This window comes from Erpetoichthys calabaricus, chromosome 3, assembly GCF_900747795.2.
Source record: "Erpetoichthys calabaricus chromosome 3, fErpCal1.3, whole genome shotgun sequence".
Classification (NCBI taxonomy): Eukaryota; Metazoa; Chordata; class Cladistia; order Polypteriformes; family Polypteridae; genus Erpetoichthys; species Erpetoichthys calabaricus.
Window position 1 is genome coordinate 301,824,255 of NC_041396.2, and position 121,896 is coordinate 301,946,150.

Genomic DNA, 121,896 nt, shown 5'->3' on the forward strand with positions numbered 1-121,896 from the left:
AACCGAAAATAACCAGTTCAAATGTTAAATTAAACCACGTTCATGTGAAAACACCATACACTAAATCTTTTTTTTATTCATGATTTTTTTCCTCAGAAGACATTAGTCAATGCCAGCAATATTGGTAAGCCTGCTGGGAAAGATATAAACGGGCTAACTCACTCTTTTATATACTGCAGCCCCTTCAACAGATCACCAACCCAAAGCATTTTAAAAATTACAAAAGAATTCAGTACATGAAAAATAAATGCACTATAGACCTCAGGGATTGAAACTGAAACAAGTCATAAAAACATGAAAGTTCTAGTGGGGTGCACAGCAGAGCTGTGGGTACGGAAGATTTGTTTGAGAGAGCAAAAATCGGTATTGGTGTACACGGAGAGAGCATCATGAAGAAAGGGGAAGTTAAAGCAAACTTTTAATGGATGGCAGAAACAAACCTTTGGTAGCCACGAAAAACCTCTGGAACAACAAATGATTACCACAGATTTATGTTTCAGTGCTAAACAAAGTGTCGCTGTCATTGGGGACATGTAAAGTGAGTAATGGTTCCAGTTTCACCCATGGCTTGTGCCTGTCGCCCAATTATACTGTTCACTTTTGGGGATGCAAGTGGAAAACGTACAAAGATATGTAGGGACTCTGAGCAACTGAATGAGTGAGGGTGGCATTTGAACCCACAATAGAGAATCCATGGCGACTCCATGTTCCACAACCATGGGGATCGTCACATTTGTATCTGCGAACTTTAAAACTGATGGATGGCGTTTAGCATTTTTGGTTTAGTTTTACATTGCGGTTATCGTTTTCACGCATGCAGGTTAGCTGGAGGCCAGAAAGATAGATAGATACTTTATTAATCCCAAGAGGAAATTCCCATACTCCAGCAGCAGCATACTGATAAAAAAAACAATATTAAATTAAAGAGTGATAACAATGCCGGTATAACAGACAATAACTTACTTTGTATAATGTTAACGTTTACTCCCCCGGGTGGAATTGAAGAGTCACATAGTGTGGTGGAGGAACGATCTCCTCAGTCTGTCGCTGAAGCTGCTCCTCTGTCTGGAGATGATCCTGTTCAGTGGATGCAGTGGATTCTCCATGATTGACAGGAGTCTGCTCAGCGCCCGTCACTCTGCCACAGATGTCAAACTGTCCAGCTCTGTGCCTACAATAGAGCCTGCCTTCCTCACCAGTTTGTCCAGGCGTGTGGCGTCCCTTCTTCTTTATGCTGCCTCCCCAGCACACCACCACGTAGAAGAGGGCACTCGCCACAACCGTCTGATAGAACATCTGCAGCATCTTATTGCAGATGTTGAAGGACGCCAGCCTTCTAAGGAAGTACACATATGCACAAAGCATGCAATTATTCAACTCAAAATTGTATATCGAGCACCTCTCTCTCATCTGAAATTATCCAAAATGTTTCCAGGGTGAGAGCCAACCTGCAAACGTTGCAATTGAGTTCCAGCCTCACTGGGCCTGCACCAAATTAACATCATTCTGGACCAAAATCTTTAAATTCCTATCTGACAGCCTTGGGGTCCCAATCCCTCCTAATCCACTAATGGCTGTGTGTGGTGGGCTCACAGAGGGGCTTAAAGTGGAGAAGGACCAACAAACTATGATGGCTTTCACTTCACTATTGGCACGTAGACTTATTTCACTCAACTGGAAGAATCCTAACTCTGCTTTTCTAAGTCGGTGGGTAACCGATGTTTTATATTATTTGAAATTGGAAAAAATCAGATTCTCACTTAGAGGATCTGTGCAGAACTTTTTCAAAACTTGGCAGGATCTCATCAATAACCCAAATGATGACCAAAATGTTTTTTGATTTCAAAAGTTTGGGTGGGGGTGGAAGCATCGCGACTCTCTCAGATTCTGTTCATTCATCCATCCATCCATCCATTTTCCAACCCGCTGAATCCGAACACAGGGTCACGGGGGTCTGCTGGAGCCAATCCCAGCCAACACAGGGCACAAGGCAGGAACCAATCCCAGGCAGGGTGCCAACCCACCGCAGGACGCACACAAACACACCCACACACCAAGCACACACTAGGGCCAATTTAGAATCGTCAATCCACCTAACCAGCATGTCTTTGGACTGTGGGAGGAAACCCACGCGGACACAGGGAGAACATGCAAACTCCATGCAGGGAGGACCCGGGAAGCGAACCCAGGTCCCCAGATCTCCCAACTGCGAGGCAGCAGCGCTACCCACAGCGCCACCGTGCCGCCCAGATTCTGTTCAGTTATAGCTTTTTTTTTTTTTAAATGTACACTTTTTGATGTGCCAATGTCAGATGTGACCAAATTTAAAAAGGAAAACGATGAATAAACATGACTTGTTTTCCCAGTACATTCATTTGTGTTGGCCGAACTACAAAGAGGACTATTTCATTTATGTTAGGTAGAATGCCCAGAGGGGACTGGGTGGTCTCGTGGCCTGGAACCCCTACAGATTTTATTTTTTTCTCCAGCCTTCTGGAGTTTTTTTTTTGTTTTTTCTGTCCACCCTGGCCATCGGACCTTACTCCTTTCTATGTTAACTAATGTCTTATTTTAATTTCTTATTTTGTCTTTTATTTTTCTTCTCTTCATTATGTAAAGCACTTTGAGCTACTTTTTGTATGAAAATGTGCTATAGAAATAAATGTTGTTGTTGGCTTAAAATGTGTCATTAGCGGCCACTAATTCCAGCTGCTGAAAATGTCTGGCCCAGTTCAATTTCTTGGTTTGAAAATCTGGCCCAAGTGAATTTGTAATTGACCAGCCCTGCTCTAATGCTTTCAGCTTCACAGTGCTTCTGTTCTGCATCTCAAATCCATGAGGAGCTGGCTGCTGCAGAAAGTGTCCAGCTGGTGGCACTACTGATCAACCTAACGTACCTGATTGCACACCGTCTTCTTCTTTTACATTCATTTAGTTTATCTAAGGAGCCAGTTCCCCCAATTTTCTGTCATGTTGATAGGTTGTTTTTTTTTTTCTGTAATTATGTATACCCACTCCATGAGTCTCTGTCTCCATGAGTCTCTGTCTCCATGAGTCTCTGTCTCCATGAGTGTCTGCCTCTGTCTCCTTGGGTGTCTGTCTCCATGAGTCTCTGTCTCTGTCTTGGTCTCCATGAGTCTCTGTCTCCTTGAGTATCTGTCCATAACACTGAGTTCTGTGTCTTGCAGGAGGTGCTGGTGTGGCTCACTCATCTGCAAAAGGAACTTGGTGGAGAGGTGTCAGACGAGAAACTGAGAGACTACATCTGGAACACACTCAAGTCGGGTCGGGTAAGAAGCCACCGGGTGGTGCAGGGTGGACAGGAAATGTTCTCTCCCACTACATCTTTATTCTTGGCTCACAAGGTCTCTCGCAAAAACTATGGGACTGGCACTAATCTTTGTTTCTTTTACTTCAAAGGTGGTTCCAGGGTATGGCCATGCTGTCTTGCGCAAGACCGATCCCCGCTACACCTGCCAGCGGGAGTTTGCTCTTAAGCACCTTCCCAATGACCCCATGTTCAAACTGGTGTCACAACTCTACAAGATTGTTCCTGATGTGCTTCTGGAGCAGGGCAAAGCTAAGAACCCCTGGCCCAACGTAGATGCCCATAGTGGAGTGCTGCTTCAGGTAAGATGAGTGCTGTGAAGGTCTGTGTGAACACAGAGTGGCCTTTGGCAAGTTTGGTGATGATCTAACTGTTACTTTGGTACTTGTGGATGGGTTTATTTGTGAAGGGCAAAACATTCACACTGGCAGGGCTCTTGTTCTAAGCTGTGATAGTGCAGCAAATTGATTCATCACCCGGTCCAAAATCCATATAGGTATCTTGTACTTTTAAGTCTTTACATATTTCGTTTAATGTAATGGTTTTATGATCTGTGTAGTGATGTTGCTTAGGAATGTTCATTTCAGCAGTATTGAATGTTCCCAGATATCGGGTGAGTTCTTATTTACCAAATGATGAAGAATGAAAGTGTTGATCTGTGCCTCTCAAAGTGATACATCGTCTGTATATTTTAGTTACTGTACTTCAGTATTCAAGTTCAAGTTTTTCATGTGTGTGTAGTAAAATGTAATTTTTACTTGCATGGCAGTAATACATCAGCAGCAAAAAGATGCACATCGACCCAAGAAAAGAATATATAGAATGTAAAGTACATGCTCACGGGACAAAAAATGAGTGGCCTCTGGATAAATATTAACTTGGAGCTCAGAATTCCTCCATGAGACCGCTGAACAGCTGCAGTGATGTCTGAGGCTAGAGATCTGCACTGGCAGTCAGAAGGTTGCCAGTTTGAATCCCGTAAAATGCCAAAAGGGACTCTGCTCTGTTGGGCCCTTCAGCAAGGCCCTTAACCTGCAATGGCTGAGTGCTTTGAGTAGTGAGAAATGCGCTATATAAATGCAAAGAATTATTATATGTCATGGGTGTTGCCAGTTTACAGATGCATACATTACATTGTTTCCAGCATCCAGAATTTCAAAAATCTATATTTTTTTAAACTGGATCCATGCAATAATGAGGCTAAGAGATAAAGATGCATATTCTAATAGTCCCACTACAAGAGACAATTTAAAAATAAGAAAGATAACAGGGTGGCGCAGTGGTAGCGCTGCTGCTTCGCAGTAAAGAGACCCGGGTTTGGCTCTTTATTAAGTTTTTACACTGATTTTCATATATGAAATTGGAATTAAGTTAGCACGTCAGGTTTTAAACCTGGGTCTGCTTCCCGGGTCCTCCCTGCGTGGAGTTTGCATGTTCTCCCCGTGTCTGCGTGGGTTTCCTCCCACAATCCAAAGACATGCAGGTTAGGTGCATTGGTGATCCAAAATTGTCCTTAGTGTGTGTGCCCTGTGGTGGGCTGGCGCCCTGCCTGGGGTTTGTTTCCTGCCTTGCACAAAGTGCTGGCTGGGATTGGCTCCAGCAGACCCCCGTGACCCTGTAGTTAGGATATAGCAGGTTGGATAGTGGATGGATGGATAACCTAACATAAACTGTGAATGTGCTGGTTTGTTTTCTATCCACAAATCAAGGATACTAAATAGCCAGTCATGGTAGCAACTGCTGGATGTGTTAGTATGTACAGTGTGTGTGTGTGTATTTATTATATAATGTGTATATAAAATACTTAGTGTGTATTTGTTTATTATATAGTGTGTGTTTTTGTATATATATATATATATATATATATATATACATATACACACACACACACAGTGGAACCTCAGTTTGCGAGCATAATTCGTTCCAGAAACGTGCTTGTAGTCCAAAGCTCTCGTATATCAAAGTGAATTTCCCCATAAGAAATAATGGAAACTCAGATGATTTGTTCCACAACCCAAAACTATTCATATAAAAATGTAAACTAAAAATACATAAAACAAATTAACCTGCACGGTACCTTTGAAAAGAATCATGGCTGGTGTGAGTGAGTTTCTAAACTCTTCTGGGATTGCACCCAACGGGACGACACGCGGAAGAGCGTCCCAAAGCAATCGCAGGCACCCAGCGCTGTAGCAGTTTGCCGTAAAAGATAATCCAAAAAGATCGCGGACATGCTATAAGCGCCTGCCGTCAATGGGTGATACAAGGGAACATTATAAATACGCAGGGCCCTGCCTGACTGCTGTGTCTGTGTATAGGAGAGCGGCAGATCCCGCTACAATAAATAACCGCGCTGTTGCTGTTTCAAGCTGAACAAAGCTGGTGTTGATAAACTACTGAGACTCAGCTTCATGTTTTAGGGTGCAAGATGGGGACTCGCACGTCACAGCACACACACACGCGCGTGAGTACATACACACACACACACACACACAGTCACAATGCTAATGCTGTAATAAGCAGTATACGCTCGTACGGATGTTTACTATGAGTGCTGCACGCCGACTCAGGCGGAGAATAGGAGACGATTACCCACAATCCCGCAGCGAGAGAGAGAAGAACCATCAGCTCAGTTGTGATCACATGACGCTCAGCAGACAAAGTGTAGACATACTACTCGTATTGCAAGACGTCGCTCGTTTATCAAGTCAAAATTCATTACAAATTTTAGCTCGTCTTGCAAAACACTCGTAAACCAAGTTACTCACAAACTGAGGTTCCACTGTGTGTATGTATGTATGTATAATACATACAGACAGATAGATATGAAAGGCAGTGTATGATAAATATAGTGCCTTTCATATTTATCTATATAGATAATAATTCTTTGCATTTCTTTAGCGCTTTTCTCACTACTCAAAGTGCTCAGCAATTGCAGGTTCAGGGCTTTGCTCAAAGGCCCAACACAGCAGAGTCCCTTTTGACATTTACGGGATTCGAACCAGTAACCTTCCGATTGCCAGTGCAGATCCGTAGCCTCAGAGCCACCACTCCACCTAATATCGGATGATATTTGATATAATCGAGATATATATACACACACAAATGTAGTCGTGTGTACTGTGTATGTATATAATACACACTGGAGTGAGCGGAGAGGTCGACATTAAGTTGGTTATTTCGGGTTTCTTGTGCTTTTGTACCACTGGACGCTGACACTTTGAAAGGCGTAGGCCTCAAATCCCCCCCAGGGAGTAGCGCGTGTTTCCTGTCTGCCTCATGGTGTGCCAACGCAGCGGCTGAGTGTGGGCACCAGGAGTTTGCTGTCTTTTCAGTCTCTTACCGCACTGACGACCTCCTTCCTCTTTTTTTTGTGTATTTTGAATTTTTTTCATGCTTTTTAACTTTTTTTTTTTGTTGTTTTTTCTTACAGTACTATGGAATGACGGAGATGAATTACTATACAGTGCTTTTTGGGGTCTCCCGGGCACTCGGGGTCCTATCGCAGATGATCTGGAGCAGAGCCCTGGGCTTCCCCCTGGAGCGGCCCAAGAGTATGAGCACCGAGGGACTCATGACGCTGGTGGGCGCCAAGTCAGGTTAACTTCCCAGAAAAGGACAAGCCTCACCCAAAATAATCAAACAAACAGGAAGCCCCAAGCCCTCCCCACCCCAGCTGTGTAAAGTGACAGTACCCAGGAAAGAGACGAGACCAAGGAACCGCCGTGCCTCCTCGTTTTGGTCTTTCTGTTTGTAGAGCAATGCTGTAATTTATTCCATTAGCACGGACAGGGCAAGAGGAAGAGATGGATGACGGGTCACCCTGATTGTGGTGGTCAGGCGAGCGGGATGACGTCTCTCATTTCTTTCTCTCCCCCTCGTGCGTCGCGTCTCCCTCTTGAAGCGGGTGCTGTCTCTTTAGGACGTGCCCACCCACAGCTTTTTTGCACTCATCGTCTCCTTTTTTTTTTTTTTGTCCCGTCACGCTGACACTCACACTTGTGCTCGGCTGGCCATCGATCAGAGCAGCGCAGCCTGCAGGGCGTCGTAGGTGTTGCAGAAAGGATTTGCTTTCAGTTTTAGTTTCCATTTCAAGGAATGTCTTCAATGAGGTTGTGGAATCCACCACTAAGGGGGGGGGGGGGGGACTCGTAGTCTGTATGCGCACCATCCGTTTTCCACAGTAACAAACCCCCCACCCCCCATGTGAAGGATACCTCTATGACTTATGGGTGGGGGGGGGGCACTTGGTATGCCTGGCACTGTAGGGGATGTTCCAGCTCTTCTTCACCCTCCTGTCCCCATGGGCTGAACAGAACCGCACACTTTATTTATTTTTATTTTTTTTTTTTTTTTTTTTTTTAATGAAGCAGGGGTCTTTGGGTTTTTGGAGCGGTAGGGGGAGTCTGAGATTGGCGGGGGGGGGGGACCGTTGTGGCCCGGCTGCCACAAGTGGGTGGTTTTTGGTGGCCGTTTCTGTACGTATGCCTCTGTTCTTGTTGCGCGTGTGTGGTTTGTTTTTATTATTGTGTGCTTAAACACACATGGAGATGAAATGCTGACATTTGGGACAATGGGCCCAACTGCCTCGTGTCCCCCCCCCCCACCCACATGACTTTGGTTCTGTGCAGAGGGTCCCCTTTCTCCATTGGGTGCTTTTTAATTTATTATTCAGTGGTATGACAGACGGGGCCTAGGCGTGTGTGTGGGGTTTTGTTTTTTTTTTTTTTTTTGTATGTATGGGGGGCTCATGGGGGTTTTTGAGTGGAGGGGGTGTGCGTGCTGCTTTTTTTTTTTATATATAAATGTGTACACTCCTTTCAGCACGTCGCTTGAACTCCATTTCTGAGTGTCTGGCACTGAATGGTCCCCTCCAAGCCTCCTCTCACCACTGGCCTGCGGACCCTCGTCAAGGCAGGCAGTCCTTGTGCAGCAGTTTTACTTTAGTTAGGTTTTTGGATTTTTTCTTTTCTTTTCTTTTGGGATCCCATTAACAACGCACACCTCAGGTTGTTCTGCAGGCGATTTAAAACTGAAACCACGATGAGATGGATGGGGGTGAAACTAAAAAAGAAATAAATGTTTTTATAAATGACAGGCCGGCGTCTCGTCTCATTTCTGGGCAGTGCCTAGGCTGGCATGGCTCTCTGGGGGGGGGGGGGGGGCCTTGTGTAGATTTAGGATATGCTGGTGTGTTCTTTTGTACACCCTCCTCTTCATCAGTTCAGTCCGGGTGGTTTACCCCTTTGCATTTGTCTTTTCACCTGCACTCTATTGCCAGACGTATCGGGACGCCTGCCTTTACCCACACGTGAACTTTAATGCCATCCCTTAGGCTTTAATATGGAGTCGGCCCTCCCTTTGCAGCTCTAACAGCTTCAGCTCTTCTCTGAAGGCTTTCCACGAGGTGTAGGACTGAGTGTGGGAGTTTGTGACCAGGAGAGCATTGGTGAGGTCAGGCGCTGATGTTGGGCGAGAAGGCCTGGCTCGCTCGCCGTCTCCCAAAGGTGTTCTATCAGGTTGAGGTCAGGGCTCTCTGTGCAGCCACATTAAACTCGCTCCTCCATTTCTTTACAGACCTTCCTTTGTGCACTGGTGTGTGTGCCCGGTCATGTTGCCATCCCCAAACTGTGCCCACAAAGTTCTCCAAAATGGCTTTGTATGCTGAAGCATTAAGACTTCCTTTCACTGGTACTAAGGGGGCCAAGGCCAACCACCCACCATAATCCCCTCTCCACCAAACTTCACACTTGGCACAATGCAGTCAGGTGAGTCCTGTTCTCCTGGCCAGACTCGTCCATCGGATCGTGTGATTCGTCACTCCAGGGGTCACGTCTGCACTGGCGGTGGGCTTTACATACACTACTGTATCCGACGCTTTGCATTACACTTGATGTCAGGCTTGGCTGCAGCTGCTCGGCCATGGAGACCCATTCATCCCATGGAGCTCTCTTTCTACACTGCTTTTGGAGGTCTGTAGTTATAAAGTTGGTGACTTCTGCCCACCTCAGCATGCGCTGTCCACGCTCTGTGATTTGACGTGGCCTACCACTGAGTTGCTGTTGTTCCCAGTTACTTCCACTTTGTTATAATACCACTGACAGCTGACCGTGGGATATTTGTAGTGAGGACATGTCACGAATGGACTTACTGCACAGGTGCCATCCTATCAGGGCACCACACTTGAACTCACTGAGCCCCTCAGAGCGACCCCTTCTGTCACAAATGTGTGTTGAAGCCATCAGTCTGCATGCCGAGGGGCTCAATGTTATACACCTGTGGCCATGGAAATGATTGGACCACCTGAATGCAATGATTTGGAGGGGGGGGGGTGGGTCACCCCCCCACCCCCAATACTTTTGGCAATATAGTTTAGGTGGGCACAGGAAGTGGATGGTTGTTTTCATTCTCTTTTAACTCTTGCTTGTCAGGTCCCCCCCATCAGAGCCCCACTTTTGCAGTCTGCCTTCTGTGGCACAGACAACAAATTTGAATCCTGGAGAGCTGTGGGGCACGATGACAAGTGACAACTATTATGGGCTGCTCTTTCCAGTGGGTTGGGGTTGGGGTGGGGGGTGCAAGTCCAGTACTGTAATGTGGTGACCCCTTAAAAAAAAATGAGCTTTCTTCAGAGGAATCGAGTGAGAAGCTCACAGTGGAGATGTTGCCCTTCCTCATTGAAAGGACCCAACTGAGGTGGTCCAGGCATCCAAAGCAGATGTTTTGGACATGTCCAGCCAGGAGGAGACCCCGGGGCAGACCCATGACCCACTGGGCCTAGGAATGCCTTGGTATCCACCTCCCCAATCCCCCCACCACCCCTGAGAAATGTTGAAGGAGGTGGTAGGGAAAGGAAACATCTGGGCATCGCAGAATAAGCAGCAGAAAATGGATGGTTGCATTGAATATGCACAGAAGCAAGTTCTCATGTTCAAATGTTGTGCCTCATGATGAGCTTGTGGATACCTTCAGAAACGGGAGTGTGTCTGTGTATTGGGGTCTTAAAGTCTTTGTGTATGGACTTGGCATGGGAGTGGTGCCCGATCTGTGACCTCCGGGGCTTCACTCTGTTGAGGAGCCAATCGCATTTGGTGCCCTCTACGTTACGTGTCAGTGATGATGTGTGACACGCCTGGCTAACTGTGTTCTTTCTCAACTGCCATGCTAGACCTTCAAACCTGCTCGATGTCAACAAGGGTTAGCTCACACCCTCAATCAGTGTCCGTGCGTGGAATTCATTCAGTCATGGCTTCACTGTTCATGAATGAGCAACCAATTGATATCGGTGTGCAAATTACAGTTAGGTCCATAAATATTTGGACAGAGACAACTTTTTTCTCATTTTGGTTCTGTACATCACCACAATGAATTTGAAATGAAACAACTCCGATGTAGTTGAAGTGCAGACTTTCAGCTTTAATTCAGTGGGGTGAACAAAACGATTGCATAAACATGTCAGGCAACTAAAGCATTTTATGAACACAATCCCTTCATTTCAGGGGCTCAAAAGTAATCGGACAATTGACTCTTTGGCTATTTCATGGGCAGGTGTGTGCAAGTCCATCGTTATGTCCTTACCAATTAAGCGGATAAAAGGCCTGGAGTTGATTTGAGGTGTGGTGCTTGCATGTGGAAGATTTTGCTGTGAACAGACAACATGCGGTCAAAGGAGCTCTCCATGCAGGTGAAAGAAGCCATCCTTAAGCTGAGAAAACAGAAAAAACCCATCGGAGAAATTGCTACAATATTACAAGTGGCAAAATCTACAGTTTGGTCCATCCTGAGAAAGAAAGCAAGCACTGGTGAACTCAGCAACGCAAAAAGACCTGGACGTCCACGGAAGACAACAGTGGTGGATGATCGCAGAATCATTTCCATGGTGAAGAGAAACCCCTTCACAACAGCCAACCAAGAGAACAACACTCTCCAGGGGGTCGGCGTATTGATATCCAAGTCTACCATAAAGAGAAGACTGCATGAAAGTAAATACAGAGGGTGCACTGCAAGGTGCAAGCCACTCATAAGCCTCAAGAATAGAAAGGTGAGATTGGACTTTGCTAAAGAACATCTAAAAAAAGCCAGCACAGTTCTGGAAAAACATTCTTTGGACAGATGAAACCAAGATCAACCTCTACCAGAATGATGGCAAGAAAAAAGTATGGAGAAGCTCATTATCCAAAGCATAGCACATCATCTGTAAAACACGGTGGAGGGAGGCAGTGTGATGGCTGCCAGTGGCACTGGGACACTCGTGTTTATTGATGATGTGACACAGGACAGAAGCAGCCGAATGAATTCTGAGGTGTTCAGAGACATACTGTCTGCTCAAATCCAGCTACATACAGCAGTCAAAGTGATTCATAATACAGATGGACAATGACCCAAAACATACAGCCAAAGCAACCCAGGAGTTTATTAAAGCAAAGGAGTGGAAAAGTCTTGAATGGCCAAGTCAGTCACCTGATCTTAACCCAACTGAGCAGACATTTCACTTGTTGAAGACTAAACTTCAGACAGAAAGGCCCACAAACAAACAGCAAGTGAAAGCCGCTGCAGTAAAGGCCTGGCAGAGCATTAAAAAGAAGGAAACCCAACATCTGGTGATGTCCAGGAGTTCAAGACTTCAGGCTGTCATTGCCAGCAAAGGGTCTTCAACAAGTATTAGAAATGAACATTTGATTTCCAGTTATTTCATTTGTCCAACTACTTTTGAGCCCCTGAAATGAAGGGATTGTGTTCACAAAATGCTTTAGTTGCCTCACATTTTTATGCAATCGTTTTGTTCACCCCACTGAATTAAAGCTGAAAGTCTGCACTTCAACTGCATCGGAGTTGTTTCATTTAAAAGTCATTGTGGTGATGTACAGAACCAAAATGAGAAAAACGTTGTCTCTGTCCAAATATTTATGGACCTAACTGTGTGAAGAGAATTTCATACAGAGAGGGTTTTGCGCGATCGGCAAGATCCTTTATTGCTCCCGGAGGAAATTCTGTATGAAAGATACCGCTTTAGCCGAGGGGGAATATTGTACCTCAAAGATTTATTAGCACCTTATATTCGAAGTCAAACTCGGCGAAGTCGGGCTCTCACAACCACACAGACAGTAGGCATTGCTTTGAGGTTTTTTACAAGCGGCACTTTTAATATACTGTAGGCGATGCGGAACATCTATCGAAAAGTACAGTTTGCCAGGCAATTCGTAAAGTCTGTTTGGCTCTGAAACATTTCCTTTGGGTTTTCATTGTGTTTCCTGGACACCTGCGTGTGCAGACAATAAAAGAGGCGTTTCATGCCATTGCAGGTAGGTAATACAAAGGCTAAAACACCCACAGTTCCATGAAGAATCTCAATCAGCCTAACATTCTCATTACCAGGATTTCCAAATCTGATTGGGGCACATGGGACTGATCAGAGTGGAGTTTGATCAAACATTATTTGGAAAATGTACCTCTCCTCCTGATGAATAATCAGACACAGTGTCTTCATCAAATATTTGACCTTCGTCAATATCTCGTTGGTCAGACACAGGTTCTAGGGATATGACATTCCCTGCAACTGACCCAACAACAAAGAGGGCTATATGGAGCATACCTGTGGCACACATGGCGAAAACCAACTGCTGACCAAAAAGAACACAAAGGATCGTCTCACTTTTGACAAAACAAAAAACATCTTGATGACCTGTCCCAAATCTTTTGGGAAAATATTCTGTGCACTGACGAAACAAAAGTTGAACTTTTTGGAAGGTGTGTGTCCCGTTCCATCTGGCATAAAACTAACACAGCATTTCAGAAAAAGGTGGTGGTGGTGGTGTGATGGTCTGAGGCTGCTTTCCTTCTTCAGGACCTGGACGACTTGCTGTCAGTGATGGAAGCACAAATTCTGCTCTCTACCCAAAAATCCTGAAGGAGAATGTCCAGCCATCAGTTTGTGACCTCAAGCTGAAGCGCACTTGGGTTCAATGATCCAAAACACAGCAGCAAGTCAACTTCTGAATGGCTTAAAAAAAAAACAAATGAAGGTTTTGAAGTGGCCGGCTGCGTCCAAGTCCGGACTTGAATCCTTCAAAAAGCGGTTTGTGCTCGGAAACCCTCCAATGTGGCTGAATTACAACAATTCTGCAAGGAAGAGTCGGCCAAAACTCCTCCACAGCGATGTGAACGACTCATTGGCAGTTGTGGCAAACGCTTGATTGCGGTTGTTGCTGCTGCCAGCTATCAGGTTTAGGGGGCAATTACTTTTTCACACAGGGCCATGCAGGTTTGTTGTTTTTTTTTTTCCTTGATATATAAAATCATTACTTAACCCAAGTGAAACACAAAATACACTTTTTACTTTTGTCTAATATTTAAGTTTGTTGGATGATCTTTTAAAATATTTAAGCTCAGGAAGGGGGCAAATACTTTGTCACAGCACTGTATGTGGGCAGAGGAACACGAAACAAGATTCATAGGCCGTCTTCTGGCGTTTCCTTAGTCCTGAGCAGGGCCATGGAGGGTGCTGGAGCCCATCCCAGGCAGCACAGGGCTCAAGGCAGGAACAAACCCTGGCCGAGGTGCCACTCCACCGCACACACGGGCCAGTTTAGTCACGCCAGCCCTGCATGTCCCTGGACAGTGGGAGGACCGCTCTGACCCTTAAGCCTGTGCCACCCTCCATGGGTGATGTTTTAAGAGATATTTTGATTTCATTGAATTTGTGTTCAGGTAAGGCTGTTCGGTTTCTTGTAGGCACCCAGACTTCATTTCCATCTCTTTGGGCTTTGCAGGTGAAGGTTACGATCGTGTTGTCACCGTCACCATCAGTTGGGCAGGCACGTTAAACCGAGAGCCACCTGTCTGCTGGCCGAGCGAGTGCCTTAATCACCCGCTAATTCATAGAAACCTGCGTTCAATTAAAATGCCACGGAGACCTGAAGTTTGGGATGTCGGCCTCACTGATTTCTCCACGAGGCGCTCATCATCATCATCTTCTTCTTGTTTCCACTGCTCCCATTTAGCAGATCATCCGTCTCCATCTCCCCCCCTCATGTCCTCCCTCACCACATCCGTAAACCTTCTTGGTCTTCCTCTTTTCCTCCCACCTAGCGGTTCCATCCTCAACATTCATGTCCAGCAAACCATCTCAGTGTCACGTGGTCACCACACGGTCCTCCCTGATGCTGTGTCCCCTCGTCACTCCAAGCCTCTTCAGCTCCTCCACTTCCAGCTCTGCCTCCCGTCTTTTCGTCTCCAAACCCTACAAGATGGCCGCTCTCCCTACCTTCCCTTTCGCTCTTCTCCGCCCGGCCCACCCTTACAATGCAGTTTATTGTTGTGTGGCCCAAAATCGCACATGGAGGGCCGCAATGAGCTTGAACAGACCCTGCCTCTTGACAGCCCCCCAGCCTCGACTGTCTTAAGAAGACAATGAAAAACTCCCAAAAACAAAAATGGAAGAAACCTCAAGACAGGGCAGTTCAAAGAGAGACCCCCTTTCCTGGTAGGTCGGGCGTGCAGTGGGTGTCAAAAAAGAATGGGGGTTTGGGGGTCCAATACAACACAGTACAGGTAGTCCCCACGTTACCGACTTACAAAGGGGGCCTCAGCCGCTCCTTCATCTGTCTGGGGGACGCGACTAGCGGTGGCACGAGGGGGTCGGTTTCACTGCTCGCGCACTGTAGTGTCCCTTGGGTAGCTCCGGGTGACAAATAGAGCGGTGGGCAGCTGGGCGCGTGGCATGCGCTCGTGTGCAGGACGGAGGCTTGATGGGTCAGTTCACTGCCCACCCACCACGTCACCGCAGCTACTGCTCCTGACCGGACGGAGGCTGGATGGGGCAGAGGGGGGCATTTCACTGCCTGCCCACCACACAGCCTTGCAGTGTCCCACGAACGGCTGCCCCGTTTGTTCTCGGTGGGCGGCTGGTGATGCTGCAAGCGGTGACCTGGTTGTGGCTGAACGGAGGCCATTGAGGATGAATGGGATTATAATGTGCCTTGGGTGGCTGCCTGTTGAATGGGGGCAGTGGTGGGTGATTCACTGCCCGCCTTTGGACGCACCCTGTTTGCTCTCGGTGGGCAGACGCTGCAGGCAGCATACTGAGGTGACTGTGCGGTGGGCGGGTGGTGAAGCGCCCCTCGCTGCCCCCATTCATTCTCAATAGCAAGCCTGCTTGTACCGTTACACACATAGCAGGATGTTGTGCCTCGTTCAGTACGCCAGACGTGCCAACGAGGGGTGCCATCCTGCTGTGATGACGTGTACAGTGCGGTGCAGAAGAGCTCATCTTAACCTTTTGTCTTCACCCTTCAAGAATGTCTCTGAAACCCAAATCTGATGATACAGTAAAGAAGAGAAAATAAAGTAGAAATAATCAAAAGGGCAGAGAGAGGTGACAGTGACGCTCCGTCATTCATTGGCAGAGCTCTTGGTTACCGTCGGTCAACAATAGCATTTGTTAAAATAATGGACCAGTCCCGACTTACATCCAAATTCAACTTAAGAACAAGCCTACTGTCCCAGTCTCGTACACAGAACAGGACACAAGTCCTCCTCAATACAATCTAATAGGACAATAGGAGTCTTACAAGTAGAGCAGAACTCAACAGTAGATGACATCCCATAATAGGATTTGGACTCTTCCTCACCTCCCTGCCACCCTCTGTGTTGCTTTGGCCCGTTGAGCCCCCAAGTATTTACGTTTGATGACCTTCAGCACGTCTTCTCCTTGCAGTCACACCTTCCACCTCCATTTTTCTCCCACTGACCCTCCTTCCCCTTCTCTCCACCGCTCCGGGTTCGTCTCGACCTGCTGCTGTCACTACTGTCACTACCGATCTCAATGTCCTCTGCGGTTATGTGGCCTTCTAAACCCTTAACCGGGTTACACTTGAGGATTTTGTTATCTGCGCGTGTCCATTGTGCAATGCAGTGGTCCGGACACAGGTGAGCCCACTGTGATCTCCTTAAGTGATGGTGCAAAACTGAAGAGATGCACAGGCCAACAAGGAAGGAAGAAGACCCTTCAGAACCACCCATGAGATGAGTGAGATGTGACGCCATCAGGGCACTGCCACAGGCACAACGCAATATGTGGAGTCACCAGGCTGCTGCTGCTGCTTCTTCACCAGGCACACTGCCACCCCTGAAAGTCATGTCTGGGTTCCACACAATTGGCGACATCCCACACGTTGTTGGGAGCAGTGGGTGGGACACTCGCACCGAATTTGTATCCCTGGCCATTGACCAAAAAGGGCTTTCTGCAGTTGCTAAGTGGTCATGGGCAACGTGGCCTTACGGTGTCCACCAAGTGCTGATCTGGGCAACGTGACCTTACGGTGCCCACCATGTGCTGGTCTTGGCAACATGGCCTTACGGTGCTCTCCAAGTGCTAATCTGGGCAAGGTGGCCTTACGGTTTCTGCCACGTGCTGATCTGGGCAACGTGACCTTACGGTGCCCACCATGTGCTGGTCTTGGCAACATGGCCTTACGGTGCCCACCAAGTGCTGATCTGGGTAACGTGGCCTTACGGTGCCCACCATGTGTTGGTCTTGGCAACATGGCCTTACGGTGCCCTCCAAGTGCGGATCTGGGCAACGTGGCCTTACGGTGTCCACCAAGTGCTGATCTGCACAATGTAGTCTTACGGTGCCCGCCATGTGCTGATCTGGGCAACGTGGCCTTACGGTCCCCACCATATGCTGATCTTGGCAACATGGCCTTATGGTGCCCTCCAAGTGCTGATCTGGGCAAAGTGGCCTTACGGTTTCCACCACATGCTGATCTGGGCAACATGGCCTTGTGGTGCCCTCCAAGTGCTGATCTGGGCAAGGTGGCCTTACGGTTTCCGCCACGTGCTGATCTGGGCATCGTGGGCTTACGGTGCCCGCCACGTACTGATCTGGGCAACATGTCCTTATGGTGCCCACCAAGTGCTGATCTGGGCAAAGTGGCCTCACAGTTCCCACCATGTGCTGATCTTGGCAACATGGCCTTACAGTGCCCACCAAGTGCTGATCTGGGCAAAGTGGCCTCACAGTTCCCACCATGTGCTGATCTTGGCAACATGGCCTTACGGTGCCCTCCAAGTGCTGATCTGGGCAAAGTGGCCTTACGGTTTCCACCACATGCTGATCTGGGCAACGTGGCCTTACAGTGCCCACCAAGGGCTGATCTGGGCAAAGTCAGCAATCTGTCATCAGGCACTGGATGGTGAAATTGGGAAGGTTGGGATGTTTGCCCATTGGGTGACCATGCCCATCATCTTCACCCGTATCTGCTGACACCTCTAAGTTCTCCACAGGCCGTGGATGACGCTGCACATCAGGAGATAGGAGATAGGAACATAGAAAATGTGCTTCAGGTGTTGCCACAAATCTTAAGGGTGGCATCAGATACTTGCCTGGGTGGTGCTGTACCAGGACAGTTGTGTGTGCCATGCTGTACAACACTGCCCTCCCACTGCCCATTGTAGAGGAGGAGGTGACCACAGAGGCTGACAACAACCACATGTCACCCAACAGGATGCCCACCAGGGTGGTGTAAGAGTGAGGCAGGATTCTACAGTACTTGGCTCCTCAGAAGAGGTGGCATGTTATTGAAGCCAAAGTCCCACAGATGTGGACGCTCCGCTGCGGGTTTGCACCATAGTGAGATGTCTTTGGGCAGCTGGAGTGAAATCTGCTGAAATTCACCAAAGGATGTTGGCTCAGTCCAGAAGTGGAAACTGCAGGACTCGACAAAAAGCCAAGGGTTACAACAGGAGGAAGACGCGTAGCCAATGAAGCTCAAGCGGGTCGACCATCGGCGTCACGCATCTGGATATCCGCTGTGGATCTGCACCTGCCATCGTGCCACCCTCCTGATCTGCACAAGCAGCGGCGCATGAAGGTTCCATCCAAAGACCCGAGTGTTTCGGAGTGGAGATGAGCCACGGGGTCCGTCAGCGAGAGACAAAGCGCGCAGTGGAAACAGTAAAGAAGAAATTCAAATGGCAGCCCTCCTCCGAGAAGACCATGCTGAGACCTCCATTTGGGACATGAAAGCTCCTCTTCTGGCGCATTTGCAGGAGTCTGGACACTCGGTGAGCGGTGCGCCGTACTGCGCTGTGCGAAGACGTAAAGCGAAACCAGCAACCCGCAGCAAAAGAGGAGGAGTTCTGTCAAAAACGCTCCCGCTGCTCCGTGACGATCCCTGTCCCCATACAGTGCCGGGGCTTTGAACGGCTTCCACAAACCCCCTCACGGCCCTGACTGAGCTCCATGCGACTTCGGCCCACTTGATGAGGCTGTAGGAGCTCGCAGGTCCACCTCTGATGACAAGGAGCCGAAACAAAGGAAGGAAGACGTCAGTGGAACCAAAGAAGAAGTGCAGCGACCTGCAGGGAGACGACGTGGAGCCGTGACAGAGCCTGCGTTAGACGTTCGGTCATTTACTCGACTTCTTCACATTTCCACACAGTATTCCTGCTTATGGTGTCACTCTGAAGAGCCACCGTTATGGTGCTACAACTGATCTTCTCCTTAATTTAAGCGCCTTGAGCATGGGAAAGGCGCTATATAAATAAAATGTATTATTATTTTAGTATAATTCAAAGAGCATTCCAAAATAATTTGTAATGTCCGAGAGTGATTGATACATTGTGAAAAAATGACCGCTTATTGCTAAAGAACCTCATTCCTGCTACTCTCAACAACTGATTGTGCTTTTTCACAAAGACACCGCCTGTGTGCCACCAATGTCATCGGACATGCACTAGTGACAGGGACAGAGATACTCAGTGAGTGTTGGGCATGCGGTCAAGTGACAAGAAGCGAGCGGGAGGGGAGCGGGTGTCACACAAACATCATCAGAAGGGGCGTGGCCTGAGGGTGCTGCTGTCAGGAGGGGTGTGGCCTAAGAGGGAAACATGTACTGTCAGGAGGGGTGGAGCCTGAGAGAATGAGACACTATCATAAGGGGCATGGCCTAAGAGAGTAATGCTGTCAGGAGGGGTGTGACATGAATTGTCATGAGAGGGGTGGAGTCTGAGAAACAGAGATGCTGTCAGAAGGGGTGGGGCCATCTTGAAAGAGACACACTGTCAGAAGGGGTGGAGCCTGAGAGAGGGAGGCACTGTCATAAGGGGCATGGCCTAGGACAGCGTTTCTCAACCTTTAAGTATTTGCGACCCGAGTTTTCATAAAAGTTTTAATCGCGCCCCCCCTAACGTTTTTTTGAAACCCTAATAAAATTTATTCCTATATTTTTTGCTACCGATACACCATTACAAGTTTACAATTTTCCTACAAATAGTGAAATTACGCCACATATGGCAACATTCACGCCCCCTTTTTTGCTACTTCGGGGGCACACCCCAAAGTTTGAGAACTACTGGCCTAAGAGCGTGCTGCTGTCAGGAGGGGTGTGGCCTAAGAGGGGTGGAGTCTGAGAAATAGAGATGCTGCCAGAAGGGGTGGGGCCATCTTGAGAGAGACACACTGTCAGAAGGGGTGCAGCCTGAGGCAACACTGTAAGAAGGAGCGTGGTTGGGAGAGAGAGTGATGCTGCCAGAAGGGGTGTGTCCTAAAAGAGATGTTGTCAGAAGGGGTGGGGCCTGAGTCAGAGACATTTACTGTCAGAAGGGGCAAAGTCTGAGAGAGAGAGAGATAAAGAGAAAGACACTTGAAGAGGCGGAGCCTGATTGAGAAACACACCCTATTAGAGGCGGAGTCAGAGAGACAGAAACTGTGGGAGGGGTGGAGCCACGCAGAGGGCGTGTGTGAGGCAGTTGCAGTATCATTACTGCTAAACTTAATGGAGAACGCTGTTATTGGTGGATTAACTAACTACACATACAGTATAACAAACTTCCAATCTTCTTTCCACAACTGTGCCCATTTGTGCCGTCGGGCACTGGTGGTGGATGAGAAGACCTGATGGCCACGTCACCCCATTAGGTGTTCAGTAAGTCGGAGGTCAGGGCTCACTGCAGGCCCTCCAGGTCTTTGTGGGCCACAGGGCCTGAGTGGTGCTGGAACACAAAAATACCTTCACAAACTGAAGCCCCCAATTGTCTCAGAAGTTCTTGTCTGCTGTAGCATAAACAAGACCCTTCACTGGAACCAAGGGGGCCAAGCCCAAACCCTGCCATTGAACCCACCAAACTTTGCAGTCAAGAAGGTACCCGCCAAGTCCAGATTGTGACGTGTGATTCATCACACCACACTTCCACTTCTGCCAATCCCAACGGTGGGCACTCCAGCCGACTCTTGGCGTTGCCCATAGCGACCTTAGGCTCGGCCATGGAAACCCATTTTATGAAGCTCCTGGGACACAGGTCTTGTGCTGATGGCGTCCCACAGGCAGTTTGGCCCTCAATGGCCGCCTCTCTCTGACTGTGTGGTGTGCCACCCTGTGGCTAAGCTGCAGCTGCTCCTCCATGTCCGCCACTTCACTTTAACAGTCCTGACAACTGCCCAGGACAGATCTAGCAGAGCAGACATTTCACGTAGTGACTTGTGGCATCCTAGTATCCTGAAGTCACTGAGCTGCGTGTCTGTGGAGTTTGCAGGGCTCTGTGCTGACCTGATAAGAATGAAACGCCTGAACTCCATCATCTTTTGGTGCCCCCCCCCCCCCATACTTGTGGCACACCTTGTGGCCTGGCAGCACTCCACCCCATCTTGAACTTTACAGACTCGGTGACGTTCTTAGACAGCAGAACTTACAGGAGCAGCTCAGCTTTTTAGACCCTTCTGCCTGCCTAGGTGGTGATTTCAGGAGGAGGAAAGACCACTGGAGTCACGTGGAGGGAGCCGAGATGGATCACGTGATGGTGGGCAGCCAATCAGTGGCTGGCATTTTACATATTAAGTCGATCTACAAGCACCTCCATGCAAAGCAAGGATTCACATTTTCTTTTTATTTTGCTGACAAACGTCCGTTTCTTTGCTTTTTTTGGGTTGTAATTATTGGCAAACATCACGTGTCGTGTCGTAAAGCGCGGCTGAAACTGTAGTGGTCCATAGTAGGAGAGTTCTGTGCCACAAGGTGGCCCACGGCGCCCTGACGGGACAGGACACTCGCTGTGGGTTAAACCTCAACGGGCCACCTTCACCCGCAGAGCCTTTTCTTAAACCGTATGGGCACACGGGGTCCAATACCCGGGCACACTTAGCACACACTCCCATAACTACAGCACAGGACTGCCATGTCAGTGGGCGCTGGGCCTTCTCTGCGAGGGGCACAATGGCTGGATGGGGAACTTTCAGCTTTGAAAGTCAGTGGGCTTTGTATCCTCCCAACACCTGAGAAGACGCACAGATGGCACCTCAAAAACAGCCCAGGTGACGGGGACATCAGGAACTGGAGGCTATCGTGGCGACATTCAGCCCCCCCTAACCAATAGAACTGCGCAGGTCTCCGCTGGCCAAGGCCGCCCACCCACGACCACGACACTCCTTTGTATTAGTGCCATTTGTATCATTAGTATTGTTATATTTGTGTCCTACTTTAGGCTTTGTTTCTTGTCCCTTCATATGAGCTCAAGAGATCAAGTGCAATCTGTTATGTAGTGCCTTTCATCCATCAGTATTGGCAGGGCAGGGTCACCTTTCATATCTAACTTACTGTATATTGTACCCTTCATAATCGGTTATTCCATTATATCCACAATCTATAATACGGCATCTGCCTTCATATAGCGCCCTTCACATCTGATGCGTGTTTGGATAGTTTTTCACATCTGCTAGGATACTCATCAGATTTCACATTTATTAGAGCGCGTGGATTATTTAGTGCTAATCGGAGCTAGTTTGTGTAATACAGAAAAAGTCGATACCTTTATCTATCTATTATATAGTGCCTTTCATATCTAATGCATTCATTCTCATTTTTTACACATTGTAACAATTTTCATATCTTGTATAGTGCCTTTACCGCTATCTCACGTCTTCTTAAACAATGCATTTCATATCCATTTGTAGCCTTATAGAGCGCCTTTCATACCTAGATCTGGTTCTATTCAAAAAGGGCGCGCACAAAAAGGCGACCTTCAAAGGGGCGACCTCAATTGAGCGCCGAATAAATGCGCGCGCAAATAAAGGAGCGCTTCAAAAGGATGACCTTCGGAGCGAATTAAATTAATTGTCCTTGATTATGCTAATAGACCGCATCTCGAATATCTACGTGGCATTGCACATAATCTACAGCTTCAAGTGTAACTTGCTTTCACCTTTTTATACATTCAGTCATTGCCTTAATCGAATTTTCTGTAATTTTGAAAACGAGCTTTAGAAATAGTTCGTTAGAAGTTCATGCATTAATTAATTGGATGTTTTAATATTCTTGCTTTCACCTTTTTATACGTTCAATCATTGCCTTTATCTAATAAATTTTCTGTAATTTTGTTGCGTTTGCCTTTATTCGCTGCGCCCAATTGACGTCACCCTTTTGAAGCGCTCAATTATTTGCGCGCGCCTTTATTCGGCGCTCAATTGAGGTCGCCCCTTTGAAGATCGCTTTTATTTATGTGCGGTTTTATTCGCCGCGCCTAATTGAGGTCGCCCTTTTGAAGGTCGCCTTTATGTGCGCGCCCTTATTGACGGATACCCCTAGATCTAGCCATTTTATAGCACCTTTCATAGTTAATGCGGTCTATAGCCTTAAATAGCACCTTTCAAATCAATCTTTCATAGCGCCTTCGACACACACCTATAGCCTTACATGGTGCCCTGCATCATTACATCTATTATAGACTGGAGTGTCTCTCACATCTAGTGCATGTAATACAGCAGCGTTTGTACCGACAGACTGCATTGATTATACATGCCAGTCCCCCGTGGCTCTGCCCATGCAGTACTGAAATAGGGCAAACTTTAAAAATCAATAAAAAGAAATGTAATTCTGGCCAAGCCGAAGGTAGGTACACTCTAACGTCAAACGCTGGCACCGTATCTGATCGTGTTCAACTCTTGACGGGAGAGCGTCCACCGCGTGGGGAGAGGAGCACGTGAGCAATGAGCAGCTGCCCTTTAAAATACACGGAGCTCTGATCGCTCTCTCAAAAACGACAAACGTTACACCTTTACAATCTGTAAATGATAATGTCTGCTGAGCAAACAGGTATCGCTAACTCAGCGGAGGCAACACGTGGCGAGAGGTACAGCGACTCGAATGAAGGATGGCACGTGACTGAGGAGGAGGGTCCGCAGCATCTCTCTCGGAATCACGTGAATAAATCGGTGATGCAAGCGAATTATAATTCATAGCGCGATGAGAGAAGTCGCAAAATCAACCGGAATGTTCAAGCAAATTATAGACAAAAAAACCTGATCTAAATCTGTTACGTAGTTCTCTCGTGAAAAGCGGACAGACGGACGTTGGATTTAATATATATATATTTTTTTCATTAATTTCATTTTCCAACCCGCTGAATCCGAACACAGGGTCACGGGGGTCTGCTGGAGGCAATCCCAGCCAACACAGGGCACGAACCAATCCCGGGCAGGGTGCCAACCCACCGCAGGACACACACAAACACACTCACACACCAAGCACACACTAGGGCCAATTTAGAATCGCCAATCCACCTAACCTGCATGTCTTTGGACTGTGGGAGGAAACCCACGCAGACACGGGGAGAACATGCAAACTCCACACAGGGAGGACCCGGGAAGTGAACCCAGGTCTCCCAACTGCAAGGCAGCAGCGCTACCTACTGCACCACCGTGCCGCCATATATATATAGCTCCATGGTTTTCAAACTGTGGTACGCGTACCACTGGTGGTACTTCAAGTCATGCCAGGTGGTACTCATGTGGTCCTTTATTTTCCACGAATCGATGTTGCTAGAATGCCAATATGTTGCATATAATCATATATAGTATAAGTATACTACTGTAAATGCGTGGAAGACTCCAAGCCGGCTTTTATTAGCACGGGCACCCATTTCCTTAATTAGTTTAATATCACTTTAATGTCATAATTATAGTGACTTTTTCTTCAAAACAACACGGGTGTAAATTAACAATTCATTGACAGTGGTACTTCAGTTTACTGGTCCTCGCAGAGTGGTACTTGTTCAAAAAAGTTTGAAAACCATGGGATTAGCTGTCCCCCGCCTGCACAGTAGGTGTGAAACAGGACAAACTTGAAAAATCAATAAACAAACAGGTATCGCTAGCTAAGGGGAGGCAAGTTACACTCCAAAACACAGAAATAGAGACTCCCCACTCCTGACGTCACGCATCGCCCTCCCCTCGGTCTGCAGCCTGTCTCGGATTAGTGTGAATACATCGCTAATATATGATACTTAGCGCGATGTGATGTTTGTTTAGTAGTTCTCTCGTCAAAAGCGGACAGACAGACGTTAGATTTTATATATATATATTTTGAGATAAATAGCCTTGGCTGCTCCTAGCACTGCTGCCTCGCAGTTAGGACACCCGGGTTTACTTCCCAGGTCCTCCCTGTGTGGAGTTTGCATGTTCTCCCTGTTCCTCCCACAGTCCAAAGACATGCAGGTTAAGTGCATTGGCGATCCTAAATTGGCCCTAGTGTGTGTGCCCTGCGATGGGCTGGCACCCTGCCCGGGGTTTGTTTCCTGCCTTGCGCCCTATGTTGGCTGGGATTGGCTCCAGCAGACCATCGTGACCCTGTGGTTAGGACATAGCGGGTTGGATAATAGATAGATAGCCTTACATGTCACACTGATATTCTATAGTGCCGTTTACATCTGTCAGTAGTGCCCAACTATCCATTCATTAGTCATAGCTAATGGATTTATTCATTTTTCCCATATCTATACCAACTTTCATATTTTATATAGTGCCTTTCATATCTGTCCTATCAAAATGCCTACCGTCCAGCACTTTTCATACTTGGACCGATCCCGTTTATATAACACCTTTCATATCACATGTATTTCTTACGGTCTTCCCACAGGAGGCTACAGCCAGACGTTTTATAGTGCCTTTCACATCTGGCAGTTGTGTTAGAGGGTGCCCACTCATTACATCACGGCTTTCATGTCTAAATCATTTGTTGTAGGTTTTCATACGTTCACAGTCTTGCGTATCAACTTTATTACCTTATACAGTATAGCACCTTTTATGTGTTTCTCTTTAATCTTATATAGTGCCTTTCACATGTCTTTAGCCTTATAAGGCACATCGTGTATGAATGTCTACAATACAGCACCTTCTGTCCCTCGATCTCTTCATTTTATAGTCCCTTTCACGTCTTCCTGAACACCTTTCCTGCCTGTCGTCCATAGCGCCTTTCACCAGGTCCCGCGTCCTTCATAATCCTGTTACGCTGCGGATTTCTGTCAGATAGCACCTTTCATACCTTTATGTACTTATAGTGCCTTTCATCTATTTACACATACTGCTCTTCACATTTTGGGTCCTCCGTTTTCCTCTCCAGAGGTGTTGAACCATCTCCGGGGCCGGCAGCAGTGGTCCTCCAGTGGTCTGCACAGTCCACGTCATCTCCTCCATCCCTTTGCTAATAATAGTCGGTGCAAGTGACCGAGAGGCTGATCTGATTACTGTGGAAAGGCCACATCCTAAGATGGCAGTGCCCGTGGTGTTCGGCGCACATCAGCTGCTTGGAGTTCTTTCCATTCTGTAAATAGCGGCACCAGCAGCCAAGGAGGATGTGAGGGTAGCCGTAGGCCGGGGGTCCGGTCATGCAGTCCTCAGCCACTGATGTATCGGTTTAACTCTATTTATACCTCAGGTGTGTTTCCCAACCAGCTCAAAAGCTGAAACTTGAGTCTGAGACAGAAGACAAATCCCAAATGCCCCAAAGGTCAAAGACCTTTTCTTTTTTAAAAACGAATGTGCCAGGGGCTTCACGCAGGCCAAACGTTGTGAAGCCTCACCCCTGCCATGAAGAACAAGGCCTGTCAGGACAGACTCACCGCTCCACACGTCAGGCCTGGCGTGGTCACATGACCCACCGTTACCTCAGGAGCGGGAAACACAAAAACGAGACTCAAAAGTGAGACACAGAGAGAGGCGGCCAAACCTAAAAGTCCACTATGGTCTATTTCTGCGCATCCAGACAATTTACAGGCAAACACACACATTGTACAGGTCAGCACCATCAGGAGCCCCCCCGCTGTACCCCCCCGTGGTCCTGAGAGAGAGAGAGAGAGGAGCAGCACCAGGCCCGACCAAAGTCTCCACACTGCCAGGACTCATTTTGATTACAGCCAAACCCCGCCGACCCACCCCAGAAAGGCATAGGGACAGGAAGACAACTTGGGTTTAACAGTCCAACTGGAGGGCATGTGGAGTGGGGGGGGCACTTAAACAAGTGGCAGGGGGTAGAAAAAAAAAAAAAGCCCAGTAGGAAGTCAGCTGGCGAGAGTCATGACGCTCGTCTTCAGTTAAACCTGCAATTGCCACCCCCCCCCCCCCCAAAAGCATCTGGGAGGGGGGCTGCTGTGATGCCCACTCTCAAAACCTCCTCCCACCCAGCCCCACCATCTCCATCTCCCATGGTCCACAATGCTAATAAAGGACACCAAGTGGCTTTCTGTGACCAGACATGAATAAAATGGGTAGAAATGGTGGGTTTGGTCCACAGGTGAGCAGTGCAGGCTCTCAAGCCCCCCGTTCAGCACGGGTCGTGCCTTTCATCCTATGGGGGGGGCGCCTGACCGTGCACTTCACTCTCTGCTCCATCTACCTTTCAGCGACTCAGCCCATGGCCAGTTTGGAGAGTTGGGCTTCAGTGACAGACCTGGTGTACTTGGAGCGCCCCCTCACCCCCTCCCTCTCAGGTGGGCACACAGCGGGCACAGTCTCTACTAGTGTGCCATCAGGCTACACATTTTTTTTTTGTCTTTTCAAAATTCAGCAATGTTGATCTCGACCAAAAAAAAAAAAAAAAAAGGCCAAATAAATACAAGTAAATAACGCGTCCCAGTGAGGTGCCAGCACTTGACGTCACCTGCGACCGCATGCAAGGAAATCGCCATCTGATGTCACGCAGCCGACGCTCCTCCCTTGGCTTGGAAGACGCATGAAGGTATCTGTGTTGGAGGAACCTCAGCCTGGAGAGAGTCCCAGAGTTCAGTGTTGTGTGAGCAAAGGCTCATGGGAGAGATGACGCATGGCGCCAAAGCGGTTTGTTCCCCCCCAAACTCCTCTGCAGTGTTTAATTTTGGTGGGGCGGTGGCTGGCCTGAGGCACCAGCTTAAAGGGATGAGGACGTCTTCCTTATTTTGTGTTACTGGAAAGCCGAGTCGGACCCCAAATCCAGCAAGAGGACAGGATGGTGTTGTCGAGATCCTGCTGGGCTCAATAATAAATCGAGAGGCTTTGGTCAAATCTCTGGTGTCCAAGGCCTTGTGTGTAGACCACCCACCACCCCGACCCAGCCCCCCACCTGCGCCCACACACAGACAGAACCCGGTGAAGTCCAGCATGGCCATGTGAACAGAGTTTCCATTTTCTGCTCTCCGCTCCTTCACCCTCCAGCTGGGTGCAGGCCGCAGAGCCCGTAGTGGTGCTGATGGTGGTGAAGAGGAGTGAGACGGGGGGTGGGGGGGGGAAGGATGAGCTTCCGGCTTGCCCACCCCCTCCCCCAGTCTCACGTTTGGTGCACCTCATGAAACATGAGCTCCCGTGGGATGCGCGTCTCCGGGCCGTACAGCGTCACTGCTCGGCGCTCAAAAGCGGCCACCATTTGCTTGACCACCTCGTCGAAGAACATCGTGGCGAGCTGGGAGTGCAGGAGGGAACGAAACTCAAAGGATATCTGGAAGTTAGAGGAGAGAAATGAAGAGCGGAATGAAACCCGGGGGGAGAGGAGAGAAGAACTAAAGCAGCTGAGCTGTAGAAAAAGAGGACTACTGGGGGGCAACCGACACAAAAGGGGCCCACCTGAACAGGGCTGGGGGGGGGGGGTCAAACAATAGATAAGGGGCCACCTGAACAGGGCTGTGGGGGGGGGGGGGGCGTCGAACTACAGAAAAAGGGCCCACCTGAACAGGGCTGGGGGGGGGTCAAACAATAGATAAGGGGTCCATCCATGCACAGGACTAAGGGGGGGGGGGTTAAAATTACCCCCATTCAGGCGCTCCACTTTTCTGTAAGGGGGGTCAAACTATTGTAAAGGGGCACAAATAACAGATAAGGGGCCCACCTGAACAGGGCTGGGGGGTCAAACTACAGATAAGGGGCCCACGGGAACAGGGCTGGGGGAGTCAAATGACAGATAAGGGGCCCACCTGAACAGGACTAAGGGGGGGGGGGTTAAAATTACAGAAAAGGGGAGCGCCTGAATGGGGGTAAGGGGGGTCAAACTATTGTAAAGGGGCAGAAATGACAGATAAGGGGCCCACCTGAACAGGGATGGGGGGGGTAAAACTACAGATAAGGGGTCTATCCATGCACAGGACTAAGGGGAGGGTCAAACTACAGATAAGGGGCCCCCCTGAACATGGCTGAGGGGGGTCAAACGATAGATAAGGGGCACACCTGAACAGGGCTAAGGGGGGGGGGGTCAAACTACAGAAAAAGGGCCCACCTGAACAGGGTTGGGGAGTCAAACTACAGAGAAGGGGAGCGCCTGAATGGGGCTGAGGAGGGTCAAACTACAGTAAAGGGGCACAAACAACAGATAAGGGGTTCATCTGAACAGGGATGGGGGGGTCAAACTACAGAAAAGGGGCACACCTGGACAGGGTTTGGGGGGGTAGTCAATCTACAGTAAAGGGAACACCTGAACGGGGCTAAGGGGATGGTCAAACTACAGTAAAGGAGCACAAATGACAGATAAGGGGCCCACCTGAAAGGGGTTAAGACTACAGTAGAGGGGCACGTCCAAACAGGGCTTGGGGGGGGGGGGGGGGGGGGGTGTAGTCAAATTACAGAAAAGGAGCACAAACTACAGATAAGGGGCGCACCTGAACTGGGCTAAGGGAGCAGCAAAGCTGAGAAAAAAGGCCCACCAGAACAAGGCTAGGAGGGGCAACCTGAGAAAAGAGGACAAAGGGAGTGAGCAGTGAAAAGGGGCCTATATGAACAAGATTAAGGGGCAAACTACAGGAAATGGAGACCACCTGAACAATACCAATGGGCCAAGCTACGGAAAATGGGACCCACATAAACAGGACTAAGGGAGGCAAGTGGAGAAAAGAAGCCCACCTAAAGAAAATAAAGGGGTCCTGCTGCAGAAAAGGGGGTTCACCAGAACAAGACTAAGGGGCCCAACTATAGAAATGGAACCCACCTAAGCAAGGCAAAGGGGGGCAAACTGTACAAAACAAAAACCTACCAAAACAAGGCAAAGGGATCAAGTGGAGACAAGGGGTTCACATGAATAAGGCAATAGGCGCGAGCTACAGGAAAGGGGCCCACCTGATCAAGACTAAAGGATCAAGCTGAGAAAAGGGGTCCACCTAAACAGGGCCAAGATACAGAAAAGGGTCTGTCTCTGCACAGGGTGATACCAACCCCAACCACTGAGGGGCCCACCTTAGGTTTGTGCTGAGGGGTCTACTGTGTCGGCATACTTACAGAGAAGTCAACGGTGCACGTGCGTGGATAACCAGGGATACCAGGACTGAAGCGCCATATTGTCTCCAAGTGATTGAACAGTTTGCCGTCTGTGCATACAGCCTAGTGTGAGAGAGAGAGAGAGACAATACAAGGGGTTAGCATCAGCATAATAAAAAAGACTAATGCCCAAACCCAGAGCCCACTCAACTGTACCCCTCTCTCCTGCATTACTGTTTTCATTAACATATAACCAAAGGTTCTCAACGTTACTTCAAACAATTCAGGGACACCTCAGTAGCTTGAGGTACGAGATGGGAACCTCCCCAGGACGGGGGGCTATTCCATCGCAAAACTCACTCACATGCTCAAACTCAGTGTAGAGCCCTCAATAAACTAAACATTGAAGCCCATGCCAACACTTGGGCACAAGCCATTGTTAACACAGATAATGGTCAGGTATGGAATTCAAACCCTGGTTGATGCAGCATCACTAACCAATGCCCCACTAAAGTGCCAGTGCTGGCAGTGGTTTGATTGAATTCTGCCATCTGCACGTGGCACCACAGTGGAGTGCATCACAGTGCCTCAAAGGAAAGAAAATCATTGATCCAACTTAGAAAATGAATGGTGGTTGGTGATGGGATGGATATAAACCTTTGGGGCCACAATGAATGACTGCATCCAGCAAGGGGAGCACACTCCCTGGGAATGTGGTCTTTTAGAATTGTAGTCATACTAGAACCGCTACATAGCCCACTTTTGCCAGCAACTAACAAATTGTTCATTATTTGGCTATAAGTCAATTCAGTTTTCTTTTGTATAGCGCTCTCCACTGAGAGCAGGCTCAGAGCTCTGGGGCGGACAGAATTCATTTACAAGCTTTATATACAGAGGACTACTGACTTACTGCATACTCAAAGAGATGCCAATATGTCGCAAAATCTGTCCATTAACATTATTGTTGAACTGGGGCCAATCCTGCTGACTATGCCAACTGTATCCAGCAAGGGGTTGACATGTTTGTAGAATTGCTGAATAGGTTTAGGAATTTTAGAACAGAATACCAGGTACAGTGGGCACGGAAAGTATTCAGACCCCCTTCAATTTTTCACTCTTTGTTATATTGTAGCCATTTGCTAAAATCATTTAAATTAATTTTTTTCCTCATTAATGTACACACAGCACCCCATATTGACAGACAAAAAAAAAGAATTTTTGAAATTGTTGCAGATTTATTAAAAAAGAAAAACTGAAATATCACATGGTCCTAAGTATTCAGACCCTTTGCTCAGTATTTAGTAGAAGCACCCTTTTGAGCTAATACAGCCATGAGTCTTCTTGGGAAAGATGCAACAAGTTTTTCACACCTGGATTTGGGGATCCTCTGCCATTCCTCCTTGCAGATCCTCTCTAGTTCTGTCAGGTTGGATGGTAAATGTTGGTGGACAGCCATTTTTAGGTCTCTCCAGAGATGCTCAATTGGGTTTAAGTCAGGGCTCTGGCTGGGCCATTCAAGAACAGTCACAGAGTTGTTGTGAAGCCACTCCTTCGTTATTTTAGCTGTGTGCTTAGGGTCATTGTCTTATTGGAAGGTAAACCTTCGGCCCAGTCTGAGGTCCTTAGCACTCTGGAGAAGGTTTTTGTCCAGGATATCCCTGTACTTGGCCGCATTCATCTTTCCTTCAATTGCAACCAGTCGTCCTGTCCCTGCAGCTGAAAAACACCCCCACAGCATGATGCTGCCACCGCCATGCTTCACTGTGGGGACTGTATTGGACAAGTGATGAGCAGTGCCTGGTTGTCTCCACACATACCACTTAGAATTAAGGCCAAAAAGTTCTCTTGGTCTCATCAGACCAGAGAATCTTATTTCTCACCATCTCAGAGTCCTTCAGGTGTCTTTTAGCAAACTCCATGCGGGCTGTCATGTGTCTTGCACTGAGGAGAGGCTTCCGACAGGCCACTCTGCCATAAAGCCCTGACTGGTGGAGGGCTGCAGTGATGGTTGACTTTCTACAACTTTCTCCCATCTCCTGACTGCATCTCTGGAGCTCAGCCAATGTGATCTTTGGGTTCTTCTTTACCTCTCTCACCAAGGCTCTTCTCCCCCGGTAGCTCAGCTTGGCCGGACAGCCAGCTCTAGGAAGGGTTCTGGTCGTCCCAAACGTCTTCCATTTAAGGATTATGGAGGCCACTGTGCTCTTGGGAACCTTAAGTGCAGCAGAAATTTTTTTGTAACCTTGGCCAGATCTGTGCCTTGCCACAATTGTGTCTCTGAGCTCTTCAGGCAGTTCCTTTGACCTCATGATTCTCATTTGCTCTGACATGCATTGTGAGCTGTAAGGTCTTATATAGACAGGTGTGTGGCTTTCCTAATCAAGTCCAATCAGTATAATCAAACACAGCTGGACTCAAATGAAGGTGATCTCAAGGATGATCAGAAGAAATGGAAAGCACCAGAGTTAAATATATGAGTGTCACAGCAAAGGGTCTGAATACTTAGGACCAGGTGACATTTCAGTTTTTCTTTTTTAATAAATCTGCAACAATTTCAAAAATTCTTTTTTTTGTCTGTCAATATTGGGGTGCTGTGTGTACATTAATGAGGGAAAAAATTAATTTAAATGATTTTAGCAAATGGCTGCAATATAACAAAGAGTGAAAAATTGAAGGGGGTCTGAATACTTTCCGTACCCACTGTATATATCCTTAGTTTACGCAAATACTGAAGTTCAAATTTGTCATGTTTCATCCAGGGATACCCCCCTAGCAGGGGTTCAAAGTCTTGATTTGTATCTTTTTTGTACCATTTATTTATGTTAATGTTGCTTTTGTTGATTATGTGCATTATTCTTTGTTTTTAACCCTGCCTTACGTTCCCATATGTTTTGTGGGTGCACCTCTAAGAGATGGTACTACCCATCAATCACCACCAGGAACTGACCCCCTATAAGTCTGGAGGGTCTTCCCCAGTTCCTGACGGTTTATTTTGAACACGCTTGTGAGCTGATGAGTCTACTTGTGTTTCACTGAATTACTGGATTCCTGAACCTTCTTGCTCAGTGTTAACAATTACATTTCTGGATTACTGTAATGGGACCTTAGTGTTTTTTGGCAATTCCTTGTACTCCACAGCACTTCTTGGTTATTGAAGAGCATTTTGAGAATAAACTTTTATTTTTTATAAAGATTTAGTGCTGGCCTTTATTACTTGCCAGGGTTTGATGGTAATACCCCCTTCTAGTGGGTATTTTTGGAAGTGTTTTTTGGCATATATTGGAATTTATGTGCGTTGGGACTCCTAGTCCATAACACATTTTTATTCTGTTCCTTTCTCTTCTTTTCCTTTATGGGTGTACATCAATAGGCTAATAGCTTAAAGTGGGGAGAGGAGGAGAAGACACATTATTTGAAAAAGAGACAGTTCTACATAGCTGAGTGCTTGGGAATGTAATCATTTCCTACCATTACCTTTAAAAAAGAGGAGGTGGAGGAATTACTTTTTTTCCCCCTTTTGTGCAATGGAGATTCAGTATGTTTGTTATTGACAACTCAGTCAAAGACCCGCTCTGATTGCTGAAGGCAATATTTCTCTTGTCCGTTATCCTGGAACTTTTAATAGCTGGACATAAAAAGTCAGGCACAATAGGAAGTGTGTGGGAAGATCTGAGGATGGACTTTGCCAATCTGTGTATCCCTAGGGCCTTATTCAAAGAGACTCAATAGGGCAGCTGTAACCTGGGTGAAGCAGACTGTTGAAAGAAGAAATCGGAATAATACCAAACCAGTGGGGCTTTTTACTGCGGAGCAAGGTTTGAAAGGTACACTGATCCCTGTTTAGAGGTTCATTTAAATCTAGTGTTTCTTTGGGAATTTTTGAATTGTGGCCAGTCTTGCCAACTACGCCAACTGTATCCACCAAGTAAGGCACACTATTTGAAGATATATGTCCAGAATTTTACAATAGAATACCAGAACTGGTGTTCTTTTGTTTTCTTTAATCAGCATAAAATTTGTGGCTCGCTGTTTATGCAGTGGTGGCTACTCAAACATTGTCCAATACAGTAATCCCTCGCTACATCGCGCTTCGCCTTTCGCGGCTTCACTCCATCGCGGATTTTATATGTAAGCATATTTAAATATATATCGCGGATTTTTCGCTGCTTTGCGGGTTTCTGCGGACAATGGGTCTTTTAATTTCTGGTACATGCTTCCTCAGTTGATTTCATACAAGGGACGCTATTGGCAGATGGCTGAGAAGCTACCCAGCTTACTTTTCTCTTTCTCTTGCGCTGAGTTTCTCTGATCCTGACGTAGGGGGATTGAGCAGGGGGGCTGTTCGCACACCTAGACAATACGGACGCTTGTCTAAAAATGCTGAAAGATTATCTTCACGTTGCTATCTTTTGTGCAGCTGCTTCCTGAAATGACATGCTGCACGGTGCTTCGCATACTTAAAAGCTCGAAGGGCACGTATTGATTTTTGCTTGAAAAACAAACTCTGTCTCTCTCTCTCTCTGTCTGCTCCTGACGGAGGGGGTGTGAGCTGCCACCTTCAACAGCTTTGTGCCGTGGTGCTTCGCATACTTAAAAGGCAAACAGCCCTATTGATTTGTTTGCTTTTGTCTCTCTCTATCTCTGTGACAGTCACTGCTCCTGACACACTCATTTGAAGAGGAAGATATGTTTGCATTCTTTTAATTGTGAGACGGAACTGTCATCTCTGTCTTGTCATGGAGCACAGTTTAAACTTTTGAAAAAGAGACAAATGTTTGTTTGCAGTGTTTGAATAACGTTCCTGTCTCTCTACAACCTCCTGTGTTTCTGCGCAAATCTGTGACCCAAGCATGACAATATAAAAATAACCATATAAACATATGGTTTCTACTTCGCGGATTTTCTTATTTCGCGGGTGGCTCTGGAACGCAACCCCCGCGATGGAAGAGGGATTACTGTAGTGTCATGTTCCATGCAGAGCTGCTCCCTCAGCTGGGTTTCAAAGTCTTGATTCGTGTCTTTTCTTTGTGCCATTTATTTATTTTAATGATGCTTTTGTTGATTATGTGCATTATTCTATGTTTCTGATCTTGTCTATTTAGAGCAGGGGTCTCCAACATGTTGCTCGAGAGCTACTGGTAGCTCGCCACCGCTTTCTAAGTAGCTCGCCAAAGGGTTAATGAATCTTACATACATTTGAAAACTTGATTACTCAAATTAGGGGTGTGGCGATCTTTCCAAAAAATGATATCACGATCCTTTTAACACAAAATCACGATCCACAATCTGAATTGCAATCTTTTCAATGTGGCAAGACACTTAAGAGAATATCTGGACTCAACTTCATCAAGACCTAAGTAACACTTTATTTTAAATCTCAAACAAATTTGAATTCAATTGTTCTCTCGTTCGCTAAGCAGAGTTAAGGCGCATGCCCCAAAGCTGGCGAGCGAGTGAGGAAGGCCCCTGCTTGAATTCGATTAAAAAAATTGATTACCGCAAGCGAACTATTATACATAACGAAATGAGAGAAGTCGTAAAATCAAAGGGAATGTTCAAGCAAATTATAGAAGCAACCCGATCTAAATCTGTGAAGTAGTTCTCTCCTGAAAAGCAGACAGACAGACAGATTTATATTTTATATATTAGTAAACCTTCAAAATAATATGCAGTTAGAGTCTCAACAGAATTCTCGGCATTTCTGGAGCTTAGTAGTCTGATAACTATAAGAATCTTCACCAAGCTGCTCTGAAAATGTCTACTTTGTTTGGGTCTCCATACCTCTGAGTCTGACAGGAATGTCATGAAGTCAAAGTTCAGAACAAGACTGACAGACGAACATTGAAATGACTCCATCAGAGTGAACCTCAGTGGCTCCACTCCACCAGACACCTCAGTGCCAGTCATCTGACTAACTAAACAACACATCACACATGGGACTGGACGTGTGAATAAAGTGACACAGTGATGTGACAAAATGACAAATGAATAAGTCATATCTGTGGATTTGGAGTTGCATTGTTTGTTTTGACAGGATTCACGTTTTAATTCAATAGTGTGAGATACACTAGAAAATGCATACAGACTTACACTGTAGGGGAACTAAATATTTTTTGTAATGTTTTAATGCAAAATGTGAATTGTGGACACCAACATTTTGTAAATGTTCAGGCAAAACAAGCTTATTCAGTGTGTTTGAGTTGAAATAAGCTATGCGAAGAAACGTTAGAAAACATGAAGAGCTCTTGGCCATTTTCATTTTGTAAAAGTAGCTCTCAGGGGGGAAAAAAGGTGGAGACCCCTGATCTAGAGGTTCATCAAATGACTGTTTTGGATGATTTGTACTTTTGATGTGTATTTAATCTGGGGGTTCTATGGGAATTTGTTGTGTCTAATGTAGTGAAAATGATGTGAAGGTATTCTTGTTGGGAAGGTTTTGTCAAAAAGTGAGACAATGAGGTCACTCTGCTCTCTTTAGAAACTTTTTAAACTTGTACAAACATGAAATTGCTGTGAAAGGTGTTTGTTTTGTCCATAACTTACAATGCAATTCATTTCTTTTTATCTCTTTGGATATATGATTAGGAGTTTGCATGTTCTCCCCGTGTCTGTATGGGTTTCCTCCGGGTGCTCCAGTTTCCTCCCACAGTCCAAAGACATGCAGGTTAGGTGGATTGGCGATTCCAAATTGGCCCTAGTGTGTGTTTGTGTGTGTCCTGCGGTGGGTTGGCACCCTGCCCGGGATTGGTTCCTGCCTTGTGCCCTGTGTTGGCTGGGATTGGCTAAAGCAGACCCCCGTGACCCTGTGTTCGGATTTAGCGGGTTGGAAAATGGATGGATGGATGGATGGATATACTGTATGATTATTATACTTTCTTCAGACGTTTATAAAGTAGGATAGGAATTCCCCTATCTCATTGAACTACAACCCCAATTCCACAAAAGTTGTGCCACTGTGTAAAAGAATGTAGTGATTTCTGAATCTCATAATCTCATATTTCATTCACAAAAGAACACAGAAAATGTATCAAATGTTCAAAGTGAGACATTCTACTATTCCATGAAATATATTGGCTCATTTTGAATTTGATGGCAGCAACACATCTCAAAAAAAGTGTGACGTGGCAACAAAAGGCTAGAAAAGTGAGTGACACTAAAAACAAACAGCTGGAGGAACATTTGGCAACAAGTCAGTAAGATGATTGGGTACAAAAAGAGGCCGACATCTTGGAGAGGTCGAGTCTCACAGAAGTAAAGATAGGCACAGGTTCACCAATCCGCAAAAAAACTGCATCTGCAAATTGTAGAATAATTTCAGAATAATGTTCCTCAACATAAAATTGTGAAGACTTTTGAGTACCTCATCAACTACAGTACGTAAAATCATCAAAAGATTCCAAGAATCTGGAGAAAAATCGCTGAGCACACAGGACAAGGCCAAAAATCAATATTGGAGGTCCGTAATCTTCAGCCCTCAGGTGGCACAGCATTAAAAACAGGCCTGATTCTGTCGTGGAAGTCACTGCCTGGACTCAGGAACACTTCCAGAAATTAGTTTCTGGGAACACTGCTGGCCGTGCCATCCACAAATGCAGGTGAAAGCTCTATCATGCTAAGAAGAAGCCGTATGTGAACACGATCCAGAAACGCCGCCGTCTTCTCATTTAAAATGGAGTGAGGCAAAGTGGGAAACTGTTCTATGGTCAGACAAATCGGAATTTGAAATTCTTTTTGAAAAACAGACGCTGCATCTTCCAGACTAAAGAGGAAAGGGACTATCCGGCTTATCAGTGCTCAGTTCAAAAGCCTGCATCTCTGATGGTTTGGCGGTGCTTTAGTGCCTATGGAACTGGCAGCGTGCACATCTGGAAAGGCACCATCAATGCTGAAAGGTATATACAGGTTTCAGACCAACATCTGATCCCATCCAGATGACGTCTTTTTCAGGGAAGGCTTTGCTTATTTCAGCACTAAAAATGCTAAACCGCATATTGCATCTCATACAATAGCAGAAGAGTCCAGGAGCTGAAATGGTCTGCCAGCAGTCATGACCTTTCACCAACTTAAAACATTTGGCACATCATGAAACAAAAAATATGTCAAAGGCAACCAAGGACTGTTGAGCCGCTAGCATCCTATATTAAACAAGAATGGGACAACATTCTGGCAACCGGTGTCCAAACATTTACAGACTGCTGTTAAAAGAAGAGGGGATGCTACACGATGGTAAACATGGCCCTGGCCCAACTTTTTGAGACGTGTTGCGGCCAACAAAATCAAAATGACCTTATTCCTTTTCTTAAAATGGTACTTTCTCAGATTAAATACTTGATATGTTTTCTATGTTCTATTGTGAATAAAATACCGGTTTATGAGATATGCAAATCATTGCATTCGGTTTTTATTTACATTTTACACAGCTTCCCAACTTTACTGGAATTGGGGTTGTATTTCTTACATATATTTACCCCCCTTAAGATGAAAAGTCTTATGTGAGCCCCTTAGTGTTACATAGCAATATAAATAGGGTGAGTTACATTTGGCTATAATCCTGCGAACTACGCCAACATTATCCAGCAGGGGGTGCACACTACCCGATAATACTAACTTATTCAAAATTTCATTTCGCATTGCAAACAATATATCCTTCCCCATTAACAAAAGCAGACCCATTAAAAGAAGAGAAATATGACTCAAAAGAAAGTGTTTAGTTTGCTTTTAAATTTAGCTTTCAATTCCCACCTACTATATATAGTGCCGGGGCTAGGGAAGCACCTGAGCAATTGTCACGTGTGGTGGGGGTCATTGTCAGGTTGAAACTTTTCACCATCACAGAAAGAGAAAATCTGAACAGGTATTAGGAACATAGGCACTACCTGGAAAGGAGCACCTGACTCAGAGGGCCACTAAAATCTAACAAATGAGGGGCTGACCATACCAAAAAAAAAAGAGAAGTGGTACACACCTAATGAGTAGATGAGTCAGCATTACAGTTCTTTGGATGACCCACTACAGTTACCAGACACTTTATTAGGTACATCTGCTCAACTGCTTGTTAACGTAAATATTTATCAAACAATCACATGGCAGCAACTCAATGGAATTGGGACAACGTAGAGATTGTCAAGACGACCTATTAAAGTTCAAACTGAGCATCAGAATGGGGAAGAAAGGGGACTTAAATGACTTTGAGCGTTGCATAGTTGTTGGTGCCAGATGGGCTGTTCCAAGTATTTCAGAAACAGCTGATCTACTGGGATTGTCACGCACAACCATCTCTAGGGTTTATAGAGAATGGTCCAAAAAAAAGGGAAACTATCCAGTGAGCAGCAGTTCCTTGTTGATGCCAGAGGTCAGAGGAGAATGGCCAGACTGGTTTGAGCTGATAGAAATGCAACAGGAACTCAAATAATTATACTCATTACAACTGAGGTGTGTTGAAGAGCAGCTCTGAACACACAACATGTCAAACCTTGAAGCAGGTGGGCTACAGCAGCAGGAAACCACACCGGGTGACACTCCGGTCAGCTAAAAACAGGCAACTGAGGCGACAAGTCACACGGCTCACTAAAATGGGACAACAGAAGATTAGATAAACGTGGCCTGTTTTGAGTCTCAGTTTCTGCAGTGACATTCAGATGGTGGGGTCAACAACATGAAAGCAGGGATCCATCCTTCCTTGTATCAACTGTTCAGGCTGCTCCTGCTGGTGGTGTTGTAATGCTGTGGGGGATATTTTCTTGTCACACTTAGTACCAACTGAGCATTGTTTAAATGCCACAGCCTACCTGAATATTGTTGCTGACCATGTCCATCCCTTTATGACCACAATCTTCTGATGGCTCCTTCCAGCCTGATAACACACCATGTCACAAAGCTCAAATCATCTCAAACTGGTTTCCTGAACACGACCATGAGCTCACTGGACTCAAATGGTCCCAACAGTCACCAGCTCTCAAGCCAATAGAGCATCTTTGGGATATAGTGGAACGAGAGATTCACATCATGGATGTACAGCCAACAAATCTACAACAACTGCGTGATGCTCTCATGTCAATATGAGCCAAAATCCCAGAGGAAGGTTTCCAGCACCTTTCTGAATCGATGACATGAAGAATTATGGCAGTCCTGAAAGCAAGAGAGTGTCCAACCTGGCACTAGGAAGGTGTACCTAATAAGGTGGCCGGTGAGTGTATGCCTGCCACTCAACCAGGAAGAACATCAGACCTACAATAAAAAATATGGGGTACCAAAGTTTTGGTGCCTCAGGTCCTGAAAGGATTCATGAATTCAGCACTTCACTGGTCATCTGCCCATGACCTGAAGTGTAACTGAGTTGTGTAGCAGGACAATGAAACAAAACACACAAGCAAGTCTTAAACTGAATGGCTCAAAACCTGAATGTTCACAAACAAATCAATGTGCAGTTCTTCAAAGAATATATGAAAGACTGACAGCAAATTACCAGAAATGTTTATTCTACTTTATTTATAGGTTGTATTATTATAATTATATATTTTTTATATATTTATTTATTATTTCTAAGTTTATTTATATATTTGGAGTATTGCCTTCAAATATGCTACAAACAACTATGGGGCTAGTATTTTTTCTATGGGTGACAGGGATGTTAATAACATTGAATTAAGAAATTAATAATTTAAAAAAAAAAAACAGTATATTTTGTGGTCACCTAGGCATCCTTTCTCTAATATGATATTCTACCTGAAGATCTGAGGCCATCCATTGTCGAACATCTGTATAAAACAGAGGAGATTAGAAAGGGGGCAAAAAAAAAAACTATCACAGCATGCAGACTTCTTCTTTCTGCTGCTCCCATTAGGGGTTGCCACAGCAGATCATCTTTCTTCATGTCGTCCTGTCCTCGTCATCTTGTTCTGTTACCCCCATCACCTGCATGTCCTCTCTCACCACATCCATAAAAACTTCTCTTAGGCCTTCCTCTTCTCCTCTTACCAAGCAGCTCTATCCTTAGCCCCCTTCTCCCAATATACCCAGCATCACTCCTCTGCACATGTCCAAACCAATGCAATCTCACTTCTCTGACTTTGTCTCCCCACTGTCCAACTTGAGCTGACCCTCTAATGTCCTCATTTCTAATCCTGTCCATCCTCGTCACACCCAATGCAAATCTTAGCATCTTTAACTCTGCCACCTCCAGTTCTGTCTCCTGTTTTCTGGTCAGTGCCACCATCTCCAGCCCATATAACATAGCTGGTCTCACTACCATCCTGTAGACCTTCCCTTTCACTCTTGCTGATACCTGTCTGTCACAAATCACTCCTGACACTCTTCTCCACCCACTCCACCCTGCCTGCACTCTCTTCTTCACTTCTCTTCCACAATCCCCATTACTCTGTACTGTTGATCCCAAGTATTTAAACTCATCCACCTTCACCAACTCTACTCCCTTCATCCTCACCATTCCACTGATCTTCCTCTCATTCACAATCATGTATTCAGTCTTGGTGGTCCTACTGACCTTCATTCTTCTCCTCTCTAGGGCACATCTCCACTGGGTCTCCTTGAGTGACTAATACACAATTTAACAAGACGAAAAGCATTACAAATGATATACTGTACACTGAAAATGATTTGTGTTATGGACAGATTTTCTTGACATGTCACATTGACTTATTTAATTTCAAATACAAATAATTAGAGTGGATATTACAAATTCCCAAAGTACTGATTGGTAGTGCTGGCTCATTTACTGCATAACCCCAATTTCCTTTTACATTTCGTAGCTCTTTTGCACCTTTCTTGTAAATTTATTAACATACATTACTATCAATATTGTTATTTTTCAAAATGTCATATTTAGGAGTGACAATTGTATGCTTTGTAAGATGTTTCAGAGAAAAGCCAAGCAAAATGACACCTTTTATTGGCTAACTAAAAAGATTACAATATGCAAGCTTTCGAGGCAACTCAGGCCCCTTCTTCAGGCAGTTCTGCAAGTGTGCCCGGTGTTCAGCTGGCATCACTTCAGTGGATGGCTTTATGCCCAGGACAGGCTCTGCCTCCCACGACCATGAAATAAAAAATACACGAATGAATGAGGACTGGATGTTACTTGTGCACTCTGGGCATCTATTATTAGAAGTTGATTAAATATCAAAGAGTAAGAAAATGCCAACGAGGCACAGACTCTCTCAGAACTGACCTTTGTTAAGGTTCCCCAAGTGTGTTACAAATTCCGGGCCGCAAAATCAAGCAGAAAGTGTGATAGTCGGGCTGCATTCTGATGAGCAGCATACATCCGAAGGGCTTCGCTGAACTCACCTTGACTAAGTGGGGACGTACTGTTGTGATCATGGAGGTATATTTCTCAAGGATCGGTGCAAAGCCCACCTCCAGCTGAGCCTTGGCATGGCCTGAGCGCTTCAAAACTACTACTGACTTCTTGCACCAGGGAACAAAATGTTTATAGTCATCTATGTTGGAGACCACATCATACATTTCTTGCATAGAATACCTGCAAAACAAAACATAAAGGAAAGTCTTTAAAACACAATAGGAATCAGCAGTTTTTATGTATAAAACTGAACAGCAGACTTTCATGTCAACAGCATACATTTTGCTAGTCATGAAACGCATTAAACAAAAATATTTGTGAAGAAAAACTCTCGAGTCTCACTGCAAAATTAATTTGACCCGTGATGAATGCATGTCTTCTGTAGGGTCCACTTTCAGGCCTTCAAGCCTCTCACTTGTCAAAGTCAAATGAGCCGCTGAAGTTTGTGTTTAGCGCGAGCAGATGCATTGCCATACCAGACCATTATGGACAAAGTGAGGAAGATGAAACTGAATCAGCACTGACTGGGACACATGAAACGTTTTAAGATGGGGCAGAAGAAATATTCAGGACTCAGAGAAGTTCTGGTTTCCTACCTGTTCAGAGTGAGAGTGGTAGTTGAGCTAAGATATTTAAACTATTCCACCCTGTTGACAGTAACACCATTTATAACCAAGGGAGGAGGTGAGGAGGGTTTCCTAAATCCTCTATTGTTTGTACTGTTCACTCCCCCGAGTATGCACGTTGAGATGGTGGTGGGTTCACCTCCTACCCATAAGGGCACTTTCGTAACCATCTGCGATTAGGGCATCTGGGCTGATCAGAAGTGGGATCACCAGCAGACTTCAGACATTTCACTGAAGGGACACTAGAGGTACAGTTACTGGTGTAAAGAGAGGTGACACCCTTGGGAGGACCCGCTACTCAGAATCAGGGGGCCTGACTGAGATTTCCCCAGCTTCACTGCCGGACGTCTGTTCCAGAGACAGAGCCAGGGATTTGTGGTGTAGTCCAGGTTCACACAAAGAGGTCTACCATGCAGAGGCTTTGGTTTCATCGAGTTAAATGTTGAACTAAGATCCCTGGTAAGTACCCAGAGAGTCTGAATGGTGCAAGCGGACTCTAGTGGATCAAAGAGAATCAGTGGGAGGCTTGAGAATGATGAGGAATCAGACATTCAAATATCGACATTACTACAGGGGTCAGTGCCAACGGCCTGCAATCATTAAGACAGGAAATATTTTGTTTATTGGGAACAAAAGCACAAAAATTCAGAAGTGACCCACTGAGAAGTAAACCTCCTTCCTCTTAATGGGCAATGGCTCGTGTTTATTCCTTACTTCTAAAATTAGATTGTATTGATGTAAGTAGTATTGTTGAAAAACAATCTTGACAACAAACACTTGAAAAGGGCAAAGCGTTTAACATGGAGGAATTACCAAGTGAGCTACGCTACTAGGTTTTCATTTAAAAACTACATTTTGTAGATAGATTAGATGAACTTTATTAATCCTAAAGGGAGATTCAGATGCATAACAGAAGCAAAACACTAATAATACAGCCAATCAAATCAATCAGTCAATAAATGTACAGTACTGTGCAAACGTTTTAGACAGGTGTGTGAACTAAGAATGCTTACACAAATAGAAGTGTTAATCGTTTATTTTTTTTCCAATTAACAATGCAAAGTGAATGAACAGAAGAGAAATCTAAATCAAATCAATACTTTGTGTGACCACCCTTTGCCTTCGAAATGGCATCAATTCTTCTAGGTACACTTGCACACACAGTTTCTGAAGGAACTCGGCAGGCAGGTTGTTCCGAACATCTTGGACAACTAACCCTAGATCTTCTATGGATGAAGGCTGCCTCAAATCCTTCTGTCTCTTCATGTAATCCCAGACACGCTTGATGATGTGGAGATAAGGATTCTGTGTAGGCCATACCATCACTTCCAGGACTCCTTGTTCTTTATGCTGAACATAGTGGGGCCAATGAGATGCTTCCCTGATGGTACTGCATGATGGGTACATATCTGCTTGTATTTCTCAGCATTGATGACACAGTTAATCTTGACTAAATCCCCAACTCCATTTGCAGAAATGCAGCCCCAAACTTGCAGGGAAACCACCACCATGTTTCACTGTTGCCTGCAGAAGCTCACTGTACTGCTCTTCAGCCATCCAGTGAATAAACTGCCGTCTGCTAAAGCCAAATATTTCACATTTTGACTCATCAGTCCAGAGGACCTGCTGCCATTTTTCTACACCCCAGTTCTTATGTTTTTGTGCATAGTTGAGTCGCTTGGCCTCGTTTCCACATCGGTATGGCTTTTTGGCCACAGTTCTTACATGAAGACCTCTTCTGGCCAAACTTCTCTGGACAGTAGATGGGTGTATCTGCGTCCCACAGGTTTCTGCCAGTTCTGAGCTGATGGCTCTGCTGGACGTCTTCTGATTTAAAGGGAAGTAAGCATGATGCGTCTTTCATCTGCCACACTAAGTTTCCTTGGCAGACCACTGTGTCTATGGTCCTCAACTTTGCCGGTTTCTATGTGCTTCTTCAAAAAAGCTTGAACAGTACATCATGAAACCCCAGTCTGCTGTGAAATCTTTACCTGGGATAGACCATGCTGATGTAGTAGAATTACCTTTGTCTTGTTGCTGTGCTCCTATGACCTGTGACATGAAACTGTCTTCCACAACCTCACCTTAGCAGTAGAGTTTGGCTGTGCCTCAGGGAGGCGTATGATTGGCCCCAAATTTATTCTGCAGCAGAACAACGACCCCAAACATACAGCCAAAGTCATTAAGAACTATCTTCAGCGTAAAGAAGAACAAGAAGTCCTGGAAGTGATGGTATGGCCCCCATAGAGCCCTGATCTCAACATCATTGAGTGTGTCTGGGATTACATGAAGAGACAGAAGGATGTGAGGAAGCATACATCCACAGAAGATCTGTGGTTAGTTCTCCAAGATGTTTGCAACACCTACCAGCTGAGTTCCTTCAAAAACTGTGTGCAAGTGTACCTAGAAGAATTGATACTGTTTTGAAGGCAAAGGGTGGTCACACCAAATATTGATTTGATTTAGATTTCTCTTTTGTTCATTCATTGCATTTTGTTGATTGATGAAAATAAGTGATTCAAAGCATTCTTTGTTTACAGCATTTTTTCCACACGTGCCTAAAACTTTTGTACAGTACTGTATATTTTCTTGAAGTTATTAAAAGCATGTAACATTCCATGCAATCAAGCCAAACTTACCAAAACTAAATTCAATTCAACCTCCACACATGAGAAACAGACGAAGACCAACAGCCAGAATAAAACTTTGAGAGTAGTAAAGAGGGAAAGAAGTCCTCCTCCCCAATATAAATGATTATTCTAAAACATTATTGATCAGATCCTGTCAGGTTTTAAAAAAGTTTTGAGCAGATCCTCTAAGTGAGAATTTGATTTTTTCCAATTTCAAATAGTATATAACATGAGTTTCCCACGGACGTAAAAGAGGTGGACTAGGGTTACTCCAGTTGAGTAAGATAAGTCTACATACCAGTAGTGAAGTAAAGGCAATTACAGTTTGTACTTCTGCACTTTAAGCCCCTCTGTGAGCCCACCACACAGAGCTGTTAATGGATTAGGAGGGATGGTGACACAAAGGCAGTCTGATAGGCATTTAAAAATTTCAAACCAGAATGATGTTAATTAAGAGCAGGACCAAAACATGTGGCCCAGTGAGGCTGGAACTCGATTGCAGCGTTCGCTGGTTGGATTTGCCCTGGAAACATTTTGGACAATTTGAAACAAGAGAGATGTGCTCGACATATAATTTTCAGTTGAATAATTGAATGCTTCGTGCACATGGAGCTCGAGTGAATTATGTGCATGGCTGCCTTCCACACCTTTTCTAAAATGTTGAGTGAGAGATCTCTTCCCACTGTACTCTGGGATCTTTAAAAAGAAGGGACTTTCACATGTTTTTATATATTATAGAAATGCTGTCAGAGTCTTCAAGAATGATCAATATCTCTTCAGGAATAGAAATAGGTGGGAGGCAAGGAAAATTGGACAGATTTCATTTAGCAAAGTTTCCAATTTGGAGATAGTGGAAAAATTGTGTTGATAGGTAGCTAAATTTGGAGTGTAATTGTTCGTAGGATGCAAAGACATTACTTATATACAAATCTCTAAATAATTTAATCCCATACATTTTCTAAATATTACAAACTGTGTAAGTTCAAGAGGGTAGGAAAAGGTGGTTATCACTTAGAGGTGCCACAGATAAAACATTAGTCTCTAACTTGAAGTGCTTCCTAAATTGGTTCCATATTCAGAGTGAATGAAGAACAATACACTGGTGTTTTAACATCATTTACAAAAGTTTCTCCGCCCACACTAAAATGACCAAAAACACATGCAACATAGCCATTCGCCTACCCTTTACACTTGCGAATCGGCAGAGACAGTAAGAGGAAGTGACCTCAACGCAAGACATTAATTTGCAGCCCGTAATTTCACACAGAGGACAGCAATGGTGAATATGAAAAACTGTTATGTTTGGACTGACAATGAGACAACAAAATTCTCCCATCAAGCACTGCTCCATCCAGGTCTTACATGTGTGCTTTTTAAATTAAAATGAAGTAAAAAAAAATTTGAAACATATTTTTGAATTTCCATATATACTCGCATTTAAGTTCACCCGTGGATAAGTTGGGGCTTGATTTTACCATATAATTTCCAGTATTTTATAATGTCGGTTGTAAAAGTCAAATGCGGAAAACTCACGCTATTGGTCTAAGGGATTACGATATGCTAACTCTGACCTGAGAAAGTAATCACTGAGTACACGGCCTTTTTTTCCCTGTGTATTATGCCTAAGTGACCACATGGTAATACCCAAACTATTCCGAAGCAACGTTTGCACTGATCTGTATCTCACACCCTCATACACCTTTATTATAAGAGCATCACTTATCTACGATGGAGCGTTCGATCAGAATGAAAAATGATGCTGGTTTTAAATTAAATGTTACTGAAGTAGCGAAAGAAATTGGTAACAGTGCTGCTGCAACAAAATTCGATGCATCTGAGAAACTGGTGCGAGATTGGAGGAGGCAAGAAGATGTAAAAACTAAATAAATAAATTAAGTGTTGCATTTTTGAACGGGTGTATAAGCCGGGGTCTGATTTTATGATCAATTTTTCAGGTTTCAAGACCCGACTTATATGCAAGTATATACGGTATTAGCCCTTCGCACTACAGACGTGTACCTTTGCTTACTTCTGCGTTTCACCAGCACTTTGCATAGAGCTTGATTGGCTCCTTTTCTCGGTGAAGATGCGGTGCAATTGCCACATCCTCGCATGCAGCTCATCACAGCATTATTACCAAATCCTGTTCATCGTGACAGAAGCCTGCATAGTCCAACTTTATGGGTAAACTTCTTGACTATGTGTGGTATTTTCCTAAAAGTTAATCTAAACCCAGTGGCTCAATCCAAGTAGTCCATGACTTGTCCCAAAAAAACAAAACCACGGATGGGCTCTGTGTTCATGAGAACCGACAACCATACAATGCATATAATGCAGTGACAAGGAGCAAACAATGCAGCTTTTTGGACCTCATAAACAGAACAGAAGCTTGTCAGCCTTAGAACTGAATTTTAAAAAAACCTGTTAACCCATCAGGCAGCTCGTTATTGGCTGTCACAAAAAGAGGGAAGCATAGCTGTGCTGGAATGTCTACACAAAGTTGCTAAATGTTACATGCCCAGAAATTTTCAGTCATGTAAATGGACATAAAATTTATTATTATTATTATTATTATAGTGCTCCAACGAGATCTGCAACTGCAGTCAAGAAGTCTGACATACCCAATGACGAGAAGATGCATAATGTGACAGGACTCTACTTAGAGACTGGGGACAACACTGGTTCTCTCTTTACAGCTTTCAGATGGATACTGTGATATCAAGTAAAGAAGTGCTGAGTTTGCATGGCATGCAGATCCAGGGAGCAGTCTGGAACACTGGGAGTCACAATGGTCAAAAAAAAACTACAGACTCACCCAATTATCCGTCTCTCCGAGTACTCCTTTCTTTTATTGGTCAGAGGCCCCGTGAAGTTGATGAAAGATCTACAGTGCGGAAGAGTCAAGTCAGAGTCTATACTGCAAAGGATTCTGGGAGGAGTTCTGGTCATCAGAATACCACAGGATGACAGGTATCTGGAAAACAAAGAATGCAGGTAATTAGTTTCCAAGAGGTCAGTGGTGCCACTGTTCCTGCTGCAACTGCCATCCCACCCACAAAGTAATGGAATGGATTCCCTTTGGCAAGGTAAACTTAGATATGGCTGATGTGATGAAAATATGAGGCCAGAGTCCAGCCACTGCAGGGGAGCAAATGAGCTCCCCAAATATATCACTAGAGCAAAACAAACCAGTTAAATAGTACCACTAACTCAGTATCACCTTAAAGTCACAGAAGCCTCAAGTGTAACTCAACACCTGCAAGATGTCTGCTTGTTACATAAGCTGGTGACCACCCTCCTGCTGTGAGGCCTCAGTCTGGTTTCCCATGCTTAGCAGCTATTTTCCCAGGAATGACTTTGGCATGCCAGTGAAACTGAAATGCCAGCTTTTGAAGGGGTCCTTGTATACACAACTCTGGCCATTCTATGAAGGGTTAGCACTGCAAGTTTATGTGTGACAAGGACGCCTCACGGTGCTCTGTGCACAGCTCCATTATTAAAAAAAAAAAAAAAAGGCTGAATAGAATCCAGGCTGCTTTCAGCCAGAACAAACTGTCCCACCCGCTGGCAATTAATACCTGCCACTCCTGCCAAGCCCCGCGTCACTGTTGCCGTCAGCAGAGCACTTGAAATGAGGCGTGGGACAGTGGGGGGTTGCTTCAGCACATAAGTAACACAAATGCAAAGTTGACAGGTGACAGAGGGCCAAGTCAAACTGGCCGTACACAGAGGACACACTGGGATTCGGAAGTACATGATTAAAATAATAACTGGCATATCTACTTCAGGCCAGTGTGCATCATTATGGCTTCATTCACACCAATCAGAATTAAAGAATTAGAAATAAGCAGAGATGGGCATCCTGCAGTGTTCTCGACAGCCTGCGTCAAGTTTAGCAATCCAGCAGCATTTAAGGGGAAAAACTACCGGATAAGGTCTTACTGAGAAGGTGCACCGCACACATGGAACACACGACAGCATTGGCCATTTGCTGCCTGCTCCACTGATGTGAAACTCTGAACACTGTGCACTGTCCACAACCAACTGACCACAACACACCACAAGTAAATGAGTATTCATAGTGCTTCCCCGTCCACGCCATGCCATATCATCCTTTAGTCATCAGCTCACTCCACGTCTTCTGTGACACTTTTAGATGTATGGAGGCGTCACAACTGTGGATAGAGGATATATTCAGACCCCTTTACTTTCCACACATTTTACTGTCTTGTAGGTTTCATTTCAAATGGATAAATTTGCCATTTTTGCCCATTAATCTACACTCCAAACCCAATCATGACAAAGTGAAAACATGTTTTCAGAAAAATGTGCAAATTGATTACAATGCAAAAACAGAAATCTCTCATTCCTAGAATTCAAATTGTGGTTTAAATCTCCTTACGATGTGTCTAGAACTTGACAGGTGTCCGTCCACCTGTGCTAAACTTTAGAAAGGCACACATGCACCTGTGTATAGAAGGACCCACAATTCACGCTGCACGTCAGGACAAAAACAAAGCAGTGGAAGTCCAAGGAACTCTCTGCAGACCTCGGAAATCAAATTTGGTGAGGCACAGATCAGGACAAGGAGATGAAGCCATTTATAAAGCTTTCAGTGTTCCCAGGAGCAGAGTGGCCTCATTAACTGTAAAATGGACGAAGATTAGAGCCACCAGGACTCTTCCTAGAGTTGTCCATCGATCCAAACTGAGAAACAAGACAAGAAGGACCCTGGTCAGGGAAATGACCAAGAAGCCAATAGCCACTCTAAAAGAGATTCAGAAGTCTGAGGCCGAGATGGGAGAATCTGTCAACAAGATGGCCATCTCAGCAGCACTCCAATCAATCAGGGGATTATGGCAGAGTGGCTAGACAGTTTAAAGGACTCAGAAAGAATGATGAAAATGATTTGTGTGTCCTAACAAGACAAACACTGAACAGTTTGGGCAGACCTCCAACAGAACACCTGCCTAATATGGTGGAGCCTGGCGGTGGCAGCATCAGGCGAGGGGGTTGCATGGATAGTGAAACTGATGAGAATTGGGAGAAAGTGGAATGCATGAGTCTTCACACTGCAGCTGCTGCCTTCTTTCCTTTGACTGGTCCGAGCTGAACTATCCGAACTACCGTGCTCTTTGTTGCACCTCATTTTAAGCCTTGGGCTTTTAAGGGCCATGATGCACTTGATTTTGCGAAAATATTAGAGCTGTGAGGTACAAGACGCACACAAGAGATGCGAGTGAACCAAATTGGACACAAGGCACTGGTGCCTGACACAATTATGAAACGGGTACCAAAATGTTATATGGTAGAGTGTTCTGTTTTCTTTGTAAATAAAGTACACTAAGAGCCATTTGTTAGTTATTTAAGTTACTAGGGGGCTTCGCTCACCAAACCCCCGGGTTTGGTTAAACAGATATACAATTTAAAGAGATTGTTATCTTCATGGGAATTGTTACACATGCATTATTTTCACTTTTACTTTAAAACTTAAATTAAAACTATTTGGAATTAACTTTTCTTCAAGATTGTATTGAATTTTGATTCCGTGTTTGGACTTACATTGTGACAACGCAACATATAACTGCCCGTTAGTGAATTTTGTTTCTCTCTCTCTAATAAATAAACCAACCTTTTCAAATGTTTGTCCCAATGATTTGTTAATTGTCATAGCAAAAGCTATTCTAATGGGAAACTGTAAATGTTTTAATACGAATGGCATATCAAGATCTCCTTTGGTGTCTCATGTTATTCCCTGAAGATGTACTACATTACCTTTCTTGTCACCTGTTAAAATTCTGCACGTCAGAATTGTTTGCCCAATTTTCAGTACAACTAATCTTGTCCTAGTGCATAGCCCATCACTCAGACACAAATTGTGCAATTACATTACGACACATACTTCTTTCTACAGTAATTTGGCCGGTGGAAGACCAGATGGTGTTAACGGTTGTAGATATTCTTTGTGATATTGTGAGTTGATGTTTTCATCTTCCGCACCATCACCACCAACTGTTTCAGCAGAGTCTAACTGACCGACAATTTTCGTGTTAATTCATTTGACTTCATCGTTTCTCGCTGCCATATTTAGATGAATGGGTGATTCTAAATTGGATCTTCGTAAGTGTGTGTGTGTGTGTGTGTGTGTGTTCATACATAAGCTTGATGTCTGTCCAGGTTAAGTGCCGGAATGCACATGATGACCGTGGTCTTGTTTGAAAACAGTTGTAAGTAGGGCATGACTTGAAAGAATCTCATGGCAAAAGTCTTCATCTCGTGGGGACTTCTTTCCAAAAAGTCTCTTCAAAAAGTCACGTCTCGTCGCAGGATTAGTCTTGTCCCAAAATTTTTTTTATTATAATAATTGAGAGATATAAAATGTTTGCCTATATATTAGTGCATAGTCTATGGGAGGTTCTTATAACCCCCACAAGTTGAATTGGTATATTCCAATTACTTCTTACCCCTCTGACTACAGAATAGTCTCAGTTTTTGACCTGCCTTGCCATGTGTAAGGTATGGAGGAGCACTCGGTTTTAAATCATGCCTTAACGTGCTCAATAGTATGAAAGTTAACATGCTATAACTATTGAATGTTTAGAGTGTACTGAAGGCGAAGTAAAGCATCTTTAAGTACAGAAACAAATGAGGTTTGACAGGAAAAGCCAAATTTATAGAAGAAACATTTCCCTCCTTCCCCCCCCCCATTTTTATTCCTTTCATTCTAAGTATGTAACAACCATCCATCCATCCATTTTCCAACCCGCTGAATCCAAACACAGGGTCACAGGGGTCTGCTGGAGCCAATCCCAGCCAACACAGGGCACAAGGCAGGAACCAATCCTGGGCAGGGGGCCAACCCACCGCAGGACACACACACACAAACACACCCACATACCAAGCACACCCTAGGGCCAATTTTCAGAATCACCAATCCACCTAACCGCATGTCTTTGGACTGTGGGAGGAAACCGGAGCGCCAGGAGGAAACCCACGCAGACACGGGGAGAACATGCAAACTCCACGCAGGGAGGACCCGGGAAGCGAACCCAGGTCCCCAGGTCTCCCAACTACGAGGCAGCAGCGCTACCCACCGCGCCACCATGCCGCGTATGTAACGACCTTTTTTCTTTATTCTTGTGTGGACTGTTTGCTTTGAATTTTCACTAAATCTTTTAAAATGAACTTTTGGACAGAGATTTCTTTTGGCACGCATTTTACCCGCAGCTACATACACATTAACATACCATATAACAAAGTGTGCAAACATATCTGTAACATGCGTTTGTCATAGTTGTTACAAACATATATTATTAAAAGTCAGATATACTCTGTATACCGTACCCTTAGATGGCTGGCAGCACAATCGGTTTTGTTTAGAATGAGGGAATCTACTGCTGCAACCTACAGTCTACTGCTAGGGTGAAGAACTGGAGGCCCAACGAGAACTCTAAGAACACCAGAAAACGGATCGGAGCCTTCAGCATTTGGCACAAAGTCAGTTGGATTAAAACATTTCAAGCTGCACAGTTTAAAACAATTTATCCAATCACAAGTATAAAATACAAATAGTGCATAATTTTTGAGGCTTAATTGAGCTACTGAACTAATGAGAACAGGGATATGTTGAACTACTTGCAAACTCATTTACAAAAAGTTATTTAATAGTGGAGTGGATTTGAAAAACGTTTTTTTTTTTTTTTTAAATAAAGTATTCTTAAGACGAGGAAATAAACTGCATCAATTCATTATTTTTTGACTAGTTTATTCCTTTTCTTAGTCACTTGACTGATGGCACTAGATAAGTGACCATTCGTATTATCCTTTTGAAAATCATTTCCTCGTGCCGCACTTTACTAAAGCTTACGCTGGCATTAATATACCTCAGGTATCTCTATTCACTGTTTTGAATGATAATAATTTTTTAAATTAACAAATATGTTGCATTCTACTTTTTTCTTTTACTAATATTCATGTGAGTCTTCGTCTTCTTCTTTCGGCTACTCCCGTTAGGGGTTGCCACAGTGGATCATCTTCTTCCATGACTAATATTCATGTGAGTAATAAACTTAAAAGGGGTTGGCGTCAATTTATTTCGAACCTAGTTATGTTAAACTTGACTTGCTTGTATGGAATGTTAGATTTTAATAAAATTAATAAAATGTAAAAAAATAAATGGAAATAAGAACATTTACTGCTTTTTTATTATATGACCCTTGTTACTTGTCTTTGTGTGGATCTGATGCCATTATGATAATAATCCTCTTCTCAGGTCCTAGTAGGGGACGGATTTTTTTATTTGGGGTCCCCAGATTAAAACGTTTAAGAATCCCTGCTTTAAGACACCTTCTAGCTAACATGTAATGTTTCTCTTATCAGTAAAAGTTATATGTGACTGGGTATAGTCATTGTGGATATTTATGAGAACAAAAAAATATATAGGAATTTAAATGACTGAGCTAGCTCATTTGGAATGAGAACACACTAAAATTAATTCAGTGGAACTTCTGCTTGATTGCTTATCTTGTGCAGATGTAAATTTGACACGTTTGGATGAGTGGGTGACTGGATGCGATTGTCCAGGAGTGAATGAGGGAGTGTGTGTTTATTAAAGTGTGTGTGTGTGTTTATGGCTACAAGTTAGAGCTGCTCCAAATTCCCACAGTCTCCCTAAGAGAATTTGGCTCCAGGTCAAATGTCTCCGACAAGCCCTACCCTAGGGAGAAACAATTTGTTCGGTCTGTCCGTTGGATTGACATTTTTGTATTTTTTTCCAACTTGAATCATCATGCGCAACAAAACACTCAAGTTCAACACAAACCTCATTTAATGGGAGATTGGGCTAAGTCATCCATTAAGCATCCCAGAATTGTTTCAGCTCTCTAATCCAATGTGAACCCCCCCCCCCCCCTTTTTTTTTTTCCCGCTCATGTATAAAGTAGAGACACAAACAGAGCTTTAGGGGTTTTACAAACGGAAGTGTAAGCCTGCATGCCTGCTCAATTCTTTGTGGAATGTGCTCCTGGAATGAAGTTTGCATTCCCCACAGGGCACAACAGCATACAGTGGGGCACTAGCACTTCAAAGGTTTGTAAGCATCCCATCACCTTCTCAGTCGAGTACTACGCATTCCTCTGTGTGTCCACTTCCAAGCAGCAGTCCTAAAGTTGGGCCAATGGTGGGCTTCAATACAATACAATACAATACAATACAATACAATACAATTTATTTTTATATAGTCCAAAAATCACACAAGGAGTGCCGCAATGGGCTTTAACAGGCCCTGCCTTTTGACAGCCCGCCAGCCTCGACTCTCTAAGTAGACAAAGAAAAACTCCCAAAAAAAAAAAAACTTGTAGGGAAAAAAATGGAGGAAACCTCGGGAAAGGCAGTTCAAAGAGAGACCCCTTTCCAGGTAGGTTGGGCATGCAGTGGGTGTCAAAGAGAATGGGGTCAATACAATACAATACAGAACAAAACACCTCTGTTGTGATGTGAAATTTTGCATATAACTTGATAAATATTTTGTATGTCTTTATTTGTAATTAAGGCAAAGCAATGTAATTTAGTGTTACTTTGGTGAGAGGCATTCGTGTTTGCCCCCCTTTACGACAGAGTTTCTTTGAATTTTACAACAGAGTTGGGGGGGGGAGGGGGTTGTGCTTTAAACCAGTTTGGCAAGTGTTTCTCTGCTAAAGTCTTTCAACCCCCCCGTAAGGAAGCCAGGTCACTTTAACATATGGTCCCTTGGGGGGGGGGGGGGGGGTTGTTTTGGTGGCAGGTTTTAAGATGCTGTATTCCCCCATTGGTCAGAAGTATGGCTGTTTGGAATTGGCTTGGATCAGAAGCTTTCAGTACCATGATGTCCTATTGCCTCTAGGGGCTGGACAGCGAATCTATAAATCTGCTTGCTCAACCACATTCTCTCTCTTACTAACATCTGAAAGAAGCATCTCTTACTAACCTCTGATGATGAAGACAACACAATGGAGACCACAGCTTAGCAGCCATATTGGAACAGGCATATGGCCTGTTCTGAAGAAAGCGGAGCACCTTAACTAGAGACATTTTAAATAACTACAATTCTGTGTGCTGCCTGAAACTACACATCACCATTTAATCAGGCTATATGGTTGCCAATATTCAAATGTGCTTTGCATATTGTTGTTATGATTATTATCAATAATTCATTATTTTATGTGTAACTTAACTCCTGCTTGTCTTTTTACTACATCTAATTGCCTGAGGTTATAGATATAGAAGGGAAGGTGGGGATAAGTTATATACTACTAGCCAACCTGCGGCATAGCATACGCCACATAATTATGTATTGATGCGTGAACACTTCCCGAAAGACACAGTTGTCCAAATGGGGTGGGTTTGAGGATACGACTGTGAGTGAATGAAAAGATGAAACTCTGGAGAGAGCAACATACTGACGACAGTAAGTGCTCGGGAGCCACGCATAATGACAGGGAGAATTTGTCAGAAATCTCCACCCAATAGTATTGTTTTACCTCCAAATGGCTGCGTGTCACCCGTGAGGTAACGTAATAACCTGTCAACTGCCTGGAATGTGTATGCCTGTGTCATTGGCGCCTTGTCCCATATTATCAATTTGGATTGCAGAAGATGTGGAGTGTGTGGCGAGGTAGGTTTGATGTTGCATGTGGAAGTAGTATTTAGCCTCAACGGTATTTTAAAAACGGAATGTGTAGTTTGTCCACCCAGTAACAATGTTGCAGCTATTCCTGTAGATGCTACGGTTGTAGGAGTGTCTCCCCTAGCTCTGATGTTTTGAATCAGGGTTTTGTAGACAAAGGTTTTCCCTGTTCCTGCAGCACCATGTAAGAAGAAGAATGTTTGTCGGGGATGGGAATCATTGTATGCAGCGTGTAAAACAGTGTCAACAGCGGGTTTCTGTTCTGTGTTGAGTTTGTCGTAGTGTTCCGGGAGGAGGGTTAGAGTTGGCGGCCGGGGCTCTGTCGTGTGTACCCCATGACGTGGGAGGAGGGTTAGAGTTGGCGGGCGAGGCTCTGTCTTGCGTGCGTGCGTGCGTATCCCATGTTCGGGCGACTTGGTGGATTATATATAGAAAAGCAGCCGGAACCAAAAAGAACAATGAAAAGTCAACGTGGCTCAGAGGTGCATGTGGACTGTAGCAGAGACGAAAGCGACTGAGGCGGTGTTTGGTAAGGTGTTGTGTGCTGGGGTGGACTCGGGAGGAGGGTTAGAGTTGGCGGGCAGGGCTCTGTCATGCGTATCCCATGGTCTCTGTCTTGCGTGCCATGGTCGGCTGCTTAGTGAATTGTTGGTGGGCGGGGCTCTGTGAGTTGGCAGGCGTGGCTCTGTCTTGCGTGCGTCTTGCTTGCCATGGACTTAGTGAATTATATATATAGATAATACCTTATAAACAGTGGTAAGTCTGTGAGATTAGGCATTCTGACAAAGGCTAAATATTAATAATACAATAGGAGAAAGTACAGCAATATATTACTCTACCAAGACAAAACATCCTCAATACAGTACAACAGTAAAATAAAAATATTACAGTACAGAGCAGAATTTAGCAGTAGATGATATCACATGATAGGATATAGATTTGGCTTCAAGTACACAATCTCCCCTGCCTTAAAGCAGAAGAGAGGAGGCACAAATCCATAATTGGTGAGTTGTGATCTTGTGTTAAAATTAAGGATAAATGTAAAAAGTTAGACATAAAATTGGGAGAAATTTCTGTCCTTCAAGCTCGTTTGGATAGTGAGTAGCCGTCCCAGTTTTTCATTATGAAACTTCTTAAAAGTTGGCAAGATTTCTGCTTTAAAGGCATGACTTGGCAGTTTGTTCAAAATTCCCACAACTGAGTTAAAAAATTTTTTTTTAAAAGAGTGCTTCCTGGTTTCAGTCGTAAATGCACTTTCTTCAATCTCCACTAGGGGTCCTCGCGTATGTGATTCACTACTGAATGTAAATGAAAGTATGATGGATCTGGAACTGTCGTGCGTGAAGAATGCAGTGAAATGTCTGACGAGCATGCCACTCTGCAGGGCAGTGGACAACAAGAATGGATTAAAATGGATCCAGTGCATTCACTTCCACTTCACTTGTTGCAGACTTTGTGTTCTAGATTTAGTTTTTAATTGATAAATTTGCATTTTTTGATAATTCAATCTACACTCAATTACCTATACAGACAAACAGAACATGATTTCAAAAAAGTCGGCAAATTTATTAAAATTCAAAAATTGAAATCTCTCCTCCCTAGAAGTATTCAGACTCTAAATTGCACTTCTCTGGTGTGCTAAAATTCTCCTTGAGATGGAGGTTTCTAGAACTTGATTGGCATCCACCAGTTACAAGCTGAATTGATTGGGCAACATTTAGAAAGGCACACATGTCCCTGTGTATAGAACGAGTGAACAATTCACAATGCATGATAGGACAAAAACCAAACCATGAAGTCCAAAGAACTCTCTGTAGACGTCTGTGATCAAATTAAGATGAGGCAAAGATCATCTTAAAATTTGTAAAGCTGAGAGCAGTGGTCTCAGACTCCAGTCCTGGAGGGCAGTAGTGGCAGCAGGTTTTCATCCTAACCCTGTACCGCTCCTCAAGCCGGCACGATTATAATATGCGCTGCAGTCCTAGAGCAGCAGGAAAGAAAGAAAAAAAAAAAAAAAAAGAAATAATCCAGGGCACGAGTGACCAACACTACTTTCCTACTACACCACCACAAGTACTGAACCACACCAGTGAATGCAGAATTAAGTTAAAAAATTATTATTACACACACTTAACAAAAACCCCTTTATATATATTATCTCGCTGCAGCGCTTCCCACCCCACACAAATCACAGCACAAAACACTTCACACATATGCTACAAACACATAAATCTGAGAAAAAGAAAAAATTTATGTATTCGTAGTCCTTTAAATATACTCTGATAGGGATGACTATCTCAGTCTGTGGAGGGCAATGATGCGCAGAACCATACCTCCTGTTCCGGGAAACGTACAGATCAACAGTCCCTTGTGCTGGCCCGTCAGGTCCTCTCCCGAATACTCTGTGCTCCCGCTTTCCTTTTTCCCGCTACACATTTACATACCATTGGCTCCTCCCTGTACAGTCTATTGGACCCTCCAAGCCAGGTGCTCCCCTCCCCGTGTACCATTGGCCCACCATTGGCCGGCCTTACAAATTAAAATATTCCACCATTATCAGGAATGGGGAAAGGTGTAAACTCACAGTGGCGCACACACACATATTCCAGATGACTGTTACAACCTGTTTTGTCTTGGTAGAGTAATATATATTGCTCTACTTTCCCCTATTGTATTATTAATATGTAGCCTTAGAATTCCTAATCTTACAGACTTACCACTGTTTATAAGGTACTATTGTATATAACTTATCCCCACCTTCACTTCTATATCTATAACCTCAGGCAATTAGATGTAGTAAAAAGACAAGCAGAAGTTAAGTTACAGTTTAAATAATGTATTATTGATAATATTCATAAATAATAACAAAATGCAAAGTATATTTGAATATTGGCAACCATACAACCTGATTAAATGATGATATGTACTTCAGGTGGCACACAGACTTGTAGTTACTTAAATGTCTCTAGTTAAGGCATCACTGGTGCTCAGCTTTCAGCCACATGTCTGTTCAAAATGGCTGCTGAGCTGTGCTGTTCATTGTGTTCTTTTCATCATCACAGGTTAGCAAGAGAGATGCTTCTTCATCATATGTTGGTTGGTAAGAGAGAGATACTGAGGTTAAACACATACATTTATAGATGTTCTGTCCAACTCCTACAGCCAATAGGGCGTCATAGTACTTAATGGCCTCTAAGACAAGCCAATTCCAAACAGCCATACTTCAGACCAATGGGGGAATAGAACATCTTAACACCTGCCCCTAAACCATATGTTAAAGTACACCTTAGCCCATTTGCTGGGGTAGAAATGACTTTAGCAAAGAAACACTTGCCAAACTGGTTTAAAACACACATCTCCCAAATCCTGTCGTAAAATTCAAACAGACCCATTCCTAAGGGGGGTGGGGGGTAAACACTAAATTACATTGCTTTGTCTAAATTATAAAGATATACAGTACAAAATATTCATCAAGTTATATGTAAAATCTCACATCACAACACAACCCTTTTCTTAATTGGTGACCATTTTTACTGCTAATTAACTCTTTTTCCTTTCATTTTAATTGACTTGTATTTTAAGATCTCTTCCCCTGAATTCCTTCATCGTTCTTCTGAATTGCTTCATTTCTTTCCTTAAATGGCACCCAAACAGAAATGAAATGTGAAGTGAATGAGCCAACAGAAAACCAACTAAATCAGGACCTCAAACTCCAACCAATTTCACTCCAACCAGTTGTTTAATTAGGCGCCGATTCTTGTTGTTAATTAAACTCATTCTTTAATTCTATGGCTTGTTGCTGCTCTCATTGTGCAATAGCGGACATTTCCAAAATAGTTGATTTTCTCTTTTCTGACTGCAGCACTGTTCAAATGTTTTGGGGACCTGAGCAGATCAATATTCCTGAGACCTTCATTTTTCTTCATTTTCAGATACTGTATTTTGGTCACAGCTGGTCCTGTTTTGGTCTCATTATTGTTTGGCTGCTAATTAAGGAAAACAAAACAAGTCTTCTGAGTCTTCAAGAGCAAGTCAAAAAAAATTAATTCAAAATAAGTTAGTTAATTAGCAGTAAAAACAGGTCACTAATTAAGAATAGGGTTAGAATGAAAACCTGCTGCCACTGCAGCCCTTCAGGACTGGAGTTTGAGACAACTGGCTTAGAGTATTCCCAGGAGCACAATGGCCTCAGTCATTGTAAAATGGAAGAAGTTTAAAACCACCAGGGCCCTTCCTGCCAAACTGACTAAACAAACATAGAGGGCCTTTCTCAGGGAGGTAACCAAGAACCCAATGGTCATTCTGGCATAGTTTCAAAAATTCTCCGCCAATATGGGAGAATCTGTCAGGACGACAACCATCTCAGCAGCACTCCATCAATCAGGCATCTATTGTGGAATAACTAACTTCCACTGGCAGTTGGCTGAATGGTAGCGAAAGGACTCGAAGAGCATAAGGAAACAGATTCTCTGGTCTCATGAGACAAACATTTAACTCTTTGAGCAGAATTGCAAACATTATGTCCAGTGAAGATCAGGTAATACTCATTATCTACCCAATACCATCTCTATGGTGAATTATGGTGGTGGTGCGCATCATGCTATGGGGGAGCTGGGACAGGGAAAAAAGTTAGAATCGTGGGAAGGGTGAATATAGTCAAATATATGAGAGGAACTGCTCCACAGCCACCTCATACTGGGGTGATGGTTCATCTTTCAGCAAGACAATGTCCTGAAGCACACAGCCAATTCAACACTGGAGTGGATTTGAGTAGTCCAGACAAAGTCCCGACATCAAGCCCACAGCACGGGTGGAACCCATCCATTCTAATGGAGCTATGAGAGGATCTGCCCGGAAGAATGGGATAAACTACCCAAATGAAGATGTACAAATTGTTGCGATTTACCCAAGACGACTGAGCTGGAATTGCTGCCAAACGGGCTTTTATAAAGTAATGAATTAAGGGTTTGAATACTTCTAGGAATCAGAGAGTTCAGTGTATGATTTATAATAAATTTGCAAACCTTTTTAAAGATATGTTTTTACTTTGTCATTTAGGGTTATTGAGTGCAGACTGATGTGCAAAAATGACACATGTATCCATTTAAAATTAAATCTACACCACAATTAAGTGTGCAGAAAGCGAAGTGGTCCAAATACTTTCTGAATCCACTGTAACCTCCATTGTTCCCAGTTGTGATGGGCTTACAAAATATAAAAGATCATCAGGCAGCACCCATAAGGTGGCCATTTGACAATAAGCACACAACATAATGGCTTTCGACAATTCTGCAAGCCTAAATTAGGCCTCTCCACAGCATCCTTTGGTCAAAGAGCTTTAAATCCTGCCCCTGATCAGAAGACGTCACGTCTGTTGGTCCAGGAAGCTCTAAGTTGGTCTATTTGCTCCCCTGTTCTTTGGTAGCAAAGTGGTCTGAATGTCACACTCAATGCCCTGCAAAAGTGGCCTCACATGCGCCACCCTATGTCTGAGCATAATGTCCCTTGACTGGCTTTGTCTACAAAAAGTAATCACCACTTGGAAATGTTCTCATTTTCCCAGTGGATTCAATTTGGTTTTACTGAAACTGATGAACAGAGAGTCTCTTTAATGTCAAAGTGAAAACAGATCTCTACAAATATAAAACACGGAATCAATGATGGCATAAGTGTTCAACTCATTCAAGACCATTTTTAACAGAGGTTGCCATTACAGCCTTGAGCTGTGTGAGCTTGTGTTACAATTACTGAAAAAATCAGGAATGGTCTCCCCTCGGCTTTCTCGTATACTCAGATATGGGGATGGATATTTGTGGAGTAAACCGCAAGACAAGGTTTATCTATATTGCTAAATGAAGGTTGTATATAAGCACGAATGCCAGACGCACCAAAAGCGCACGCGCACTGCGCCTCAGCGCCCCAGAGTCAAGCCCAGCGGCTTCCCAGAGTCAGTAGGTGGCGTCCAAGCAACACAACACAACCTGTAAACTAAACTTCACGTCACAATACGACCGCCGCCCGAACGCAAACACCACCGCATATACAACCTTCGTTTAGTGATGTTTGTATATATGCAAGGAAGAAGCACCGAAAGCGCACCCGCACTGCGCCTCAGCGCCCCCGAGTCAAACCCAGCGGCTGCCCAGAGTCAGTAGGTGGCACCCAAACAACACAACACGACCTGTAAACTAAACTTGAGTTAAAGTGTGCACGCCAGGTTGTATAAGTGCACAGATGCCAGAGGGCACAAGCAAGCCGTACACAGTACAACCTCCGCCCGAACGCGACCGCGCACACCACCACATATACCACCTTCGTTTAGGTAATGTAGCCCTCCAAGCCCAGATCCGCCGCCATGGTCACTTCAGCACGTGAATCCGCCGCTGTCAGCAAATGACTTCTAGCTAATGACACAACCATAGAAAAACAAAAACAAGACAGCATTGATAAAAGGAACAGAAAGTGATTGCCATTCTTGGATTTGCAATTCTTTCGAGAATCGTGGGTTTGCTGGTATTTTTATATTATGTACATTAAAGAACCATCAACAACAAATCAACAATATATTGAACAATTATTATAAAAGTAAAGCCAAATAAATCGGACATGAATAAAAGGTAAAAGTACCACATCTGGTTAATGGAAATAGCCCAAAAGTTGATAGAAATCTATGTTTTGAACCTAATACTTGTATGCAAAATTTGGTTGGCCTCAGTGAAAGCGTACTCAAGTTATCGTGTTTACACACATATACACACACACGCACAGTTCCAAAAATGGTATTTTCAGACTCAGGAAGGTCTAAAACAACAAGATTCATCAAAATCTCAAAATGGAATTTGTTGAGGACTCCAATACTTTCCTTATACTTTGTATACGAGAAAATCATGGAGATGTAAAATGTTGAGATTTATCAAACTCTCAACATCAAATTTTTGGACAATTATAATACTTTCCCTATAGTAAAAAGTAGTGTAGTACAAGTAAAAAGTGAAACCTAGGTAAATCATGTCAGACCTTTTCCCCACTTTGATTGTCAAATTGGAACCTAAACAAAGAAGGTGAAAAGAAATCATAAACCGTTAATGGAAAATAAAAATCCAAGACTTCCAAAAATCTGACTGTGCAAGTTTCAACATCATATTATTTTTAAAAATGAGGCCGTGTTCTGAATCAACCAAATCACATGTTTAATAGGGGTTGGCACACACCTGCCATCCATTCATGAGGCTCAGGTTGCCTCCAAATAAAGCTCACCTCTTGTCCTAACATCTAGGTTACATCCTACAGCTAAAGCTATGGTCTGCAAAAAGCTTTGAAAGGTATCAGTCAGGAAAGGGGTACAAAAGAATACCCAGAGCTTTAGATATACCATGGAGCATAGTGATGACAATTATCAAGAAGTTGACATAATAAGGCACAACAGAGGTACTACCAAGGAACTGATGAGAAGACAAGGAGAAAACTGGTCAGGGACGCTGCCAAGAGAAAGGAGCTGAAGAATTTTCTGCCAACCTCTCCTCCTCCTCCTCTAGTTGCTCCCTGCATGTAACAACAATCTTCTGTAATTCTTCATATGTCTGGGCAATGGGGTAGACACAGAAGCCTTTTCACACAATTAAAACCATCCAAGCCCAGCTAGAATTTGCAAAAAGATACATACAGCCTCAAAAAACTATGTGGAAAAATGCGTTACGGTCTGATGAGACCAAGATTTAACTTCTCGGCCAAAATTCCTAAAGGTATCTTTGGCGAGAAAACAAAACCACGACACATCATCAAAAGAACATCATACCCATGATGGAGCACAATGGTGGCAGCCTCATGCTTTCTTCAACTGCAACTGGGGCTTTATACAAAGTGGAGGTAATCTTGAGTAACTCCAAATGAGACTTGATTTTGGTGCAAAATTTTCAGGCAACTGCTAAAAAGCTGAACAAGAGGAAGGATTTCACCTTTCAGCACAATGACAACCCAAAGCATACATCAAAATTAACAAATTAATGGATTCATCAAAAGGTTCTGGAATGGCCCAGCCAGAGCCCAGACACGAGTCTAATTGACAATCCATAGAGTGACTTACAGAGGGATGTGCACAGGAGACGCCTTCGCCATTTGATGAAACGAGAACATTTCTGCAAGGACAATATTGCCAAGTGAAGATGTTGTGAAGCTGATAGACTGTTACCCTAATAGAATATGTGCTATAATAAAATCAACAGATGCATCTACAAAAGGTGTGTACACAGTTGTGCAATCAGGTTCTCCCAAGTTGTTAATTTTTAAAATTTTGTCCCTAAACGGTTTCCGATTTGTTTTCACTTTTAATTTGACAATAAAAGGTGGAAAACATTCTGACTTATCCTCATCACAAAAAAACCTGCCCTTTTTAACAGTGGGCTGTGTAAACGTTTTGGAGTCTCTTCTATTGCGGCAGAATGTTCGCTCTGCTTTTTCCACATGGGCCTGGGATGGAGGGGTGTTCATAATTTTAAGTTTTAACTCTCCCCTAAAATTATTGCAATGTCCTTGATCAAATTTTGTACTTGATGCTCAAATGAACAAACATAACTAACAAATCTCGGTTATACTTATTACAAGACACAAGAAACACTTGTTTCAGCCAATGCACAAGAAAAAATCATGAAGGTAAAATGTATATATTTTAAGTTACTTCACAGCTTACGCATACTGCCTCCAGTCACTAAAGCCATATGACAAAATCCACAGCCTCGGCCTGTGCCAACAGTTGAATTCATCATCCTCTTTGGCAGCTTCCACGCTTGTTTGAAATGTAGTGTGTAAACCTTTGTTTTACAGCTCCTCTGTACAAGCTCCAAGCTTTATTAGGATTCATTCCTTTTTTATTTTAACTTTTGGAACACAGACAGGTGAAGTACCCAACAAGTCAGAGATCAGGCCTGAAAGTCCACAGCCACTAGGCCGCACAGCCTGTGTGAAAGTGATGTCTTTAGACTGAGAATTGAGCGTTTATTCCCAAGACATCAATCCACTGCTGGCTTTTCTAACCCCCTTTCCCACGTCAGGTTCATTTCTTTTGAATGCTACGCTTTGTTTTGTCAAATGGCCAACTCTGCACCAAGTCTGGCTTTTTAAACACTTCTCAAATTTGTTCCTTCCCATTTGCCTTCCTGCTTTAGTTCAAGGTTTTTGTCTGTGTACTCAACATCTGATCAACATCCTTTATACCAACAGTAATATGCCTTATGGCGCCTCACTGCAACTTTTTTTTTTTATATTTAGTCAAGTCAAGTAATTCTTCTGTGTATTTGTTATAGTATTTATGTACAGTGGGGACACAAAGTATTCAATGTTTTCAAGAATGGTTTGTAAATGTATTAAAAATCAAAAACTGAAGTCTCTCATTTCTATAAATAATCAAACCCTTTGCTGTGGCACTTCAAATTGTGCCATAGAGAAGGAATAATATATGTAGCATTGCTATGTCCCAAACCTTATGGTGCCCTGAAATATGGGGGGATGGGGGGCATCAGGGCATAACCAGGTAGAAAAAGTGTTGTGTGACCGAAATGTCTGCAAATCCCCTTCAATGAATGTCTGCAATGTGCACTTTAAACAGGTCTGAATTGTTGAATTTGTATTTTTAAACTAAACCTAAGACTTTGTGCCAGACATTAGAGGGCACTGTACTCAGATGACAAGATCAGCACTTGCAGTCAGTTTGACACCCCTTCTGACTAAAAGTCTTTTAATGTGACATCACCCTGGGACAGCCAAAGTATGCATTGAGCTGGGGCAAGTGAAGTACCAACCACATGAGGACCTTCTCAAACTGCATGCCAGTGCACCAGAGAGAAGGCAAATGGTGGGCACACCAAATATTGATTTGATTGAGGTTTGGGTCTGTTTACTGCACCTTCTAGAAAGGTGAACATTAATTTATGACAGAATTTTTAGTTTACAATATATTTTCATGTGTGTTAGACTTTCACACAATATTTATATCTATATATATATATATATATATATATATATATATAATTCACTAAGCCGCCGACAAGTAGCCACCCATGGAAAGCACGCAAGACAGCCACGCCCACCAACTCTAAGACCATTGGATACGACGACAACTCGCAGAGCCACGCCCACCAACTCGGACGCGACGCCTCAGAAAACACGCCGTCATTTATGTTCGTTTGAGCTACAGTCAACATGCACCTCTGAGCCACGTTGACTTTTCGGTTACAACGCATGACCGCGTGCACCATCGCACACTCTTTTACACGCTACATACAGCAATTCGCATCTGAGACTAACATGCGTCTTCTTAGATGGTCCTCATGCCACCGCTACTACCATGGTCGGGTGACACAAAACACGGCGTCAATCCAGCTGTGAGCCACGTTGATTGTTCATTTGCCTTCCATTGCCACCGCTTCAAATGTATTTCATGGAAATAACACTTCTTTCAATGTTATACAGATTCCTACATCAGGTAACAGCACACACGTGCTACACTGAATGGATCAATGTGTGTCTACCTGGCGCAGAGAGGCGTGGGTGAGCCGTTGAACCCCATTCGTGCTGGAAACCGGGGCTTGCATTTGTTCCCCACGAACGAGGAATTCCCAGTAAGTGCGGGTCATACGCTCGCACTGATTACGTCCCTGCCCTTTGTTCACCCAAACCACTACCATGGTCGGGTGACACAAAACACTGCGTCAATCCAGCTGTGAGCCACGTTGACTGTTCATTTGCCTTCCATTGCCACCGCTTCAAATGTATTTCATGGAAACAACACTTCTTTCAATGTTATACAGATTCCTACATCAGGTAACTGCACATGCGCTGCACTGAATGAATCAACATGTGTGTGTCTACCTGGCGCAGAGAGACGTGGGTAAGCCGTTGAACCCCATTCGTGCTGGAAACCGGGGCTTGCAATTGTTCCCCACAAACAAGGAATTCCCAGTAAGTGCAAGTCATACGCTCGCACTGATTACGTCCCTGCCCTTTGTTCACCCCCCCACCCCCTTGCTACTTCCATGGTCGGGTGACTTGGTGGATTATATATAGAAAAGCAGCCAGAACCGCAAAGAACAATGAAAGGTCTATGTGGCGCAGAGGTGCATTTGGACTGTACCAGAGACAAAACCGAATGAGGCGCTGTTTGGAAAATGAACAGTCAACGTGACTCACAGGTGGCATGTGGACTGTGCAAAGACGAAAACGACTCGGGTGACGAGTTGGGGGTGGGCACATGAGCAGGCAGTGCATACTGAACGAGAAATCAGCAGACTAGCATGATGGAGGGGGCGGAATGGGCGTCCTTCCCCTCTCCTCCCGTTCCGTCCTCCGCGCCCTATGAGCCCGAGCGGGAGGAGAAGTCGCGACGGCAGTCCTCCAGTTTTCAGTCACGGACAATTGTATGTTGGTTCGTACCGTGCATTGTTACAATGTTACTTTTCTTGGTGGTTTATTAAATTACGGATTTTTCAAATGTTAATTTTTTCCCTGTGCTTAAAAATCATTAAAAAAGCGGCCTGATTATGCGGCGAGTTGGCTAGTATTATATATTATAGTAAAACCTTGGATTGTGAATAACTTGGTCTGCGAATGCTTTGAAAGACGAGCAAAAATTTGTAATAAATTTTAACTTGATAAACGAGCGAGGTCTTGCAATACGAGCAGTATGTATACGCTTTGCCTGCTGAGTGTCACGTGATCACAACTGAGCCGATGGTGGTTCTCTCTCTCGCTGTAGGATTGTGGGTAATCGTCTCCCATGCTCGGTCTCAGTCGGCATGCCTCACTTGTATAGTCAACATCTGTACGAGGGTATACTGTTTACTATAGCATTGTGACCACGTGTGCGTGCGTAAAGCATTTTTTAATTTTGTGCGCAAGTGATGAATCTGTTTAACGACAATGCAATGTCACATTTCTGCAAAATCCTAAAAAGGAGGCAAAAGCAACTCTTATTGGATAGCTTGCTTGTTAAAGTTGCAAAATAAGAAAAAGATTCCAGTGAGCCAACAGGTAGCAGAGATTCCGTTAGTTATCAATAACCTTCCTCCTCCTCCTCCTCTCCCTCACACCAGCCATGATTCTTTTCAAAGGTAAAATGCAGGTTAATTTGTTTAATGTATTTTTTACTTGATATTTTGTATTAACCATCTTTATATGAATATTTTTTGGATTGTGGAACAAATCATATGTGTTTCCATTACTTCTTATGGGTAAATTCGCTTTGATATACAAGTGCTTTGGATTGCAAGCACGTTTCCAGAACAAATTATGCTCGCAAACCAAGGCACCACTGTATTTAACATTTCCACTATTTAGTTTTTTTAGTTGATGCCACCTGTCTGGACCTCCCACCTCACCACAAACCAATGGCATTCTTTAAAAAAGGGGAGCACTGCCTTCAATTTACATTATTGGTAGAAAACTGACCGATAAGTGTCATGCCAGCAAGTCGTATACAGAGTGACACGTCACCCGAACAATGCCACTGTCAGGCTGCTTCGGTAAGGCTATGTGGTACACGCAAGAAGGTATCGGAAAAGCACACAATAATAATCTGAGCTGTTTGCTCAGTTAGCTGACGCAACCTGTGTCACACAAGCCAAGCCTACATCGGGATTCTCCACTGATAACACGCAGGTAAACTTAAGCCTCGAGCACAAGTGCACGTCCGCCACCTGGCCGTCCTTCCAGTGACCTTGGCACTGAGCGGAGCCAAAAATCACGACTGGCGGAAAAGCTGACAGGCTAACGAAGTGAACAGAAACTGCTCATGCCTGCTCCAGGATAGGACTCTAAATGTCCACACCTTCGACAGCCTCAGCTTCGGCTGCTCTGGACAGGCAGGAAGACGTTCCCACGGAGCTGCAGACAGGTCACCAATGTCAAACCCTGAACAGAACAAGACGAGAAAAAAAAAAAAAAAAGAATTGTCAAAAACACATAGAAAGAACAGACTCACATTTACTGAGGCAGGTCTGCATTCTATTATACTCCCCAAAGAAACAACATGCTGAACTTTAAAACACACAAATGAATAAAGCATTTCCAAAGCCACATAAATAAGGTTTATTCTAACACATGGGACTAGCAGTTACAAGCAATCACGGCAGATCACCCAGGCCTCGGCGGCAGGCATGGTGCCAGTTCTCCGTTTTCACATTTACTCTTGTGGATGATCTGCCCCTTTCAGTCAGGACTTATGTAATCACTCGGCTACCACCGATATCCCATGACCCTGGGTAATGGCAGCCAGCCTGCCAGAAGCTCATTTGTAAGGGCCGTGCTCCTCTTGGCTCACACTGTACAACCTAAATCGGCACAGGCAGCTGGAGACGCCCTGCTCGGATCTTGTGACTAGCACAAGATGGGCTGCTGCATGTTTAACTTATTTATAACACACATACCTCTCTGGCGGCTACTGAAAAAACCAACTCAACGTCTACGTGATATGATATATAAAGAAAGGCTTCAATCCTTATGTGAGCACAATCCACGTCAATGGCCCTCAACAAGTGACGGAAATTGGAAAACAGAGTTAAGTGTGAAGCGTGCCTGGGTAAACCCACCTGGTCATTCTGGATGTTTGACAGATGCACTGACCTGGCACGCACAATTGTTACCCCAGGTGTCACGTTTTTAAATGACACCCTCACTGTGGCTGTTAGCAGACAGATGCCATTGGTATCGAACCTAACTTGTAAAACTGGACTTCAATTTGTTTAAATCAATACTCCACCCAAAGAGTGCCTTTTTTTTTTTTTTTATCCGATACCTAACCCGCTTTGGTTTGATGGCTGAGAAAAATTTTTAATCTCATGCGTCCATGGTGAATGGCAATAACAAATTCTAGACACACCAGGCTTGACTGTAGACCCACACTGAAGAACAACAAACAATATGAAAACATCCATAAAAATAAATTTCTCGCTTTGCATAATGTCAGGCATCCAGCGGACTGAGAAAGTCTTCTGACCCCCCCCCCACCCACCCATACTTTCTGCAAGCTTCACTGCATTTCATTTTAAATGGATCATTTGTTGCCTATCAATCCACACAAAGTAACCCATAATAACAAAGTGAAAACAGGTTAACAAAAAAAGTCTGAAAACTTATTAAAAATGAAAACTGAAATCTCTCATTCATGTCATTACTGGACGTCTGAATTTCCCTGATGGGATGAATTAAACATTTATCTAAATAACTATTCGGACCCTTTGCTGTAGCACTCCAAATTGTGCTCCGGTGACTGTGATTCCCCTTAAGATGTGGCTAAAACTCAACTGGTGTCCGCCTGTAGCAAATTGAGTTGACTGGACATCATTTAGAAAGGCAGACTGGTACCACAGTTCACACTGCGTGTCAGGACAGAAACCAACTCTCTGTAGACCTCCACGACCAAAACGTGATGAGACACAGATCAGGGCAAGGAGATAAAACTCATTTCTAAAGCTTTGAGTGTTCCTAAGAGCACCGTGGCATCACAAACATGTTAAGCCAGTTTGCCTTGAGTCATCCTGATAAACCTCTTATAAACATTTGATACATTTGCTGCTTTTTTTAAAAAGCCTGTAATGTGTTTATTATTTGTTTGTTTGTGTTATACAGTACAAGTTTTGGTAAGAAACAAGAACTGAATAATTCAAATGATAATCCATATTCATAATTACACCACAAGAATTACAAAGTTCAGTGGTCTCAAACTCCAGTCCTCGAGGGTCACAGTGGCTGCAGGTTTGCATTCTAACCCTTTTCTTAATTAGTGACCTGTTTTTGCGGGTAATTAACTTCTTTTTAATTCATTTTAATGGGCTTGTTTTTTTAGGATTTATTCCCCAGAATTTCTTCATCATTCCTCTGAATTGCTTCATTTCTTTCCTTAAACAGAAATGAAACGTGAAGTGAATGAGCCAACAGAAGACCAACTAAGTCAGGGCCTCAAACTCCAACCAATTTCACTCCAACCAGTTGCTTAATTAGGAGCAGAGTCAGTCAGTCATTCATTGACCAACCTGCTACATCCTAACACAGGGTCACGGGGGTCTGCTGAAGCCAATCCCAGCCAACACATGGCACAAGGCAGGAACAAACCCCTGGCAGGGTGCCAGCCCACCGCAGGGCACACACACACACCAAGCACCCACTAGGGACAAATTTAGGATCGCCAATGCATGTCTTTAGACTGTGGGAGGAAACCCATGCAGACACGGGGAGAATATGCAAACTCCACGCAGGGAGGACCCGGGAAGCGAACCCAGGTCTCCTTACTGCAAGGCAGCAGCTCTACCACTGCGCCACCGTGCCGCCAGAGCAGAGTCTTGTTGTTAATTAAACCAGTTCTTTAATTCCATGTCTTGATGCTGTTCTTATTGTGTAATAACATACATTTCCAAAATTGTTGATTTTTTTTCTTTAGTTTTCTAAGAGCACTGTAAAAATGTTTTAGGGACCTGGGCAAATCAACATTACTGAGACTGCCACCCTTTTTATTTTCAGATACTGTATGATGGTCACAGTTTGCTGGTCATGCTTTGGTTCATTTTATATTTCATTATTGTTTGGCTACTAATTAAGGAAAAGAAATAATTATTGGGTCTGAGTCTTCAAGAGCAAGTCAATTAAAATTCAAAATAAATTAATTAGCAGCAAAAACAGGTCACTAATTAAGAAAAGGGCTGGAGTTTGAGATCCCTGGTCTAGTTGATACACTGCAGAAAAAAACAAAAACCAGTTTAAATACCGCATAGTAAATAAATATGTTAACAGCAAAAAAGCTACAGTGCAGTTAATGATTAAAAATTTGGATGTGAGCATCAGTAGGCTTTGTGCCCTAGGAACCAAGTTATCCTAACTAATCTATAACATTTCAGTAATTATTTACCACTCTGATGCGGATCTTTCTCAAAATTAAATAGGTCATTACGATAGCAACTGACAAGAAGAAACCATAATTCATTGCAGAATGATGGTATTTGAGGGTTCCTCTAGAGTGCCTCTTCCTCTTGCACGATTTCTCTCAAAAACTAATCAGCACATCGTCATCTCATAACAGGCTTAAATTTTGAGTTTGCTATTTTTACGTTTAGCCGTTGTAGCTCTAGACCATCCTCAAGAAACTGTGACACACAGACAGACACACACTCATCACCGAGATAACAATGTTTTCAGTATTGGGGACCCTAAAACGTCAAGATCCGTCGAAAACCAGCGATCGAAATTTTTGACGAATCAAAAGCTTTTGCTCCTCCCCCATAGACTGTAAGTTATGGTGAGAGAAGGTGCAAAGCAAAAATGATTCAAAACCTGTAAGTGCATGAAAAATTATATTTAAGTAGTGTTTAGCTGCCAATTATATATTAATATATTTTTGTTAGACAATTGGTGAAAACATTTTTTTTTTTTTAATTAAGCTTTGTTTCAGATAAGCACATTATAAAAGAAATTAAACAATATGACAGCTTGTAATTATGAGAAGCATTTTCTTTAATGCCATGTGTATTATGGATGTTTTCTCTACATATTTTATTAGTTAAAAAAAGTGTGCACTTTAAGGGAAATATGTTTTAGTATTTTTATGGTCACTGAATAATAAGCCTACAGAACATCATTCTGTTAATAAAAAATGAACAGATAAAACCTGTGGTCTATAGTTTAATTATATAAACACCAACGTTAACACTTTAATAAAGAACACAAGGCTTCTCTGCATCCAATTATACAGGGGCTTAGTGTAAAAAATGTTTTTAAAAGAGAAGAAAATACATAAATAAATAATAATAAAAGATGGGTATCCGCCAATCCAGTAAAGACCCTTCCCTTCCCATCCTGGCCACTCACTGGTCGCACTACTGTCCTCCACCAGGTGGTACAAGAGCAATAAAAGTAGAACTAACGATTGGCAGTTAGTTTTTATCCTTGAGCCATTAGAATTTAAATTCTAAAAACTCATAAATCTGTTAGAATTTTTTTCCTCCTTATATGTACAATGATTACTTCAGTGGATAATAATTTACGTCCCTTATTTATTTATGTATGTATTAATTTGTCAGAGGAGGTGTGCTTTAAACATTATTTGTTTGTCGTCGTTTGTTGTAAAAGCTACATCTGTAAATGGCGCATGTACAATTTCATTGTATTGGTACTATGACAATTGTGGACCATGGCCCAGACACAGACAGACGGACAGCAATGGTTTACCCAACACATGTTTATTATACATTCTATTATTTACAAAGGCACACACAACCCCAAAACTCCCCCAAAGTCCAGGTCTCTATCACAATGATGCTTCTCTTCAGGCCGCCTCCTTTCCTCTCCACCCGAGCTCCATCCTTCTCCACTCCCGACTCAAGCCATCGAATGGAGGGAGGCGGCCCCTTTTATCTTCACCCAGATGTGCTCCAGGTGCTTCCCGATAATCTTCTGCCGGCACTCCCCTGTGTGGCGGAAGTACCGGCTACACACCCGGAAGCACTCCGGGTGTCCCTGGTCGTCTTCCCCCCAGCACTTCTGGGTGTGGCGGAAGTGATGAGGACCAGGGCTCTCCCTGGCAATGACCACGGGCCCCTATAGGGTTGAGCTTCCAAGCTCAGTTCCTGTGGTCCCCAAAGCCACCAGGATGGTCACCCCCTCGTAGTCTGGAGGAGGCGTAAGCCCACCTCTAGTCCTCCTGGGCATCCCGGCTGGGTACCAACCCCAGCCACACGCCACATAATAAAGGCTTCCTTCTTTTCAGTAACACGATAATTAGCATTGACCCTAAAAAACAAAAAGTGATCATCCCTATAAAGACGTTACCGATAAATTATGACAATTGGAAGCAATTCTTTCAAAACAATATAAAACTACTATCTGAGTCGACAGCTGCCAACATGACCCCCCCAAACTCGGCACTGATACACCTGCTAGTTTAATGAGTGCACCGTCACTCTCCGCATCTCCATCCAGACTGCAGCCTTGTAACATGAACAACCTGGTTAACAGTATGCTAGAGTAAATCTATATCTATATTTGACTCTTTTTCTTCTAAATATAAAGTTAATAAATGACGGACAAATTTATAGCTGCCCCTTCATATGCAGTTTTTCTTCCTGTATCCTGCAGCAGTAATTGGTACCACTGCCAGTTTGCCCACACTTTTATTCCCAGCCGAGAAAGGAGACATCATTTTGCATGAGAACGTAATGGCTACTGATACAGCATGCCCCACACTGCCATATTCCACTACAGTAATGGACATCAGCATGTGGCATATGATACTGTTGAAATCCCAGAAGTAGGAAGAGTAGCCAGTTGGCCAAGGTCAGCAGAGGTAAGAATCTAGTTGCTCTAAAGGACGGAGGATCTTGCAGAGTTCACTTTATAAATAAATGGCATATGGTTATGTTGCTGTATTCTTATTATTTAGTAGAAGCCCTCATTAAATTTGAATGACATAATAACTGTATGAATGACAATCTGGTTATGTGTGAATGTAAGAGTGAAGTATATATATATATATATATATATTTTTTTTTTTTTATTTTTTTTTTCTTCCAAGCACAGTAACTGTAATATACACTACATATTCAAAAGGGATGAAAGCCCCTCACAGCCCCAGTGCTTCAAAGGCTGTTGTTAACATGCTGTCACACTGCAGCCTTGTGTGTGTTTTGCTCTCATCAGTCTGTAATAAGCCCTATTCAGACGGAATTAGTTTTACACTTGGTGTTGGGGTAACAAAGGACCCCCATAATTTTAGTCCCATCTGAATCACTTGGGTTAGTAACTTTTTACAGACTGCGCGTTCATGCCTCAGTAAATATGACAGAACCTTTTACCTTCTATAAAAAGGCTGTAAAAAAACAAACTCCAAGTTAAACTCGTCCCGTTTGAATAGACATGTCAGTAAAATTCCATCATTTGGAAGGGACTAAATATCAGAGTCTTATGGTAATAATTACTTTACATAGTGCCTCAAGTGGAAAAAAAAAAAAAGAACAGCTGGTGTTCTCTTTATTGATCACACCAAATAACAGGAAGGTGGGGTATTCCCTCAAATACCCAATGGATACGCACAATATATCAAATATGGGTGGTGATGGGGGAGCAGTGGTCCCCTTGGAGGTACATTGCTACTGGGGTCCGAACTGACAGTTAATGTATATGTAATGGTGCATACTATCAGTTCTCATAAGGCAAGAGCAGGGAAATGGCGGTATATACTGTAGTACCAGTGTTTGCTGGCACACTTCAAGCACTGACTTAACCCCACAATCTGGTGTAAAACTAATCCTGTTCGAATAGAACTATAGAAATGCAGGTAAGAAATTTATTTATCAAAAAATATGAAATATTATCCTTCTTCCATTCATTAGTAATGGTGGTAGGGTAAACTGGAAACAAGGCTACAATATAAACTATACACAAGGCACAGTACTGCCTGTATTAAACAGGCAAGAGACAACATTTTGTTGTAACAAATTTCACAATACAAAACGCTGCCAATATGGTCTTGTGCCATGTACTGAATGACATTACCACAACTGAAATTAAACAATGGCAAATGGAAAAATCCTTTCGGTGAACCGCAACATTGTTTCATAAATTTGTATCAGGTTGCTTTTCAAATCTAACTCTATTGGGACTGACAAAGGACAAACTTCTCCGTATACTTTGGTACAAAGGAACAAAAGCTAGTATCGGTGGTCAAAATTTTAGTATCGATCCAACACTAATACACACACTCACACGAAAAGGAAGAAAAGTATAAAGAAAGAAAAATGTCTGACTTGGAGGTCCCCGTCCCAGTAAGGTGCTGTGCAGGTGCACTGCTGTTGGTATAAAGGGGCCCCAGTTGCATCAGTGTCAGTGTGTCAGAGATAGGATTTACAGCATTGTTCATAATGGCCATCAGCTTTGTCTTTACTCTCTCCTTTGCTGCTACCAGGTAGTCCAGAGTGCATTCCATAACTGTGCATGCCCTTTTATTTAGCTTATTGATTTGGTGGGCCTGTCTCGAAATGATGTTACCAGCTCAGCACATCACAGCATGGACAGAAAAAAAAAAAAATTGCACTGGTCGTGCAAGAAATGAAAGATGTCATTACCCATGTCAAAGGAGTGCGGTCTTCCCTTTCTTATTTTCTTAAGCATTAGACTCGAGCATCACTTGGGCTGTAAAGCGTTCATCCCGAGTGTCTGTCAGGCAACAGCACTGGTACCCTGTCCAGTGTTGCTCCTGCTGTGTGCCCAATAATTGCTAGAATAAGATTTGACTATCCAAATGACCGAACCTGGATAAACGGGTTTTGAAAATGGATAATGGATGTGTGTGCCAAGTTTTCCATTAACTTTTGGCCTATCAGACACAGAAGTTTTTGAAGTATTAACAAAATGAAACTTTTTTTTTTTTTGCTCAGTGACTTCTCAGGTAAGCAACACATGCGCTTTGAGATCAGGCAGTTCTACTCCCAAAGATGGCACTGATGAGTGACAACGTGTTTCACACCGATTAGCATAAGAAAATAAGAATTTCACTAGGATTCCGTACATGAGACAATACAATCCCTATATAAAAACCTAAACAGCTGTAACTATACCAATAAAAGAGATTGTTTGCTACAAGTAAACAAGTACTGTATGCTGTTAGTGTGGGGGTGCGGTCCATTGAGGGACAAAAAAAAGGTACTGCTTAACTTAAGAAAAACACACCACCAACACCCCCCGACTTACCATCTGTTTTGCCTTTTCTTACTAGCACAGCCCTAATTTCAAATGTCAGTTCTTAAACATGCGACTTTGCACTAAAAATACAGATTGGAACAGGCTGTGCAAGAATCATTTCGAAATCCAGGACCATTTTAAACTTTTAAAGGATCGAAAAGCTTTACGAAGTCCTTCCAACTCAGATTTTGATTCGATTTATCCACAGCCAAAAGTGCAGTTCACATCAGGCAATAAATGTTGGTTAAATTACAGAAAAATGCAGTTCAAAAAAAAGTCGCCCAACAGTAACAGATGAGATACCACGCCATCGGCAAAACACTCTGGCAGGAAATGCTAGATTGTGAAATAAAAGGGAAACTGCCATTCCTGATCCCTGACAATTGTGTTGACCAATACGATGGCCTGCCGGGCTCATCACACGAGGCTCATTCTAAAGTGCAACCACAGAAGCCATAATGTCAGTCTATTCAGTCCTGTAGTCCACAAAAGGCGGCTCAGTGTTTGTGTTTGAATACCACTGGCTGCTGTACAGATACCAAACCCATAAAAGCGACTTTGTCATCCAAGGTTTTTTTTTTTTTTTTAATTGTCAAGTTTGCACGACAATCTAGATTCTTTAATAAGAGAAAGAGCAGCAATAAATGATAATACAAAGAATGTCTTATTGCAACAAAAAGACAACGTCCTATACCAAAGTCTTGGGCACTTTCGACAGTTCACTAAAATATTTGTCTTAAAACCATGTCACACTTGACAATATTTCCATTGATTTTCAGTCTTTTCCTTCATAAACATAACTGCAGTGATTCGGAGGCAGTTAGCGACAAGGTCTTGTTGAACAGCAGTCATCTAGTCTGACATACCCAACAAATCACGCTGATTATTCTGCACCTATCTTCAGGAAAATCAAATAGATTTAATTTTGTTTTTAGTTATATGGTGGGCTCTGTGTGCATGAGAGTTGACAACCAACGAGCACTCACCCAGAAGTACAATACATACAATTCAGCAAAGAGGAACAAAGAACATGGGGGTTTTGGGCATGTGTCAGGTTTTATGTACCATGACAGAATGGGAAAAAAAGAGAAAGATGAGGAGATTACAGCCGAACTCGTTAATCCTTCATAAAGCACTGGTGTGGTCAAGCAGCACTTTGTTGGCTATCAGAAGCAGGGGGAGATGCAAGACTGTGCTGGGAAGTTTGCAAGCAGTCATTAAATTTGACATGCCCAGTGATGTTAAGTCCTTTTAACTGACACGATCTGGCGACAAGATCAGCAACTGCAATCAAAAAGTCTGACACGCTCAAGGACTAGAACTCGCGTAATGTGACATCGTCTTTAGATGGTAATGTAATGTCTACTGAATTAATGTGTCAATAGAAATTAAAAAAAGCATACTTTAGACTTCCAAACATTTCTTTGACAAAAAGTGAAGCAATGTAATAAGATATCTGAACATCCTTAAAGAAAGAAACTCACATAGTAATTGAATGCTTTAACTCCAGCTCAGAAACCATGAGCTCTTTAGACAGCATAAAGGTTATTGCTGGATTAAAGTGCTAATGATCAATGGCATTGTGTGGAGGTTGAATCAAAGTGATGAACTGAAAAAGAAAAAGCAGAATTGGGTAAAGAATAACCGAACTAAAAAAAAAGATGATGTGGTGGTAGATGTAATGGTAGACACAATGGCAAAAGTGAGCACAGTGACAAGATACAAGGTGCTCATCCTGCAATACCACAATCTTTCCCAAGAACGTGGTGCTTCCAGATGTGCTGTTCAGGTTCTTCTGCAAAAAACACAAATAAAGTGGCTTGAATATTTGTGTGCCTGCACTGCACTTTTGAGTCCAGATAAAGATTTTAAAGTCAGGCTGCTGAATGACTTCACGCTTAAAACATTTTTCTCTGATTAACTAAACCTTTTCAAAACATTTCAGCACATTTCTAAATAATCTAATGCACAAATAGGCTTTTTTATCCACACAAAATCAAGGACAACTGCCAAAATCAAAACTTTTACATAATGGACATTGTTATTGTGCATGCATGTCCAAAAGTTACCATGAAAACGGAGTCATTCAAACATAAACATACACTCAAAATGCACAGAAAAATGTTTTGCTTGGTTTTACTTTCATTGGGCATGGCTATGAATGATTCACCTGCCACTGGATTACAAACACATCCTCCACAATTAAAGGAGCAGAGTGCAACTAATTCACCTAATTGATTTATACTTTTGTTGTTCCATATTCATCATCAAGTGTAGATGTTCCCACGATTTTGCTACATGATGGTGGGCAACTTAAGAAGTCAGAAAGAGACTCTAGGTTCAGAAGGAAGGGCCAAGTCTGCTAAAAGTGGCAGGGCAACAAAGACTCTTCTTCCTCGGGAAGATGAGACGTGCTGGATTCTCCTCTCGGCTGCTCACAAATTTCTACAGATCCGCTATAGAAAGTATTCTCTGTCACAGTATGACAGTGTGGTATGGCAGCTGCACAGCACAAGACAAGAAGGATTTGGCACGGGTGGTGAGAACAGCACAGGGGATCGTAGGAAGTCCTCTCCTAGACCTGGACTCTGTATGTGCTGGAAGGGTGCAGAAGAGGGCCAAATGTATAGCTGCGCATCTCACCCATCCAGGAAATGGACTGTTTGTACCACTGCCTTCGGGAAAGCAGTACAGAAACATAAAAACACGCACCAGCAGATTGAAAGACAGCTTTTTCCCCAGAGATGTGAAGTCCATCTGCCCCTGCTGATACACACACATACATCTACATCTACCCCTAACCTGCCCCCCTGTAGACGTGCACACACACTTTCCCTTGTAATCCTCTCCCGCAGACTAACGCACACAGATCACTGGTCTCTGCAGGCGTACTACCTCAGGAAAAGTCTGGACTTGATGTTTTATTGCTGCTGTCTTTTAAACTTATTATGTTTATTTTATTATTTATAGTGTATTGTGTATTTTAAGTATTCTGCCTTGAAGCCGAGTCCTACCAACAAAGAATTTCGTTATGTGTATGCATAATGACAATAAAGAATTCTACTCTACTCTTTTGTCTGAGAATAAACAAACATAAAATAAGCTAACATGTTCACAAAAAAAATACCACATGGAAAAGAAAAAAAAATAGTTTCAATACTAAAGTGAGAGGAAAACAAAAACCCAGTAACTTGAAGTAAATAGCCAGATGCACCTTTAGAAAAAAAAGCTAGCAGGAGTCACCTTAGGCCGGGTTTATACTTCACGCGACGTGACGTGTGCTCCATCGGACACTACTGCTATGTCAGCGTTGTACAGTTTATACTTGTGCACGTACTTTGTGTAAATCTGGAAGATTCCACCAGGTGGCAGTCCAAGATATCACGGTGAGAACAGGTTTGGCTTCTCCGTGTTGTGAATTGCCTGAAACGCCCATTAAATTCCAAGGACACCATGCCACGATATCTCTGAAAAGGATGCTTAATGATTAAATCCATCAATCCAGGGATGCAGCTGGCATTGGGCGCGAGGCAAAAAACAATCCCTGGACGGGGCATCAGCTCATCGCAAGGTGAACACAAGTACTCACATATGCGTCATTTTAGCATCAGCAAATCCCCAAACCTTCATGTCTTTGGAAGGAAACTGCAGCACACTGTTGAAACCCACCAGGAAAAAATGCAAACTCCAGGCAGGTAACACAAAGGACGCAACTCCCTGTGAGGCAGACCATGCCACCACAACATGTGTAATTATTATCAGTGCTCATTGTTTAAAATGAAGTTAACGACTTATCTATAAAATGTAACATACATACTTTAATGCATTTCATCATGAAAGTGATATAAAGTATAAATATAAGGATTCTAAATGTGCAGAGAGCTGGAATATCAGAAATGTAACATGTTCTGGGTGGTGATTGTTGCTGTCAATGCAGGAGGAAGCCCCAGCAGCAGGTAGTGATTAACAACTGGGTCGGTTTTAAGATGACGTTTATGACGGTCTACTTTAATGATAAACTACAAGGTTAAAGTGGAGATTTCGAGATTCTGGCCAAAATATCCACTTTAATCACAAAATAGACCTTTTCACGGTGTCCCTAACTTTTTTTTCCTCTGTGACTCAAATAAGCCACCATACAAACAAAAAAAATAAAATAAAAACAGACGGCACAGAAGATGGTATGTGAGACTTTTAAAATGTATAATATCATTACAATGGGGAATATGCAACTCTTGAATATAAAGGCACCAAGAATGCATTTGAATGCCTGCATTTTGCTTCACAACATCGAACCATTCATCAAACATCACAACACACACATCAATCCTGGAGGATCCTCAAAGCGGCTTTCTGTCACATGTAGATAGTAAACAGTGACTCTGACGTCACATTACGACTTGATCACACTGCGCCCCCAGACCTTTTGCTGGTACTGAAACTCACACACGCGTTGCGTTGGTTTCTGAGGACGTGCTCAGAGGACTCAGCGTCAAATGAACACTGGGAACGCGTAGCACCGTGAAGGATAAACAAGCCCTTAGAGGCAATGAAGCCATTAACATAACATTAACAAAGAGTACTCAATTCACTTTATTTTTGTACAACTTTCTTTACTGAGTGCAGGATCAGAGCGCTGTGATGAATTCACTGGTAAATACAGATATAAGCTTTACAAATTGCTAATCACATAATGTATACACATTCAGATTAATTTAAACACACCATAAAACAAAGCTGTTCCAAGTCTTCAGACCTCTTCACTTTTTCACACTTTATGTTACCACCTTGGGCTGAAATCATTTAAATTAATTTTTTTTTCTCTTATCAAGCAACACCCATTAACCCACAATGACAAAGCAAAAACAGGATTTTAGAAATGTTTGCATATTTATTTAAAAAACACACACACACACAAGCTATGCTACCTGTCTAAGACAGTGTGACGAATGGTGGCCATTGCCATTACCTGTCCTGGTAACCTCCATAATAGAAGAACAGTGAGGGACGGCTTATGAAGGGCGCTATTGCCTTCAAACTGATACTTGGCCGCCCCCTGGGTTGCAACAGAGCCTCGGATCTCCACAGGGCTGTATGGGACTTACTATTTGTCGGCTCAACCCTGCTGGGTTCCATGGATACCACCGGGGTAGCTGCAGGAGCTGCTGGGCCCTACTTTATGCTTCTACCACACCTGGGTGTAATTCCAGACCTCCCTAACGAGCCACCCAGAATACTCCCGGGTGCGGCTTAAAAAGGAGCCATAGTCAGGGGGTAGAAGACAAAGCTTGCCTGAGGTGAACTGGAGGTGAAGAGAGGGAAACAGAAAGAAGAAGAAGAAGAAGAAGAAGAAAGAAGGCAAAGACAGTGTGCTGCATTTATTGTATTGTGTTGCTATGAGGCGTAAGGGAGAAGAGATTCCCCACTTAATAAATGTGTGTAGTGTGCTGAACTTGTGCCTGGTGTCTGGTGTCTGTCTGTGTCGGGTTTGGGTGTCTAGTGCGCCCCCTGCAGGCCACAACAGGTAGAAGAATAATCTTCTTATATAATACGCTACCCATCCATCCATTTTCCAACCCGCTGAATCCGAACACTGGGTCACGGGGGTCTGCTGGAGCAAATCCCAGCCAACACAGGGCACAAGGCAGAAACCAATCCCAGGCAGGGTGCCAACCCACCACAGTAATAAGCTACCGTGGCTGTTTATTTGTCTGTCCAGGATTTTAAATCACCTGTAGCTCACAAACCATTTGAACTATTGACCTGAAATTTGGTACACATATACTATGTGACGTCTACTATTCGCTTTCGGGGTGATGATTGACCTCCAGGGTCAAAGGTCAACAGAGGAAGCTCACGGCCAAAAATCAAATAACCTGTACCCTGAAATTTGGTACTCATATACAATGCTGAAACTCTGCACTACAGCTTTATATTAAAAGCACAGAATTTTGGAATCATTTCCTGTTTTTATTTTTATTTTATTGTAAAATCAACTCTCGGCAGTGGGGAGCAGGGTAGCCATGTGGCGCATGCATACGGGCGCCGTTCTCATCCCTACCACCTTCACTTCCCCTACTTCTTCATATCTTAAATCATTGTACACTGTGAACGCTATACATTGTGAATTTCCCCTTGGGATTAATAAAGTATATCTACATATATGGTCAACGAATATCAAGGTCAAGGGTCAACAGAGTATGCCCAAGTCAAGTGTATTCACTGCACGATACTGGTTTTAAAATATTTGCTATCTCTTGCTCTTTGCATACCTTCAGCACCTTTCCTTGGTATTTGCGTGTGTCTGAACTTCCTTTGACTGGCGCTTCATCACTCAAGTGCATTTCCGTGAAGCCAAAGTCCACTTCTCCGACTCATTACTTTCAAAGCACTGTTCTCGCCTCCTGTCCGCTTTTATACATCTTGCCTCTTTCCGCATTCTCCCATGCCACTTCCCCTCCTCGTGTGTCTGACACTTGCATTTCCTCATTCAATCATATCAACCAAAGCCAAACTGACCAATCACACCAAAATCTAATGAACCAAGTAGATTGCTCACAGGGGCTGGATACACACATAGACCTTAGTGTTATATAACATAGCAGATAATAAAATGAAAAATATCACAATACAAATATTCAGACCCTTTGCTTTGACACTCGAAATTAGGCTCAAGTGCACTATTCTATTAATCATCATTGAGAGGATTTCTACATCCTGTTTGGAGTCCACTTGTGGTCAATTCAGTTGACTGGACAAGACTAGTGAAGGCAAACACCAGTCTATGAAAGGGACCAAAAGTGAGAAAAACCAAGACAAGAGGTTGAAAGAATTGCCTGCAGAGCCCAGAGGCAGGATTGTGTTGAGGAAGAGATCTGAGGAAGGCTACAAAAAAAGTTCCTCAGTTTTGAAGGTTCCCATGAGCACAATCACCTTCATAATTCTTAAATGGAAGAAGCTTGTAATACCCAGGAGTTTGTCATCTGGCCAAACTGAGTAATCATGGAAGAAGGGCTTTAGAAAACAAAGAAGTGATCAAGAACCCAATGGTCACTCTGGTTGTGCTCCAAAGACCATGAGTGCAGATGGGAGAAACATTCATAAAGGGCAACCATCACTGCAACACTCCACCAATCTGTGCTTTATGACAGAGTGGCCACACAGGGTTCACTCCCCTGTAAGGAATCCCACTTGGGAGTTTCCAAAAAGGCACATAAAGGACTCTCAGACTGCAAATAGCAAGATTTTCTGGTCTGTTGAAACCAAGATTACCATCATGTCTGGAAGAAACCAGGCACCGCTCATCATCTGGCACTATACCATTCCAAAAGTAGAATGGTGGTGGCACCATCAGAGACTGAAAGTCTAGTCAGGGATAAGGGAAAGCTGAATGGAGCAAAGTACAGAGATATCTCTAATGAAGACCTGCTCAGAGTGCTCTGGTCCTCAAACTGGGTCCAAGGTTTACAAAGGAAAGACAACACAGGAGTGCCTTAGGGACATTTCTGGGAATGTCCTTGAGTGGCTAAGCCAGGGCCCAGACCTGTTTGACAGATTTCATATCTGGAGAGACCAGAAGACAGACTTCAATTGAGAGTCTATCAAACCTAACAGAGCTTGAGGGGCTCTGCAGAGAAGAAATGCAGGACACTCCCATAAATCCAGGTGTGTGTGAATCTTGTTGTTTCAGACCCAAGATGACGTCAGGCTGGAATAGCTACCAAAGGGGCTTCAAACTAAGGACGATCTACTATATATATATATATAAAATCCTAAGCCTAAAAGTGCAACGATTTTGTGTCACTTTTTTGTCACGCTTTAAATTGGGCTTATTTTAAAACCTACATATATATGTTTGGTATCATTCATTTCCTCACAGGTGGCGCAGTGGTAGTGCTGCTGCTTTGCAGTAAGGAGACTGTAGAAGATTGTGGGTTCGCTTCCCGGTTCCTCCCTGTGTGGATAGCGCTTTGAGTACTGAGAAAAGCACTATATAAATGTAATGAATTATTATTATTTATTATTATTTCAGAATTTTTCAAACTTTATCTGAAAATCTAACAACATCACATTACTTATTCCATTTTTAAATTATAAACTAAAAAATATCAAGAACTCACATCCCACGAGATGAGACTTAACCACAGCCGGGGCCAGAAATAAAAGACAAAGAGTAGATGACAAAGACCGCTTCTGTACAGGCTTTTAAATGGTCGAAGCTCCATGCAAAATGCAGATCACGTGGCACAGCAGCAAGCCAGCAGCTGATCGAAAAAATAAGAGTTTCACTGTTTAAGAGGGGGTTTAAGAGGAGCGACCGTGTCTCCTTGGGGTGCGTTCAGCCCCTCTCTTCACAACATGAAAGGCAGAGACGTGAAGTGGCTGGTGCATAGCGCAGGCCACGGGGGTTGGCGAGCGAAGCGAGCAGGGGGTAAGCCCCCTAGTAAGAGTATAAAAACTTGAGTCAATGCTGACATTTCAGTTTTTAATTTTTAATAAATTTGCAGTACTAGGGTGTTGTACCGTGTTAGCCATTATGGATGTAGAGAAAAGCCAAGAAAAACGACACCTTTTATTGGCTAACTAAAAAGATTACAATATGCAAGCTTTTCGAGGCAACTCAGGCCCCTTCTTCAGGCAAGATGTAATCAAAATGTAATAAATTTGCAAAAATTTATAAAATCCTGTCTTTGCTTTGTCATTCTCAGGCAATGAAAGTTGCTTGATGTCAGCATAAAATGAATTTAAATGATTTTAACACAAAACTGCTAAGTGTGAAAAAAGTGAAGGGGTCTAAAGACTTTCTGAATCCCATGTAAAAGGATCCTAACAATATCTTCCTTTATCAGGGAGTTATGGCCAGTTGACAACAGAGGAGAACGTTATCTAAGTATCTCACCCAGATTCTTCTTGAAAAGCTGTCAAGTTACTCACTTCAACTAAATCATCCAAAGTCACCAACCAGCCACTCAAATTAGGCATGGCTCCTGCTGTTAGACAAGATGGGGACAAAGTAAATATGCATTAAAGTTAAAAGTTCTGCCTCAGTATAGATGATGGCACTGGCCCAGCAATGAGACCTTGACTTAAGCTAGACAAGGTCAGTATGTTAGCATTCCTTAGCAAGGACCTTGCCAGTAAAGAGCAGGACACAGGCTACTGTTATTATTATTATTAAACAAAAACAAAAAAAGGCAAAGGCATTTTTGGCTACAGTACATTGAAATTTTTCATTTGTTAACATTCTTTGTTAAAACCCAAGTGTCTTCTGTCCCTGCTTAATTTTAGCTTAGTTAATGCTAAATTGATCGTTGATGGAAATAATTTTAACCGAGAACGGGCCATTCAGCCCAACAAGCTCACCAAAACTATTTACATAATATTTTTCAAAATAACATGGAGACAAGTTTCTAAACAGGGTCCTCAAGTCTTACTCTCCACCACACTACTTGACAATTTATGCCATGTTCCTGTGATTCTCTGTATAAAGAAAAACTTTCCAATAATTGTGCAAAATCTGCCCACAAGTTTCCAATCTTGTCTACATGTTCTTGAAGAATTAAATTTAATCCATCCGCTATATAATAAAAAACACTACTGGTGTGCATGTCCAGTCTCTTAGAGCAATCCAATTGGTCAGTTTGGCTTTGGTGTGATTGGTCAGTTTGGTTTTGGCGACGCAAAAAAAGAGGAAGTGCAAGTGTGAGATGCATGAGGAGTAAAGACGCACACTGAGGGAGTCGCTTTCAAAGACAGAAATTATAAAACCGGTTAGGATGGGAGAAAGGTGCCTCCAAAATAATGACAGACTCTGACAAATTGGGTTACCCATTTATACTAGAGGATAAGCGAATCCGCAGGAGCGAAATCTGCAGATTGTGAGGATATATTGTGTGTCTATGTATTAGTTGTGCTCCCAGAGATTTTCTAGTTCAGGTTGCCTGAGGTGAAGTCTATTTTTTGGAGTGACACACCAGGAGGTCCATTTGAGGTCTGTTGGCCCCCTTTTGCCATTTAGCATGTCGCTATAGCAAAATACACAGGGCCAATATGGAATCACCAATTAAGTGAACCTTCATGTTTGAGGATGTTAGAGGAACATTAAAGTACCAAGAGGACAACCCATCCACATATGGGGAGAACATCTGTGTGGGGTTTAAACAAACAATGACCAGGTGCAGGAGTCAAACCCAGGATGTCGAGTTCATTAGATTGAAGCACTTCCATCTAGTGTTCTACAACTTCTGTTTCCTCAACTTTCTGGTCCAAAGATACTAACACAGGCTAACACAGTTAATACGGGGGTTAATTTAATAAATTAAGAAGTAGAAAATCTGTGTGGGTTAGGATTCTTAATAATGATATTTAAACTTAATAATCAACATTCTGGACAAACCTGACAGAAACTACATGTAAATTTTTTTATTTGTTTTTTTGTAAATAGAGACCAGCAAAATGCAATAACTTACTCTTAGAGGCGACTTCCTAAATATAAATTAACTATTCAAAGAATTTAATTTCTTATTAAGATTTGTGAATTCAGAATTAACCTGCAGAGAAAAACTTCTTAAAATTTACAGCAGGGATTTTCATCCTCTAATCCTCCAAGGTCTGCCAGCATACCAAAAGAATACATGAGGGCCCCCTACTAGGGTTGTCAAATTAGCCAAAAAATAAGGTTTGAATATCTTTCTATACATACTGCTCAAAAAAAACAAAATAAAAAAATAATGGACCACTTTTTAATCCAAGCATATTGATATGGGTCCTGCGGTGGGTTGGCACCCTGCCCAGGATTGTTTCCTGCCTTGTGCCCTGTGTTGGCTGGGATTGGCTCCAGCAGACCCCCGTGACCCTGTGTTCGGATTCAGCAGGTTGGAAAATGGATGGATGGATATTGATATGGTCAGTTAAGTAGCAGAGGGGGTTGTTAATTAGTTTCAGCTGCTTTGGTGCACTAGAGGGGCAACAATGAGACGACCCCCAAAACAGAAATAGTTTAACAAGTGGAAGTAGGCCACTGACATTTTCCCCTCCTCATCTGCTTTTTCCACTCGTTTTTCATTTGGCTACAGTCAGTGTCACTGCTGGTAGCATGAGGCCATACCTGGACCCTACAGAGGTGGCACAAGTAGTCCAGCTTCTCCAGGATGGCACATCAATACGTGCCATTGCCAGAAGGTTTGCTGTGTCTCCCAGCACAGTCTCAAGGGCATAGAGGAGATTCCAGGAGACAGACAGACAGTTACTCTAGGAGAGCTGGACAGAGCTGTAGAAGGCCCTTAATCCATCAGCAGGACCCACCGGTACCTGCTCCTTTGGGCAACGAGGAACAGGATGAGCACTGGCAGAGCCTACAAAATGACCTCCCGCAGGCAGGCAAACCACTGGTGTGAAGGTCTCTGACCAAACAATCAGAAACAGACTTCATGAGGGTGGCCTGAGGGCCAGACATCCTCTAGTGGGCACCGTGGAGCTCGATTGGCATTGGCCATAGAAAACCAGAATTGGCAGGTCCACCACTGGTGCCTTGTGCTTTTCACAGATGAGAGCAAGTTCACCCCGAGCACATGTGACAGATGTGAAAGGGTCTGGAGAAGCCATGGAGAACATCATGCTGCCTGGAACATTGTTCAGCATGACCGGTTTGGTGGTGGATCAGTGATGGGTCTGGGGAGGCATATCCATGGAGGGACACACAGACCTCTACAGGCTAGAAAACAGCACCTTGACTGCCATTAGGTATCGGGATAAAATCCTTGGACCCATTGTCAGTCCATATGCTGGTGCAGTGGGTCCTGGGTTCCTCCTGGTGCACGACAATGCCCGGCCTCATGTGGCGAGAGGATGAAGGAATTGATCCCATTAACTTGCCTGACCTCAATCCAATAAAACACCTCTGGGTGGGACATTATGTTTCGGTCCATCCGACGCCTCAGCATGTCCAGGAGCTCAGTGATAACCTGGTCCAGATCTGGGAGGAGATCTTCAAGGACACCATCCATCATCTCATTAGGAGCCTGCCTCCCCAATCTACCGAGTATGATTTGGAGTTGCTGCAATGAAATTTAGACAAAATGGAGTAGCCTGCCGCATCATTTTTTCCCCTTTGATTTTCGGGGTGTCTTTGAATTCAGCCCTCTGTAAGTTGATCGTTTTCATTTCCAAACAATGTGGCATCCTTTTGTTCCTAAAATTACCGAGTCCATATCAGTAGAGATATCCAGCAGGATGTTTTTTCCACTGATGTGTTTTCAAAGTGTTCCTTTAATTTTTTTTGAGTAGTTTTACATATATTTCTTTACTTTGTTATTATGTGAGAAGTCAAGCAAAATGACCCCTTTTATTGGCTAACTAAAAAGATTACAATATGCAAGCTTTCGAGGCAACTCAGGCCCCATCTTCAGGCAAGATGCAATCATCATATGTAATCAATCATCGAAAGCTTGCATATTGTAATCTTTTTAGTTACCCAATAAAAGGGGTCATTTTGCTTGACTTCTCACTACATTCATAATGGCTAACACGGTACAACACACTAGTACATTATTATTATGGTAACAGCAGCACCAGCAACCACAGCAAGAACAAACAGGAGACTGCCAGATCTTTGGCATTACACTATAACACTCAAGCTTGTTACGGCACTGTGTCATGTCACCTGCTTTTTAGTTTTTCTTGTTCAGTCGTTATGAACAGCCTGTTCCCTTTTTAACTACAGGTCAGTAGCTCAGGTGTGCTGTGCAATAATAAATGCAAATGGACACAAAGCCACAAATTGCTGTTACATGTGGGGGGTCTCATTCATGATATGATGTGGACACTGGAGACGCAGTTTAATGCCGGGAGTAAATATAATCCAGCTAAACTATATACAGATACAATCTATAAATGAAACACACTTTAAAGCTAATGGTTGGCTGTATATTCTATGCTTTGAATATTGACAAAGCAAGCAGGTTTACAAAGATCCCAAGGCAAAATCTGTTCTAGAGGGCTGAAGTTTGACACCACTGTTGTCGCTTGCTTTTTAGTGATGCAAGCATTTTGCCGCTATTTTATAAATATTTTCAGACATTTTACACCTCTCCTGAAAGTTTCCATGGGCCCCTTAGTGGGCTGTAGCCCCACAGTTGAGAATCAACAGTCCACTAAAGTACATCCCCTCTACAAATGGATTGGCATTTTGCCATTCATTTTTGTGATTTAACGGTTGCTGTCTGCTCCACAGGACTGCTCATTTTGTACCCCACATTTAAGTGCTGTTCTGTTCTAATTAGGCACACTAAATTCAACTGCCTTTTCACAAACCTTATGTGGGGCCTGCCAAAGTCTGCCATCCACACCAAATTATAAAAGAGGTTTAACCTTTATAACCCAGCATGAACTTCATAAATCCAAGCAAGAATGAAGGCAAACAGACCGTGGAGTTAACATTCCTTTTTTTCTGATAGTTGTTTGGATAAGAAAGAGCCTACCAGCATACCCATACTGCCCTGGGCAGCCCACTGCAAATCTCCCCAAAACAGAGCATCTGGACATTGTGAACTTGAGATTTATAAATAAAATGTATTCTTATTATTAACTATAGCAGTGGTTCTCAGTCTTGGTTTTTCATTGGACTGCTAGTCTAACTCTTTTAGGGCTAATTTTTTTTTTCTTTCTTTTCTCCCAGGGCTGAATATTTTTCCAAAAACTAACTTTTTTAAAAAAAGAACACAAAGCAATTGTTTGTTTAACATATCAAATCAGCAAAAAATATTTACTTTTGACAAATGTTACTGTCTTGCATGTTGTATGAGCCTGCATACTCTGATTTCACATACATGTTACACAGCAAAGTCCTGCCAAGTCTGATCTCGCTCAAAGCAGCCAACTGCATGCATTGCCACATTGCACTGCTTACAGTATGTGTTACACTGGTGTTTCCTTTTCAATTGTCTGTTGCTGCACTTTCTCACATATATTGTTAGTGTGTACTGTACAGAGACAATTCACCCGTTTGACATCGTGTGCTATGCCACTGCCACCAAGTTTTCCGCCCTCACAAAAACCGGATTGTCACCTCTTTTCCTCTTCAGCCTGTCTGGCTTCAACTGTGAAGTCTCCTGTTCACCCACACTGTACCACAAGCTCCAGTTCCCCTGCTCTGTAGCTCCATGAACAATTCTGGTGATGTATAAAAATTGTCCATGTACACAACATGACCCAAATGTTCATAGCCCTGAAGCAACTCCAGCACAACCTGACTTGTCAAGGGACAGTTCTCCCTTTGAAAGAAATACTTTCCTGTATATGTAATTACTTTCAGTGTTTGCTTCTGCCAGTACAAAATCCTTTATGCCATACTTTGTGGGCTTGTCTAGCATACTGTATATTGGCAGAATAAAAGGAGTCCCTTTTATTTTATCATAGATTCATGCACAGACAAATCATGGCCAGGCTGATAAAATTGTTTATATGTTGGTTCCACAATGTCAAGCAGGGGCTGAACTTTATACATGGGGTTATAGCCCGGCTCACCCCTTGGGATTTGTTTCTGGTTATCACAGAAGTGAATAAAACTTTGCAGCAGCACATACCTGTCATCATGCAGCATAACCTGTCCAAAGCCACCAGGGGACAAAGCACGTTTGAACCAATGCTCCCTGAAGTTATATCACCAGTCTTGTCCCATCTCTATTTGTAATGTTACAAAGCCCTTCACCTCTTCTTTTATTGTGGGTTTCCACTTTGAAAAAACGAGAATGCAGTGCAAGCGTAGCCCGCGATTCAAAAAAGTGCTCTGCATACCCGTTTGTCTTGTCTGACAGTAGCTGAAAAGCAGCATCAGGAGAGAGCAGCCTGAAATAGTTCAGCAGCTGGTGATCTGTCATGTCCAACAGAAAGCCATGCTGTCTTGTGAAGTCCGGTAGCCAGTTTGGCTCCCACAGATCAATGTCTGGGTATTCCTCCCACACAAACCTTGCCGTAGGTGTGTTGGCTGCGCAAATGCGCTCAGCTGGCAGCCGATCAGCTGATGCCAGTTCCTCACTCTCTTGCTCGATCTCCTGATCACTGTTCACAAAATCAGATTCTGAAAAATCAGAGTCTGACTCCGCGATAATGATCAAAACATTGTCTGCCGAGTATTTTCTTTTCTGCACTCGCTTCGCTCCCTCGTGAGAAGTCGATGCCATCTTGCCTTTGTTTACATTTTGTAACTCACGCACACACAAGGATTAGATGCCGAGTCAATGAGTCCAAGCAGAGAGGGAATGCCTGTGATGTAACAGTGAGTTTTGTCGCTATTAACAGCTGATTGTCACCCTCAACCCCTGGATGTCGACTTTTGTCAACATGCGCCCTCAACCCCTCCTGTCGACAAAAGTCGACATCCGCCCTAAAAGAGCTAATAAAGTGATCTGCTATTACCCATTTTCTATGTTTTGGAGTCAATATAAAAAATTACAAAACCAAGTTTGGTAAATTTTTATTAAAATATACTAAAAAGTTGTATGTAGTTTTACTTTTTAACAATGTTTTCATTTCTGATTTTTCATCATTTTCTGGTTATTTAATCCATTATTTTCTAAATAGCAGGCCCGACGCTAAAGTAGTTGTAGCCTTTCTTCATTTAGTGTTGTTTTCCCAGGTGTCTGCTCTGCTGCTTTTTAATTGACATTAAGATGCAACAAATAAAGCAAACCACACAGAAAAAGGTCAAAATAATAGGAAAAAAATTCTAAACATTTCTAAAAAAATTTATAAAATATAAAAATCGTACTATTGTGGTTTTCTGAATGTAGAATAAAAGAGAAAAGAAATAAAAACACCAGCTAACTAAATGGGATCAATTATTATCACTGATTGTGAATCTGATTGAAAGAAAAGCCTGCAGCTACAGAGGGTCTCCAGAACGGAGACTGAGAACCCCTGAACTAGTGTGTTCCTAAGCATGAAAGTACCAAAAAAAAAATACCAAAAATGCCCACTAGAGGGGGTAAAAACAAAAAAGGTTAAATCTTTTTTACTTATAACAATTCACTTTCACAAAAGTGCTCTATTACTAACTACTATGCTCTACTAACTACTCGCAATTCTAAGCAATCCCAATCCATACGATTCATAAAAAGCACGGGGGTTGGAGAGAAATCACAAATACTTATCAAGTGCCAGCACATTCATAATGAACCGCAAGGGACTGTGGGCTTTCCTCCGCCTTTACAGAGCTAAGGGGACATAGCTTGGAGGACCACCCACAAAACACAACAAACACTGCAGGATCCACTTGGGGAAAATAGAAACTAAACAATCAACAAAGGTAAAATAAACATAAATGCAACATTTGAACCCCAGCCACGGGGAGCCTGTCTGTAACACAACACTTGATAGGATTCAGATCTGGGCTTTGACTTGGCTATTTGAGAACCCTCCATTTCTTTCTTTTTCAGAACACTCCCTGCTGAATTTACAAGGATATTTTGTGTCACTGTCATGTTGGAAGGTTCACTACTTTCAGTTGGGCTTCCACGACAGTGAGCTGCCCAGGCACTGATGCAGCCCCAACCCCAAAAAGAACATTTCCACCACCGTGCTTTACAGTTGATATCAGGGTGTTCTTGTCAAATGCAGTCTTTGGTTTTCACCAAACATGTTGCAGACTGCTAGAATAGGCTCCAGCTGCCATATGACACTGCCCTGGATAAGCAGGATAAGAAAACAGATTGATGCCTAATGGTACTGTGGTCATATAACTATCTCTGCTTTGTCTGTCCAGAACATATTGTTCCAGAAATACTGCAGTTGATGGGCAAATTTTAATCTTGCCCCGATTATTATTTCTGGTTTCCTCATGGCATATCTTCCATGTAGATCTCATTTTTGCAGACTTTCTTTATAATGGTAGACTCCTGCACTTCTGGAGCTATCTGGAGGTCATGTGTTGACATTGTGGCCTTCTTAGAGACTTCACCGAGCATCTTAAGTTCTGCCCTCAGGCCGAACTTGCTGGGACAGTCTGGCCTGGACATGTTGCCAGTGGTTTGAAATCTTCTCCACTTGCAGATGGTCTTCATGATTGATTTCCAATTGTATGGAGATCTTCTGAAATCCATTCCCAGACTCCTAGACATCTAGAATCTTCTTACTCGATTGTGGTATGTTGATAACATACACTTCAACAACACACTAAATGTCTGAGGTTAAATGAGACCAGCTGCGAATAAGATCCTCTCTGATGATGTTCTAATCATCTGTACCCAGTAGTGATAAATGTAGTTGTGGACTTGCTTTTTCCACATGTGAAATGTGTACAATTTAAATAAACAAATGCAGTGGACTACAAACTGTTTTGTTAGGTCACTTTTATCTAAAGAAACTGCGTAAACAGGGAACAAATCTTGATACAGTATATCCACGAATGTTAAAAAATTAATTTCACAGAGTGCACCTGTTTTTTCATGACTGTACCTGACTGAGGCATTTATGGGACTGTTCATAATGAAAGGCACTATATATAGCAGTCAGCTAATAAAGACCAGGCAGCCAACAGTTTCCATGTTCATCTAATAAAAACTTCTCAGAAGACTCGTGGCAATGCCAGTTTTCCATTTTGCAGCAGCACAGCACTGACGTACTTTAGGACATGTATGCACAGGCCGGTATGTCCACCATTGGTGTGAATGCTCAGCATGCCGAGCTACAACGCCATTCTATTTCAGCCCCCACGGTTCCAGCCCCCCATCCCAGCTAATCACCACGAAGCCCAGGGAGGTGGGGTGGGTTGCCAGCACTTCTGCTATCAGCAGTTGCTCAGTCTGACTGTTTGTGCGGCACTAATCATAAATCCTAACAAAACATTTAGTTTTTCACCCTTCACCAGCACAGCAGTACAGCAAGTCCTTTCATAAGTTTTTTCAGAGGTCCACTGTCATCTTTAACAGCAGAAATCAGCACCTCTTAAGGAAATATTAATGGTTTGGGGAAGCAAGTGAGCGGATGGTACTTTAATTGTCATAAAGAGCAAGCAAGAAGGAGTTTGCAATAGTTGCCAGAAGTGGTTTGCTTGTTATCTCAATAACCAGAGGAGCCTTCCCTTCCCACGAGGAACTGATTAAAAACGTTGCGGTTTAAACCCAACCATTTATAGAACAGTCCACAATTCAGTGCATATACTGAAGCTATTTATTCCTATAAAAGGTCTGTGGGAAGCCGGAGGTGAAAAGCAGAATTCAGTCAGGGACAGGACTGAGTTCTTCAGTTTAGATCTGCCAGTTAACCTAACATCTTTGTGATGTAGGAGGAAGCCAAAGAAGCAAGGGAAGGCCTACAGAGACATGGGAGAATATTTAAAAGTACACACTGACGGAGATCAGGCCAGGATCTGCTCGATTGACAACCACTGATGGATCTCACCATGTCTATGAAACCAGTGCCCCAAAGGAAAAATCTAAAAGGGACAGGGAGAATATGCTTAAGTCACACAATGGCCACCCCATAGAAAAATCAATCCAGGGTCCAATAAACCCCATCTAAAAACACAAAATTAAGTGCAAGTTCACTCCGGGACCAAAGGGCCGCCATTATTTGCTTTTAATTTCTTCACTCCAAATGGACAAGTGTCTTTATACACATCTCCTAATGGCATACTTGAGATGTAAAAGGTGTTCCAAGGCCTGTATTTTCAGGTAAGGAAAACAGAAGCTTTAAGGGCAGGTTGTTATAATAATGGCACCAAAGAGTGGTGATATGCTGCAATAACCCAATAAACAAATATGCAACATGCTGCCGGAAATGTTCCACCAGTCCATAGTAGCCAGTGTGGCGTTCTACGCTGTGGTCTTCTGGGGAAGCAGCATAATGCTGAACAATCTTATCAGGAAAGTCTGCTCCACTACAGGGTGAGCCCAGGACACACTGGAAGCTGTTGTGGAAAAGAGGACGGCTGCTGTATATATCTGAATTTCCAACTGGGATTGACAAAAGTTTATCTAATCTAAACCTATAAAAGGTTACATAAGAACATAACAGTTGTGACAAACGACAGGAGGCCATTCCTGTCTATCACGCTCATTGAGTTAGCTATTAACCAAGCTTTCCCAATTGACCATGCAGATCCTTTTAAGAAAGTTGTGAAGCTTTTGAGATTTGATAATTTTGTTTCAGATTCCAGAGACTCTTTGCATTAACAAGTGCTCCCTCGTTTTGGTGTTAAACACATTTCCCTTAAGTCCACGTCACACCAGACAATTTTTTCCAGTGATTTTGAATTTCAGCCTTCATTTATATTATCTTAGCAAGTCAGAAGGCCAGTCTCAGTTACTCACTCCAACTAGTCCCATGACTTGCCCCTCAGACAGGTCTGATTTTGTCTTTAGCTCATAGGGGTGGGGTCCGAGTGTCTGAGAGCTGACGATCAATGAGCGCTCACCCAGAAGTAAATAATGCAACAAAAAGGAATAAGAACCGTGGGAGCTCACGAAGAGAAGAAAAGCTCATCTGTCTTGCGTCTCGTGTTTTACGTACCAGAAATCACGTTCCTGTTAACATTTCATACAGCACCGGCTTCATCATTCAGCATGTTATTGGCTGTTACAAAAAGGAGGCGTTCGGTCTGTATGTCTGTCCGCTTTCACAAGAGAATTACTTAACAGATTTAGATCTGGTTGTTTTCTATAATTTGCTTCAACTTTCCAGTTGATTTTGCCGACTCTCATCGCGCTAAGTGCCATAGTTTGCTTGGGGTACCGAGGTATTTAAGCAAATCCAACAGAGTGGCTATGGGCCAAGAGCGGGGGGGGGCCGGGCCTTCCTCATTCACTCGCCAGTCTCTGTTCGAGTTGGTCTACGTCTCGCCACATGTTGGAGTGCACCATGTCTCCGCTCAGCTAGCGATACCCGTTTGTTCAATAGACATCATCATCTACAGATTGATAAGGAGTAGCGTTTGACGTTTATGAGACAGAGATCAGAGCGCCATGTGTTTTAGAGGGTAGCTGCTGATTGCCAAAGATATTACAGCCATGTGCTTTTCTCCCCATGTGGGGGACGCTTTCCTGTCAGAGCTGAACACGATCAGATATAGTGGCAACGTCTATTGATTTTTAAAGTTTGTCCTGTTTCATTACTACGTGGGCAAAGCCACAGGGTACAGCTAGTATATTTTATATTATATATAGTGACAACTGTTGGTGCGATTATTAGGAAATGGAAGATAAATATAAAATGTGTATATATATTTTTTAATTTACTGAAAACACTGAACTTTAGAACATAATTTCATGTTACAAATGCATATATACTGTACCATGCTTCTGAAAAAAATATCCTTGACTTGAAAAATACTAAACTTGTCCTTTAACATAAATGTAACCTAAAAATATCAATCCATTAACTTTATAATAATAATAATAATAATAAATTTTATCACTGAACTACTGCCAGTTGGCAACAGAAAAGAAGAACACAAAAAGTCAAGGCAGCAACCTCAATGGGGAAAATAAACCTTTATGGGGTCCATGGTCATTTATAACTAACCCAAAAAAAAAAATTAAATTACAGCAATAAATCTTCAAAATGGCCTTAAACTGGACTATATCAGTAACCCTCTGCAGCACTACAGGCCTATGAGCCGACGCTGCCCCATCTTGTTGTTCCCTAAACTAACTAGCACTCTATGGGTGGTGGCACAGCCTGTAGTTCTGTCCGCCCAGATTTTGCAATAGCCATTCTTAAGGAATTTAACTGGCTGACTTAATCCTTTCTTTTAAAAAGGCAACTTAAAACCCATCTGCTCAAGAAGGCCTTTAACTTCCACCGACATTCTGATCCTCTCTCTCAGTTCACCCTTTCTACACAGTCACTCAAGACAAATTATTTGTTCATGGTTTCCTAGCACTTTCTGTTTGTACTACTGTTGACTGTTTCTTATTTAATACCGAACATTGTGTTTCTTATTCGTATTTGGAGTTTAATGTTTGATATTAGTTTGGTGTGAAGGGTGGCTTATTTGATCTTTCTGTGAGCTTACTCTCTTTGTCCTCTTTTGAATATCAGTAAAGTGTTTTGAGCGTAGGAAATGTATAATACAAATATAATGCATTATTGTGTTCATAAGAATTACTTATGAATGCTCTTCAATTTTTTCTTGTGTGGTGCCCCCGACTCAACAGTACAAGAAATCCTTACATGATATACCAATCAAAACACCTTTATGTCTAGTTATGCAAGACATCAAGCTTTTTGGGTGCCCCTTATATGTGGTCATCTGGACCTGAAAAACCCTCATTTCTAGGCAATTTTGGACTATTTTGTGCAGGAAATTACACCCTTATAATACAGAGTAAAACAATGGGTGTCTTGAGTAAAAATGAGTAAAAATGAGTAGAAGCTGTACATCAACTGACCTCCTAATGGGAGACTAGGGTGGCAAAGCTACTCCTCTTCACAAAACATCAAAAACAATTTGGGAGAGGAATGCCGTTTCATGCTATTCTAAAGTCACAAATATGATTATCTTTTTAATAATAATAAATAATAATTTATTATATTTATATAGCACTTTTCTCAGTACTCAAAGCGCTATCCACACAGGGAGGAGTATTTATACTTTAGTATTTGATTCTTTACTGGTGGTCCTAGCCCTCTAAGAGAAACTTCCAAAAGGTTAAAAAAAATGTCATATTTCAAACATAAGCATGTGGGGTGTTGTTTTAGACTATTTAAACGGTTAGTGGTTATATGATAGTCATTTTTGATTTCTGATCCTTTATCAGCCCAATATGGACCTCAAACAGAGGGTGAAAATGATACATTTCTATTACAACTGAGTAATATTTAGTCTTTCAACATTTAAATATAAATCACACATTTTAATGTTTCATATATTTGATGAAACTATTCTTGTTTATTATGCACTTCTACATTATGAGGTAAATCATTACATTTCTTATGAACACCCCAAAATAGGGCGGCTTATGCCGATGCAAACTTTTACATTATTCATTTCTACCAGATTGGCAGCTTTCATCATTGAATCCTAACAGCCAGGGTTTAAGTGAAAGTTTGCAAAAATACATTTTGGTTTTACGCCTAGGAAGGCAGCAGAATTAATCTTTATTCTCAAGTATATGCAGAAAAAGCATCAGGTGAAAGGAAAGAAGCTGCAAAGTGCATCTGAAGACCAGAAGAAAGCATGTGACGGAGTGTGAGCACTGACAATGTTAGATGTGGATGAGCGGTCAATGTATGGAGAAGCACGAACAGCAACCAGGAAAGCAGATGAGGAGAGTGAAAGTTAAGAAGTGATGATGGGCTGCAGAGATACATTCAATCGCTTTTTATGATAATGATGGACCAGAGACACACATGGAGGTTTGCCCCCAGGAGCTCTTGTTAACAGAGGGTAGCGAAACAGCTTTATTTGAAGAAATTAAAAACTGTTCAGAGAAATCTTTCAGGTAGATAAAGATGGAATATAAAAGTAGTTCTACTCACTGCTTATGGCACTGCATTTGGTGTTTTTTTTTTGTTTTTTTTTGTAACCAAGGTATAAACAAGCGACAGCCAAAACTGCAAAAGGTAATTTGTGATAGTATAGAAAATGGTAAATGAAAACTCAATACCCACCACCATAAACAAAATGACATGCCTAAAAGGTCATGATGATAAAGAATAGATTTTAAGGCTCTCCACAACCTCGCCCCTCCATATCTGTCTGACCTCCTCCATGTTGCCATTCCCTCCCGTACCCTTAGATCCTCTTCCTCCATCCACTTGACTGTCCCCTTCATCCGTCTTACCACTATGGGGAGCAGAGCATTCAGTTGCTGTGGAACTCACTACCATCCGTGCTTAAAAATATTTAATCATTTTCACTTTTTAAATCTAAACTTAAAACTCATTTGTTTAGGACTGCTTTTTCTCTTTGATTACAATTGCTCTGTCTGATTTAAAATTTTTGTATTCTAGTTTTATTATTATTATTACACTCCTAAGTAACTAACATTATATACAGTGGGGGAAATAAGTACAGTATTTGATCCCCTGCTGAATTTATAAGTTTGCTCACTTACAAAGAAATAAAACAGTCTGTAATTTTTATAGTAGTTTCATTTTAATGGAGAGACAGAATATCAACCAAAAATCCAAAAAAACACATGACATAAAAGTTATTATTTTATTTGCAAGTCATTGAGTGAAATAAGGATTTGATCCCCTACAACCCAGCGAGAATTCCGGCTTCCACAGATTGATTGTAATCTGTATACCCAGCCTATCAGATTAATCAATTATTAAAGATACTCCTGATCTCAACTTGTGATGTGTATAAAGCCCACCTGTCCATAGAATCAATTTCTTCCATTCCAACCTCTCCACCACCAAGGGTAAAGACCAAAGAGCTGTCAAATGATGTCAGGGACAAGACTGGAATGGGCTACAAGACCACCAGCAAGAAGCCTGGTGAGAAGGGGACAGCTGTTGGTGTGATTATTCAGAAATGGAAGATAAATATAAAATGACCATCAATCACCCTCAGTCTGGAGCTCCATGCAAGATCTTGCCTCATGGGGTGAAGATGATCATGAGAAAGTTAAGGGATCAGCCCAAAACTACATGGGAGGAGGTTGTTAATGATCTGAAGGCAGTTGGGACCACCACCACCAAGAACACCATTAGTAACACACTATGCCGTAATGGATTGAAATCTTGCAGCCCCCACAAGATCCCCCTGCTCAAGAAGGCACATGGACTGTACAGGCCCGTCTTAAGTTTGCCAGTTAGCATCCGGGCCTGTTCATGTGCCTTTGCGTTTTTTTTTCTTGATTTTTGGTTGATACCATTAAAATGAAACTATCATATAAATTAGAGACTGTTCATTTCTTTGTAAGTGAGTAAACTTACAATTTCAGCAGGGGATCAAAAAACTCCCCCAACCACTGTATACACCAAGAATTGGGCGAGGAAAAAAAAACAACAACAGGCCAAGCCGAGTTGGACGTATGAAAAAGGGTGGATTACAGGCAACAGTGCTTTAAAAGACAGCATAGCTTTCCCCTCGGTAGATAATACAGCGCCTATAAAAAAAAAAAAAGACACCACCTTAGATGTTTTCACATTTTATTGTTCTATAACATTGAATCCCAGTGGATTTAATTGGGCTTCTTTCACACTGACATTAAAGCATCCGTTTCTGTTGATCAAAGTGAAAACAGATATCTAACAAGTGGTCTAAATTAATTACAAAAGTAAAACACAAAATCATTGATGTTGTACATATTCAACTCAAGTCAGTATTTAATAGGTGGCAGCCATGAGTCTTTGTGCACAGGACTCACCATCAGCTCCGCCATTTCTCTCCAGTGAATTGCTCAACCTCTGTCAGGTGTCATGGGGATCATGAATGAGGAGCCTTTTGTCAAATCCAGCCACAAGTTCTCATTTGGACCAAGCTCTGGACTCAGACTTGGGCTACACCTGGACATTCACATTGCCGTTCTCAAGTCAATCTTATGCAGCTTTGGCTTTACACTTTGGGTCATTTTCTTGCAGACCCATATCAGGTTTTCCACCAGTATTTCCTTGGATTTTGCGGCATTCATTTACCCTCACAAGACTTCCAGGTTCTGTTGCACAGAAGCATCCCTACCGCCTGATGCTGCCAACACCATTGCTCACAGCAGGGATGCTTTGTTTTTGATTAAGCCCCGTGTAACATGCTGTTCAGTCTGATGGCCAACCATTTTGGTCTCATCAGACCACAGAACCTTCTTCTAGCCGACTTCAGTCTCCCATCTGCGGAGATGTTGTGTACATTTTTTCTCTTTGCCAGTCTGCCATAAAGCCACAACCGGTGAAGTCTCTGACCAGAACTTGTTGTCCACCACTGCAACTTGTGACTTGTTCAGAGTTCTCAGAGGTCTCTTGGGGGCCCTACCTTGCCAGTCTTCTTCATGTAGGATCTCTCGGTTTTCTGGTTGGCCTGCTCTAGGACATTCACAGTTCTGCCATACTTCTTCCATTACTTCATGACTGATTTAACTGGACATTCAGTGAATGGATATTGTTTTGTTTCCATCCCCTGACTTGTTCTTTTCATGCAGTTGCTAGTTGTGATCTTATGTCTTCATTGTGTAGGTTAGGTCACCATACTAACTCACCACAAATTGGACCTTCCGGATATAATCAAACCCCAGACACGTGATCTCCATTGAACTAATTATAGGACTTCTAAAGACAATTGGCAGTACCCGATAATGGAGGGTTGTTTATTTTAAAGGGGGTGAATACTTATGTAATCAATGAGTTTTTGTTTTGAATTTGTAATTAACGAAAACCTATACAAAGAGATCCGTTTCCATTTTGACAATAAAGAGTCTTTTTCTGTTGATCAATGTCAAAAAGGCCAAACTAAATCCACTGTGATGCAATGCTGTATAACAATAAAATCTGAAGCCTTCCAAAGGGTTGAAGCCTTTTATTAGAGGCACTCAAGATCTGATTGAAGCTCCATGAATTAGAGGTTAGATAATTCCAGACAAATAGGCCTATACATTTAACATTTATTTGCTTAGCAGATGCTTTTATCCAAAATGACCTACAAAATTGGTCAACATAATCAAGTAAATACCAGTCTGGGGGTGGCGGCTATTTTGGAACAAGTGTTAGAGGACATTATTATGGAAACAACACACCCACGACTGAGAAACAATAAGCTCGGGATGTATTCGATTTTAAAACTACAAGGAGACTGCCTGCTATTCAAATTTTAATTTGGAAGAGGCTAAGAGATAAAATTGATGTGTCCAGCAAGATGAGAGTAGAGAGCCTCATAAAGCAACAAATCAAGCATTATCACCACTCATTAACAACCTTCTGGGACAAAAGGAACCAACGTGAATACAGACCTGTTAAAATCCGAACCTGAGAAAGTCACAGTTTAACCTGTCAAGTTCCCTTAAGCACAAAAATTAAGGTTGCCATTCATTAAGTTTTACATCCTGACAGACCGGTTTTCAGCCACTGAGTTCGGTTTTAAAGCATCATTTGTGCATTTCTTGCAATGTGACAGAAGTGGTACTTGATCACACTCCACTTAGCTCCCTCACACTGGCTATTTTAAGCCAACTGTGCCATTTAGGAACAAACTAGGGGGCTCCGCCCCCTGCTCGCTTCGCTCGCCAACCCCTGGTGTTGGGAATGACAAAGAGCGTGATGTATGAATGAGATATAGAATAGTGTGACGGTGTAGATGATGCAAATAGAAAGCAAACAATAAAGTGTGTGGCACAGTGTAAAGGTTTATTTGAAAATTTCTTTGTACACGCCGTTTAAGTGTAAAAGGTAATTCCAGCTCAGAACTTGTAAGGTCATTTAAGATGGTTATTGTTGTGATCAGAGTCAAGTTTGTCAGAGCTTAGAAAGAGTTGTGTCTTTCCAGGAAGTAATGGAATGACTTGGGTATTTATGTTTTCCACATTAATATTTTTTGGACATAATATAGTGCGTTGTGTTAAAAGGGGCATTTGGTCTAATGAGATTGCTGTTCCAAATCTCTCTGTAACTAAGTCGTCGCAGATAAAGGCTTGAGGAATTGTAATAATATGTGGCTGAAGTCCATCTGTATTGGTGAGTGTACCATCTCACAGTTGTAATAAGCAATTGTTATGATCTGGTTCTGGACATCGTATCTTTTTTAGTAACTGTATCTTTTGAAAGCAATGCCAATTGTCTGCGTATTTTAAGGTGCACTGAACAATAGCTGAGTGCATGGCATCTGGAAGAATAGCTAATCACTGTCTAAAATCTCCTCCTCATAAAAGTACCTTTCCTCCAAATCGAATATTATTATTCATAAACGTTTGTTCATGCCATTGAACATTCATCAATAAACAACATTTTTTCAAGACGGATGTCACGTGCAGTGCCACCGTTAATGTTCATAGTGGATTCCGATTTGTAGGATCTAATGTAGTTGATAAAGATTTCACTTTCAGGTACATCGTCAGTTATAAGCTTCTGTAGATATTCAGTATATGAATGTAAAGAAGGCAGTCTAATTTGACCCTTTTGACAACAACGTGTAAATGTATTACTTGTATTGACAGTTGTTTCTTCAGGGAAGTGAAGTGAATGACAATGATTGCAAATGACATGCATTAATCCTAATGAATTTTCCTGGTGTATGTTTTGCTTGTGCCGTTTGAGAGGCGCGTTGTTGCATGTGTAGTATTTGGGACGTGTTGTTTTGGAGCTGTAATCGATTTGCCTGTGCTGTGTGAGAAGCCCGTTGTAGCCTTCGCTGCCATCAACGTATGTCTGAGACGGGAGGTGTTTCGTTTTGAATCCGTGCCTGTTGCGATGCAGCACTTTGATTGATAGTTTGCGTCATGTGGATCTAGGATGTAGATTAGTGCATATTAAATGAACTATTGTAGGATCTAATGCAGTTCATAAAGTTTTTACTTTTAGGTACATCGTTAGTTAGAAGCTTTAGTTGAGCTTTGCGTTTTTGGAGTCGAGTCATTTTTTCTTTTAGAAATATGGATAAATAATAAGCAGTATTGCACTCACTGTTAATATGGAGCCTTTTCTGCGGTTGAACGGTTAATAGTGCCTTATTGTAATGAGATCCACCTATGCTGCATAGCCGTCTATTTTGTTGTTTCTTTCGTGTTCGTGTGTTTGTTCCTGTTATCCTTTCCTTTTCGTTTTGTACCCGTGACCGTGTATTCATGACTTGTTTCTTTCTCAGCATGCGAAATATGGGTAAGTAATAAGGATGGATCGCAGTCACTGTTAATGTTTCCTTTTCTGCAGTTGAACGGTTAATAGTGCTTTATTGTAAGGAGATCCACCTATGCTGACACCTATGCTGCCTAGTGTGAAGGTGTTGATGTTCACTTTAGAATATGTGGCTTTGGGTGTCACTTCTTATGGATGTGTGTGGGGGGGGGGGGGGGGGTTGAGGATTGTTGTCGCGCGAGCGTCTTCTTTCTTTTTGTGTTCCTGTGTCTTGTTGAATCCCCCTGTTTGTGTGTGTCCCGTCCCTTGCTTGTAGGGTCTGTGGGGTGGTTTTGTGTTCTTTTTTTTGTGTTCCATGGGCTTGTTGAATCCCCCTCTTGGTGTGTGTCCCGTCCGGTGCCTGTAGTGTGGGGGGTGCCTTGCTGTTGTGCGCGAGGCGCTCTTTTTTTTTTTTTTTTTTTTTTTTTTTTTTTTGGGTCTAGTTTCGTGTGCAATGTGTTTCGTGCTTTGCCTGCGTTTCCTCATTTCTCCATTTTTCCTGTGCTTACTCCTTTTTTCTGTGGTCTTGTCCGCCTCTCGCGGCCCCTCATCCGCCTCTCTCGCCCTCTTTTGTCCACCTTTCTCGGCTCCTCAGCCGACTCTCGCGGACTCTTTTTGCGCCTGCGCAGTACGTCTTTTTGCAGCTACGGCCCATTGCCGGATGTGCCTGCGTCCATCATCCGGTTTAGCATTCTCGGTTAGTAATATGGATCTCTTAAAAACAACATTCAGTAATTTATTTACAAATATATATGCATTTTTAACAGCAAGTAATTTGGTTTTAATGACAACTTCATCCAATAGGAATCTCTTAATAACAATCTGCAATTTGGTGTCCTTTTAATGAAACAGCCAATCATAGGGAGAGCGAACAAAAACAGAAAAACTGCAAAAACTGAAAGCATTACAGGTCATTTGAATGAGGAATTCCTCAGGCTAACTGTCAAGGATCCCAACAATTCTAAATTACAAAATGCAGAAATGTCACTTTTCCCTCACAGTTAAACACGACTGTTTTATCTGCTGCAAGAGCACATCAGACACTCGACTGACACGCAGGACTGTGGAGTCACAATCATTTACTGGGTTACTGGATTCAGAATCAGTAAAAATGTAAAACTGTTATATAACAGTTAAAAAAAATTTTAAAATGTACAGTTTCTCATATACTAATTAAAATATAGCTACTTTTAAAATTTTGCAAGTGTTGTCTTGTTTATTAGGGTAGTAAAAAACATTAAGCAGCATTAAAAATAATATAAAAAAAGCCAACAAGGAATCACTACAGTCCTTAAATTTGGGCAGTGGCATAGCTGGGGGGGGCAAGGGGGGACATCTGTCCCCGAGCGCAGCATCCAGGGGGCGCCAAATTTCCCTTCCCTGTTGCATTTTGGCAAACATGAGGGGGCGCGAAATCTTCAGTTGTCCTCAGGCGCTGAAAACCCTAGCTACGCCTCTGAGTTTGGGGTGCTAAAAAGTATCCTGATGATTCACACCGGCACTGCCAAAATGTTTCATATCTTGTTGTGAAATTTCAATTTACATAATTAATACATTAGTCCAATTACAAACAGAGGAATCAGAGGTGGCATAGATTAAAAAGTCAAGAGTTGAAGGTTTGGTGCACCGATCCACAGACCTGGTGACATAAATGGAGCTTATACTCTCAACTAGCCAGTTCATGCAGATCCTAAATTCTCTGCTTCTAAAGGACACTGCCAAATTAAGATTAAACTAGCAAATCATGAATTTCGCAAGAATATCAGAAGAACATCAGATGTTACAGTAAGAAAGGAGATTATTTTAATAAGTAGTGACTTGTGAGAGGACTTAATATTTGAATAGTCGCAGGATTAGTATGGGAGGTCGCTAACAACAGCAGGAATATTTATAATACAAAGTGTGACACAAACAGGTTAACAGAACATACTAGATAAGAAGGGAAATGCAGGGCACATGTAAGTCAATATGTGTGAAGTGTGGCCGTCAGGTCATGTACTATACCGACGTCTGTAATAATTGTCGGAATACACAATTTGTTGCATAAATGTTATTGTCGGTGAAAACATTCCTCTGTGTGTAACCCAGGTTTCGATGTAACTCTGGAAAATGTCATGTACAACTGACCATGGGTAAAAACAGGGCCTGGCAAATAAACTCGGACGTTATTAAATATTTGTCATTGTACATTGGTGATAGTCACACAATATGTTAAACAAATGGGGAATTGCCTACGCCGTAATATGAAGGGAATATCTTGTTTTGAGTTGTCAGTGTTGTGGAATCCCTGTAGTTTTGCTGTCGTAGTGTTTCGTGTTGTCTGGCAGTTTGCCACTGCTTTTCAGAAAGGTTGTGTGTGTGATTTGTTTTTCGTTTGCTGTTGAGGTGCGAGACTTGCTGCCACTGATCTTTGGAAAATGTCGCTTTGTAGTTTGTCATACAGTGCATCCGGAAAGTATTCCCAGCGCATCACTTTTGCCACATTTTGTTATGTTACAGCCTTATTCCAAAATGGATTAAATTCATTTTTTTCCTCAGAATTCTACATGCAACACCCCATAATGACAACGTGAAAAAAGTTTACTTGAGATATTTACAAATTTATTAAAAATAAAAAAATTGAGAAAGCACATGTACATAAGTATTCACAGCCTTTGCCGTGAAGCTCAAAATTCAGCTCAGGTGCATCCTGTTTGCCCTGATCACCCTCGAGATGTTTCTGCAGCTTCATTGGAGTCCACCTGTGGTAAATTCAGTTGACGGGACATGATTTGGAAAGGCACACACCTGTCTATATAAGGTCCCACAGCTGACAGTTCATGTCAGAGCACAAACCAAGCATGAAGTCAAAGGAATTGTCTGTAGACCTCCAAGACAGGATTGTCTCGAGGCACAAATCTGGGGAAGGTTACAGAAAAATTTCTGCTGCTTTGAAGGTCCCAATGAGCACAGTGGCGTCCATCATCCGTAAGTGGAAGAAGTTCGAAACCACCAGGACTCTTCCTAGAGCTGGCCGGCCATCTAAACTGAGCGATCGGGGGAGAAGGGCCTTAGTCAGGGAGGTGACCAAGAGCCCCATGGTCACTCTGTCAGAGCTCCAGAGGTCCTCTGTGGAGAGAACCTTCCAGAAGGACAACCATCTCTGCAGCAATCCACCAATCAGGCCAGTATGGTAGAGTGGCCAGACGGAAGCCACTCCTTAGTAAAAGGCACATGGCAGCCCACCTGGAGTTTGCCAAAAGGCACCTGAAGGACTCTCAGCCCATGAGAAAGAAAATTCTCTGGTCTGACGAGACAAAGATTGAACTCTTTGGTGTGAATGCCAAGCGTCACGTTTGGAGGAAACCTGGCACCATCCCTACAGTGAAGCATGGTGGTGGCAGCATCATGCTGTGGGGATGTTTTTCAGCGGCAGGGACTGGGAGACTAGTCAGGATAAAGGGAAAGACGACTGTAGCAATGTACAGAGACATCCTGGATGAAAACCTGCTCCAGAGCGCTCTTGACCTCAGACTGGGGCGACGGTTCATCTTTCAGCAGGACAACGACCCTAAGCACACAACCAAGATATCAAAGGAGTGGCTTCAGGACAACTCTGTGAATGTCCTTGAGTGGCCCAGCCAGAGCCCAGACTTGAATCCGATTGAACATCTCTGGAGAGATCTTAAAATGGCTGTGCACCGACGCTTCCCATCCAACCTGATGGAGCTTGAGAGGTGCTACAAAGAGGAATGGGCGAAACTGGCCAAGGATAGGTGTGCCAAGCTTGTGGCATCATATTCAAAAAGACTTGAGGCTGGAATTGCTGCCAAAGGTGCATCGACAAAGTATTGAGCAAAGGCTGTGAATACTTATGTACATGGGATTTCTCAGTTTTTTTATTTTTAATAAATTTACAAAACCCTCAAGTAAACTTTTTTCACGTTGTCATTATGGGGTGTTGTGTGTAGAATTCTGAGGAAAAAAATGAATTGAATCCATTTTGGAATAAGGCTGTAACATAACAAAATGTGGCAAAAGTGATGAAGCGCTGTGAATACTTTCCGGATGCACTGTACGTTGTCTTTGTTGTTCTAAGGCATCTTGCCTGTGCTGGTTGATCTGGCATGATGTCGATGTTTCTGCTTCTGTGTACTGGTGTCAGTATGGACGCAGGCAAGACCGTTTCTGTTGGTCCCAGCTATGCTGTATGTGCCTTTTTATTTTATAAGGAGGCTTACATTGAAGTGAAGGAAAAAAGGAGGTGTAAAATGGTGGCGTCATAATGCACTTTCAGTGAGCAACAGTCAAATACTGCAGTCGATAATTTGCCACATTGAAGAACTGAAGATAATCCTAAAACCAAAACTCTGCCAGGAGCACAGATTCCTCACTATTGTTGTGGAGGGATAGAGCAGTTGTGGCAACCATTGTTTATATCGAGCATGGACGGACACAAGCAAAATAATACAAGGATGGCTTTAAACACCACATCAGCTTTGTATCCCAGGTGTGAACAGAGTCACTGGTTTGTATCAATTTTCATAGTCTGCTACCTGTCATTCTACTGGCTAGTATGGCGACTTAACACTAGAATTACCAGAGTCTACGAAAAAACTCGTAGATCCGGCCCACCTTAAAACCGTTCTCACCTCTCTTTTGTCTTCTAAATGTGCCGATTAAGACGAGCAGCAAAAAGCCGGCTATTCCATCCCCCACCATCGCAAAACGTTCACTAAGTTTTCCCAGCTCATGCCTTGTTTGATTATCTGGGAGTGACTGAACTAGAGTTTTAGAGTGGAAATAATAGATCGTTATTTGGAACACATGCATTTCATGTGTGTTCCGTTTCTACAGTAATCTGTGTAAACACATTGTTAAAATAGAAACTTTCATATATTTTAGTAATAAATGTTACAAAATGTAGGCATAAACTATAGAATGTGTGAAGACGGATGGCCAAACATCAAATAAACACTTTCACAAAAGGTTCAAGGATGTCACAACACCTTCCGTGGCGTAATGCTGAGATTTGCTGTCTCAGAGCATGTCGTAGAGATCCGAGTTCGATTCCCCGCTGGGGAGGAAGTGTTTTTTTTTTTTTTTTTTTCCTTTGTAGCCTCAAACGGACATAAAATTTATAAATTGTATGCACTGTAAATCGTTAAGTTTAAAATGTCAATCGTGGTTATTTCTGTTGATTAATTCATGCTTTTTTACTTAGAGTCAGAACAGGAGCTTATTCAGCTTATTCAGCTTCTGATCTGACTCTAAGTAACAGCACCAGTATAAATCACACCCAATCTGACGCTGTTCATTTTCAAATAATATTGCATTACTTCGACGATGTTTTCTGATTGGTACTATTCGTCGTCAAAGTTATTTCTTCAAAACGTCACATATATTTGTTTTGAGATAATGAATAGAGCTGCAAATTACAGGTGCTTGTTCAGTGTAATAGGAACCATAGCACAGAGAAGTGTGTACACTGCAACACAAGTACACATGTCGTAAATGTAGGAAGGGCGCTCCTTGGGTGAGCTATAGCGCAACTTTATGTGAAAACAGCAGTGTCAGATGGGGAGTGTCTGATGATTGCATATAGCGCTGAAGTTACTGCTCTTTACTATGTTTCCTCTGCATGTCCTGGAGTACAAAAGAAATGGCATATAGCAACATGTGGGGACTGGCAAGATTGGGGGGGGAAAAACACGCGGTCGTATGTATTGTGATACGCTACAGCTCTGCAGTGTGCCTTTAAGTAAAAACAGCAGTGTCAGATGGGGTAGGGAAGGATCCTGAACGTGACTGAGAGAATGAAAAATGAATAAAAAAAAAAAAAAAAAAAAAAAAAACAAAGCTAAGCTTTACAAATATCATAAATTACACCGGCTGTTACAGACTGAAATCAAATGTATCTTTTTATTCTAAAATAGTAAAAATATGAGCAGTTCACTTCTCTAAAGGGAGTCGTGCAGGATCGAACTCGTGACCTTTTGATTCCCAGTCTGCAACTGATACTGTTGAGCCATGGAGCCGTCGTAGTAAATGAGTGTCAATGTCGCACACTAAGGCGGCTTTTTTTTTTTTTCTGCAGTTATATTTTTGAATAAAAGCGCACTTGTTCTGTTATATTTGTACCTTTCGTGAAAGTGTTTCTTTGATATTTGGACTTCAGGCTTCATACATTATATAGTTTATGCCTACATTTTGTCATTTACTACTAGAATATGAAAAACGTTTGTTTTAAAAAATGTGTTTACTGTAGAAACGGAACACACATGAAATGCGTGTGTTCCAAATAACGATCTGTGAATTTCCCATTGGGATTAATAAAGTATCTATCTATCTATCTATTATTTCCACTCTAAAACTCCACTTCACTCCCAGATAATCAATCAAGGCATGAGCTGGGAGAAGTTCGTGCACATTCTAAGTCAGTGGGGGGATGGAGTAGTTGGCTGTTTGCAGCTTGTCTTTATCTGCACATTTAGAAGACAAAAGACGATGGCGGAGAAGTGCGAATGGATTTAAGAAGCGATTTAAGGTGGGACGGATCTACAAGGTTTTTCGTAGGCTCTGGTAATTCTAGTGTTAACAAACCTCGTCTGCCAACAGCCAAGTATGGGAGTTGCCAGTTTAAAACATATTTGCAGATTCTCGGGAATTGCAGATCTGACATTGTGGTCAGCAACACAGGAGCGCCGCAGGGAACTGTACTTTCTCCAGTCCTGTTCAGCCTATATACATCAGACTTCCAATATAACTCGGAGTCCTGCCACGTGCAAAAGTTTGCTGACGACACTGCTATCGTGGGCTGCATCAGGAGTGGGCAGGAGGAGGAGTATAGAAACCTCATCAAGGACTTTGTTAAATGGTGCGACTTAAACCACCTACAACTGAACACCAGCAAAACCAAGGAACTGGTGGTGGATTTTAGGAGACCCAGGCCCCTCATGGACCCCGTGATCATCAGAGGTGACTGTGTGCAGAGAGTGCAGACCTATAAATACCTGGGAGTGCAGCTGGACGATAAATTGGACTGGACTGCCAATACTGATTCTCTGTACAAGAAAGGACAGAGCCGCCTGTACTTCCTTAGAAGACTGGCATCCTTCAACATCTGCAGTAAAATGCTGCAGATGTTCTATCAGATGGTTGTGGCGAGTGCCCTCTTCTACGCAGTGGTGTGCTGGGGAGGCAGCATTAAGAAGAAGGATGCCTCACGCCTGGACAAACTGGTGAGGAAGGCAGGCTATATTGTTGGCATAGAGCTGGACGGTTTGACATCCGTAGCAGAGCAACGGGCACTCAGCAGGCTCCTATCAATTATGGAGAATCCACTACATCCATTAAACAGTGTCATCTCCAGACAGAGGAGCTGTTTCAGCGACAGACTGCTGTCACTGTCCTGCTCCACTGACAGACTGAGAAGATCATTCCTCTCCCAAACTATGCGACTCTTCAATTCCACCAGAGGGGGTAAACGTTGAACATTATTCAAGTTATTGTCTGTTTTTTACCTGCATTTTTTTATTACTCTTTAATTTAATATTTTTTGCTGCTGGAGTATGTGAATTTCCCCCTGGGATTAATAAAGTATCTATCTATCTATCTATCTATCTACTGATAGATCTAGGCTGGCTATGTTATGTAGATGGAGAAGTCATAATTTTTTAATCCAAATGGCGTTTAACCTCACCACATTAGGGACGTTAGACAGCCAAGTTACAGTGGCAAGGAAAAGCATGTGAAACCTTTGGAAATTAGCACATTTATGGATAAATTTGTCATAAAAATAAGGTCTGATCTTCATCTAAGTTATAATATTGAATAAAAACCAATGTGTTTTAACGAATAACGCACCAGTTCTAATAGTGTTTTTGCATACTGAATATATCATTCAAAAATTCAGTGTAGGCTGGAAAAAGTATGTGAAGCCCAAGGCTGATGACTTCAACAAAAGCTAACTTGAGTCAGGAGTTAGCGTACCTGGAGTCCCGCCAAAGAAACAAAATTGGAGGTGTGGTTCTGAGATACTTTTATGGAATAAAAGAAGACAACATTTAGATATTACTAATCACATGAAGAGTCTGCTGATGTGAAGCAGGTCTCATGAAAAAGACATCTCAGAAGATCTATGATCAAGGCTCGTTGGTTTGCATGAAGCTGTAAAGGGTTACAACAGTGTTTTTCAAGCAGTATTCCAAGGCACAGCAGTGTGCCATGGGTCGCGCACCTAGGCCTGAAACAGAGAGAGAGAGAGAGAAACATTCCGTAGGTGGTTGAAAACTGTCTGAGAAGAACAGGACTACCTAGAGAAGCTGGCACAAAAGCAGCTCTGCAATCATGATGATGCACACACAGCACTTTGTGCATGTCTTCCGGCTGGTAAGAGTCCATTTTCCTAGGTGGTGGATCGTGGACATACTAGTTGGCATTTGAGGCAGAGAGAGGCGGGCAAAGGGACGAAGCAGTTGGGAGATGCCGCCAACGTGCTCACTAAGTACTGTGTCTGAGAATGCTGATCTTGTAGCTGCTTTTGGTGTTTGTGTACTAAACGGATGGCAGTGAAACCTCCCCCATGGAGCCCAACACTAGAATTTTTTTTTTATCCCAATAAATATGTTATAAATTCATCAAAACAATTGTACTGTATGTATTTCTATAATATTCCAATTTCTTTAAATTTCTCTATATTTTTTCTTATTCCAATGAATATATTATGAATTCGTCAAAACACTTCTCCTTTGTCATGCCGTCCGTTTAGTACACAAGTACCCTGCTTTTTTTTTTTTTTTAAATGGGCTTTTCCGGTGGTCCCGCTCCTTCAGTGAGTTGAGCATGTGTACTTATGAACTTGGGATGTTTTTGATTTACAAAAGGTGTGCCACCACTGAAAAATGCTTGACAAACACTGGGTTACAGAGTCATTGCAAAGAGTTGAGATATGCGTCACTCTACAGTTAGACAAATGGTGTATAAATGGAGACGATTTAGTGCTGCGACTACTCCGCATAGAAGTGGGTGACTAGTTTTGATGACATGAAAGACACAAACACAAAATGCTCAATAAGGTTAAAAAAAAAAAAAGAAGAAAAAGCTTACAGTAGAAGGTAAAGGCTTGAAGGGATCATTGCAACAGGTCAATATCTCGGAGTCTACCATACACAGACATTGAACAGGCATACGGTCTATGACAGGACACCAAAGAGGAAGCTGAAGAGCACCTTGACACTCTACAGTGCCACTGGGAAAATGTTGTGGGAACTGATGAAACTATAAAAAAACTAGCCATGTGCGCCCAACTACGTTGCACGTGTTAAAGTTGTCTGTAAAGGGCTCCCTGTTTAAACGCGGCTGCCAGTCATGAACTGGGCCCTTCGTCGCACAGCATTATGATTTTTTATAAGGGAAACAAAATTACAAAAGAAAACCCTTGGACATTGATTCGATAGGAACGGCCTACTCGGAATCACTGTCCGAATAGTAATTATTTGGTGGTGGAGGAGCATTTCTGCTTCTCTCCGTTCACAGTCCGTCTCGTTTTAACGACGCTGTCGTTTCCTCTCACGATCTCTTCTCAACCTTTCTCCAATCTCGCAGGTTGCTTTGTGGCAATCCAAAGAGTAAGGAAGAACCAATGCTTCTTTCTTGAACTCCAAACGCCGACTGATGGAAAATCACAGAAGTGTGTCCGACTTATATACTCTGACTGCTGACTCCAAGAAGTGGGTGAACATTCGATTTGGACGAAGTGCTGCCAACGACAGTCGATAGAAACACAAAAAAACATAGTCTCGACAACATAGCAGGTGTCGACGCCAGATCTAAAACACAAAGAGTGGTATCGACAGTGTTTGTAAAGAAAAGTAACAACCAAGACAGTGTCAGGGGAACATGAATTCGCAGACAAACAAAGATCAAGATCCACATGAAGATTATATATAAAGATTAACTCTTTTAGGGCTAATTTTTTTTTTGTTTCTTTTCTCCCAGGGCTGAATATTTTTCCAAAAACTAACATTTTTTAAAAAAGAACACAAAGCAATTGTTTAACATATCAAATCAACAAAAAATATTTACTTTTGACAAATGTTACTGTCTTGCATATTGTATGAGCCTGCATACTCTATGATTTCACATACATATCACATACATTTTACACAGCAAAGTCTGATCTCGCTCAAAGCAAAAATTTCAGTCATTGCCACACTGCACTCCTTACAATACGTGTTGCTTTGGTGCCTATTTTTCAATTGTCTGTTGCTGCATTTTCTCACATATATTGTTAGTGTGTACTGTAGAGAGACAAGTCACCCATTTGCCATCGTGCCATGCCATGCCTGCATGAAAACCGTATTGTCACCTCTTTTCATCTTCTGAAATTTTATGAACTTTATGTATGGCATTATAGCCTGGCTCACCCCATGGGATTTGCTTCTGTTTATTACAGAAGTGAATAAAACTTTGCAGCAGCACGTACCTAAGCCACCAGGGGACAAAACACGTTTGGACCAATGCTCCCTGAAGTTATATCACCAGTTCTGTCCCATCTCTATTTGTAATGCCACAGCGCGCTTCATCTCGTCTTTCGTTGTGGGTTTCCACTTTGAAAAACGAGAATGCGATGCAAATGCAGCCCGCGATTCAAAAAAAATCTCTGCCTACCTGTTTGTCTCGTCTGACAGTAGCTGAAAAGCAGCATCAGGAGAGAGCAGCCTGAAGTACAGCAGCTGGTGATCTGTCGTGTCCAACAGCAAGCCATGCCGTCTTGTAAACTCCGGTAGCCAGATCGGCTCTCAACGGATCAATGTCTGTGTATTTATCCCATGCGAACCTTGCCGTAGATGCATCGGCTGCGCGAAGGCACTCAACTGGCAGCAGATCCGCTGGCGCGGCATCGGCTGGTGTCTGATCAGCTGATGCCTGCTTCTCACTCTCTTGCTCGATCTCCTGATCACTGCCAATAAAATCCGATTTTGAAAAATCAAGAGTCCGACTCCGCGATAATGCGCAAAACATCGTCTGCCGAGTGTTTTCTTTTCTGCACTCGCTTCGCTGCCTTTTCACATGTCGGTGCCATCTTGCCTTTGTTTACATTTCGCAACTCACGCACACGCAAGGTTTAGTTGCCGAGTCAACGAGTCTAGCATTCCTCCAAGCACAGAGGGAATGCCTGTGACGTGACAGTGAGATTTGTCTCCATTAACAGCTGATTGTCGCCCCCTATCCCTGGATGTCGACATTAGCCTTCAACCCCTCCTGTCGACAAAAGTCGACATCCGCCCTAAAAGAGTTAAACAACCTTGCATTTTACCTAAAATTGCATTTGGCTGAGTGTGTATGGTGTTCAAAGCTCTTGGACACCCCCTGGTGGTCAGGGGAACATGAATTCGCGGACAAACAAAGATCAAGATCCAAATGAAGGATTATATATAAAGATTGTCTGGGAAGAATATACAGAGTGTGACAATAGCACCCGACCCAGCACAGACTACACTCGGAGGCAGGTATAAAAATAACACAAAATGTTTATTTTTCTTCCCCTGCGGGTGCACGTCTTCCCCGTGACCCACAGGCAATACAAAGTCCCAAATAAAGCACTAACTAATCACCACAAAATACACCCTTCTGTCACCACCACTCCTCCCGACGCTGGCCACTGAGTGGTGGTGGCTGGCCTCTTTTATTGGCCCACCCGGAAGTGTTCCAGGTGCTTGACCACCTGGTTCCAATTGCACTTCCGGGTGGGGCTGAAGATTTGTCCAGCTAGGCTGTGGAATCCATGCAGCACCCCCGGGCAGCCACCCCAGCTCCCAACCGGGCTGTGGAGGACTCCATCTCCCATGGAGCCTTGCGGGAGGTTGACGAATCACCGTCAGCCAGGGAGGATGCCACCAAGCGTCCCGGGGGAGGTATTGAGTTGCCCATGGTTGCTCCCCCGGAACATATGCAGCAGGGGCGTCCCGGCCGGGCCCGTCACAAGAGGTACATATGTGTAAAAAGAGGCAGACAGCATACCAACATAAACATGTCATCACAATGATGAAATATGATAGAGGAAGCATCATGATTCGGGCTGCTTTCCTGCCTCGGGGCCTGAACAGCTTGCCATCTTTAAAGGTAAAATAAATTCCCTAAGTTTATCAAAATATCCTACAAGATAATGCCATTACTTTTCACACCAAGTTACCCGTCATTCTATTGGCTAGTCTGGAACACAAACAAACCTGATTTGCTAACAGCCGAGTATGCAAGTTACCAGATTAAAACATAAGGTACATACAAGTATGGCTGTCCAAACAGATGAAGCTCAGTACAAGCCGAGTGATGCAGCAGGACAAAGACCCTAAACATTAAAGTAAATCTGCTACAGAAAGGCAAAAGTCTTCCAGTCAGACCTTACCCCAATACAGATGCTGTGGAATGACATTCATACCAGGCATCATTCATACATAGATAGATAGATAAGATAGATAAGATAGATAAGATAGATACTTTATTAATCCCAATGGGAAATTAACATTCTTCAGCAGCAGCATACTGATACAATAAATATATTAAATTAAACAATGATAATAATGCAGGTGAAAAACAGACAATAACTATGTATAATGTTAAATGTTAACGTTTACCCCCCCGGGTGGAATTAAAGAGTTGCACAGTTTGGGGGAGGAACGATCTCCTCAATCTGTCAGTGGAGCAGGACGGTGACAGCAGTCTGTCGCTGAAGCTGCTCCTCTGTCTGGAGATGATACTATTAAGTGGATGCAGTGGATTCTCCATAATTGATAGGAGCCTGCTCAGCGCCCTTCGCTCTGCCACAGATGTCAAACTGTCCAGCTCCATGCCAACAATAGAGCCTGCCTTCCTCACCAGTTTGTCCAGGCGTGAAGTGTCCTTCTTCTTAATGCTGCCTCCCCAGCACACCACCGTGTAGAAGAGGGCGCTCGCCACAACTGTCTGATAGAACATCTGCAGCATCTTATTGCAGATGTTGAAGGACGCCAGCCTTCTAAGGAAGTATAACCGGCTTTGTCCTTTCTTGCACAGCGCATCAGTATTGGCAGTCCAGTCTAATTTATCATCCAGCTGCACTACATTGGGGGAATATTGGGGGAAGTAATTCTGTAAGGAAGAATGGTCCAAAATTACTCCTGAACATAGTGATGGATCAGACTTGCACAATCAGAAGTGCTTTTGACTGAGTTACTATGGCCAAAGGAGGTTCACTTACTTCTTTTTTATTCATTTATTTTAAAACAGCACACGGTGAATGCTTGATGGGTGTGCTCAAAGACATTAAAGAGTTTGTGGGTTATTAGCGCGGGCGGCACGGTGGTGCAGAGGTTAGCGCTGCTGCCTCGCAGTTGGGTGACCTGGGTTCGCTTCCCGGGTCCTCCCTGCGTGGAGTCTGCATGATCTCCCCGTGTCTGCGTGGGTTTCCTCCGGGTGCTCCGGTTTCCTCCCACAGTCCAAAGACATGCAGGTTAGGTGGATTGGCGATTCTAAATTGGCCCTAGTGTGTGCTTGTCCTGGGATTGGTTCCTGCCTTGTGCCCCGTGTTGGCTGGGATTGGCTCCAGCAGACCCCCCGTGACCCTGTGTTCGGATTCAGCAGGTTGGAAAATGGATGGATGGGTTATTAGCATAAGCATTAGATAGAGGAATATGAAAGGCAGCATGCAATAGAGATAGGAGACAAATAAAGTCTCTCTATGTGTTTGTCTATACTTGTGGCACAGATGAAAATGAGATACTTTTTATTTATATTGCGTTCATAGTGTTGCTCAGATATTCAAAGGAATATAACAAGAATAGAAGCAAAAATTATGACATTTTAACACAGAATACAAATTAAGAATCAAACATTAAACACCACAAAGATACAAAGTTTTGAATTATCTTGAAAAACAACAGGAATCAAAGAGGAAAGCCACGAATAAACAAAACAATGTGTGTATGCTTTAAATGTAAGATGATAAATGTTTTTGTTACACTCAGTGCTGATAAAGGAACAATGGCTAACGCAAGCAGCAGAATTTGTTAGCAGTGCTAGAGCCAAAAGCTGGAAGGACGTCGGCCATTCAACGGCTATTCCTTTTTTACATTTTATGACCAGTTAATGCAGAAAGCCAGGTCATTCCAAATGGGTCACCTTCTTTTTCTTGTAACTGTGGCTACTCTGCTGCTACCCACGTATGCTTCTTGAAGAACAAACCCACTAAGAAGTATAGCTGCAGGGTCAGTTTGCTTGATTTTTAATGATTATGAGGGGTGGCAACCAGTTTGGACTCGATGAAAAATGTGCCAGTTTCTTGCAGAGCAGGTTAACAAGCACAAGAATGAAGAGAACAGTTCCTCACGGGCTCAGAGGGGCAGCGGCGGCAGTCTGGCAGTGGTCACTGCGGGCAGTTTTCCTGCCCGGTTTTCACACAAGAGCTTTTTCACGCATCGATAACACGCACTTTTAAACATTCAGCCACATGACTACCACTCTGACTAGCTGGCACCCCGTACTTGGCAATTCGATGAGTGGCATCATCGATAAAAGTAAGGCTACTCTGCTGAGATTCGAAGTGGAAAACATCTGCAGCCACCAAATCCAAAAGCGAAACCTCCACCCCCGTCCTCTGTTCTAATAATAATAATCGATTTTTTTCGGTTCCACTGTGCATAGTCCTACCAGTTTGACGTCGGGTCTTTCCGAAGCTCCTCTTTATACCTGTCAAAACCGCATTCGTGCGGCTCTATTTGCCTCTCCGCTTAGAAGTTGTAAAGTTGAAATGATTTATAATGCCGCATACAGCCTAGCGCCCGTGGCACTTTAAAAAATATTTTTAAAAATGAGAGAGAAAGGATGGCCGATCTTTACTTACCTGTGGTGTTGCCGCCCGCGGGTTCGCGCGCAGCGGCTCCGGCCCGTCCCCAGCGTCGCAATCTCCAAAAACTCGCTGAACGTCCTCGCGCCCAGGGGGAACCTCCTTGCACTGATGGCCACAGCCATCTCGAGAGTGACTGGTTTGGACGATAAAGAAAACGGCAGGACACAGCACAAGTCCTTCAAGTCGTCTATTCGTTCGGTGTCTGTCTCACTTTCTCGGTTTCTCGCTTCGTTCCCTCCCTCGAAGGGGTCAAAGCACGGACAAGAGCTGCCGCGGCGGCCCCCGAAAAAGTTCCGAGAGCGCGGCCCTGTTCAGCCGACGTCTACCGAAGCCGGAACGAAGCGTAACGGTCCGACCATCGACGGTTCCCGTCAGCGGCCTAATGACACCGCTGATCAAGACACTTTATGGATTCCTCTTTCCTGTTCGTCTCGCCTGCAACACATCGACCTTCCGCCAAACACCGGCTCGCTACTCCGCGCAGCCTGCCTCAATTCGGCAGCTCTGTCACTGGAGGCGACGTCACGCCGTTTGCGTACACCCTCCTGAAGTGACGCAATGCGCTTAACACGTACTTCAAGGGTGCTGGAGCAGTGTCAAAATAAAAGCACCGAGAACTCGTGACTGTTCACGTTCTGATCTGCGCTTAACCCAGTTGGTTGGTCGAGGAGGTGCAGGCGCAAATTGGAAGAAACGTAGGAGCTGACACTTGATTGGGCGCTAGTCGATCCCCGTGACCACTCACGACCGTGGCAAACCGGAGTATCTAAAGAGAGAAAAAAAGAAAACAATAGACAATGTGAGAACATTCAAACTCTACACCGACAATGTGGCATGGATGATTAACCGAGTCCTTACAATGGACTCAAAAATCATTCAAAGCTCTTCACTTTCTCCACACTTTATTGTGTCGTAGATTTCAATGGTGATAGAAATTTGCCGTTTGTGCCCATATGCATTAAATAACCCATAATCTTATTCTTTCGGCTGCTCCCGTTAGGGGTTGCCACAACGGATCATCTTCTTCCATATCTTTCTGTCCTCGTCATCTTGTTCTGTTACACCCATCACCCGCATGTCCCCTCTCACCACATCCATAAACCTTCGCTTAGGCCTTCCTCTTTTCCTCTTCCCTGCCATCTCTATCCTTAGCATCCTTCTCCCAATATACCCAACATCTCTCCTCTGCACATGTCCAAACCAACGCAATAATAATAATAACATTTATTTGTATAGCACATTTTCATACAAAAAAGTAGCTCAAAGTGCTTTACATAATGAAGAACAGTAAATAAAAAAAAATATATAACAACATAAGAAATTAAAATAAGACAACATTAGTTAACATAGAAAAGGAGTAAGGTCCGATAGCCAGGGTGGACAGAAAAAAACAAAAAAAAACTCCAGACGGCTGGAGAAAAAAATAAAATCTGCAGGGGTTCCAGGCCATGAGACCACCCAGTCCCCTCTGGGCATTCTACCTAACATAAATGAAATAGTCCTCTTTGTCGTTAGGGTTCTCATGGAAGGACTTGATGATGATGGACATGCAGACTTCTGGCTTTTAATTCTTCACTGTTGGAGCATCATGGTGCTTTGAGTAGATGCCACCACCAAAAGGACACCGGAAAAAGAAACAAGAAAGAGTAGGGGTTAGTACAGATTTTAGAGCCACCATGGATAGTTATAATAATGAATTGGATATGCAGAATATCAGGATTAAATTATAGTGAAATTATGAGAAGGCCATGTTACAGTAATGTGTTTTCAGCAGTTTTTTAAAGTGCTCCACTGTATTAGCCTGGCGAATTCCTACTGGCAGGCTATTCCAGATTTTAGGTGCATAACAGCAGAAGGCCGCCTCACCACTTCTTTTAAGTTTTGCTCTTGGAATTCTAAGGAGACACTCATTTGAGGATCTGAAGTTGTGATTTGGAATATAAGACATCAGACATTCCGATATATAAGATGGGGAGAGATTAGTTAAGGCTTTATAAACCATAAGCAGAATTTTAAAGTCAATCCTGAATGACACAGGTAACCAGTGTAGTGACATCAAAACTGGAGAGATGTGCTCGGATTTTCTTTTCCTAGTTAGAATTCTAGCAACTGAATTCTGCACTCGTTGCAAACGATTTATGTCTTTTTTGGGTAGTCCTGAGAGGAGTGCATTACAGTAATCTAGTCGACTGAAAACAAATGCGTGAACTAATTTCTCAGCATCTTTCGATGATATAAGAGGTCTAACTTTTGCTATGTTTCTTGAGTGAAAAAATGCTGTCCTAGTGATCTGATTAATATGCAATTTAAAATTCAGATTACAGTCAACAGTTACCCCTAAACTGTTTACCTCCGTCTTGACTTTTAATCCTAATATATCCAGTTTATTTCTAATAGCCTCATTGTATCCATTATTGCCAATCACTAAGATTTCAGTTTTCTCTTTAGATAGATAGATAGATAGATAGATACTTTATTAATCCCAATGGGAAATTCATTATTTAGCTTGAG

General features: G+C 43.1%; 2 protein-coding genes across 3 annotated transcripts in view; one reads left to right on the plus strand and one right to left on the minus strand.

Moving 5' to 3' along the window:
• cs (citrate synthase) overlaps nucleotides 1-8,423 on the plus strand; it is a 47,854-nt gene extending 39,431 nt beyond the window's left edge. The window contains exons 9-11 of the mRNA XM_028798600.2: nucleotides 3,189-3,290; nucleotides 3,421-3,630; nucleotides 6,762-8,423. Of these exons, the coding sequence (XP_028654433.1) occupies nucleotides 3,189-3,290; nucleotides 3,421-3,630; nucleotides 6,762-6,932 (483 nt within the window). The 3' untranslated portion in view covers nucleotides 6,933-8,423. The remainder of the gene's footprint in view (nucleotides 1-3,188; nucleotides 3,291-3,420; nucleotides 3,631-6,761) is intronic.
• A 17,896-nt stretch (nucleotides 8,424-26,319) lies between these two features.
• Nucleotides 26,320-119,931, minus strand: coq10a (coenzyme Q10A). 2 transcript variants are annotated; one of them, XM_028798601.2, is made up of 5 exons: nucleotides 119,380-119,930; nucleotides 48,198-48,356; nucleotides 42,114-42,306; nucleotides 29,829-29,930; nucleotides 26,320-28,065 (listed from the first exon to the last, which is right to left on the minus strand). In XM_028798601.2, the coding sequence occupies exons 1-5, from the start codon at nucleotides 119,505-119,507 to the stop codon at nucleotides 27,898-27,900; spliced, it is 750 nt and encodes a 249-aa protein (XP_028654434.1). In that variant the 5' UTR covers nucleotides 119,508-119,930; the 3' UTR covers nucleotides 26,320-27,897. The 2 variants fall into 2 exon arrangements, with proteins under 2 accessions (XP_028654434.1, XP_051781059.1); XM_051925099.1 differs by lacking the exon at nucleotides 26,320-28,065 and adding an exon at nucleotides 29,612-29,710 and having other exon boundaries at nucleotides 119,380-119,931.
• Nucleotides 119,932-121,896: the final 1,965 nt, after the last annotated feature.

Bases quoted from the DNA above. Each gene is read 5' to 3' on its own strand.
- coq10a (XM_028798601.2), bottom strand. From the start codon at position 119,507: ATGGCTGTGGCCATCAGTGCAAGGAGGTTCCCCCTGGGCGCGAGGACG. The intron at 48,357-119,379 runs GTAAGTAAAGAT...TTTGTTTTCCAG, and splicing joins CGCGGGCGGCAACACCACAG to ATACCTGTCATCCTGTGGTA. The intron at 28,066-29,828 runs GTAAGTATGCCG...TCTAACTTCCAG, and splicing joins CGTGCACCGTTGACTTCTCT to ATATCCTTTGAGTTTCGTTC.